Source organism: Cupressus sempervirens, chromosome 6 (genome assembly GCF_028749045.1).
Source record: "Cupressus sempervirens isolate cs-2001-9-10 chromosome 6, ASM2874904v1, whole genome shotgun sequence".
NCBI classification, from domain to species: Eukaryota; Viridiplantae; Streptophyta; class Pinopsida; order Cupressales; family Cupressaceae; genus Cupressus; species Cupressus sempervirens.
The window spans coordinates 85740448-85884626 of NC_143123.1; the positions used below are offsets into that span (position 1 = coordinate 85740448).

Below are 144179 nucleotides of genomic sequence, written 5' to 3' on the forward strand. Positions count from 1 at the left end.
AGGAGCTAGTTTCTCAAACAAGGCAGCGCACAGAATGACACCCTAGGTAAATTGTCCAACTCAATTATATAAAATTGTACTTTATACCTCTCCCGAGAGTCTATTTGTAATTGCTTCACCTTCTTTTGCCTAGGCTATCTGATTAATGGGTGTCTCAAATTGATTATTGTAAAACTTCAAATAGAAGGTTTCTACCTTTCCTTATTTGGTATTGAATAGAAATTACAAGAAACAATTAGATAGAGGAGTTAGGTTTACAATAAAGATATTTTATTTTATTGAATGACATATTGACAATAGATTGATAATTGCATTTGTTCATATAGATTTGATGCACCGGGTAGAATGACAATAAATATTTATCATTTTGAATATTTTTGTGAAGGAGGTATCGTTCCATGAGAAAAATGAAACTACAAATGCATGTAAAATTGACGGAAAACAAAACTACTGGAGTTTACTACCACACAAATATTTTAAGCTTTAAAGGTTTGTTAGGTTGAGCCTTAATTTTATGTTGCATGGCTACGCACTCTTTGTAAGATTGATTTATGCAATTTTTAGTTTGTAGTACAAAGAAAAATAGTTCATTTTGGTAACCATGATTTATGCACTTTTTAGTTTGTAGTACAAAGAAACACAGTTCCTTTAATACATTTGTTTCTATTTAGCATTCATAAAATGAAACCTTGATAAGATAATCTTAGTCATTTGACTTTAATTTTCTTGGTTCTTCATTTCCCAATCAGCCTCTGATTTCAAAATTATTTTTAGGTGAGGCAAACAGAAGAAGATAAGATAAATTTATTAATGTCCAACAGGAGACCACAAATGGATATAAGGGACAACAACGAGTACAACAAGGTTGCAACCAATAGCATGGACGCTTCATGTCATTCTCTACCAAGGCTAGTCCATATGTTGATTGAAAATACCGACACTGAATATTTCTCAACATCCACTTTAGTTTCCCACTCAAAATCAACAACAATGGTAATCCCATGATATGGGTACAAAAGTTGTATCCCTTATAGGAAAGGGGATAGCCCTTGTTGTCGATACATATAGATTGGTGTTTATGGGTTTAGAGGAATTAGTAAGTACAAAATTACTGTCGAATATCAACAATCTATCCGGAGTGGGGCTGTGGGACAGAAACTTGGAACTGTCACAATCGAAAAGTCTGGTATTGATTTAGCCTTCTCTTCACAGACAGGTGCAGATTCTGAGCAATGTTAAAATTGTTAATAGCTTGCACCTGCCAAAAGTGTTACTCTTCAGGAAGTGTACTGCAAGAGGCACAATATAGTATGCCAAGATAAAGGTTATGGAGTGATGCTAAGAAAAGAGGTGGGAAAGCATGTTCATTGTTTTAAATGCATCAGGACATTTCAACATGAAGAGATTGAAAAGCACATGAAAGTGTTCCATGAGCCCCTGCATTGTGGATGCAAAGTGATACTAGAGAAGAAAGAAATAATAAGTAGTGTCGTGCTTTTTTTTTCTAGATGTGATTCCACTTCTACAAAGTTTTTCATATGGATTTTTATTCACGTCTTTAGAGAATATAATTGATTTAGGAGAGGTGTATGACTTCAAAAATGCATGTAACTATGTATAATCCATAGCATTAGTTGTTTTAATGAGTAACTTTACCTTTTTAATAATACCTTGAATTCTTTGTTGACAAGTAACTCATCTTCAGTCTGCCCATTGAGAAGTATGACTTGTAAGTTCTGTGGGGAGATCATGCTTAACCAGGAAATGCTCTCGATGATGTTCATGATTGAATACGTCAATATTCAGAGCATGAAAGTCTGTGATTTTAGGACATCACATGTGATTCATGTGACTGGGCAATTATGCTCAAAGAAATGGATCTTCATAGAAATGCAGTACATGAGAAAGTGGTATCTGAAAATGAGAATTATGTTGGTTCTATATCATACATGTCACAGATTATGAAGGCACAATTAATCACTCTATACCCCAAATTATGATATTCCCTTCACAAATAAGCAAGTCTACAAAAAGTCAAAATGTTGAAAGTTTGGCATATCCCACTGTAATAAGACATTTATTAGAAATAATCTTATTGATAGTTGAATGCTCATTTAGACAAGGGGCACTTCACTAATATTGCTCATGATAATGCATTGTTACACCGGCCTAGGGGATGAGAGGACAGGGGGATAGAGGGGCCTCAATTTGGGGACAACGCGGGGACAACGATAGAAGACAATAGGGGAGGAGATGGGCTTTATATTGTATATACTATACATATGATACTTAAAATGCTAATTATGAAAATATGTGTAACAATAGAAGACATAAATATGAAGTATAAGTTCATCAAAATTGCTATTGCTAGTTTAGTTTTAGTATTTAGTATTTACATTGCATTGAATATTGATAAATGAACAATGAAATAGATCTAACTTCTAACTTCTATCAAATTGAAATAACTTAAATTAAAATTATCGAAGATTGAAGATTCAAATGGCATCAAAGTATGAGAATCACTATCTCATCAATCATTAAGTGGCATCATAAACTTAATTACATCAAGTAGCAACAACCATGATATGATCACAATGTTGAATGTTGAATGTTTTAAACTTCAAATGACAAAAATGATAATCATAATAATATAATATCCAAATCTCAAGTATAAACTACAAAATCAAAAGACAAAATGTTAAGTAATAAAAACCCAAGGGCCGCCAAAATGCAGTAGAGGCTGCCTCAAGGCCTCTAATCATCTATGTCAACCTGAGGCTCAGGCTCAACAAACTCATCCTTCGAACTCTGAGAGGAATACCAACCAACCCCGCATCAAAAGTATCTGCATCCTCATCAACGTGTGAAAGCTCCTCGGGCTCTACATCCCATCGTGCTACAAAACCCTCCTTGTACACGTGTCTTGTGATCTTTAATACACAAGGCACAATGTACAACCACTAACTTCTCTACTTTCTCAAAGGTATGTATGTTTCTTTTAAGAGAGTAAATGAAGCTATAAGTAGACTAGTTCCTCTTAGAAGCTGAAGAACTAGATACCTAAGATAACATCATAACTCAAATGACTAGTATGAGAATCATAAAATTGAAATTGAAATACATGACTAAAAGATTAGTGTAAAAGTGAAATTGGAATCTCAAAGTGAAAAGTAAAGCTTTTAAAGTAGAACATGAGAACTTAGATAGGAGACAGATGGCTAGTGTGGTAGTTGTTGATTTGGGTTCATGAGAATTCCACCACAAAATAGGATCCTCTTGTGCCATTGTTATTATGTCAGCCTTAGCTTTAGTTGGATAGCCCCTAAGAGTAGCAAATTTGGTCCACTCAGTGCAAACCTTCCCTATTGTCTCAATGTCATACATCTTATCAATGCACTTGAAGAATTCTTCCTTCACCAAAAATTCAAATTTTAAAATTAGTAAATTAACAAATTAAATAAGTGCAAGTGTACTAACTTCTAACTTTCAAGTGCGAGTGCACTAAATTCAAAATTGATATTAGATTACCTCATCATCATTCAGTGGTGTATCTCTCCCAGGCCTAGGCATGTACCACTTTGGATTCAATGCATAAGCAATCATATGTAAGGGAGTGTTGAGATTGCCCCATCTACGCTGAATAATAGGCCAAATGTGTTCAATGTAAAATGCTAAACTCAAGTCTCTCTCTCGCACAACTGCCCTCATCTAGCCAAGCATAGCATCAATGCACTCATACACCTCTCTAAGAGTAGTTGCATCTGCATCCCCATATTTGATGACTTGGAAAACTGGAGTGATGAAAGAGAATGCATTTTGCATCACTCCAAAATACATCACTCTATACTATCTCCTTCACCCTCAACCCCTGCTCTGTCCTAGATCCATCCCACCTATCCCACTCATCCATCATAACCATGAGTTGCAATGACCCCTACAACTCAATCTTTCTCTCCAAAAGAATGAAGTAGGATACATATCGAGTCTCAACTAGTTTCAGGAACTCTTTCCTTGCAAAGCTTCTGAAAAGGGCATGTGATGTGTGGTGATTGCAGATAAACAGTTGCACATCTCTAGCATTGCTCCCTACTCCCTTAATCTAGGGAATCTTCCCCATGTCCTTTAGTGCATTGTTAATGGCATGCACACAACATGGAGTCCACCAAATATGTCTGTAAGTTGTCTCAACAAGTCTCCTTGCAACTCTACACATAGATGTCGCATCTGTCACTACTTTATATTTTGTGACCCAACCTCCTCAATAGCATCCCGAAGTATATGAAACTAAAAATCAGCATTCTTTCGATGCTCTGAACAATCAATAGGCCTGAGAAAAAATGGCCCCTCTATGCATATAATGATGATATTGATAAGTGGACAGTTCCTAATGTTCGTCCACCCAACCATGATGATGTTGCAACCATACTCCTCCCAAACATGACTCAAGCTCTCCTTCTCTAAAGCAATCTTGGCATACTCTTTATCCAAGATTGTAGTCCACAATTTGTGCTCACTTTTGGCACAAATGATGGTCCTCCTCCCCTTGCCACCAACTACATCATCTCCTTATAATAAGGAGACTATGTCACATGAAAAGGTATGCCATTGGAAAAAAGAAATTTACCAATGCCCTCCTCTTATCTCAACTCTCAAGCGAGCATTAAATAAATCAGCAATGGGATTACTTGCATATGACACCTTTCTTTTCCCCTTGTTGGATTGTGCTTCAGGCATAACATTGGATGTAGAAGGACCCGAGACTGCCCCTACAAATGATGTAGTTGTAGGTCTCTGCTATGGTCTACCCGTAGGACTAGGAATAGAATAACATGGTTGCCTCTACTCATAAGCCTATTGAAGACTATGAACCTATTGCCTACCACTCAAGGTGCTAGGTACCTCAACTACCAAGTCATCTGGAACACCCCAAAGATTGGTGAACTCAATTTTCTAATGCAATTTATTTGATTTCGTCAAAAACTTGCATGGGCCCACACCTTTTCCTATCCAAAAGAGGAAATGAGCATTCACTCTAGTGATGCTCCCAAACCATTTTCTCTTACAAATGTTACATTTCCACTTCCTTGTACCACCACACTGTAATTGTTCGTGCAATTATCCTTGTTGAAAATTGTTAGAGAGTAGATTTAGGGTCATAACTACCCCTAGCCCACTTTGCCAAAAAAGTGGAGGGTCAATCTATAGTTGGAGGACAAGGTGGCCAATTATCTTTTGAATCTAAATCAATTTCTTCATTCTCTTCATCATGCCCAACCTTAAGGTTATAGTATTATTGGCTGCTATCACTATGAGAATGGACCTCTAAATCCATCTCATAATAATTGTAATTTGACCCACTTGAGTCATGACCATGTGAGCTCATTTTGACACTGCATTTCACAAAATGAAAAAAAATATAAAATAAATACATACTTTCAGCCTATGTCCTTCAAAATCATAATTTTTTGAAGTAAAATTAAAGCAATAAAAATTTGAAATTGAAACAAAAAACATCTACTAGAATCTAGAAATGAAATTCAACTGAGAACAAAAAGTTACAAACTAGAAACAAAAAAAAATGATCTTGACTTGAACACTAAAAAAAAAAAAACAAAAACCCTACCTTTTGCTTCACAAAATCTCTTGAACAAACTAAAAAATCTTGCTTCTCCACTTCTTGCTCCTTACTCTTTGCCTTCCACACACACTCCACTCAAATAGTCACCCTACAATGAGTTCTTAACTCTTCTTTCTGTTGTTGCAAAAATTAGAAAACCATGAGATGAATAGAAATGAGAAAACATAGAGATTTAATGGGCTTTCAACCTCTAAATGGGCCCCACATACTCTAGGATTAGCAATAGCAAAAAAAAATATATATATATATATATATATAAACCTTTTAAAACAAAAAAAACAAAAAAATCGCCCTTTCTTAAATGTCGTTAAGGGGGGCGACCGATCATCCCCTACTTGGTCAAGGGACGCATCCCCGTCCCCAAGTCCCCAAACAAGGACACGGGGACATCCCCCTCCCAGCAGCAACTTGGTGGCCTCGTTGGGGACGTGGGAACATCGTCCCTCCGTCCTGGGTGCATCCTTGTCTCAGGTGCGACACCCAAAAACAGCCGGAATGCGTTACTTAGTATCTGATAATGTTTTGGAAGACACCCCCTTCAATTATAGATGATTCTCTACATACACAAGATATGCTTCTAAGAACAATGCTCGTGTCTTGTCCCATTTGTGGCATGAGCGTCCATAGCGAGATGGATTTAAGCCAGATGGATTTAAGCCAATACAATATAGAGTCAAAACAATGGGTTGTATGAAAAGGATTTTTCTTGCCTGATATTCAAGGAATCCTGACTCTCTGAAGAACTGGATCATTTTCCTGTTATAGCAATCGACAAATCTGAGGTTGAGAACAATAAATGCTTTGACAAAATTCCTTATGGTATAGAGCACCTGACTGGTGAGAATACATTTGAGGGACATCATCTTACGGGCATTCACCAGACCAAGCCCTCTGCTAATAAAACCCTAGACAAATAATCCAAGCTGCAGATCGCCTGGAAGAGAGCAAAATGCTTGGAAAACAAAGACATAAACACCAAACCTTGTACCACAAAGTGCAAGGAAACCATAGTTCGAGTGTGGGCAAAATAAATTCTTGCAAATTACATGACACAATTGCAGTAAGAAATAAAGACTAGAAGAACATGCCTGCACACAAAGTTTGAACAAGATACAATGATCAAAGACCAAAAGAAAGGACCACCTGTAAGAACAAACAACAAAACAAGCAATCTGCAACAAGCAAAACCAAAAAGATTCAGCCATAAAAGATCATTTCCTTGAAGATTCTATTCCCTCACAATTCTTGACAACAAAAAATCCACAGAAAAACCCTTAAATAGGTCAATTCAAAAACAATTTCATGCAAAAGGCACAACTCTAGAAATAATTCAAACAGACCTTTACATCCACGCAGCAGATGTAAAATCCTTAAGCCTAAACAAGCAAAAATGCTTGCCTATTCCAAATGAAAACAGGCTTCGAAAAAGTTGAGGACTTAAATTAAAGATAGAACACATTGGTTTTATAATCAACAGAGGTGGTGTATTATCCAGCAAAATAGCAGTTGGAAAGAGACAGCCACAGATCCCATCTCAATCCTCTAGGAAAACCCTCCAAATCCAATCTGATCTCATTCGTTTGGCACATAATTCTCCAAAGATTTTGGATACAAAATTAAAATGCAAGTTGCTGTTGAATAGTTTAGTATAAAATATTTAAAAAAGGAGTTGAGCATGAGACAGTCAACATGGGCTGTGCTCACCGTATAAAAGTCTATCAGCCAAATATTGTATCAGAGTTTGGGGGCTTTGCCATCAAGACCCACATTGAAACTTGTACATGTGTGCATCAAAAGCTGGGCAACTTACCACTAGCAAGCATATTTGGTTTAAATTTTGAAAAAATTCAATCACTGTATACTCTCACCCAAACCATTCTGAGATCTTAGCAATCAGAAAGTGCAAGAATTTGTGCATGAATATGGGGTTATCATCTAGATTAACAAATATTCCTGTTTAGTACATTAACAACCAAAACCTTAACAATCAAGGGAATATTTATTATTAACCAAAAAAAAATGATGAAATGAATCATGAATAATTTTATTATTCAACTTACAATGGAAATGGGAGGTAGACAAGTAGACATATCCAAATCTTCTATATGCTTTAATATAAATAATGTACATTCATTTCTGCACAAAATGAATATCTTCTGCATAAAAGGGGCATGTTAATTAAATTAATCCCTTAAGAGTTTCTAATCACAGCCTCCCAAGAAATAGATTTAGATAAATTACAAATTCATTCTTCTCTCAAGACAGAATCTCTTTGCAACCCTGCACCTGCCATCCGATGGACCAACGCCCACAGCAGACTAGTTCAACAAGATGTCTATAAGATTCCATCTAAAGGAATAAAGCTTTGAATAGAAGAAGTAGAATGAGCTCAAATATTAAGCAAATATCGTCACCATGTTATTTTCTTTTTTTCCGACCCTTTCCTAGCTGTCCAGACTTGAAAGCAGATTCTTGCTCTTGTAGGAAAGCCATTGCTTTCCTGTACTTCTCTGCTCTCTCTTCTTCTGCCACAGCCCTCTCCTGTGCCTTCACTTCTTGCAAAAAGCAATTATCCTTGCGTAACTCACGAGCAGCACCCTTTGCTTCTTGCTTAATTTGGCGCTGCAATTTCTTTCTCTGTGCCCTTTCTCTGTCAGGGTCGTAATCTCTCCCATGCACAAAACTGTCCCAAAATTCAAAAATAAGTGTTTAACCCTAGACACCATTAAGTGTCAATACCATGAATGATGAATCAAAAATAACAATTTACATTGCAACTAAAAGACAAGAAATTCCTACATGCGCATACAAGGCATTGACAAATTCTATGTGAAAGATTAGTCTTTTTCCTGAAACATTTCTATTGATAGTGCAACCTATTGACCCTGGAAGAATTTCATTAAAAAACAAGCTACTTTGTGGAATATAAACAACAGTAAAAGGATAATACAGTACTTTTCTTCAAATCTTGGATTGAATTGCTTTATAGGCACTGGCTTCTGCATTCGCATTCTTAATGGCTGTCGTACCATATGATGCTCCTCAATTTTTTCACTTATTAGATGAGCAATGCCAGTAATTAATGTTTGGAGAGTCTCTGGCATATTATTCTCTTTAGCCACTTCATGTAATAGAGGTACAAATGTTGCAAATACTTCAGGAAAAGAGGCAATATCATGATAAATGTTTACAAAACCTCTCACTGTTTCTATAACAGAATAAATAATGCCAATCCTGCAATTTACATGCAAAAGAACTGAAAGTTAGTTTTTTATGGAACATACAGACTCCTCCACCTTCTAGTTGTAACCATTGGGAATGTTATTAGCCTCAGTTATTGAATGATTTTTCAGAATGATTTGTGGGCATATGCATAATAGGAAAAATGAACTAACCTATATGTATCAGATTCAAAAAGGGGTGAATTATCATCAGCCTCCATGATTGATGTGAAATCCAATGGAGGAGGTAAATCTGATACCCTACTAGAAATACAAAGCCACGGCCTGAGTCCTGAATGCTCCAACATAAAAGTAGGCAACTGATGCTCACAACCAGAGAAGAAAGGTGAGCCAAATATACTAGCTGCATCATGCGTGGCAAGCAATGTGATATTGTAAACTTTATTTTAAAACCTAGCAAAAGTTCAATAGAAATACAATGACTGATTGTCATTTATCACAGATATCCCTTCGAAAGGCATAGATTACATGTACCTGTAAGTTCTTAAATTAATGTGCATTTCAGTAAAGCAAAATGATTACTGCAGCATGAATCTACATCTTACTTTAAGTTCAGCCCTATTAGCCAGGGTTTTAGAAGCTACTGCTGATATCAATAGAGCATGCAAAAAGTTGATAGCCTCCGGACAAAACCTTCGAGCTTCTCTGGTTACCTGCATCACATCACATTTTGAGATATTTGCAACAAAATTCGGTGTTTAAGATATTATAGTTGTCTATCTTTGATAGACAAGAAGTGACTGCAGCTGTATTCCTTGTTCCCTGGCCTAATCATGTATTTTCTGTCCCTGTGGAACTCATTATTGTATATTTAAATTAATCATATTACCTAATATTTAATTTTTATATTATTAAGTTATTTAACCATTTTAGTTTAAAATATTTTGCCTATAAATAATTTTTAGCTTGCTTATAATCTTTAGACAACAAATTTACAATCAAGGCATACATATGTTAGCTATTAGTTATTTTTCAAGATAGAAACCTCCCTTCTGTTTCCCTGCAACGAGTTGAATAGCCAAAAAAGTGAATTGTATAGCATTGGACCACATTGACTCTGCATTCTTTGTGCTTGATAGGAGCCCTTGCAAATCCTTTCACTTACAAATGACTTTTATTGCCACTCAAAAACCATCAATGATCTGTGATATTTGAACCCTTACTTCAGAAATGCAGTCCATAGAATATGTCTATTAGTATGCAATAATACTCACCGATAGGAGCATTGAACATAAGAAAGTTCCAACAGCAATGTCCCGTCCACAATTGACAGGGCACCGCATAAGACTTTCTGACATTAACAGAATGGCAGGAGTCATAACAACGTGTCGAAAATCAGAGGACGGAAATATCAGTGACCAAATTCGCAATAATAATAACATCTTTGTAGATGGCCAGCAGCTGCTCTTATCTGTAAACAAAAAATGAAAATTATTATTAATCTCCATGATATAAGAAGTTAATCTCTATTTGACATACAAATTGTCTCTCGTGTTTTACAAAATTTTAATAATTAACAAATATATTGCAGCCAGCACATATTTACAAAAGAAATTACATAAACCTCGGTTACTAAGATCCTCAGTCATCTGATTCCGAATGTGGATGAGACGTTGCCGTGCACAAATGGCTGCATAATATGGTATTTCTAAGCTGATCTCCATTAGAGGCTGAACCAGTAAATATAACTTATTTAATTTTAGGGGTTTTTCATCTGCAAGAACAGCAAAATACTGCAAGAGGACACCATAGAACACCTGCACATAGAATGAGTTTTTTGGTGACAAGGTTAGCATGTCTACTTTTCCCATGCACTACAGATTCCAAATGCAAAGAAAAATTTATATAATACCCATCACTATGACTGCTGGCTTTGAAAACAAAAGGAGAAAAATCATTAGTGTCCAAAAACAACCAAAACCAATCAATGGGATTTAATGGGAAAATCAATATCAAAATCAGGAAAAAGATGCCTAAAGCATGTGGCTAGACATCCAGCCTCTGAAACTTAACAAATAAAGTTTATGAATGAAAGTAAACTCTGCAGTGAATGTAAGCCAAAAAAATGTTAAAATCTCCAAGGATTTCTAAACTTCCAAACTATAATGAAGGACAAAGACATGAATTACATGGAAATATTTGGAGAAAATTCAAACCCACTTGCATAAATTGAAAGCGTGCAAAAAGTAAAAATGATAACCTTACTTGCATCTTATGACGATTCTCTGCAGCGAGGCTAATAGCATTGCATACTCGAACACGACGAATGGCCTCAATTATCTGATCATCTGATCGATTATGCAACAGAGACCTTAACTCTCTCAAACTATTTGGAGCTTTTATAACGAAGGGTAGAGTTTCCATTTTATCAGCAGAGACTATCTGTTGAGCTATGACATTTACTTTTTTCACCTTGTGTGATTTTTGGCTTTGGGTTTCCATTTCAGTGTTATTCTTTATGGATTTCTTCAATTCTTCTGCACTCAAATGATTTAACATCTCTACTTTTTTCTCACTGCAATCATACTCATCACCACACTGCTCCCAATCTTGTTCATTTAGTCCTCCTTCTGAGTCACTACCATCTTCGCCACCCTCATCAGCTTCTTCCGAAGCAGAACTACCATCATCTGATTCATTGTCCTCACTATCCTCTCCATTTCTTTCAAGAACCTCATCCACCCAACCTTTCTTGTCCAATTCTTGATCTGAAAAGAAAGAGTCGCCAAGATCATCACCAGATAGCAGTTTTCTCATTTTTTGTGCTCTTCCTGTAGTGTCATTCTTATTTTTCTCATCATTGTCGTCATCATCAGAATCCTCATTGTCTAGCATTCTTTTATTACGCTCTTTCTAGAAAAGCCAGGCATACTAGAAATCAGTCAGCTACAAGCCAATTAAATCAAATAAACAAACAGTTTACTATTTTTCAGAGTTTTCCAAAAGATTCAATTTCAATTACAAACCCCAAAAATACAATTTTAGCTATTAAAAAACATTGATGACAGATTATACCTCTAATGCTTCAAGTCTTTCTCTCTCATCCTGTGCAATTTCTTCAGGAGTTTTTGTCCTTTCAGAAGCATGTCCACGAATATCTAAAACCATCTCCCTTACAAGTTTGTCATAGTCATCAGGTTTGTCCTAGACACCAGATACACATGAGATCAGCATGTAGATAGTAAAATGCATATACTTGCCCAAATTTAAATGAGACATTGATAATAGAGCACATCAACATACTAGCAGAACAGAGATAGATTTTGGGTCAAGAAACAATAGCAAAAAGAAGGTAGCCATACCAATAATGCATGCACTGATGAGGAAAAATACATTGGTTTGCACATTTTGAAAAAAATATACGTTAAACTTGAATTTCATTTAACTAAACCCTCATCACAAGCATTTTGTCACTTGATCTTCCTTTCAGCCAAGAATATATACTGCACAAAAATGAAGCTAGAGTATTTTCGTATGCAGTCATGAAATGTTTTCTATCAAAATTATACTATATGCTGCTCCACTGTTTGAAATTCCACAGTTCCACGGAGTTTCCTGATGAACATGGTGTGGGGTCAAGTTTTGGAGATAGGGAGATCAAGGGCCTAAACTTAAAGACAGCAAAGGGATGGCAGTGGAGCAGTGGTGGGATGGCAGTGCTGATAGACAAATTGAGGTGAATTGACATCTTGAAGCCAAAATAAACAACATAACATCTCTGCAAGTGACCCATGTAAGGAAAATTATTTTTTGTGATGTTAAAGGTTGCAACTAGCATGCAATGCCATGTGCCATACAGGAAGCAACCTAATGGCATCCATGGCACCCTAAGAGAACAGGGTCTTTCCGGTGAGATGCCCCAGTGGAACATTGTGAAATTCAAAATAGTCATAAATGTAGAGCTTCTAGTTCTAACTATCACCTACACAATATGAAACAGAACAAGTTCAAGTAGTAAAACTTCACTGCTTTAATAGAATGAAGACCAATGTTCAAATCCCTAGAAGTAAATCTAAAATTATATATAATAAAATGTATAAAATGTTGAATGTTAAACTGTGTAAAATACCACATCCAATTCTTTTTGTGGCATATCACAACATATGAGAACAGGTACAATTTCTAAGTGTTTTCGATGTTAGAGATACTACTCAATTTTGACATCTAAGCTGGAGGGCATCCCACGAGAGAATATTAACCAATCAAAAACACTATTATCTACAAGAATATATATTTATAAAATGTCTGTTCACAAGAATTCATTAAACTATAATTACAAATTTTTATAAGCATTTGGGTACAACACTCACCTTTGAGGATTCCGTTTTCTCTATGAGAGAAAAATTTCTTTCATCTTTGAACCCCTTAGAACTATCCTTATTCAGTAAGTCTTTTAGCCTACCCTTATGAGGACGCATTAGAGAAAGTAATCCCTCAGATTGAGTCAAAGCAGTAAAATCTTTATCCAACTTCTCCTTGAGATCTTCGTCTTCTTCCTTTTCTTTAGCTTTTTGGGCCTGGAAACATTATGAATGATTATTGATTATGAGAAATTGTTATCATGATGTAAGAGTAGTTCAGAATGAATTGCATGAGAACATCATTGCAGAAACAATAAGGTAGCTCAGAAAAACTGAAGATAATAATGTCAAAAGCCCTAAACTTCAAACATGCAATATTCATATAAAAATCATTAATACACACCCACCATTTTTTATATTCCTAGTAAACATAAAAATGCTTATTTCTAAACCTTAAATGACCTCAACTCAAATTAGGGCAGACATCAATGCCACAAAAATTTCATGCTAAGACATGGCAAATCATGGCGGTTTCCTTAATGTTATGTAAACTTCCATCCTTTAGAAATTGCATGTACTTAAAATCTGAATAACGAGGAAAAAAAACTATGTAAAAGAATCTTTAGTTATGAGTCATCTGCTTACCTTATAGAATTTACTTTTAGCAATAATCTCCTCCATGATTTCCTTTTTAGATTTGTGTTTCTGCAAATAAATGCATAAAACTTTAGAAACAGATATCAGGATCAAGTAAGATGACATAGCATAATATAAATTGAAAATTTATTAAGTGTGAACAAATAAGAATATATACTATGAGAAAACGAAATTAAGCTCCATCAGTAACTCAAAGAAAAAACCATTAATGAAACAACTCTTTTACACTCAGAAAGCTGCTCTTTTCCATGTCCATGACCATTTCAGGAACTCCTTGGATCACTCCACTATAAGTAATATCTTTCTGGACTTTTTCTCAATTAGGTCCACCCCTATTGTCTTTCTTTGTCTATCTCTGTGTTTAACTGCTATCAATAGCATACTGTCTAGTTCTCTCTTGTAAGTGACTAAATGTCATAAACCTACTCTAGTCATTTGTGGATATGACAATAACCTTGCTACAAGAAGACATTTTCTGCTTGGCAGAAAAAGCTATATTTGTAATATATACGAGGGCCTGTGCCTATCATGTCCCCACCAAAAATCAAAAATGGAAAGTTGCAGCGACATTTAAACTGGATTCCAGATTGTTTGCTTATACAGATAACAGCAATTTAAATAAGAAAGTAATTTAATATTGATTGAAGGGAATAATGATCACTAAATAAAGAAAACACTTCAAAACAGCAATAAAAGATAACGCTCAAGAGCAGTGACTAAATAAGAAGACAGAGATGACAAAGAGTTGTGAGTTCTCCCTTATAATCGAAGATATAAAAGGGAGAAGAAATCATTTGAAATAGCACATCAAAGAAGATAAATCAGCATTCAAGCTTATTAAAATTATGAGTTAAGAAATATATATATATATATCACACAGCAGTTGCATATCTATCAGACATTGTGGTATAAACATAATGCATTATCATATATTTTATAATCTTCGATAACTCATATATGTCTTCATCTCATAAGAAGCAGGATGCATATTCTATTTCTTATTAAGTATGATTAATAATGAAGTAGGAATGTATAAATAATGTGGATGAAGACTCCTTAAAGCTTATAGTGAATCTCTGTCCCATTATGAAGTGGAGGTCAGGCATATGAGGAGGTAAAGTAGCATTAAGGTCCATTCAAGTAGTGGTAACCCCAGGGGGGGGAGGCTAATTGCAGGTACCATTAACAAGCTCCTGGATTTGATGGATAAGCTCAATGTGCCTTCTATGATTTCCTAGGTGCTTCCTAATGAGGATGGATTCTTCCAAAAAGCATTAAGGGAAGCTCATGTGCATTAGAAGTATTATAATAAAAATGTTTATTTATCTCTTGATAACTAACCTAGTTGCAGGCTCTAAATCAAGATCATTCCTCCAAGCCTCATTTAAGAAATATAGGGCAAATTAATTTAACTCCTAATAGGGAACATTTATTAAGCCCCTGCCTCAAGACATCAGACATATTATTTGACCTTATAAACAGAATCGTGAAAGCACAAATCTTTATCCAGAATAAATTAGCAAACCAACAATTGATTTTATCAAATAATTGTGATTTAACGAGGGAAAAATCAGGCTAGCGTAATGCTTTTTGAGAAAGAAGAGAAAAAATCATGCAGCAGGCATAAAGTTGGGACTGTTACACTGTTCAATTGGATAAAAATCATAGTTTGTCAGAAGGAAATTGCCAAAATATCATTACATCCAATTTCATAAAATTTTGGGAAAAGCTCTGAAGCCCAAGAAATCGCTATTTTACACAATTTTTCCTACTATGATCTGAATTTTTGAAGACTCACCTGGCAACAACTTGAGCGTAAATATGCCCCCTTATGACACTGCCATCACTAAATTGAAAGGGGTTGTTACACAAGGTTGCATGGGAATGGGGGTACTTGAGTACTTTAGGGTAAGGGAATGGGTACGAGTTCGGGTGTTTTTCAACATGGGACAGGTATACTTGGGTATGTCAAGCTTATTTCTAAAATATATTATATAATTTAATATTTATAGAAAATATGAAAGTATGAGTCATGACAATGGTTTTTCAAAACAAGAATAGTGATAAAGTTTGCAGATTGTAATGTATTGTTTTCAGTTTCAGATTTGTATTATGTTTGCAAACAGTAGTAATAATATATGATAAATGTTACCGACAAAAAAAATATATATATATATATGATAAATGTTTAGATGCTTAACAAAGAAGGCAAACTTTAAACATGAACAACAAGATCATAAATTATGTAACAATGACCAATTGCAAATGGTAAACTTCTGACTTGAACAGTGATATAGTTTAGTATTAATCAGTAAAGTATCAAAGTTTCAATGTGATTACGTATTTAATTAAGCTTGATAAACAAGCTGATTCACAAATAAAAAGCCAAAACAAAAATCAGAAATCTTAATCAAGGTCCTTAGCAATGATGCTCTCCACTGAGTACCCATACTTAGGGTGCATGTACATGGTATTTGGATACTTGGGTATGTGTCCTAGGGGTGTGGGTATGCGTACCCATGCAACCTAGGGATTGTATCACAAGGTAGTTCAACTATGCAGAAGAGCTATTCACACTACAGTCAGTACAAATACATATGCACACAAATTATAACTTGTTGAATAATTGGTTTTTAATTGAATTAGATATAAAGCAATTGTATACATACAATGAGCAATTCATAAATTGCAGGCAAAAGATTGTAAATGAGACAGTTTGGCATGACTAATTGATTGGAACAAAATACAGTTAGGTAATGGAAATAGAAGAATGACTAAAATCCAAACTTCAAGCACAAGATTATCTCTCTATCACATAATGATCATTTTCAACATTTCCTGCATTCTAACTTCTAAATAAATAAATCCTCTTCATCAAGAGACTTGACGCATAGGAAAGGATTTTATAAAAACTTGATTTGTCAAAATATGTCCATCCCTTAGTGTTACAAGATTCAAGAAGAGTTGGCAGATTAACGGATTTCCGGATGATTTATTGATTAACAGAGGAACAAATGTGTTCCTTATAAAGAATTACAAGGACGTTGTTTCTAAAAGAAACAACGTAGACTGAAGACGGAATTAGAAACAAAACTAGAGACAGGATAGGAAACATTCCTATCTGGACTGAAGAAAAAAGAGACGGGATAGGAAACATTCCTATCTAGACTGAAAGACAGACTACAGACAAGTAGTTGACTATTATAGAAAGTATAAGATATTATCTTAATACCCTCCCTTAATGGTCAACGTACGGATGTTGGAACATTCTGTGATAATTGAGACCCTCCTTGGATCTACAGAATGCTAAAACCAAGAAGCTTTGCCAGAAAAGTACTATGACTCAAAATAGATTACAAAACTTCGTTTTTGTGGAAAAAACGGTAAAACCCAGAATCTCACGCAACCTTGCGTATTACAGACAACATGAAATGATTTTTGAGGAGAAAATCAACAAACCCAGAATCTCACACAACCTTGCGTATTACAGACAACTTGAAATAATTTTTGAGGAGAAAATCAACAAACCCATAAAAATAGAAACAGATTCAGAAGGTGAAAAATGCAGCTTCGCCTTGATCAGGACCCGGAGAAGTCGGACACTGCGTAACACCCAGAACAAGTTGATCGGTGTTTCGATATTCGAAGTTTGCGATGATGCGCTGCTTCCAAGTTCCATAATTGCGACCATTGAATTTGGAATTATGTTCGAGCAGAATATTTGCCAGAGATGCCATGGCACGTTTTTCAATGAAAAACTGTGAAAATCTGTGAAGGCACGTTCTTCGAGGCAAAAATATGAAAGACTCAAAAGAATCAGAGAATGACCCAGACGAGAGCTCGAAAAACCCAGAAGGAATCTACTGTCGTTTTCTGGATCCGCTGGCTCAAAAATCGAGGCACCCAGAAAAAACGGACGACAACCCAATTGAGCTCTCAAAAAACCCACCAAGAATTTGCAAACAAAATATTTTTTCGACCCCAAAAATTAGGGTTTCGAAAAAAAAGGGCCCTGGCTGAAAAAGGCTTGAAAAAACTTCAGATTTCTTGATAAAAATGGCAGATTTTTTTCCAGGGAGAGCGCAAATGATGAAGAATGCAAACAAAACGAACTAATCCTTGACCCTACAATCGCGATTTTGATGTCAAATGAGCTGGAAAATATATGGACGCGAGTTGCTTCAAACGCATGTGATTTGGATGCAATTTGCAGAAAAAAATTGCGAGCTTTCCCAAAGATACAGGCACGGATTTTGCAGATCAGGAGGCTGCAAAAAAGAGACGACTGTCGTGGTGTGTAGATAATTTCAAAAGAAATTATAAATTTTTCGAAAAATTCCTTATCATGGCTCTAATACCATGTTACAAGATTCAAGAAGAGTTGGCAGATTAACGAATTTCCGGATGATTCATTGATTAACAGAGGAACAAATGTGTTCCTTATAAAGAATTACAAGGACGTTTCTAAAAGAAAGAACGTAGACTGAATATGGAATTAGAAACAAAACTAGAGACAGGATAGGAAACATTCCTATCCGGACTGAAGAAAAAAAAGACGGGATAGGAAACATTCCTATCTAGACTGAAAGACGGACTACAGACAAGTAGTTGACTATTATAGAAAGTATAAGATATTATCTTAATACTTAGAACTACCTTATCTTTTCTCACATCTCATGGCTAATGAAACATTCAGTCTAGTTATCTACAGTAAATAACTTCACAAGATGATTGAGGAACTAATTAGAACTCCCATATCAAGGACAAGGATTTGGGTTACTCACACACAATTCCATTTTATAAAAGCCATTGTTCTGAAGATTGATGTTTAGTTGTAATTGAAGTTCTAAACCAAACCTCTATATCCAGATTCTATCAGTAGGTTATTCAGATTATGGTTCCCATTACAAGTATGTCCATACTGGCAAGCAATTCTCTAAGATTGGAGGATAAAAAGCACAACGCAAGATCTTCACATTTGTGCTTCCAGCTTTCAAGGAACTCAAGATCTGTTAAAAAGGATATCAACAATTCTACTGATTGAAACTTAGAGTATTAATTAAGCTTCTTCAAGATGATGAAATGATGGTTAATAACTCCCACCCAGAATTAAAACTATACCTTCTATAGTTGCAACAGTTTCAGGCAAAAAGAGAAAATAACAGAGTAGAAGTATGTTATATGAGTGTTCTGGATTATTTTTTCCATCAGATACCTCAAAGCATCTTTATCCAAAAAAAATCCAGACTTTACATTGGAAATATAATGTGATAGTCTTGTCTTTTCCAAAAATATGGACAATGACCCCTAAAATTGTCCAATTGTGTTTGGTGTTTCAAGGGGTAATTTAATTTTTTACCATAAGTCAATCAATAGAAAACCATTTATGAAAAAGTATTGCAGTATTTTCAAGAATTTTATATATGGACACATTTACCTTGCTGTGCCTTACAAATGTTTGCAAATTCACAAGACAATATTGTGATGTTTCATCCTTAATAACGGAATCATTTTGCCAAGACGATAGTAGCCTTTGCAAACAGAAAAAAGGTGGTGTTCTTTATTTATTTACTGTACTGTATGCTAAACTTTTTTCTGGTAAGATTAACAAAATTCTATATTTTCATGCAATTGGATGAACAGATTCAAGAGGCAATTTCTCACTCACATGAGCTAAAATTCTGACAATTCGCTCAGATTGTCCTTGTTGAGGACCCTTGGAGCATCATACTTGGATTTAAAACAGCATATAGAGAATTCTCTATTTGGGATCAAAACCACAGTTCACACTTCTGCATCTTCAACACAGAAGTTCTCCAATGCGTAACAAGAAATAAATTTTCATAGATTCTTCTAATAATTCAGAGAGCTCCACTCACTGCCCCCTTTCTATGTTGAAACTAGAGCCCAGAAAACTATGAAATAATCAGCAATAAGAAAGAGATAAAACTGAAACAAAGAACACCAGAAATATCCTGGGAAAACCCTTCGAAAATGATGGAAAAAACCCAGCCACACAACACAAAATATCTTTATTGATAATGAAATGTTCAAGTGTACAAAGCCTATCGCTTGATGCGATATATATAACAATAGGAGAGAGTCTTCACGTTATAACTGAAGGTCTCTTGAGATTCCTATAACTCCTATGGTTAATTACAACTCATCGAATATTCATGCCTCAATGCATGAGAATGACACATGTCATTTACATTTAATATTACAATTAAACATAAGTGTCATTTTCAGCTGAATGTAACAATAACGGTAGTAATGTTCATATTTTCAAAGATAAAGATCTCTATCGCAGCTACTATCTTCAACACTCACTCTTAGCCAGAGAGAGATCTTTAGCACACAAGACTGCAACCAAAATGTTAATGATAAAATCTTACAATATATTCTATAAGATTCATGAAAACCTGTAACAATCACATTCATGGAATCACTCAACATGAAACCTTGTAACAATTAATGACATTCATGGAATCACTCAACATGAAAAATTTGTAAGACTCACAGCTAAGCCTTTAATCACGGAATCTCTCAACGTGAACTGTCATGGAATCTCTCAACATGACATTCAACTCCCATCACGGAATCTCTCAACGTGAACTGTCATGGAATCTCTCAACATGACATTCAACTCCCATCACGGAATCTCTCAACGTGATGACATCATGGACTCTCTCAACATGATGTTCACTATTACATAGTGAAAGAATTATCATAGCTGATCTTACAATTTCATTGTTGATTTCACATGAATGGAAATAGACATAACAAAACAAGACTTAATTCCATTCAAGTCTCAAATTTAATAAATCCCACAAGCATCACAAGCATCTATGAGAGTGATAGGGATTCCACAAGTACTCCCTCTTAATTATGAAGCCTCCCTCTGAAGCTAAAATCTCCTAAATCTTGATGCATCCTGCAATCAAGAAGGATAAATAAAATCAACCCATCAAAAATGTTTAAGGTAAACAACAAAAAAACCTCGGGATTTCCACATATTTAAACTTTAGAACAATCCAACACAACTACAACTTTGTCCAAGATGACAATAAATGTCCTTACAAGTTCCAAAGATTAATCATACTATCATGGTCATCACATTTAGGCTTCAACTTATATTCATATGAAAACAATCATAGCTTAATGAAATTACCCAAATAATATTTTCCAAGAAAATTATTGCTAGACAAAACTAACCGACCATATACTCTTCTTGAAGCAATGTCATTACAATACATACTACACAATACAGTAACTTACGCACCTCAGATAGTCGTAACAGAAGAGTGATGACAACAACAAATGATGAATGATCTTCTTCCATAACAAAATGATTATGAGACGTCAGTTACAAGATATAATCATGCAAGTGCAATCTGAATATGCATTCAAAATAATTTACCTATCACATATATAGAGTAATATGAGGCAAAGACAGAGACACATGAGGCTTAATCTTAAATAAGAGAGATGCAACACACAGCAATCAATAATATAAATCGAAGCCTTCACTTCCATAACGTATTGCATAAAATAAACAAACTCATCGATCAAGAATGGTAGAGGGATAAAAAAGAAGAGCATCCAGAATGCGGAGGTCTTGAGCAAGAGAGCAGTTCGATCCATGATGGTGTGTTTTCCTGCTTTGACCACCTGTGATTTTCCATACCCATCAAGTAGTCATACTATTAAGCAGACATGCTTGCACACCAAATAACAGAGCACGATAAATGCAGATCCCGACAAGAATAATGTGGATAAACCCACATTAAGTGTGTTCAAGAATCTACTACTCTCCTACGGTCAAGTCTGCTGCCATATCAGCCCAATATTCGAGCGACAATCTCACCAGTTCCCGCTCCCAAAGATAGTTGCTCATCGTTACAGACACACTAACTTATGCTCCAAAGAACACTACTATCCAACATCCGTCAAAGCTCGACCCTAAAAATAATACTGACGAAAGTAGACCAGGAGACATTTGCATGATAAACACTTAACGATAGATACGACCTATAAATTATATGAACCGATTTTTAAAGAAAGAAATTCCAAGAAAAACTTCTGAATAAACCAACATATATACAAAGCCGCGACATATGTAGAGCAATCCAAAAATATATGAGAGGAAACAGATCGCAAGATCATATGCAAAACCCTGATGCATAAGGAAATAACAACGCTAGAGAGTGCTACTGAAAATGCAAAAACAAACAGATAAGAACATTAATCAAGAAATAAACATTGCACTCCTATCATTTGAATCGCATGAACTCATGACAATTATTCCAGGTAGATAAAGAGAGTGAATAGGCCGTTTGGAGAGCATCCAGACAATTTTCAACATAACTAACTTGATATAATAGTTGACTTCCAAATTAAAAGAGAACTTTTGCGATCATAAAGAGATTCAAATAACAACAGAAGAGCAAACAATGAAGCAAACAGAAACTAGGCAGATCAATCAAAGGCAACTTTCCCTCTTTACATGCAACCAATTCTCACACAATTCTGCCCAGATGATCAACAAATCTATATGCTTCTGATCAAACACAAATCCAATAATCACAACTCTATGAGAGGAAGAAAAACTTTGCACAAGTCAATTTTCAAAGGCTAATTCCCTCAAAACTGATATTAACTAGGCTTTGATACCATGTTGAAACTAGAGCCCAAAAAACTATGAAATAATCAGCAATAAGAAAGAGATAAAACTGAAACAAAGAACATCAGAAATATCCTGGGAATACCCTTCGAGAATGAAGGGAAAAACCTAGCCACACAACACAAAATATCTTTATTGATAATGAAATGTTCAAGTGTACAAAGCCTATCACTTGATGTGATATATATAACAATAGGAGAGACTCTTCACATTATAACTGAAGGTCTCTTGAGATTCCTATAACTCCTATAATTAATTACAACTCATCGAATATTCATGCCTCAATGCATGAGAATGACACGTCATTTACATTTAATATTACAATTAAACATAAGTGTCCTTTTCAGCTGAACGTAACAATAACGGTAATAACGTTCATATTTCCAGAGATAAAGATCTCTATTGCAGCTACCATCTTCAACATTCTGGACCTCTAATCTTAGACATAGTTTCTTAGAAATTTCTTATCTCACAATAGAAGTCTAACCACAAAAGACATCACAAAATAACAAGGTCCTCCAAATGTTAAGATATAATATATTTGAGGGGTGTAATCTATGCCATAGGAAAGATAACAAAGATAACACCATAGCATTAAATATTGGAGGATGTAAACCATGCACTATTGATGTGATTTTCATGACCACATCAACATACAAAATTATACAATCGGTATTCCAGACTTAAACACCAAATATAAAATCCTCTCTTTCAAGGAAGTGTACATGCTAAATAAGGTATATAACTATGTGATCAACTAAGACAACCTTAAAGTTCCTTCTTAACGTGAACTTTACTCAATTGTACTAATATGATATGCTAGGTATCACTTAAGGACTTGCATTATTCATTTATGACCTTCAACTTTGTAAATGCAAATGATATGACAATTTCAACCAAAGTAACAAGAATCAGAATCAGATCGGAATTGGCAAGGCCGAATTGAATCGTGAATCGGCCATGAATCGGAATCAAATCGACCATGAGTCAGCAAATTTAAAAAACCCTTGAAATTTTGTCACTTATTTCATAAACCCTTTATCACTGATTCGATTCACTGATTCACAAAAAATCGTTTGGCTTGAATCGAATCGCGTGAATCACATGAATCGTCGTGATTCTCGGAACTATGATTTCAACCCATCAACTACTACTAATCAAACAAAATGCAAAGGGATAAAGGGTTTAGAGAATTTAATCTAACTTTAAGAATGCAAGAGATCATTGAAGATTAAGCGAAAATCTAACCACTCCTTTCGCCACTTCGAGGGTGCTTGCTTCTAATGATATAGAAAAAAGTTTCATATTGTCAATGCTCACTCAAATACTCAATGATGGTGCAATTCACATGAATATATCCAATTTAAGTCAAATGCTTGCGATTGGCCCAAACTAACCTTATACTAATACTTGCAATCAAAAGTTATGGGCACCAATTTTACCATAATTCACCATTCAATAACATCTTCCATTCAACTACTACTACTCTGACTTAATATAAATGAAAATATACTCTGTGTAAATGTAGAAAAACACAATACTCCAAAATGATACAAGTAATCCACCATGAACATTAACAATGAATTATGAACAATTTTCACAATATTATTGCAACAATCTCTCCACATCTCTCTTTTACAAATGATAAGGCCTAGCCTTTTATAGTTGTTCAAGTACAAAATGGTCAGGATTGATTCAAGATCAAGGGCCAAGATTATGCCAACAAAGCCCCTAGGTAACTAGGAACTACTGTAAAGATTCTGTATACTTTGAATCAGACTTTTATTTCAGTTCTGAGAATGGTCTTCTAATGATCTGAATATTGAGGAAGTTGACACCTATATTTTCTATCAGAAAATTATATACTTCTGCAATAGATTAGTAGGATGATATTGCTTGAAGAAACCGACCTAATTGTGTAATCTGTGTTTGAACACTGAACTTCTCTATGCCGATGAAAGAAGGAATAATTAACCTTTGCTTGAATGGGAGTATCTTTGCAATGTAATCACTGGATATTGATGCTTAGAGGAGCAGACTCAATTGTAATTGTGTGCCCTCAAAACTACACCAATAACCTCCTTAAATATCGATACTAAGTGTATGTCCCTCAAAGAGTCATGTCTCTTCTAAGTTAACAAATATAACCCCTCTAGAAATTGGCGATTAGTAAAGAAAGTTATAACATTTGCTAACTAACAAAGTGTGTTAGATTAGTTAACTATTTCCAAACAATTTCTAAGAAGTCGTCAGCTCTCTAGAAGGTTATATTATTCAAAGGAACACTTGTGGTATTTAAGGTAAGAAGGTCTAATATGGTCTGCACTTCCAGACCTGTATGTTATCAGGTTAAATACTTAACACTCCCTCTTAGCCTAATAATCATACAGAGAGATATTATATCTAGCAACATCAATAGAGATGTAAAGCAAGAATTAATACTCAATATCTATCTGAATCTTCTTAGTATTTGGTATCATAGAACACATGATACAATGTCATATTACTAAACCTATGATATGACAAATCACTGCTGCTAGTGATAAGATACAGGATAAATCTGAAGAGCAATTTAATTTCTTCATTTATCCAAGTTGTGACTCATAGAAACTGGTATTTCTATATCACAACAAGATCCTGAGTTTAAGATCTACCAGAATATAGGATAAATCCGGACAATACTAAAATTCTTCCTTTATCCAAATTGTGATTCATAGACATAGCAATGTCCACATCACAATACAATCTAAAACTCAACTAGATCTTACAGTAGAACTCTACTATTTGGCACATTATCTAAGAGATCGTCATCTCTCATAATATCTTTTATACAATTGTTCATTATTTCAGGGATTGTCACCTCTTAAATAATGAATGCAAATGGTGGAGCCCATAACAGTCAATAGCCTGACAAAATAAAATAAAATAATTTTATTAATAATAAAAAGAGTACATATGGATTACAACTCAACCATACATAGTCTCCTCCTGAAGTGTTCTATCTTCACTCTAGATAGAGGTTTGGTGAGTATGTCTGCTGTCAATGTATTCTAATTTTACAGAATTCCTGTCTACCATATCTCTTACATAATGGTAAGGAATTTCAATATGCTTGGACCTGTCATGAAAAATTGGATTCACTAAAAGCTTGATGGAACTCTGATTATCACAATGAATAATCGTAGGATTCATGGCTTGCCCAAATAATCCCACAAGTAACTTCCTAAGCCAGACTGCTTCTTGAGAAGCCACCGCTACTGCAATGTATTCGGCTTTTGTGGAGCTCTGAACTACTGAAGACTGTTTTCTGCATATCCAAAATATCATCGTTGATCCTAAACTGAAACAGCATACTGAAGTACCTTTTCTATCTTTAACACTTCCACCCCAATCTGAATCAATGAATCCATGTAAATCTAAGTCAACTTTCTTGTATTTGAGTCCAAAATTAAGAGTGCCTTGTAAGTATTGTCAGCCGACAGGACCCTTCGGAAATGTTTTTGTATCAACCGACGGGTCCCTTCGGGAAAGTTCTTGTGATGTAGCCGACGGTTAAATAGTATGTAGCAACATGTTGTATCTGACCGACGAACTCCTTTGGGAAAGTTCTTCGAAAAGTATTTATAACCCCTTCGAGAAGCATTGTAATCATGAGATCTTATCATGAAAGCATAATGTAATATCTTGGCATATGCGAATAATAAAAAGAGTTCTGTTGTTTGAGTTTGTGTTCATTATCTGTGTGCAATTCTTAATTAACCTATGCGGTAAACAATTGGCGTTGTTGCCCGATGGACTTGGTATGCAAGCAGTCGGATATGAATTAAATGCCGAATCAGTTGAACAAAGATAAGAGTAAGCTGAAGGAAAAAGATGACATACGCGTTGCGCAGGAAAATTTAATTTTGGCTCAGCAGATAGAGCCTCAAAGGAGATTTCAAAAGATTGCCGACGGAAACAAGAGCGTGGAAGGATTGTTGAAGGAGACTCGACAACGGCTTGATTTGGTGGAAGAAGCGAGGGAGGAATTTCTGAACTTGCATACGCCACAAGAAGAGAATCCTAACGGAAGGAGATCGATTCGCACGGCTCGGAGTGCTGAAGGAGCACGAGCGTAAAGTGACCTCTTCGTCCGAGATATACTTTCGGAACGAACAGCTTCGGTTGACGAACCCTCTTCTTCACCAAATAGCGCGGGTGTTGAAAACAGCGCGGAAGTCCAAAACAGCGGGGTGTTGAAAATAGCGCGGAAGTCGAAAACAGCGCGGGTGTGCAGAACAGTGCGGGTGTCCACAACAACGCAGGTGTGCAGAACAGCGCGGGAGCTCAGAACAACACGGGTGCTCAAAACAGCGCAGGTGTGCAAAACAGCGCAGGTACACAACAAAACCCTCAACATACAGTGATAATGGCAGGTCCGAAGGAAAAGTTGCCTAAATTTGATGGTGATGAAGCAGCTGATCCCATTCGACATTGTAAAACATGTGAAACCATCTGGAGGGCAAATGGCATAACAGATACAAATGAATGGATCCGACAATTTCCCGCTACCCTACGGGGTGTTGCGATTGATTGGTTTATTGATACTGATCCACAAAAGTTAAACAGTTGGGATAACATTAAGGAGTTCATCGCAGAATTTCAACTTCTGTGCGACGATAATGAAATTGTAGCGGAGATATTCAATACCAAACAAAAGAAGAATGAAACAGTACGGGTCTTCGCCAGGAGGTTGAAGGACTTAATCAGTAAAATGGAGAATAAACTGGCAGATGGGCTCCAGAAAAGATGGTTCATTGAAGGCCTTCACCCGAACCTGCGGAAAAAAATGAAGATCGTGCCACCATCAACATACAATGAAGCGTACAATCGGGCAATGAACCTCGAAAGTGACCAGAAGACAAAGAAGAAGAAGAAGAACAGCTCGTCCGATTCAGATGACGATGCATCTTCAGGAGAAGATAGCAGCGATGACGAGGGAAGCAACAAGAAGGTTCGTGCCCTTCAAAAGGACATGCTTCGGATGATGAAAGAATTCAAAAACCTGAACAAGAAGACTAAGGGCAATGACCTATGGTGTACGGAGTGCAAGAAAGAAGGCCATACGAAGGGATCCTGCCCGAAAGATCAATTTTGTGAAATTTGCCAGATTATGGGACACCTGGTAAAGGAATGCCCTTTTAATTTGAAAACAAGAACACCGCAATAAGTGTTCCTGACACAGGAGGCATCCCCGTCAGGAGGGAACAAGAACACCAGTACGGAAGGTGCCACATCAAGCGAATATAGAAACAACCGGCGCAATCAAAACAACAGCAATAACAACAATGGCGGCAACAACAATACAGGCGGAAGGAGTCGAATTCAGTATGATGCGAATGGTCGACCGATTGTTCAATGCCACGCATGCAATCTGTGGGGTCACTTCGCCCGAGAGTGCACAACGATGAACACACCGAAGTTGCTATGCCGATGGTGTGGACCTGGCGGTCATGATGTTACTAAGTGCTCGAAGTCCAGAGTAAACTTGATTGCCGTCGGGACGGACGAGGAAGAAGTTTTGGCTATCACACGAAAGTAGGCGAAGCTCTACCCTAATTTGGCGGAAGAAAAAAAGAGACTGGAGGAAGCACGGGCAGAGATCCAGAAAGCAACACAGGCAGAAACGGCACACCTGAAGGACCCGCCAAGTACCTCCTTCCGGAACTGTGCAGAACAGAACATTGTACGGCAAATATTGCAAGCTGAGATACCCGTTAAGATAAATGATCTGTTGCTCACTATGCCTCAACTCCGTACAGCCCTCACAAATATAGTCCCGAGTGCTAAGCAACCTGTAGAGCATGAAAAGGAGAAACAGGGGGGTGCAAGTGCAGAAGACCCGATGCTGTTAGCTCTTTCATCCGGATGCTATCTGAGAGTTGTTGAAATGGGCATTCTCGAGACTGTGCTAACAGACACAATCGTTGACGGAGGATTCGGTGTCAATGTGCTGCCAAAGGATACCTGAAAAAAGTTGGGACAACCAACATTGTGGCCACCTACCTTCCAATTGTTAACAGCCGATCAACATGGAATCAAGCCATTGGGAATACGCACAGCGCAACCAGTGACAATTGGAACACAACCATTCTTGTTGGACTTCGTTGTGATTCCTCTCAGGCGGAAAGGGTACGATGCTATTCTGGGTCGGGGGTGGCTGATACAAGCCAAAGCAAAGCACGATTGGAAGAAAAATACTTTATCACTCGAAAGCAAAGGCCGGAAGTATGTCATCGATCTGCACACTCAGATGGTCGGGGAAGAAGCCCTATCGTCAGATTCTGAAGGAGAAGAGGATGAAAAGGGGCAAAGTATGGAACCGGATCAAGAGGGAGTTCTACGACTGGAAGGAGATGACGATTTGGATTCAGTAAATGGTCTTTACCATTGGCAGATAGAGGATTATAAATTGTTTCCAACCTGCAACGTACTGACAATAGAAGAACACAATACTGATGAATTTTCAAAGGAGTTCACTGAAATGAAGGAAGGGGATGCGTCACTCGATGTGACCCCGGCACATCAGTTCACTAAAGGGGAACCCATCAAATACAATGAAGTCGCGTTGCAGACCATGAATTTGGGAGACGAAGCGGAACTACGGAACATATTGGTAGGAGACAATTGGGACCCAGTACTAAAGACAACAGCATTCAAGATATTTTTAGAGTACAAGGATGTCTTTGCATGGACGTACAAGGACCTGAAGGGCGTACCACTGGAATTGTGTGTACACCGCATTCAATTGATTGAAGGAGCAATACCCGTACGAAAGAGGCCCTACAGAATGAACAAAAATTATGCGGCCCGGGTTACGGAGGAAATCAATCAGATGCTAGAGGCCGACATTATTTTCAAGGTGCAAACCAGTGAATGGGTATCCCTGATAGTGATCTCACTGAAGAAGGACTCCATTCAGATCCGAATATGTGTTGATTTCCGATGCCTGAATGCAGTCACCATCAAGGATCCGTTCCCGATCCCATTCAAGGACAGCATCTTGGAGGAGGTAGCGAGACACAAGATCTACTCATTTATGGATGGTTTTTCTCGCTACAATCAGATTTCAATCGCAGAGGAGGATAAACTAAAGACGACATTTGTCGTAGAAGATGGGGTCTATGCCTATAATCGGATGTTGTTCGGTCTATGCAATGCACCTGCGACATTTCAGCGGATCATACTACACATTTTTGACAAGATGTCCGTCAGAAACTTCGAGGCATTTTTGGATGATTGGTCAGTGTTCAGTGCGGAGGACAAACATCTGGCAGCATTAGGCGAGTGTATGGAAAGGTGCCGCCGTGCGCGTTTGGCCCTGAACCCGAAGAAGTGCAGATTTATGGTCGCACACGAAAGGTTGCTCGGACACATAGTCTGTAAGGAGGGACTGAAGACAGATCCGGACAAAGTGTGGGTCATATTGGAGATGCAGCCGTCCACCAATGTGACAGAGATAAAATCTTTCCTTGGGCATATAGGGTATTACAGGTGTTTCATCAAAAATTTTGCCAAGATAGCATATCCATTGGATAGGTTAACTTGCAAGATAGAATCGTTTCGATGGGACAAGGAACAGGATGAAGCATTTGAAGGACTCAAGGTACGACTGGCTACAGCACCTATTTTGGCATACCCGGATTGGAATAAGGAGTTTCATGTGCATGTGGATGCATCGAATTATGCGATTGAAGCAACTCTCGCGCAGACAGGAAGCCATGGGTTGGATCATCCGATCTACTTCACCAGTCGGTTGCTATCAAAAGCTGAACAAAATTATAGTACAACCGAACAGGAAGCATTGGGGATGGTCTATGTTGTGCAGAAATTCCGACATTACTTGCTGGCCACTCCATTTGTGTTCTATGTTGATCATCAGGCCCTGTTGTATATGATCAACAAACTAGTCATTCAAGGAAGAATTAGCCGATGGTTACTCCTGTTGCAGGAGTTTACCTTCAAGATCATTGTACGGCCAGGAAAGAAACATGTAAGTGCGGATCATTTGTCACGTATCAGAACAGGAGAACCGGCAGACGGTGTAAATGATGACTTTCCTGACGCACAGTTGTTTCAAATTGCTGCACTACCGGAGTGGTATACAAGCATTGGCGAATACTTGTCAACAGGACAGTTTCCAAATACCATGCCACTGAATGAAAAACGGAAGTTGGTGATACGGAGCGAAACATTTCAGCTGATTAATGGATTGTTGTATAAAATGGGACCCGATCAGATCCTGAGGCGTTGTGTCCTGGAGGAAGAAATTCCACGGGTACTGAAGGAAGCGCATGAAGGACCGGCAGGAGGACACATGGGGCCGGACACAACTGCACGAAAAATACTTCTAGCAGGATTATGGTGGCCAACAGTATACAATGACGCCAGAGAATGGGTTGTTGCATGCGATACATGTCAGCGAGTTGGAAAACCTTTGAAGAGAGATTTCATGCCTCTAAATCCTTCTCATGCTCAGGAGCTCTTTGAACGGTGGGGTTTGGACTTCATAGGACCTCTGAAGACAAGCAGAACCAGAAGGTGTTGTTACATTGTTGTTGCGACGGAATATTTGACTAAATGGGTGGAGGCGCATGCACTACCGGACAACTCAGCGGTAAATGCAACAAAATTTATTTATGAACAAATAATTACCAGGTACGGCATTCCGTTACAAATAACAAGTGATAGAGGTGGACATTTTGTAAATCATGTGATCTGACTGCTTACCATGGAGTTCAAAATTTATCATTCGCTATCAAGTCCGTACTACCCAAGGGCAAACGGACAGGCCGAAGCTACCAACAAAATCCTGGTATCAATTATATACAAGTCCTACGCAGTCGAAGGGGAGGATTGGGAGGAGAAATTACCTTCTGCTTTGTGGGCTTACCGCATGGCATATAAAGTTACAACAGGACACACACCGCTTCAACTGATGTTCGAACAGGAGGCCGTAGTACCAGCGGAATTTATGATACCAAGCCTACGGATAGCACTAGAAAACAAGTTGGGCGACATGGAAAGCTTAAGGGAGCGGCTGTATAAACTAAACAAGTTAGAGGAGAAGCGATTATTAGCACAGTGGGCGACTGAAGTAACACAAAATAGGCGAAAGGCATGGCACGATAAGCACCTGAAGCTAAACAGGTTTCAGCCCGGACAGTGGGTATTGAAGTATGACGGCCGAAATGAGATCAAACCAGGCAAGTTCAAAGTTAAGTGGGTCAGGCCGTATCAGATCCGGGAAGTAGGGGACAATGGAGCAATAAAATTATGGACTTTGGATGGACAGGAAGTGCCTCAGGCGGTGAATGGCTCGAAGCTGAAGATATACCATGGCCAAAAGACTTCTGCGTCACAGAATGGCCTTCGGGAGACCCCTTCATCATGGCAGACCGACAGTGACAACGATCGAAGGGTAAATTGACTTTGCTATTCTTAAAAAAAAAAAAAAAAATTTAAAAAAAAGAGAGAAAAAAGCACCGTACGATTTTCAGGGAAAAGTACCGTACAGTTTCATAATTGAAGGGGAGAATACCGTACGGGTTTCATATCTGAAGGGAAAAGGAAGTACCGTACGGTTTTCCATATCTGAAGGATGGTGTACGGTTTTCCAAACAATTTAATATTTGTAGTACGATTTTTAAGACAATGTACGGGTTTCAAATTTGAAGTACGATTTTGTTGACAATGTACGGTTTTCATAATTGAAGGGTTGGTGTACGTCTTTACTGTAGTACGATTTTTTTTGCATTGTACAGTTTTTTTTAAGAGTTGCATATTGTAACACTGAGACCACCATACGGATTTTCATAGCCTGAAATGTACGGACTTTTTCACTGTGCGGATTTCACTACTTACTATACGGATTCTTGACTGTGCACCATAGGGTTTTGTATATGATAAAGTTTGACTGTACGGTTTTTCATGTACAGTTTTTCCAGTCATCGAAATTTGGGGCAGTAAGGATTTCACCAGGTCTTGCATCTTGTTACAGATTTTCTGAGCTTTGAATAGCACACGAATTTGTGTTATGGCGTACGGCGTTTATAATATATAGGTCTTGTGTGGGTACCGAAGACAGAGTTTGCATGTAAAATTGATGAGCCCTCTTCGACGTTGAGCTTGTGTTGATCCTGCCATGCAACAGAAAAGATGGCCAATCCCATAGCTCCTCTTAAAACAGCTTATGAAACGACAGTGGTGTTTGCAACGAGTAAAGGGTTTGGAAGGTGCCCAACATCGCATGCAGTTTGGTGAGCTACTATCCGGTACCCATTGTGGACGCTCTCCTTCCAAAGTGTTTGCACTATTACTGATTCCATTTCCACTCACGAGTAGAGGAGCACGAGGTAGGTGAACAGAGGACCATAGCATTGACGGATCATCTTGAGGAAGATCTTCAGTTGAAATATCCACAATGTCTTCTTGCTCTTCTTCATTGGTAGAAGAATTGTTCATCCCTATGGCAGCAACATATAAACCACTTTTCAAAATTACTTCTGGCTGAGGGCTGCTTGCCGAACATAGTCATCATCTTCACCCATGACGGCAGATATTTACAATTGAATGTACAATCTGTAAGTTTGTAACGTACGGGTTCCAATTTGATCTCATTGCACTGTCGTACGGTCACCACAGCATTCTTATAACTCACCGTACGGATTTTTGGGGCAACCACTCTATAGACCTGTGCTCTTGCTGCTGTACGGATTTGTCAACTTCACCAGCGTACACATTTTTTTCTCCTGTACGGATTTTAAAAACTATTTGTGATTTACAATTCACCGTACACATTTTTGAAAGAATTCTCCACCGTACGGATTTGGAAGACCGTTAGGAAAAGACAAAAGATATAATTAATGGAGTCTGCAGGCAAACAGCAATTGAAAAAACAATTAGCACAATCTAAAGTTGTGGAAGGCAAGAGCATGGTAGGTACAGGTAATCTAAATGAAGGCTCAAGCAGCAGCAAGGAGAAGCGTAAGACTACAGCACCTGTAGCAGCTGAAGTCACACCACAAACTATACAATTTGAAGGGTTGAATGGAACAAATTGCCGGAAATGGTGGCAAGAAACCCCTGATGATCATCCAACTAAAGCAAGCATCAGAAGAGCACAGGTTGAATGGGCCATTCAGATGCCTGTTTTTTGCATTAGAGATTATGAAGGGTATTTGCGTACCATGATTGAGACATATGGCAGAGCTTCTCGAAGGAGCACATTTCAGTATCTGAGAAGGAACTTAGTGGTATCATTCAAGGCAACCGATTTCACACGTGTTTTTGGCATTCCAGGGCAGCAGGGCAAAAAGGTTCAGCCGAAGAAAATTCCAAAGGATGGGAAGCTATTTTTAATTAGATTAGTATGTGGAGATTTGACTGAAGCACAGCAAGCGGCATTAGCTGAGACATCGAAGGGAAGGAGTTTAAAGAAAACCGACTTTCAGGAGGGGCCATGGCGGTGTCTGATGGACTTGGTCAAGAGCAGGCTCACGGGATCCTCTAGGGCATCGGATATCACATTTCCGCAGGTATCCATGATGAACGAAATAATGACTGGGAAAGTGTACGATTGGGCATCTTTACTGGCTGAACGGATGCATGAGTTTATGACTCTCCACCACAAGACCTATATGCCCCATTACGCCATTGGTCTCTTCCTTGATGCAGCAGCACGAATGATTCCAACGGATGAGTTAGAGGCAAAGCCTGGACCACTGGCTCCGGGAGAACCTCCTATCATGCAGTGGAAGCACTTGGACACAACCTCTGGGCAGAAGGGTTCAGCAGGCCAAAAGAGGCCCCGGATGGACATGGCAGGGGATACTGACAGTGGCCAACAGGAGACATCTTCTGAGCAGGACAATGTGGAGGAAGAAGAAGGGGAAAGCGAGGATGATGAGGAGGTTCAGATTGTCACGGCTACCCCCTTGCTATTTCTGCGTGCTACAGTTCCTGTGACTTCCGAGTTGGTGCCACGAGGTCTACACATGACTCACATTCCTAGGTTTGGACAGACTCGGCGACTGATATTGATGACTGGAGGATCCCACCAGGCAGTCACACTAGCCGCACCATGGCAACACGGGGTACGGCCTTCTCCTGTCCGACCGAGAGTTGGATTTGCGATCGGCTTTGCCCACCTGACAGCACCCGTCAACCGAGAGACTTCTTCAGCCCTTGAAGCACTTCCGGTAGCAGCACCCGTAAGTCAGCCAAAAGCAGTTGTTACCATAGCACAGTCAGCAGAAGCTCAGGAACTTCCAATAGAGAACGTACCAGACGGAGGAATGCAGGAGAGTACGGACCCAACACAGCCCGAACAACCAGAGGTCATGGATAGAGCCAGTATTTTTCTGAGGCAGCAGTTCCGACTCGTTCCTGACCGGCGTGGCCCGTCCATTCAGTCCCCCAGCTATTCTGGAGCAGCACCTATACCAGAGCCTCAGTCTCAAGAGGAGGGAATGCCACATGCCGTGATTGCGCCAACAGCAGAGGAGGCGGCACCGGATTTGCTCATATCTCCCGCTGATGAGGAGGACAATAGTGATGCAGAATGGTCATTGGAGGACTTCGCCAAGGAGGATTACGAGTCGGATGAGGAAAGGTGCAGGGACAACCTCAAGACTATGAAGTCTGCATTGAAGAAGGGGCATGATGTGGCGATTCAGGCTCTCACTCGGCGAAGGGAGTGGCATTTGATCCAAGCGTATATTTGTGGGATTTGTCTTAAGCGATTTCAAACTTGTTTTGTGGATAAAGGTCGGCCGGCAGTTGAGACACCAAAGATGTTGGCAGATTGGACCACTGAGCCAGAGTTGGGACCGAGTGACACTCCAATGATGAAGTTGGCACATGAGATCGTGGGACTATACAAAGAGGTTTACTATGCGCGACAGCGCGCAGAGGCGGATAGGCAAGCAAACAGTGTTGCAGCTCAGAGATCTCTAGCGGTTAAAAAGAGGCAAGAGAAAAGTTGGCCACTGATTTGGCCGACAAGCAGGCAGCATGGGCAGCAGAGCGGGTAATATAATGATCCCATCTTTTGGCCTTCACGTTCTCCAAAGTCTAAGTGGAGGATAAGAAAAAATTAAATTAATTTCTTATAAAGTCATTCAATTTAAAGGTGACTTTGTATTTAATTAATTTAATTATTAATTACAAGGGAGTAGCTTCTAGGGTATGTATTAATTATTGGAAGGACGGAAGCCTCTCGATTTAATTAATTATTTCCAGGGAGGAGTTTTTAGGGTATGCATTAATTATTGGAAGGAGGAAGCTTCTAGCCCTTGCAATTAATTAATGTTTTAGTTCCTTCCAGAAGGATGAAGAAAAGGATAAATAGGGCTGAAAGTCTCATTGTTGAGCATGGGATTATTGTATCGGATGATTGTGAATTGCATTTGATAATAGTTTGGATGTGTGAATCACATATCTTTCTTGGCATTAGAGGACGTTCATCCTCTCTTGTAACATTCTAGACGTCATTCCCTTAGGGTTTGGCCTTTGGAATACATCTCTTTGTACTTGATTGCAGCATTTTTAGAATTAATATAATTCCAGCTTTGGTTCAGCTTTTGGGCATTCCTGGGTGTCCATTACAGGTAACACTATTAAAGGATATGGTAGCAGTGGTACAGGAGAAGGACGCAGCTATCCGAGATAAAGATGCGGCAGAGCATGAGTTGCAGTTGGCCAAGAGGCAGGCTATGGATGCTGCACTTCTACTGAAGGAGGCCGTAGAGGTTAATTCACAGATTCAGACAGATCTGCGCATCCGGACTGACCAGGTGTATGAGTTACGTCGTCAACAGCACTCTTCTAGGACACCTCCTTCTCTCTAGTATTTCTTTCCTTGTTGTGGGTTGTCTCCTAATTTTGCTAGTCGTCAGGAGATGACTTTTCTTTTTGAGGGGATGATGTCAGCCGACAAGACCCTTCGGAAACATTTTTGTATCAGCCGACGGGTCCCTTCGGGAAAGTTCTTGTGATGTAGCCGACGGGTAAATAGTTTGTAGCGACATGTTGTATGTGGCCGACGGACTCCTTCGGGAAAGTTCTTCGGAAAGTATTTATAACCCCTTCGGGAAGCATTGTAATCATGAGATCTTATCATGAAAGCATAATGTAATATCTTGGCATATGCGAATAATAAAAAGAGTTCTGTTGTTTGAGTTCGTGTTCCTTATCTGTGTGCAATTCTTAATTAACCTATGCGGTAAACAAGTATCTCATAATGTGTTTAACCGTAACTAGGTGAATCTCATTTGGTTCGCACATAAACTCACTTAAGGCATTAATAGCATAGCAAATATCCGGTCTTGTATTTACTAAGTACATAAGGGACCTAATCATCTGTCTATAGAGAGTAGAATCTATGGAAGGTGATTTTGTTGCTGCTTCCTTAAGTTTATGTAGATTAGTCTCCATTGGAGAAGACATAGGCTTGCAATTCCACATTCCAAATCTCTTCAAAATATCTGATGTATAATTCCTTTGATTAAGTATGATACTGTCAGAAACTTGCCATACTTCCAGTCCTAGGAAGTAATGAAGAGTCCCAAATTTTTCATCTCAAATTCTCTAGTTAGATCTTTCTTGCATTGATCTATGAGATGATCATCACCTCTTATTAGTAAATCATCAACATACAATATCAAAATTACCATATCTTCTTTATCTCTTTTATGATATAAATTTGGATTGGCTTCATTCTTTGACAATCCTAAGCCGGTGAGATACTTATCAATTCTTTCATACCAGGCCCTGGGAGCCTGTTTAAGCCCATAGAGAGCTTTCTTGAGCCTACAAACAAAAGCGTTAAGATCATGAGTTTCAAATCCTTCTAGTTGCTACAAAAATATACTTCTATAATCTTTCTATTTAGGAATGTTGTTTTTCCATCCATCTGATGTACTTTCCATCCCTTTGATGCTGCAATCGCTAAGACTGCTCTTACGGAGGTATATCTGGCAACGGGAGCAAAGGTTTCTTCATAATCAATCCCTTCCTTCTGAGAAAATCCTCTGGCTACAAATCTAGCTTTATACTTTTCAATGCTACTGTCAGCAGCATGCTTTATTTTAAATATCCACGTGAAGGAAACAACAGATTTTCCTTTAGGTCTTGGAACAATTTTGCAAGCATCATTTTTCATAATAGATTGGTATTCTTCTGTCATAGCTTCTTTCCAAGTTGTATGTTTGATAGCATCAGAAGGATTGGTTGGTTCTAATTTGGATAAATCACTCATGTTTGTTGTATAATTAGAGAATCTTTTACGTCTTTTACTTTCTCTGACTGTTCCGGAAGGTGCAGCAAAGTCTTGAGCTGCCTCGATTGTTTTAATGGCCCAAAGTGGTCTTTTCTTTGAATTTTGATTTTCTTCAACATTCATATTTTGAATTTCATCTTCGATTTCTTCTAAGTTCTCCCTCTGGGACCCAGATTCACTATTTCTTTTAGAACTAGATAAAGGAGAAGGTTATTCAGAACTTATAGCTCTTTTGAATGCAAGATCTTCTTCAAAGATTACATCCCTACTAAGTTCAAAACTTTTCTGTCCAAGTATGAAAATCCTATATGCCTTAGATGTTTCACTATACCCTACAAAAATACCTTTCCTCCCAAAGGGTTCTAAATTGGTTCTCTTTTCTTTTGGACCACGGATATATACAGGGCATCCAAAAATCCTAAGATGACTTATATTGGGTTTAACCTTAGTAAATACTTCTTTAAGAGTTTTATCTCTAAGGTAGGAGTGAGGGTTTTTGTTTTGAATATATACAGCAGTATAAGAGGCTTCTGCCCAAAGATAATATTCCAGATTTTGATCAAAAATCATGGCTCTAGCAGGTTCTATAATTGTCCTATTCTTTCTTTCTGCTACCCCGTTTTGTTCTGGATTATAAGGAACAGTGTACTCCCTCTTAATCCCTGATTCTTTGCAAAACCTTTTAAACAAGTTTGAGGTATATCCTCCTCCATTATCAGTTCTAAGGGTTTTAATTTTATGCCCTAAAAAGTTTTCAGTTAATGTTTTGAATTCTTTAAATCTCTGTAGGATTTCTTTTGATTCTTTGCATAAAAAGTAAAGCCATGTTTTCCTAGAGAAGTCATCTATGAACAAGATATAATGCCAGAATCCTCCAAGAGGTCCACGTAGACATGAATGAATTAATTCTAGTACATTATTTGTTTTTCTAGTACTATCATGAAAAGGACTTCTGGTGTTCTTACCCAGAGCACACCCTTTGCAAATGCTTGAGTGGTCTTTATTTAGTTTAGGTAATCCAGTAACTATCTTCTCCATGGTTGATAAAGTTTTGAAATTTAGATGCGTCCTAATCTTCTGTGCCATATTTCATTTATATCTACAACTTCATGAACTAAGGCTTGAATATATCGACTAGATTCTATATTCAATTCATACAAATATCCTTTTCTCTGACCAATTAACTTTTCTTTCTTGATGGAGTTCTTAGCTCAAGTTAATACTTTGACATTCACGAATGCAACATTATGCCCATCATCTTCAAGTGCTGTAATTGAGATTAGATTTCTTTTAATTCTTGGTATGTAGAGTAACACCTTTGAGAAGACAGTCGTTCATCAATTTTCTGGATTCCTCTTGAAGACAGTCGTTCTTAAGTCTATTGAAGTCCGGAAGATTATCTTTGGCACTTATTCCTTGTGCAAATGTTTCCCATGAATTTGGCAATCCATCTATAGCCATTAGTCTTAATTCTATGTCACTAATAGTGGCTCCTATACTTGATAATTCATCTCTAATGTCGGCAACCCTTAGGAAGTAAGAATTTATCGATTCTCCTTTCTTTATTTGAATGTGATTTAGTTGCCTTTTCAGTGTGAGAACCCTAGTTACATTGTTTACTTCATATGCATTTCGGAATGCATTCATCATATCAAAGGCAGTTTGATGTTTTGTAAGCATAGGTACAATATCATTTTTTACTTCATCTAAAATGATTTGTAAGGCTTTTCTATTTCCTCTACTCCAAATAGATTTATGAGGTTCAACTGATGGTTATTTGGATGCTTGTCAATGAATTGTCTTACATCATTCTCTTCAAGAATCATCATGATTCTGAATTTCCAAGCCTCAAAGTGTTCTTTCCCATCAAACCTGTCCTCGGGTCTGATTGTGTATGCCATTGAATATAGGAGATAGTTGCTAGATATATATGAAGTTTGATAACTAAATTTTGCAGAGCCTAGGTTTGACTACTAGAGCTCTAATACCATGTAAAGATTCTGCAAATTCTATATACTTTGAATCAGACTTTTATTTCAGTTCTGAGAATGGTCTTCTAATGATCTGAATATTGAGGAAGTTGACACTTACATTTTTTATCAGAAAATTATATACTTCTGCAATAGATTAGTAGGATGATATTGCTTGAAGAAACCGACCTAATTGTGTAATGTGTGTTTGAACACTGAACTGTGCCGATGCAAGAAGGAATAATTAACCTTTGATTAAATGGGAGTATCTTTGCAATGTAATCACTGGATATTGATGCTTAGATGAGTAGACTCAATTGTAACTATGTGCCCTCAAAACTACACCAATAACCTCCTTAAATATCGATACTAAAGTGTATGTCCCTCAAAGAGTCATGTCTCTTCTAAGTTAACAAATATAACCCCTCTCGAAAAGAAAGTTATAACATTTGCTAACTAACAAAGTGTGTTAGATTAGTTAACTATTTCCAAACAATTTCTAAGAAGTCGCCAGCTCTCTAGAAGGTTATATTATTCAAAGAAACACTTATGATATATAAGGTAATAAGGTCTAGTGCGGTCTGCACTTCCAGACCTGTATGTTATCAGGTTAAATACTTAACAACTACAAGCATTAAAGGCTATCCAGTTGCAATGAAGCACCACCTTGTGAACCAATGAAAAAGTCATAAGAAAATAGGTTAGGTAAAAGCTTATATCAACTCCACATGTACACTTGGAATGACTTGACTAGATAAGCTTGGACACATGCAACCAAGACCCTTTAATTGGTTGAAGATGAGTGGGTACCACCTCAGCATGCTTATCTCATTAACTTGATTAATCCTAGATGATAAGAAAATATCCCTTCATACTCAACATTATCAAGCCTTCCATAGATCATGATGGCATATATTCCCAAATTGCTTCATCTTCATGAATTTTTTACATCTTTTGGAAATTTTCTCACTACCATGATTTTGAGCTTGTAGAAGCGATGTAGGAACTTCATCTACTTCAATCTTGAACTTGGAATTCCAAATAAAATTCAAGTTTGAGAATCATCTCTACCTACTTGTAACCAAGAACATTCTCTTGCACAACTTCTTCCTTGATCTTCGTCATGAATCACATCTTCACCTTTATCCTTGAACAATCCTCCTGCTTGAAGTCTTCGAATGGAAGCTATCTTTTGCTTGAATTCACCTTGTAGTCATCTCCTTTAATCTTGCTACAATCCTTCTTTATCCACGAGCATCCTCTTTCCATAGTCATCTTGTGAACCAAGACAACAACACTTGTTGAAAGCTTGAATTTCATACTTCTTCATGTAATTGAAGTTCAATATTAAGAAGTGAAATCTATGAAATTTTAGCCATCTTAGTTAAACAACCTCGTGAATCTTTAACATGAAGGAACTGATCTTTAAAAATCTGGTTGCATCTATTGAATACTTAGACAAAATGAGGATTTCAAATGAATTATTTGATCACACAAGTCCACAAAATTTATTTTTCTCATCTAAATATGCAACTACAGCACCCTCCTTATCTAAGAATGGCCATCAAAATCAAATGCCTTGCTGATTGCTACAAAAATCTGGGTCTACAAGTCCAGATCTGCAACATGTTTGGCCTTTCACACTTGACATTTCGCTTAGAAAATTGTGAGTTTGATCCTCAAATCTGATGAAGGTTGGATGTTCCTCCTATTCATCAATTTTGGGAAGCAAAATTCAGTTACAAGATTGAATTGGCTGAATTGTAAGGGCTGGCAAAGATTAAAGGGTTGAAATCCCAATTTGGAACTTGGAGAGGTTGGTTTCTGACCCTCTGATGTCCAGCCTTGAATATGAAGAGGTCAGAATCCAATCCTCCATGTCCAGGCCTCAAGTCGCCTACCAATGGATTTGTGCTTCTTCAAAAATACTTTAACTTTGCCTTCTTCATTTCTAGCTTCAATTTCATTCCCAAATCCTCCTTGATCCTATCACAATGAGTTCACCTCAATTCTCAAGACTTGGTCATGGACTTTCTCCATCAAGGGTCTGATCAACATGCTTTCATTGAAAAGTTAATCTCCTTTGCTCTCTCAAATCAGACTTAACTTGGTAAGAAACTTAATTTGTACCTTGAATCCTTCATATCTCAATGCCAGAATGCCAATAGAACTGGAATTTGCCCAAGGTTTGAAGGTGGAAATTCAAGGTCTCAAGTCCCAACTTGGACTTGGTGATTTCCAAATCTGACCTCTCCAAGTCCCAGTTCCATGTCAACTCGCCTAAGAACTCATACACCACTTTGATTTCAAACAACATCATTTCCTCTTTGCTTCTACATTGTGAAGGCTTTAATGTTGATTTCACCCTAGAATGATGTTTTCTATTCATGATTGCAATTTAGGAAAAGTGGAGCTTTTGATCCCCTTAAATCAGATTGTTTCTATAAAAAACCTGATTTTTACTTAGAAACCTCAATATTTTCATGCAAGAAATCACTTGGAATAGAAATTTGGCCATTATAGCAGGGCAAAATATGGAGGTTCAAGTCTTCAAATGTGGACATGAGGTGGTCAGATTCCAACCACTCCGTGTCCAGGCTGCAAGTTCCCTCACAGTAAACTACTTCCTTTCTTTTGTAATTTCATGCTTGTTTCATGGATTCAAACTTTCATCATGATTTTCTAATCATACATGCTCAGGTCTCATCCAAAAGATCTAAGAATTCCATTCTACTTAGTTTCACTCCATTGCATCTTGTTTTTACTTCACCCCTAGATTAAGTTTCAACTTTCTTATCCAAGTGGTTACATCTACCCTTGCTTTCATTTTCTCCTAACGATGAGGGCTTGAAACCAACTTGCTACTGTCGTATCAGATTCTAAGCTTTTTAAAAATTGACCAGGGGTTAAAGTATTCCTAATAATTCCACTCATGTAACCCAACGATCCTAGGACTTGACTCTCAAGTGGAGGCGCCTTTATCCAAAGTTGCTCAAACTCAACTCACTAGCTTGAAGGTTCTAACATTGCCACTAAACTAAGGCTACCTAACGCAACTATTCCTCCAGCCAAGCAAAAAGAGGAGGTCCCACTTGCAATGGGGCAGCGGTGTGAATAACAGTGGAACTATGGAACATTAACTCTTGAGGCATGTCATTTACTATAATCAATTTTGTTATCAATTTCCTTCTATAATATATTGTCCAAAGTCATAGCATACATCATCCCTCCCTCCCCTCGTATGCATATCAACATACCCAATATAGGTACATGTATAGTATTACAATATTGTAGTGTTTCTTTAATGGTCATCTTAGTTAGTCTTGAGTTTATTAGGTAGTTTCTATTTTCACCTTTAATTCATGATTGTTTCTTATAGAAACATCATATTTGTAAATCTATATAAGGAGCTTTCATCTCCTCAATTTAATATAACATCTATTTACCATAACATGGTGTAGCATCAATTTTGTCTACCCTTATATTTACCCATTCATTTGATATTCAAATAAGCAAGATTTACATATTCACATGCAAAGGCTTATTAGTTAGCAGATTAACTGATTTTCCAGTATTGCCTTAACTAACAAATGAATTAGAAAAATCATAATCTAACTAATGCATTTATAAACTATCATAATAACTAACCATTGCATAATGAAAGAGAGAGAGAGAAATCATTTCCTCCGTGATACAATCTGAAAAGAAGTAACTGCAACAATCACATAATAATTGCATAACTAACAAAACATGAATAAGCATAAAAGGAGGAAAAATACCCATTAACCAAAAAGGCTGAGAATGCAATCTTGATCTATCTTGTACGTCTTGGCATTAGGTGGAGAGGAGAAGCATTGTCAAAGGCTTAACCTCCCAACCATGGACCATATGTATCCTCTCTCATTCTCATCTAAGAATGGCCCTACCCTACATAAGATCAAGCATGGGACACCACCTCGTCCTGCCACCTGAGCATCTTAGTGTTAGAGTGTCAGCTATACAGACGTCTAGACTGTGTAGTCCTTACCATCAACCTACCCATCCGACTACAAGCTATTCTGACCTCTAGTGATTACAACAAGAAGTTTTCCACTAACCTACCCTAGCCAAGGATTTACATATGCACATTGTATCTGATCACCCACCACTTGACAAACAAGACTATACCCTATTGCCCACCATGAGTTGACTCAGTCTATCATTAAGTTGCCTATGTTTCTTTTAATGTTCAGTTTGTTACTAATTTTCACTTCCTCACATCTTTCATCTCGACCAGGCTTGGTCGTCCTTGATGACCACCGATGTGGTTGTCCATAAATCTTGAATGTTTTTGTTTACCATAGTCATAAATTCTCTGCCCAACCTAGGCCTTATATGGATATTAGAATGTCACATTGCATACAATAATATTATCAATACACTGTGAAGGTGCCTCATCTTATTTGTGAGGCACGTTGGTTTATAACTCTGTACAGTTTGGGTCTTTTCCCAAGTTATTTGAGTTCTGAAGGCAAAATAAATAAATAGCATGTATATCAACTCTTAACCAGAAAAACTGCATGCATATTTAATGCGGTCGATTTGGATCATAAATTCTATCAAACCGAAAAGCTTAAGCATATTTAGAGATCATACATTCATGAATCCTAATCCGATTGGAACAACTTCAAAATATATTTAAATCTCTCATTCAAAATTAGCTTGATTGTTGAGCTTCATAATCATAAGAATTTGTAATAGAAAAGTGCATGAGAGATGTACGACCTGGCAGACAGCAAATGCAAGGGTGCATCCAAATCTCGACTACTAGATACAAATTGTTGAAGTTGGCCTTGATCAGCTCCTCATATGTAAATACTTTGATCCTTTGCTACAGCTAAATACGTCAAGTATGAAAGAAGAGAAGAGTTGCAGAGCTTGGAATGGCCACAATAAGTATCTCTTCGAGCTATGCTTGCTTTAAAATTATATTCCACCAAGAGAAGTCACGTACAAGGTGACTTGAAAGGTGGCAGCATAAGTTACATTCTTGATTTGTACATTCAAGGGCTGAAATTAAAAAGCCACTGGACTCTAAAATAATAATGCATTGACATAAGATGGAAACAATAATTTACTCCTTATGTATTACTATAATGTTACTTATTATATTTACATATATTTGTATGTGTAACATACAAATATACATATATACACTTCATATTTCAAATATAGGTTTTTTTTTGTAAACATTGTATTTTAAGTATAAATGTTGTATTTTAAGTATACACCTACATACATGTACATCATATTTGAATAAACACATACATACATATACATGTACAAATGTATGTAAGTACCATGGTTAACATTATACTAGAACATGTCTCACGTTACAAGAAGGATTGAGATTGACCCATTTCTTAAAAGTAACAATTGTTCTTACTTCGTTTTAATGTTCACGTGAAAATTTATGTATCTTATTAAACTTGTTGACCTAGTTAGCTCATGGTGAACACTCAGTATACCTTTGCTTGCCTAGCTCATTTTCCCATGGCTATTTATGACTCATACATGTTGGCTCAATGGTAGGTTGGTGCCCTCGTTCCCAATTCCCTCTTTGGTAATGCTCCCCCCCCTTTGTTGCACTCCTACAAGAAGTAATTTATCATGGTAATAGCTTATACTGTTCAAAAGAAAATCTAGTTATTATAGTTCGTAACCAATTTGATGAACCATTTCCAAATCTTATAGTACCATAACAACTAACCAACACCTTCCATTTCTCATTAACATAACAAATAACAAATGTTCCCATTAATAATAATAAAAAATGAGTAACTAATTTAACCAACCATTTGGGGTTAGCGTGAAACATCAACAACTCGATAATTTTTCAAGATCACAAAATACGGGATGTAACACATGGTATCAGAGCATGTCGTTGGCATTTCATAAAATTTGGTAAATTTTTTAAGAAAATTTTGAACCTCTTCTGTGTGGAATTTTTTCTTTTTTATTTTTTAAATAGTCATTGAATTTATTTTATGAAAAGTTTGCAATTCATCTTTGAAGTTTTTCACTGAAAATCACAAGCCTGGTCAACAGTTTTGGTCGTATGATTTACTAATTTCAGAAAAAGTCTACATATTTTGTGAGTTGCATGTACTTGCTGAAGAACACAAATTCACTACTAAGAGGGGGCGAGTGGGGCTGAGGGAGGTATGAAATTGTAGTGAATAAACCTTAGTCTAATTTTCAACTTAATTCAAACTTTAGGTTATTGCTTCAAGTTAATTTGATCAAAACAGAACATAAGAGTTCTCCCTTGTGTTTTTTAAATTAACATTCAACTGTTATTCCATACAAATCAGAGTTTCATGACTCTCCACAAGTCGTGCGGGTAGTCTGAGTCGTCGAGTCGAGGAAACCTTGTTGAGTTTTTATGATTCGGCAGGAATCATGGAATATGATATATAATTTCATACATATATTATTATAAAAGTATATATTATATAATTTCAAGAGTTTTATCGTCTTGTCAAGTCATTACCGAGTTGTAGCCAAGTCACGAGTCAAGTTGACCTTGCCAAGTTTGAGCCGAGACAAAGCCTAGGAACTCTGATATCAATATATCCCATTCTTAGATTAAGACCATTATGTCTGTAATTCAATTCATATCAATTGACATCTTGTTAATGAATAGAGGAATAGGAGACCAACCGAACCGATTGCATAACAAATAATGGTGAATATCATTAAGTATATTTAGTGAATATTATAGTCGTTTCTAAAAGACAAACTTTTTTCCACAATGACCATAGTAATTCACCCACAATTTATCACCACACATTATTTGACAATTCAAAGTGGTGTTTGAAGTTTGTGACGTCGCAAAAACCATCGTACGATAGGAAACCAATCCTTATCTGGCATATGGGAATCAAAATCAGTTTCTGTGTTACTAATAAACACATCAAACTATCTCCTGGCACCGTTTGAAATAAGGTTCGCCGCTAAGATATATGCAAAGGAATAAACAAAATTTTCTGTAGCAAGTTGCTGTAACCAAACAAACACAATTTGTGGTCTCTGCATCACAAAGATTACATCGTTAGTGTTTCCCATGTGCCACTTGACGTGAATTAATTGTGTTGTCTATCTGAGAGTCTTTGATATATACTGTCGCTGAAATCATCATGTACAAATATCGTGAATTATATCTGATATAAACTATCATCAGTTACATCTCTGATTTACTGTCAATACAATATTGGTTATCCATTTTTAGAACGTTTGTTCACCCAAAAAAATAATGTGCAGAAGGTTATAGAGGATTAAATTATTATTTACAATTAAAGCTCTCGACATCAATGACACCTAACACTTGCATTTATTTGCTTGTTGCTTGGCTTGTTGCTTGCATGTGCATTTTGCAAATTAGGTGTTGCTTGCATATGTTGTTTTGTCATGAAGTCTCATGTTTTTTCACATGGAGGTTTCTCTGATGCATTTTCATAATTTCTTCATTTAAGAAGAATCTTGATGGTTTTTCATCATTTCTCCCTTATAAAAATTATGGGTTTTCATAAATTTTCCACTTCAAAATTTTTTTATAGGTGTTCATAACTTTTTCCCTTGAAAAAATTCTGATGAGTTTTTATTATTTTATCCCTTACCAAAATTTTGATTTTGTACTTTGCAAAGCTTTGTTGGAGTTTCTTGTCAGTGTTTTACTATTTTTTTTTAAAAGTGATTCGCAATCTTAGGTTTGGCAATTTTTCCCTCAAAAATTGTGACTTTTTGCAATCTATTCTAGGCCATCATTCTCTTCAGCAAAAGTTTGGAGGGTTCACACATTTTTTCAAAGTTGTGCCAATTGTTTGTGGAGTCTCTGGCTACAAGGAGGGCCAACTCTATTATTCAATACCTGGTTGGATGTTTTCTGATGACTTTTGGTCAGGAGTTTAGGATATTCTGAGACAGTTATTCGCAAACTCATCTTAGTGGAAGAGTCAACAACAAGCTCAAGTCTCTTGTTGCAAAGCATTTTGAAGAAGGGGGCAGCCTTCTCTATTTTTAGAGCTGTTTTTGGCTACTCTTGGTATCCAGGGAGGAACTCAATAGTAGCTGAATGTTCTGAAGAATTTCTGACTGCAAGACATGTAATCTTCTACAAAGTAGTTAGACGATGACCATTAAGAGGGTATTAGAATATTGTAATGTTTCTTTAATGTTCATCTTATTCTTTAGATTATAAGGTAGTTTCTATATTGATCTTTAGTCTAAGTTACCAATTCGCTAGTACGGCAAAATCTTGAAATGAGGTGTGGGTTTGTTAGTACAAAAACAGTTAAAAATTCTATATATGTATGTGTGTGTGTGTGTGTGTGTGCAGCCAAGAAAAATGAAGTATGATTAGAATGGTACATAGTATCATTAAAACAACAAAAACACCACCAACTTGTAATCTTAGCATCATATCTATTATCAACACCGAACTATTAAAATAATATTGAGTTCAAGTATCATTGTTTAGACTTTCAAAAATTAGAACGTTATGCTAAGTTTCAATCATCTAATGGATTGTCTAAATCTTCATCTTCTTCTTCTTCATCAAAGGCATTAGTTGGATCACAAACATTGTCAATGTTACTGGGATCAACTGCACTAATAACTTACTGCTTTCCAACTTGTCCAACGCTTATTACTTTTTCATTGTACAAAGAGCATGTTTGTTTGTAATTAACATTCTGAGCTTCTTTGATTGTAATTAACATCCTAATTGAAAAATGTTATATAAGTAGCCTGCAACTCTCTTCACTTATTGAAGATGTTATTTAACATTTCAAATATGATTTATCACTATACAAAGATTCCAATTATTCGGACAAGGATCATAATTAGCAATTGAATATATACAATTCACTGGAAGAAATCTTGAGGGCCAGTTTAATTTGATGTAATAAGTATTTGAACTTCAGCAAATTTTGTTTTGTAATGTTAAAAATATTTAATCAAATTCTGTAATAATTGTTTTCTGCACTAAATTATAGAATGTCCCCAGTGGAACTATACCTAGTTCACACTCAATCTACCTGGGTCTGCTCTGGTTTGCCCTAGGTTTGACTTGGAGGAACTAGCCAGCTTGGGTTTGAACCCAACCCAAAAGGGAACCAAGACCGAGAACTGGTTCGAAATTCGCTTTGTTCAAAGGGCAAAGGGAAGAATTGGGTAACTAAGTCTTTATAGTTCAAGATTTTTTTTATATAACATCATCTTTGTAAATCTATATAAGGAGATTTCATCTACTGTGTTTAATATAAGATAAATTACCTAAACATACAACACATTTTGGATAAGACACCTATCTATACCCTAAACTATAATATATTCCCAAACACGACATATGTATTTGGATTCAGCATCCTATAAAAGCCTTGGCAGAACCTAGAAGAAAGTGACCAATAGTTGCACAGGATCTGACTGTTTGTATAATACTTGTGGTTATATGATTTAGTCTTGCAACGCATTTACACCATATATTGACAAAAATTAATCCACATGTTAATCAACAAATGACCAAATGTTTGTCAAGATGAACCATTGCATGAAAACATTAAGGACTTATGAATCTCATATAATTAATAAAAATTATACATACATTCATTAATAAGTGTAATACATACATTTTTGCTCTATATAAAATATCATAACCATCTAATAAATGTGTCACTTATATAGGCAAGAGCCTATAACACAACGGTAAATTGTGAGCCTCTTATCGAAGAGGTCTTGGGTTTGAATCTACTCACGTTTAATAAATAATAATAATACTAATAATTAATCACATAACATAATAATTAATCTTGGCTTCAGCCTCTTACCATAAAAAAAAAATGTGTCATTTATATAAAAAAAAGGTACTCATCAAAACAACCGTTGTAACTATTGTCGTTATGTGGACAGTTCATGTTCTTATATGTACAACTGTTGGGATGACAATTACAATGCATTGAAGTACATCTTATATGTTTGTCATGTGACAAATATTAAAGGTGAGTATGATAAACACCTTGTTTCTTACCATGAAAAGTAAGAGACTACCAAATGAAAACAATCACTTAAAGTTGAATATAAGTTGTGTTGTAAATAAGATGTTGTTTTGTATATTTTATAACAATAAATAGCCATCTTGTGTTCAACAATAGGTTCAATTATGTTGGATATAAAATTTTGAGATAATAAGATTTTTGGTTACCAAAAGGTATTGAGATCACAAAGATTGCATATACGTTATATTTTAAATAAAAACATGAAGTTTATTTGTATTATCAAGGAGGAATTGTTTGTTAACCAGTGGAGATCACAAAGGGGACCTCCCATTCAACATATCAACATAGAACCCGCTCATTCAACTTAGACGCCACAATGGAGGTCCTAGAGCCACCACTCTAGATTCCAACTTAAGATGTAACTTTGGGGATTTGAACATGGAGCTACATCATGAGAACCTTATGACCTTCCTATTTAAGCACAACCTCATCCACAATTAAATAGGATGTTGTTGCCAGAATAAATGATAAGCATCCGTTCGTCTATTTGGGATTCTCTAATATTTTACTCAAATCCCTAAAAAGTCATTTTTAATAATAATTTTCACTAAATGTGCTGACCTGGTGAATTGGATGAAGAGACACCTCCAAACCTTAATTGTAACTAGATGAGAGTTCATTTCACATTTCTTTTACAAAAGAAGAGTTCCTATAGAATTTCATGTAGCCTATACATGGTTGCAAAATGCATCTGCACAACTACTGGCCCCTCTACCCAAAAAAGTCTTAATTTATTTTATTAAATGAATAACTAGATGAGAGTTCATTTTACATTTCTTTACAAAAAGCAAAGTTCCTATAAAATTTCATGTAGCATGTGCATGGTTGCAAAATGCATCTGCACAACTACTGGCCCCACTACCCTGAAAAAAGTCTTTAGAAAAACATAATCAATAAAGAAAAAGTCTTAATTTATTTTATTAAATAAAATTAATAGAGAACAACTACATAGCACAAGCAGAAGCAAGATCGAAGACTCATTTCTGGTTTTCATGTGACTCATTTCAATTTCATTTTGTACTGCATTTTTCAGATGGAATTTTACTATGCATTTTAATGGTGAAAAAGATAATGAAAGATTGCTTGCATTTTGAAGTGTTTTTTTGCTTCTTCCATGTGTTTTTCCATGGCATATAGGTAAAATTGAATTTTACTTCATATCAGTTTCAACGGGGACACGCACCCCCCTCCCAAACCTCAAAGTGTCCGTCCCCGAGAAGTCCCCACACCAGGTACTTAAGTACCCAAGTACCCCCACCATTGTCATTCCACGACCACGCCACTGCTGGGATGGGTACTGAATTTCTATTTAAATTTGACTTTTGAATGTTACTATGTTCAATGTTCAATGCTTCTAGTTCATGTTGCAATTTTGTTATGTTCAAGTATTCTAATTTGCAATTTTACACTGAAACATCATTTCATAATTAGCATCTCAAGTTCTATATGTATACTATACAACAACCCTCCTTACCCCATCCTCCCCTTGCCGGCCCCCCCTGGCCATCCCCCTTTTGTCCCGAAATGAGGCCCATCGTCCCCCGTCCCAGAAATTTGTCTCGCTGTCCCGACTTCACCCAGTACTGGTATTACACTGCTTCTTATAAGAATAATTAAAACAATAAAATACTGTGCGGATGTATTGCTTCATATATTAATAATGTACAAAAGAGATACACACTGTAAATTAAGATATCCTTAGAGAAGTATAATTAGAAATAAAAATTCTGCCACCAAAACATCAGGTATCCTTTTCAGTTTCATTTTGTTTTTAAACAAGTTAAAAAATATATCATTTACCCTTGTTTAAATTTAAAATAGAATCACTGTATATTATTTTTTATTTAAAGAGTTGATTTCCACTTTGATCATCTACATGAATTTTTTTCTAGAATTTTTTTTTTTTTTTGAAGTCCATTGTGATTTATTATTATTTTTTATAATTATATTTTATTACTCTTTAACTAAATTATTAATATTTGAGTTATTGCTTCTAAAGTGACAAAAATGAACCTCAAATAGCTTATAAAATTGTGGTGTATCTGTACAATTATTTATGGATGCCATATCCAGCAGTATCATTATTATGGGGCCTCGGAAAATAGCCATATACATATCCGATACCATTGTATCCATTTCAATCCAGCTCTGGAACTGTCCCATATCCGAAATTAGATTTTTTTAGTAACAAATTAATAACACATAAAAATGAATGAAATAAACAATCAAGGAATCATCAGATTTGATCCAATTAGAATTTAATAAATTGGGATTGTGGATATCTCAACTTACAGTTCAAGAAAACTGAGAAGCTGAGGGACAGACTAAGTATTGTAGTTAGCATGCTAGAGTATAAACATTTACATTTACTACAATAGACATTGCTAGCATAAATGATACACAAATTTGCATCATCAAATTCACTAAGAAGCAAAAGATAGTATGACAAATCTATCTCACATTTTCACCATCCGCCACCACACCAGCATTTCGAATTTTATCTTGATCAGAACCCGAACCAAAATTTAGCTTCCTTGTCACTGTGTCCTCCACTGATATATATGATGCAAACAACAGCAGTTACTATCTCAAACACACAGCATATAACAAAAGAATGCATATAAATCCATTGTCATATACATATGGGTGAGACTTAAAAATATAAAATGCCAACTGGAAACTATATTAAATCTGCACCTAATTTAAATATTTGAAATCTTCTGATGAGATGATCTTTAAGCTTAATACATGGAAACCATGAGTAACTCTTCCTAACATACACCAAAAATGTGTACAAAATGAATCAAGGCATACATGAAAATACCGTTAAGGTAAATCGATGCATTAATCAAAGGAGATGAAGGCTCCATAAATAGGTTTACAAAGACAATATTTCTAAATGAAACAATTGTGAACTATAGACAAAAATGGAAACTTCCTAAAGCAACTAAGATGACCATTAAAGAAACATTACAACATTTTAATAACGTCTCCCTTTATGGTCATCGTTCTAACAACTCTACAGAACTGAGAAGACAATCTGCAGGTCCCTTGGCCACAAATGCATAGAACACTGCCCCCTTCTCATCAAAATGCTCTGCAAAATGAGCCTCCTACTGAGACCTTGCCTGATTCTGTAAAACTTCTGAAAATGACAACGATAACCAAAAACCATTGAACCTGATGTTGGAAACAAAACTGTCCCTCCCTGAAGCCAGAGATACTGAGAACAACTTAAGAAATTAAAACCATGATTTTGAGAAAAAATTGCCCAAGCCTCCAATGATTTTTTTTCGGAAGAAAATAAAATAACCTTAAGACCAGCAACACCAATCATAATCCCAAAAACGATATTTGAAGAGAAAATCAAAAAGAAAAAAACATAAATGATTTTTGAGGAGAAAATGATAAAACCACACTGGAATATCAGCAAGTAGCTACCACAAAAGCTGAGACACAGATCAACTTACAAAACTTCATTTTTGAGGAAAATGGTGTCGTCAATAAACATAGTATCAGGATGTATGTCGTCAGTATCAGGATGTATGCCGTCAGTATCAAGATGTATGTTATCAATATCAAAATGTATGTCATCAGTATTGGCCGATAGGGTGTGTATCGGGATGTATGTCGTTGGTATCGGAAAGGTTCTTATTATGTAGCTGACATGTTGTATGTAGCCGACGGACACCTTCGGGAAGGTTCCTTGAGATGTATATATACCCCCTTCGGGATCATTGTAAATGATCTTATCATCAAAATCATTATGTACTATGTTGACGTATGCGAATAATATAAGGAGTTCTGCTATTCTTACTGCTGTTCTGATCCATTGTCTATATGCGTTAATTTCTTTAACTAGTATGGTAAACAAATCATATTTGAAAATAATACCCAGTGGTTAACAGCTGAAAAGTGGCGTCAGCTCATCACATCACTTTACTTTTCATATTTCAGAAAATTAGATTTCATCACTCCACTTCTTAAATCGTGGGGGCAGCGGCTTTTCCATCTTCCTGAACCCTAGTCTTGGCTTCTAAGTTGGTGGCTCCCTTTAGTCTCATAGAGCCCCAGATTTACCTTTAATTCACCTCTTAATGAAGTGAATTTTCTATGGAGGCTACTTGTCCATTTTCCATAGGCCTTGGCTTTGAGCTCTTTCTATCTTGTTTGCAGTGTCGCACGAGGAGAAGTACTTTTCCAAAAATCCGCTTCTCCGACATGTTTGCTCTTTAACCTGTCGTGGAGTCCCTTATTCATTATACTCAAGGTCGCACCTCTCATGCCACATTCCCAATCTGCGGGGTGCGCCAAGGGAATCTCCACAAAATATTCTTGTATGGCAACTTAAGCTTTCATAACCAATGTCAATGCTTGCACCTGCAGAATTGAAGCGATTTCAACACTTCTTTGACTAATGCAATAGTGCGAACTATGAAAATCTGATATACTGCACTTGAATTAATAATATGTTTAGTTCCACTTTACTTCTCATCAAGGTGATCCTAAAGACCTACCCTACCCATCTAGACTCATGGACTACTTGGATAACTTAACTTCATTGATTTTTTTTGGCCCAACCCAAGTAATATAACGGAAGCGAAGGGGAAAGGGGAAAAGAAAAATCCCAATGAGAAGCAACATGACCCAAACACTAACTAGACTTAGGTTTTATTTGCATGACTTGGACCTAGACACTTGAGCTTGGATCAAACGAGCTACTATGAGCAAAAGTAATAGGGGACAGGAATGAGAGCAACAAAGCCCAAGCATAATTTTTTTAAGTGAAAATTTTATGAACACCCATCACTAGGTTTTTTAGGACAAATTTAAAAAATCAATGCAAGTAAAAGTAGGATTTGAAAGAGAAATCCTAGCCGCAGAAACTTTTGACAGACCCATTGCAATCTTTGTGGAAGATTCTAAAACATAGAGGATGTTGAAATCTTACAACTTTTGCAAGGAAACAACAGACCTAGTGCAAGTAAAGAAGAACAAACATGATGTTTGAAAGCCAAAGTCATGCAGGAACAGCCCAAAGTCATAAAACAAAACAGTCAATGAACCCATGATTTCAAGCAGATCGGAAAAGATAAAATAAAGAGACGAGTAAAATAAATCTAGTCACAATACCAGCCCATGAAAGGAACAAAGGAATCGTCATCCCAAGAGGAAGATGGCATGAGCAACAAGAAGTTAAAAACCTATCATGAATAAAAACATCAAGATTGATACAAAGAAGAAAACGGCCATCAATAGCTACATTGTGCATAGAAAACAAGTAGATGAAGACTATGGCAAAAGGTAATGGCACAGTCTAAGAAACCCTTCAACAAATCTTTCAACAAACCCACCAAAATAGACCTGTTGTGTAAAACTCTAGGTGATCTGACCCAAATTGAAAAACGTGAGAGAATGAGATCATGATTTACAAGCAGAACCCATGTCCTAAACAAGATTTATCAAGCTGAAAACTGCCAATGATTTTTTTTGACTCGAAAAACAAACTTCTACAAAGAAAATTCCAGAAAAGAAGAGGTTAATTTTTTCCTTAAAGAATTTGCCAAATTGAAATCATGTCGACTCACTCTATACCATGTTATGGTAAATCAAATATTAAACAAAGGGGACTAAGGCTCCTTTAATTGATTTATAGAGACGATGTTTCTAATTAATCAATCATCATTTAAAGATTGAAAAGAAAAACTCCTAAAGCAACTAAGATGACTATTAAAGAAACATTATTATATTTTAATAAATACAATAAGGTAGCAAAGAAGCTTGCACCAAAGCATCAAATAGTTATGGCTATTAGCAAGATAAATTAATTAGAACATTTAAAATTTCACTTATCAATTTTATTGTTAATTCTGCATTAAAACTTAAACTTCAATCAAACAATCAAAAGTCAGCAACCATTTTCCCTTTCATTTTGTCATATAAGGTTCTCTATTTGTCTTGATAAAACTAACTTCAAATTGTTATCACTTACAGTGACCAAATTTGCAACAAGGAAACAAAGTCCATAAATACACAACTCACCTGGACTCTAGCCCTACCACTTGAGCCCCATGAGGTACATGTTGATATGAGTTTTATTCTACTACAACATGCAAAATCAAATACTCAATGTTTTGTAGTGAAACATCAAACACTCAATCCTATCTTGAATAAGGCCATCTCCCATGCTAAGCTTGCAAAGTAATATCATGAAATGACGTCAAGATTTCATTAATTATGGATACTCACTTAGTGAAATGATGTGATTTGTTGGTAATCAACTAGGGGGCTTATGCTTGTTCATACAATGGACAACCGTTTGCATTTCGATAGATGTCGCTTCACAATGCGCAATGAAAATATAGCTTCGATCTAAAAACTTTCCTATTCAACTTAAACTTAGCTTTTACTTCTACTTCTAACTATGAATGCAAGGAAACATGAATAAACTTAGAATCTACTAGATATAGCTTAATTAACGACTCCACCCATCTAGTGCAAGCTTGTAGGGAATACTCAAATGGTTTTCAAACTAAATGGATGCAAACTAAAGATTGAATACCAATTGAAGGTAAGTGCTTTCAATCATCGGCTAACCACACAAGGCGCACTAACAGTTAGCAAGAGGCCAGCAGCCCAGATTTGTTTGAGTCAAACAAGTAAGCATCCACAATTATTTTCATTCAACTAAACTACTTCTAAATAACATGAAATAGAATCTACTGCCAAGTGAAAGATTTAGGAGACCATGCAACACTTCAAAGCAATATTAAGTAATTCACCTTGAAGAACCAACAATGAATAATCAATCATCATGATAGCATTATAGCAACAATTTGATCAAGTTTCTCCCTTAGCTAAGAAATAAGAATGAAAAATAAGAAAAAAAGGAAGCAATTTGGCACTCAGTGTGTGAATATCTTTATCACTGCTACTAAAATAAAAATCAATAAGGGCTTGTTTGGTTATTGGAATAGGACTGGAATAGGAAGAGAAAATTAGAATATGTTTTATATTCACTGTTTGGTTTTTTATAACATTTTTTTTGTATCTATTTGTTTAAAAAAATGAAATAAATAATATTTCTCATTAACTTCAATGAATAAAATAAAAATGAAAATAAATTAACCTTTTTACCATTATTGAAAAAATTAACCAAAAAACAATAAATTAAAACAAAAAAATTTAAGGGAAATATTTTTTAAAATGCAAAACTTAGCCTTATTCCTATTCCATTTTTGTACGACCAAACAATGGATTAACATATTCCCAATCGAATTCCAAGTGAACCAAACAGGATTGGAATTGCCCTTTTCTATTCCCATTCCCCATTTCCATTCCCATTCCATTTTTCTATTCTAATTTTCAATTCCTATGCCAGCAAACAAACGGGCCCTATAAGTAGAGCGTTGTTCACAGTAAACCACAGCGATAACTTGGTCAGGGCCATGGATGTCTGGCTAGCAACAAGGCTCTATCTAGGATGCTTTTAAAGAAAGGATATCTAATAGCCAAGTCCAATAGATCTAAGAAGCTTTCTAGGTTCTTGTTAAATGGGGAATTAACACACTTGCACACAAGTGAATAACTGAAGACGAAGACTCTCAACTCAACTTATGGTATCTTCCACTGTGAGAGCATTTCCTAGTTGTCTAATAGGTAAAAATGGAGGTGACCAATAGTTGTTAGCTCCTAACAAGTTTTATCGATGAAATGTTCAAAAACATTTATTTGAGTGGGTACTAGATATTGTAAGGTTTTCACACCATCGCCCCATTATCAATGGAGACCCCCTCTTTTTGCTTCAATTATAGGAGTAGGTGGCCTTAGGGGGTCTTAACTAGCAATAATTTGAAGTCTTCAAGCCTTAGTTAGAGGTAAAACTGAGTTTGATGAGGAACAAGAGATTGCACCAACTTTAGGTCGAGTATAAGTGACAAGACAACTCCTTGTTGACCAATGTTGATGAGCTTTAGTGGGTCTAGAGGAAGGCAAAGTGAGTTAGGTGGAAAAGAAGAGTATAGGGCATTGCCTGCCTCCTAGGATTTACTGTCCTGGACAACCCAAGATTTTCACCCTCCCTTCTGTATGAATCCTAGCATATACTTGATTTTCACAATTCAACCTTCAGGCTTGGCAATTTAACTTTTAGCGAGGCACAATGTGGATTGAAACAAAGATTGGTGTTGGGGGGGGGGGGGGGGGGGGTGAGTTCATGAGGCTCAAACCTAGTCATTGTAGGTTGGCGAAAAATGGAGCAAGACGAGGAAAATCCTCTTACCATGTTGGATCACGCCCAACATCCATAGCTTGAAGTGTGAGCTATTTCCCACCAAATTACAAAAGCGATCAAAGAAGGCAGTACCATAGAGTATATTGGTGAGGCATGTGGATTTTATCCTCCAAGGGTGGCGGAATGCTTCATCTTCTTGAAACACATAGTCCAACTCTACATGAAGGACAAGACTTGCTCAAATTTGGAGGCATGAGTCAACTAAAGATCAACTAAGTAGATGATGAGCCAAACTGATGTTGGGACAAATCTGATAGTGAGAGTCAGCAATAAGGTTAAGTGTACAATCCTCACATGTATGAAGTTTCCCCACAATTGGCAAAGCTAATCCTCAAGACCTCCCTAGTTTCGCCTTAGCATGAATCAGGGATAGAAAGAACATGGAAGGAGGCCTACTTGTCTAAGATCCCAACTACCATGTTGGATTCTGCCCAACATCCATAGCTTGAAGCGTGAGCTATTTCCCACCAAATTGTGAAAGCGATCAAAGAAGGCAGTACCACATAGTATATTGGAGAGGCACGTAGATTTTATCCTCAAAGGGTGGCAAAATGCTTCATCTTCTCGAAACACATTGTCCCGCTCTACATGAAGGACAACACTTGCTCAAATTTGGAGACATGAGCCAAGTAAAGATCAACTAAGTAGAAGATGAGCCAAACTGATGTTGGGGCAGATTTGATAGTGAGAGTCAGCAACAAGGTTAAGTATAAAATCCTCATATGTATGAAGTTTGCCCACAATTGGCAGAGGCAATCCTCAAGACCTCCTTAGTTTCGCCTTAGCATGAATCAGGCATAGAAAGAACATGGAAGGAGGCCTATTTGTCCAAGATAAAGAGTCAAGCACAGGAGGCAAGGAAGATGGTGTTCAAAGTCAACTTGAATAGGATTGAGGATTCCCTGAGGGACATTCCTCGTTGTAGGAGAGTACCTGACTTGTTGCAATGGCTATGAAGACAAGACCTCAGCCTCCTCAACATGAAGCAAGGAACATTTTGAGTATTGAAGCAATATTGCAGGCTAAGGGGGTGATCGATTTAAGTGTTTAGCTGCATGAAGAAGATAACTGTAACAGCAAAATGTGAAAAGGAAAATCCTCTAGGCTGGGTGGCTAATCTATGAGGATTCTAAAAATTCTCTAACTAGCAGGCACCTCCCTACAGACAATAATCCTCACCCCACCCCCCCCCCTTGGTATTCTCCTTGCATCTCAAGGTAAAGAGAGCAATTTTATAGTCACCAAACATAGATGATGTGAGAGAAACAATGAGGGATATGGAGGCAAAAATGATGTTGATAGCCAAGAAGAAATGGGTTCCACGAAGAAGCTAGTAAAATTTGAGAGAGGCAAGTCGTGGTGATAAGTGTGCAACAAGAGGAGAATTCTCTAGGCTAGGCATTGCTCAAGAATGTGACTTGCCCAAACAACAATTTGTTAGGTGGAAATTTGAACATTTATCATTAAATTACTTAACCAGTCAGTCTACATGGCTATGGAACAATTAAACAAAATCAATTTCATTACCCAATCATGGCAATGTCAGCCTTCACTTGAAGCACTCATCTAAGCACCTCATCACGTATTTAAATAAAGAGATGGACATTCATTTCAACATCTAAGACAAGCAAATCAAGTGCAATTGACAGGAAATTCCCATCAGACTAGCAGAAAAAAATTAATCTCCTAATTCGGCAGTGAGCTGCATCCTCCATAGGGCAGTGAAAAGCTTTATAGGTGGTAGATTACTCCAGGATTAGAAAATCATAATAATCTTTGAAGTTCTAGGCAGATTCACCCTTAAAAATCAGTTTGGAGAAGGGTAGGATGTAAAATGTAGATATGTTGTGATATTACAGATCATTTATCTTTTCCCAGATTTCCAACTTACAATGCAGATCGATATTATAGGTGAACAAATGTCTGAGTTCTGTATGTTAAAATCATCAATATTTCACAGAGCAAGACGTCAGAATTGCATTTGAAGGTCCTAATTTATGAGAATCTCACCTGAAGTAAGGGTTGAGGTTTTATGAATCTAGTTTCAAATCGTAAAAGGATGGGCAAAATCTAGTTTTATATTTTACATTAAATTCTCTTCATTTTGTCTAGCAATTTCAATCGCTTAACACCTTGTCCTCCCTTGGTTTTGCAAGGTGAACTGCTGGAAAGAAAGCTAGGAGACGCTCAAGACTCCAACCATGGTACACCTCGGAAAACTTCATGCCCAAAGACTCCAAATGAGGAGGAGATCAAATCTAGATTATCAAAGTACACATTCATCTGAAGATCAAGATGGTTCAAGATAAATCAAAATCCACACGTGGGAGAAATTTTCATCAAATTAAATTTCCTCCTAAAATCCAAGTTTACTTTGAGGGATCCCACCGCATGAAGATATCATCAAATTCACAAATACAATCAAGCTCAAATTCAAGTTTACAGGTTCATGATGCAAATTCAAGTCAAGCCATGAGGAAAAAATTCAGAAGACAGAGAAGACCTAAAACATGAAGCAATTTGGGACTATGAGCCGTCACAATCAATCACAAGAAATTGATATTTTTGGAAGAGTTTATCAGAGTTGGAAGTGTTGAGTATCACGAGATATTTTCTATTCATTAAAAAACTGAGCAAATTCATAGGATAAAGATAATGAGGTGACACCTAGTTGTCTTTTCCACTCAAAAAAGACCAATTTCAAGCACTTACTACCAAATCATGCCAAGTGTCCAATTTTCTCATTGGCTACCAATTTCAAGCACTTACTACCAAATCATGCCAAGTGTCCAATTTTCTCATTGGCTACCAAAAGCTTTGTAATTTTCTTATTGGCCCACAATATGGTGCTCTCGTGTAATTGGTTGACAATTTGGCAATTCGAATTAGGGTTTGTAAGAATTAATCTTGGCCCTTGATCTTGAATCCATTTGGGCCCTTCATTAGAATTGAACACTTATAAAAGTGTGAGGCCATCTCATTTGTAACAATTAAAGGGTTAGATGCAAGAGATTAGGAAACTAGAGAGAAGTTAGCTAGCTAAATTAGAGTAGTTTAGCTAAGGGAGAGACTTGATCAAATTGTTGCTATAATGTTATCAAAGTGATTGATGATTCATCATTGGCCCTCGTGGTGAATTACTAAATGTTGCTTTGATGTGTTGTTTGTTTTCTTCAATCCTTACTTGGAGCAAATTTAATTTTATATAGTACTTTTGTTGAATGAAAATAATTGTGGATGTTTACTTGCTTGACTCAAACAAAACTGGCCACTAACCTCTTCCTAATTGTAAGTGTGCCTTGTGTGGTTAGCCAATGATTGAAAGCACTTAACTTCAATTGATATTCAATCTTTAGTTTGCATCCATTTGATGGGATTGAAGAGGAGATATTGATTTGAAAAACAAGATGGGTGGAGTCGCTAACAACATTGCATCTAGTAGAGTCCAAGTCCATCCATGACTCCTTGCAATCATAGTTAGGAATAGGAGTAGTTAAAGTTAGCAAGTTCAAATTAAGATAAAGCAAAAGATTGAAAACCCAATTATATTTTCATTACACATTATGAAGGTAAATTTATAGTAAGTCAATTGATATCCATTGAATGACTTAAGTCCCCTTAGTGATCCCAACAAATCACATCATTTCAAGTGACTGAGTATCCACAGTTGAAGGGAACCTTGAAGTCATCCCATGATCTCACTTTGCAAGCATTGCATTATAGATGACCTTATTCAAGAGAGGGTTAGGTGTCTTAAGTGTTTCACTTTAAAACAATTGAGTGTTTGATTTGCATGTTGTAGTGGAACAAAAATCACATCTACAGGAACTTGTCCCAAGGCCCAAAGACAAGTATGTGATTGGTACAAATTGGGTATACAAAAATACGTTAAATGAAGATGGTTAAGTGGTGAGAAACAATGCAAGACTTGTATGCAAAAGTCGTGTGCACTTTGAAGGTATTGACTTTGAATAAACTTCTGCTCATGTTGCATGTTTAGAAGCTATAAAAGTGCTTTTAGCCTTTGCTTCTATCCAAAGTTTTGAAAATTTTCAAATGGATGTCAATTATGCTTTTCTGAATGGTACTCTAAATGAAGAAGTTTATATACAGCAGCCTGACGGGTATGCTATATGAGAAAATAATTATGTACGCAAGTTGAAAAAGGCACGCTATGCTCTTAAACAAACCCCATGTGCTTGGTATGATAAGTAGACAGTTATTTGCAGCAGTAGGGATTTGGGAGAGAGATAGTGGACAGCAATCTGTAGAGGAAAAAAAATGTAATCAAATGCTGATTGTTGTAGGTTATGTTGAGGATCTGATTTTTGGTACTGACTATGAAGAGTTATCAAGTTATTGCTACTAATATGCAGTTTGAAATGTCCTTGTTGGGTGAGCTGCCATTTGTTTGCTGTCACATGTAAACTGGTTAATGCATACTACAAAAATGTAAACATAACATGGAAGTAACAGGAAACTAGAATGTTATTTCATTAAGGCTTACAGCTAGTACAACTCAGAACATGAGAGCAAGTATAAACTCAATGATTGATTGGTATCTTTCCCAGTTCATGATAGTGTTCATATAATGTCTGAAGCATTGCAACTCAACCATCGTGACATAACACTTTCAACAACTATCACTCTTAACATGATTAATTATTACATAACTATTTCCAAAACACAATTTCCCGATAACATTGTACCCCCGGAAAGAATGTCGTCTCCTGGTGACATCAAAAAAAAAATGGAGATAATGGTCCACACTTCATACATAATAAGAAACAACTAAGATGAAGAAGGGAATGTCCCTAGAGCTGGTTGGGATGTTGTAGAGGGAAACATCTTTCGAAGCTGGTACACTTGCTAGGTCTGAATGTCCATATCTACCTGGATCTAGGAGTTTGCCTCGACTACCTCCCTTAACATGATTGCAACGTCCTACAATTCAGCCTCCTTTTTGCCACATGCCTCTTTGGCTTCGGTCAACTGGATCCCTACTACACACTTCTCTTGTGTAATTGTTGCCAACTGTGACTCAACCAGACACTTCTCTTGTGTAATTGTTGTCAACTGTGTGTCTAATAGACACATCTCCTATGTAATGGTTGCCAGTTGCGTCTCTGCCTCTAACTGTGCTATGAGTGTTGTGCACTCCTTAGCCCAAGTTGCCTACTAAGTGGCTACCTAGTAGCTATCTCCTCCCGCAATCTCTTTATAGCTACCTTAGCTTTCTCCTTGGCCTCCTCACATCATGCTACAACCACACCATGTGCAATGTGCCTGCCTCTAGCAACCACAGCGGTAAGAATGTCAAAACATTTCTCGAGATTGACATTGAATGTAGCATGTGCTAACTCTTCCTCCGTCGTTTGTACCTCGACCTCTACCATGTCTCCTAAAGGGCAGCCACTCTTCGCTACCCCTACTTCCACAGGTTCTTGTTCTCCACCCCTTGTACCCGCCAACTCTAGTATGGCTACCTCTTTGGTGTTGTACTATCCAACATCAATGTAGTAGGAGGAAGATCTTCTCACAGCGGAGACTGGAGAAAAGGTCCTTGAGTCACCATTGTAACCTAAAACCGTCGCACCAAATAATCACTACCACGCCCCACCACTAAGGGAGTGCATCCTTACCTCGGTGCTGCGAAAGCCTCCAATCTACTTACCCTTCCCCACCAGGTCGACCGATAATATTGCATCAATTGTTACCATAGCATCCGACCCAACTATGTCGAGTTTGACCTATGGCTCCTGCAGTATGCTATCTCCTATCTTTGAAGATTCCATCACCTCTCTAGATGGAAAATGTTACGACTCCATGACTCCTCCTAAAGCTATCTCAGGTGCTAGTACGGGGCTTCCTACATGACCAACATCGGTCTCTTTGTGATCACTACAAGCTGAGTCTACCAATGGAGTCATAATCAGAAGGGCCCCAACTTGCCCAATTGCTAGAACAGGGACAATGTTGGCAACAGGTGTCAGGTGTATCGTGGAAGACAACATTGGTCATGCAAATAAAGATTGGGGCTCACACACTACCTCCACCTAGTCCTCCTTATCATCCAACTGCTATCTGTAACACTCTCACTATCAGGAGTACCGTATTGGCCGCTATCAATGTCCCCGTGTTCCAAGCATGGACCAAGTTCCCATATGATGCATTTTAGACTTGCCCCTACCTTATGCCAGCCAAATGTGTCTAAGTGCCTCCATCTCGTAATAGGAGGCTCACTAGGTGCCAATTGCCCTATCCAGGTCTCCTTTGACAGATTGTCATGCGATATCTATTCCACCATGGCATCCAACAACAATCCTATGGCGTAATGTGGCATATAGAAAGTCCTATATTGAAGTCATAAACTCATACATTCACTCCGCCAATATGGTACCCCAATTATACATCATGTCGCCCAGTAAGTTGTTCATCAAAGATACCTACAGGAAAGAAATATCGCATGCGCAATTGGAACCTGTAAATATGCTCTTCACAACATCCATAAAGCATCTCCAATGTCCTTCCCAGATGATTGCCTTCTTAATACCTTGGTTGTGCGACGACTTCTGAAGAGACTCCTCTATAGTAGTAAGGTCATCTTTACAAATTAACGAAATATAAAAAAATCTTTAGTCTCCTTGGCCATTTTCTGTGGTTTCAAATCAACCTTGACCACCTTCACTGGCAACCCAAACACCCTTCGAAATTCAAGTGTTGTGAAGGAAACCATTACCAATTGATCCATGTAGATAACAGTGCTCCGTTTTGAAAATCTATCAAAGGATTCAATCATTGCCCGCAATGGACCTTCAAATTCCTTAATACAAAAGATGGGCATTTGAATAACCCATTACACCTATGCTCTCCGTAAACTTTCTTTGACAAGTAATTATTTGGAATGTCAACACTCTTAAACCATCATCTTCTACAGTCCAAACCATTCAGGCCTTCATAAGACAGTATGGGCCATGACAAACTCTCTCTGAGAACCTGTCTATACCATATGTTGTCCCTGTACACTTGGCCTTATTTTCTTTTTCGTTCCTCCTGCAACTTTCACGCTTGAGGGTAGAGTTTGTGCGTGCTTATTTGGAATCATACTTTGGCTACTTGGATCACCTACTTGCAACTTTGCTTCCTAACTTCTCTTTCTAGTAGATTGCACAACGATTTTCTTATTAGATTTTAGGGCAAGAAGAAAAAGAAAAACAATTAGGGCTTAGCCGTCACCGTGCGGCTGCACCCTTGTCTCACCTTGACAATCGTGGCTTCTTGAGTCATCTTTGGTAGTTCTCCTTGCCTTCTTCGCTAGTACCTCCCCCAATCTATGATGTTTCTTGCCTATTAACACTGGATGTTCTTAAATAACCCCAACATGTGTTTAAGTGTCTTTACGCCAATGTACGATGTAGAATATATACACCCACATATGTTTCCTCACCCCTGCTCCAATGAGATCCCCTTCACGCACTACTCTTCTTCATCTAATGTAATTGTCGTCAATTGTTTGACTTCGGTGGGAGCCTATATTTAATGTTCTTGACATGGTGCCTGGTGCGATTTAATGTTCCCCTTTGCTTATACATCACAACACACTCTCCTCAACCCATACAGCATGTTCTGACCGTCACCCAACTCCTGATTCTATTTGGCCATACAACAGCCTATATTAGGGCCACGTTATTCTTCACCCGGTGGACTTATTCCCTGTGCCTCTTCCGTCTACCATCACTGTGCATTGTACAACTTAGCTTCCTTGTGTTGTACAGTGACTTTTGGTGGTCGTACAGTATGATTTCCTCCTTAAACTAGGCATTTGGATGTCGTACAATGTCTTCCTAGAGTCTGTACAGTGGTTTTCCGAACTCCTCTATAAATGTTTGTTGTCATGACCGAGTCTCTTGTATTTATATGATTTGTTTTTCCAACTATTTTCCTCTTAGCAAAGTCCATACAGTATACGCATGTGTCCATATGGTATCTTTGCGAGTCTGTGCAGTCTAACTTCCTTATTTATTTTTCATCCTATTTATCTCAATTTCTTTTTATTTTAAACTTCTTTTTTTCTTTTCTTTTTCTTAAGTTCTACCTAAGTCTAAATTATTCGGTCTTCTCGAGTCTTTGTGCCTCTAATGGTAGATCTTCAACTTCAAATCATTAACAAGATCTGTGATCTCACGTCCATCGAGTCCACAACTTGATTGACTTGTTATCACCAACTTCTTGTATTTCATATGGTCCCAACCATTTTACTTTGAACTTACCCAGTTTAATCTCATTTCGGTTGTTGTACGTAATAAACCCAAAAATAATATGTACATAAATGTATATCATCAAGGAATCATAATTAAAAGCATATTTTGTATAATGAGAGAAATGTTCATATATATTATAATGAAATATAATTAAATGAATTTTTTTATTATAATAAGGAAATGAATATATATATATATATATATATATATATACATATTATAATGAATTGTAATCAAAAGAAAATTCTTTCATTATAATAAGGAAATAAACAATTAAAAGCATTTTCTTTTATTATAATAAGAAAATTGTAAAATCAAAGTTATTCTAACTATTACTTAACATAAAATATCAAACTCCTTATATTTGGCCGAGATACCAAATCATTAATTGAATCGACGCAAGCCAAAGGATGTAAACGGAATATATATTGGGATCGATTAAGAGATAGAAGGCAAAAAAGGAACTGAATATACAATTCATATGACAAGTTATTGAAGAAGCGGAGCACTGTGCCATCTCAATCTAAGCTGAAAGAAAGAAACGCTACCATCGTTGGAAGGAGGAGTGCGTTCAAAGTTTTCAAGCCTGTTCCAAACCCTAGCCGAGATAATATCACGTATACGCAGAAAGAACTTTTAAGTATCAAGCACACTGATCTTACCTGGAAGGATACGTAACACCAGACTCAAATTTAGACCTCACCTTCTCTGCAGATACCTGGAGGATAAGTGACCCAACATGATTACAGGATAAGCCATAAGAAATCATATTGATAACCAAGTGTATAGACTCCATATCAAAGACAGAGAGAAACATCAAAAATTTGTGATATCCAAACAGTGATAGGAAATAACAATTGAAAGTTAATACTACAAGACAAAGATACGTAAGGTATCTATAACAAAAAGGAGAGATCATAAAAAAACCAGAGAGAACCTTGGTAGAGAACATTTGATTTAATATCTAGTTTCATTATAAGGAGACTCAGAAATTAAACCAAATGTTGAGATTCCAAATAGGAATTCAAAGAAGGATTCATGTAGGAACTGCTAGAGGCAATATATATTGTAGTGGTCAAACATATGCATATGTCAGAGAACGAGAGACTTGGTTAGAGGTGGGATCTCTACCAAGTAGTGATTATCAGAGACCCCGAGAGGCCTAAGGAAGACACTCTTTTCCATTAGGAAGGGTAGTTTGGGTGGAATTTAATTCAATAATTGTATGGATTTAATACTATATCAATGTTTCTATATGTAATCTTTTCAACTTTTTACTAACGAATACTTGCAGGTTTCAACATTCTACGCAATCAAGAGGTGAGACATTACATTGTACTTGAGCACTAACCAGCCCAATGGAAGCCTCGTCTACTTCAAATGTTTATTGTGTCGTACTTTATGACGAATTTGTGTCACTTATGTCGCTCATTGTGCAATTAATCTTCACTCATCCAACTTGTTCAATTTATATAACATTTCCCGAAGGCTTTCCATATCACCAAGTCTATTCTCGATTGCTATCCAAAGGCTCGGAACCATAAACTTTGTCGGTACTACCGCTTCTTGTCCGAACATTAATTAAAATGGCTCCTATCCAATTGTCACCTTATACGTTGTGCGGTAAGCCCATAATATTAACGGCAAGTTCTCTTCCCAATCAGCCTACCCTACCTCGCATGACTAGTAAATTTCTGATACAAGAATCTTATTTGTTGACTCTGCCTGGCCATTAGCTCATGGGTAGTATGGACTCAAGAGGAAGTGAAAGAATTTAAACTTAGTTGTAAGCAATCAGACGACATAATTGACAAAGTGATCCCCCCTGTCACTAGTCAACTAGATCAGGATGCCATAATGTGTGATGATCTGCTCGTAAATAAATAAAAATTGTACTTATGGTCGAGTTGTCTAGTAATGCCCATGCTTCCACCTACTTAGTGAGATACTTCGTTGCTACCACCACATACCGACACCTCCAAATCTTGCTCACCTTTAGTGATTTAATGAAGTCCAAGTCCCATCATTCAAATAGTTCCTCGGCTTGTGAGGGGTTAAGCGGCATAAAATCTCATTTTAACGGTTTGCCCACTCGCTAGCAAGTACCATAGTTGATCACCCATTCCTTGGCATCATCGTATAGTGTAGGCCAGATAGTCCTGCTAGGAGGACTTTTCGTGCCATTGTGTTTGGTCCCATATTCCCTCCTATTGAAGCTTCATGTGCTTCCTACAAGACACTGTGAACTTCCTCTTCCATTACACACCTTCGCAATACTTGGTCTAGGCCCATTTTGTATTTGAGTCCATTGATCAGTTGGAATGTTTTGCTTCACATCACAAGCTTTTGTCGCTCTCTGACATCTCCCTCAAAATCTGTAAGGTTGATAGATATTTCCCAATACTTTTGTACCACTCCAAAAGGATGGCAATACGAAATAGATGTGTATCAAGAAATCATCATTAATACCTTCTAGTGATCCTCCTGACTAGATTTGAAAAAGTTGGTCCGCAATGACATGGCTCTTCCCTAGCCTTACAACAATGGTGAAAGTAAACTCTTGTAGTAGTAGCAACCATGGTGATAGTAAACTCTTGTAGTAGTAGTAGCAATCTGCTTACCCTGCCTTGTATAATAGGTCCGTTCACTAGGTACATCAATGCCTGGTGCTCCACATAAAATGTGAACAACGGGGGGCCAACAAATAGTGTCTAAACTTTTGTGTCAGGTATAACATCCCTAGAGCTTCTCACTCTATCGTGTTGTAGTTCTTCTCACCCTTGGACAACAACCTACTTTCAAAATAGATGGCATGATCCAGACTGTGATCGCCTGTTTGTGCAAGAGTTGCACCTATTACAAAATCGAACGCATCCACATGCATGTGAAATTCTTTATCCTAGTTAAGGTATGCCAAGATCAGTACCCCTAGCAATCGAGTCCTCAACTCCCCAAAAGAGCTCTCCTCTATACCCCAAAAATAGTGTTCCCCTTTTCTTGTCAGTTTGTTGAGAGGAAAGGAAACTTGGGTGAAATTCTTTAAGAAACATATGTAATAGCCAATATGCCCAAGAAAGGATTTAACTCCACCCACATCAATCAAAGCCTCCATTCCAACTATCACGCGTACCTTATCTGGATCAGTTTTCAATCTCGTTTTTCACAAGATGTGCCCCAACAACTTGCCCTAAGGGACCATGAATCTTCACTTCTTCATATTAAGTGCTAACCTGGTTCAGCAACACCTTTCCATACGCTCCTCTAGTGCCACTAAGTGTGTATCTTGCCTATTAAAAAATAGACGAATCGTCCAAAAATGCTCAAAAGTTCCCCATGGACATTTTGTCAAAGATATGGACATTTATTCTATGGAAGGTTGTTGGCGTGTTGCACAAGTTGAACTGCATCTAGTTAACGTGTAGACTTTGTCTTCTACCAGAATGTAGTTTGCAATTTATCTTCATCTGCAATCGATATCTAGTTATGACCTAAAAAAAGTCCATAAATTAATACATTTCATAACCAACAACCTCTTTCAATATTGTGTCTATAACTGGATCGGGAAGGGATCCTTTATAGTGATCATGCCCAAGCATTAGAAAATGACACAAATTCGGATTTGGCTCGCATCCTTTTTTTAATGATATTACAATGGGCAAGACCCATTCACTTGTCTAGACCTTGAATATGATCCTTGTCTCGAGCATTTGTTTGATCTCTTCATCAACCTTGGCGACATAATTTTTATTACTTAAGTACGGCCTTTTCCGCACATGTATGGTTCTCAATTCCAAAGACCACACACATCTCTGGTGGTACACCCTTCAGATCCTTGTAAGTCCAAATGAACACATCTTTATATTCTATGAAGATTTTAAATACTTCCACTTTCAGTACATGATCCAAATCATCACCAACCAATATGTTGTGCGAGTTCTCTGCATCGTCGAGATTAGTAACCCGTACGGATGGTTCCCTATACTTGATTGGCCTTCTGACGTCAATTTTTTTAGCGAGACTTTCATTTACTCGAGCTTTACCTTCTTTTTATTCTATGAACTCTCGCAGAAACACATCCTTCTCAATGCCTTGGTCGAATTCCTCTGCCCCCAACATATAGCTATGAAAAAATTCGTAGTCCTCCATCAGCCAATGGAAGAGTCCATTCATTGAACTTACATCATCCTTCGACCATTCTTCCAATTCCAATACACCCTCGTCGTTGGGTTCCATTTGGTTTCTTCCTTTGTCTACCCTACCATGCTCTCCATCTGACTCGGACTCTAAAGACGAGGCAATCTCCTTGCTCGCAATTTGTGTACGAATCTCAATAACAAACTTTCCTCCACCACTTTCCATCAAGAGGGTATTCTTCTTCCAATTGTGGTTTACCTTCATTGTCACCAGCCATCTCCTATCGAGAATGGCACCATACCCCTTCTTCAGCAGGATCACGACAAAGTCCATTACAAACAGTTGTGTCCCGATGGTTACTTGTTGAGCCATGAGTGTCCGGAGGGGTTTTATTCCCTGCTGATCTGCACCAAGTAGGTTGAATGTGGGTGGCCTCAAGGTAGGCTTCGCAAGCTTTTTCCATGTCTCCTCCGACAGGACATTTACTCCTGACCCACTGTCAACTATGGTATCCGTAAAAATTGTTCCTAGAATCCCCATTTCAAATATAGTCAGGTGCTAGCCATTGTTTACTTCCAGTAGCATGGGGTCCATTAGCAACCCTCCTACAACGTAAGTCTATTGTGCAGGACTGGTTTGAGAAGTGGTCCTTAGTTGTGTGGTGTAGGTATTCGATAGTGGCATCTTTAGTTGAGGCATTCAATAGTGGCATCTTTAGACTGGACAAGGTCTTGGATTTTGACTAGCACCTCTATTTGTAACATGCACCGCAATAAGTTGTTTTTGGCCACTATCTGTCCAGAGGTACTTGTGGCCACATGTGTATCCTTCTTTCCCTTCATGGCCTTCTCGATTTCTTCTCTTGCTTTGTATACCCTTTACTTCTCCATACAGGATCTAGGTACACAGCTTGTTTCGCCAAGTTCCAGGTGCCGACAAGTACCTTCTATCCCTCAATATTGAGTAAATTTACACCCAACTTCAGACAATTTGCATCTTCATGGTCTCTAGGACCACACCATCGACACAACTTATGAGGTGTGTTGTTCTTTGTACAATCTCTAGCAAAGTGAACCCACTGGTTGCATGCTCGACACTGAATCATTGGCCAACCCTTCAAATCATACAATATTCAACTTCTATTCTCATTCCCTCCTCTACCACCCCAACAGTTGTTATGATATTCCCCACATGATGCATTGTTGGCTTCTTGGTTTCGGTTGGTTGCCCCAAAGGTAGATGGTTGCTCTGGAGTAAAGAGCACTTGTTGACTACAGGTCTTCATGTTGTCTGGGCAATCCTTGGTGGAATGGCCCATCACCTGGCAAATGTCGCACATTAACATTTTTAGCTATGACCCCTTTGTGGGTCCGTTCCCCTTGCATTTTGTGCACCACATCTCACCTTCATTATTGCGGCCTACGCTCCCCTCCATCGTTTTGAACTCCTTCAACATTCTCTCCATGTCCTTCTAGAGCGCCTAGACCTTTTTATTTGGTTTGTCCCCACTTTTACTAATGCTCCCCTCTACGGACGATTCATCACTTTCCGATGAAGATTTACTTCATTTCTTCTTTTTCTTTGATGCTTTCCTTTTACTCTCCAAGTTCATGGCTCGTTCATAGGCACTGGAGTACGACTTTGGCGGTACTATATTTTTCTTTGTAGGAAGGCGTTCAATCCTTCAACGAACCATCTCTTCTTTAGTTCGTCTATTGGCTGAGTGACCATTCTCCCGAGTAATTCTTTAAGCCTTCAGTTATAGGCTCGCACGGTCTTGTAGTCACTCTACCACTCCCATCAAAATGTGCCAATGTCATCTTACTAGCCACTTGTTGAAGCTCAGTCTACCTAGTTCATTGTCTATCAAGAGCAGGCCTACCTCTGGAATGCTCACGCTTATGTGTCAAGTACATATCAAAGCTCAAATTATCCTTCAACGCCTGGGGTAATGCATCCCACTCAGCGAAGTGAACTACAACATCATCTACGAAGGGTGCAGCCTCAAAAGTAGTACTAACTACATCCAACTCTGGTCTCAAGAAGGTGGGTCTTTGTGGCCTATCATGAGCACCAATATACCCTATCAGCAATCCTAACACAGTCCTCAACCCTATATCTATCACCAACCCTAGACCCTTCATCCACTCATGATCTTCGGGAACCAACTGAAACATCACGAGCTCTCTCTCTACTCTATCCCCATGAGAGAGCTAACTATTAATGTGTCTAATAACTGTTGTTGTACACCTGTCATTTGTTGTTGTCCGGACACAATATTCCTAAATGTTTGCATAGCCCCTTTATCAACCTCAGCATCAGTACCTTGGAATCCAACACCACCCAGACTACCAACAGAACCAAATTGAATCTCATGCGCTCCTTCTCTGGGAGAAGTACGACCTCCATAGGTATAGCGCATACCCGACACAAACCTCTTGTCATCCTCCATGATATTATAACCAAACTCTGAAATCACAACTAGAAACAACTCTGATAAATGTTGCACTGACAAATGAGCGCAACTTCTGCAAGTTGGCAGGAAACCGCTCGGATACCCCTATATGAATGCCTTCTTGCCTTATACTGATTTGCTGATTGAAAATGAGAAATGTTTTTGGATTTTTGTGTTTTTCTGATTTTGTGTGATTTTTTTGAATATATGTTTTTTTGTTTTTTCAAATTTAAAGAACACAATACCAACACACCACCATGAAATAACAATACACTCTACTACTACCAATGATAGAATTTCAACCAAACTGGAATTCACAAACAATTTAAAATAATGCATATATTAACAATAGTAGATTTCCACAGTTCATTTGCCCTTAATCTTTTATCTCTCATTTTTTATAATTTTTGAGTGTGGCACTTTTCAATCTTTGTTCTTTTATTCTTTGCATTGTTTTGCGTGCTTTCCTCTTCTCTTCTTATAGTCCTTGAGAAAGGTCCAGCCTGCATATCTTTACTATCCTGCACTTTCTCATCCTGATGATGGATCATGTAGCGTGATCTGAAACATTGATGATAAAAATACACACAATCGAATCCAGAAAACAACTTATTATAATGCATATAGTTTAGAACCCGACAGCTAACTTTGGCACCAAATTGAATTGACAATATCACTGGAATTATATTGATACCTCCATTCAAATTGTACAAGGCCTCCCATATGAAATCGATCCCACAATACAGACTTACCACCCGCCACCAATGAAAAGAGGACTCCAAATGGCTGCCATATGGAATTGGCCAAAACGCAGGTCTGAGATAAATGGCAGCTTGCCTAGGATGTAGCTGCAGACCCTACAGGGAGTACAATTCTCTGAAATATGTATTAACTGCCCTAATTTATGTTTGTGCCACCCAACAGAATGAACGCACCCATCAAAACAATGCACACAACCTCCTTAATGGTGGATGTGATTCAGTCTAAAGGAAATTCGTTGTTGATCTGGGAACGGCAACCTAGAATTCTCAGTCAATTCCTCACCAATAGAACCAATAATGCTAACTTCTGCAAATTTTCTCACAGCCAAACTCAAGAACAAATTCAATAATATTCTCCTTAGAAACGCTGCACAACAATAGGAGATAATGGCAAATTGTTATACATCAGCAACAATTTGCCAGCCACCCTTCAAACATTTCTCAGAATTTCACAAAACCCTCAACCAAATGATTAGGAAGAAATATAATATTCAAGATGATTCATTCTCTCCCAAGAAGTCATATATGTAATGCTTTTTGTGCCAATTAGCTTCACCCACACACCTTCCACTTAGAAATAACTTTATAATATAAAGGTTGATTACTTTATTTTAAAAAGCACAATAATAATTAAAAGTGCATTAAATACTCATTAAACCCCATTATAAATGAAATAAATATAGATTCACCAAATAATCCATCTGGAGACTAAGACCCAAAATGCCAGGCAACCACCCCGGCTTGACTGCTCTACTAAAAATAGTAACTGGCCAAAAGTGACTTACTAAAAATAGTAATCTCGCAACAAAGACCGCCAAATCCAAACGTCGGCTCACAAGAATCGCAATGATGATCTAACAATACCACACTCCAAAAACCCACTAAAACAGGGACATTATAGTCCTCCCTCCCCAAGATTGCTTGTCCCCAAGCAATCACAATCTAGGGTGTTGTTAGAATATCCTCAGGCTCCCAAGTAGCATCCTCATCTAGTAAGTCCTCCCACTTAACCAAAAACCCTCTAATGGCCCTCTGCAACTGTCTCTCTCTAGTATCAAGAATCACCTCCGGAATCAACTCAAGTCTCCCTTCATCATCTAATGGAGGCAACACAGGAGATGGCACCACATGTCTATCCAAAGCCTTCTTGAGGCGTGAAACATGAAACACATTATGAACCCTACTATCCTCAGGCAAATCTAACTCATATGCCACCTCACCAAAACACCTCACAATACAAAAAGGACCATAACAACACAGCTTAAGTTTCTCTAATCCACCTTTCTTAATAGAAGATTGTCGATATGGCTACAACATTAAGTAAACCATTGCACCCACCTAAAGAGTACGAGTTATTCTCAACCAATCAGCATATTGCTTTTGTTGATTCTGCGCTCTCTGTATATTATCCCTTAAAGACCTCATAACTTCTTGACTATCCTATAACAAATCCCCTGCACTCGATACTCTGCTATCACTACATAGCCAATCCATAAAGTTGGGTGGATCATACCCATATAAAGCCCTAAAAGTGACATCTAAATGGTTGTGTGGTGAGTGGAATTGTAACAATACTCACATAGATAAATCCACCTCACCTAGGGCCTCTATTGAGAAAAAACATAGTTCCATAGATAACCCTCAACCCATTTGTTCACAATCTCAGTCTAATTGTTTGTTTGCGGATGATAAGTAGTACTAGGAATCAACTCAGACCCACATAATCTGAAAATTTCCTGCTAGAAATAAGTAATAAATCTACTATCAGTCACTCACTATGGTCCTGGGTAGATCGTGCAACTTGAATATCTCCCTAAAAAACAACTCGACTAATTGCACAGTTGAATAGGTTGTAGTAATAGGAAAGAAGCATGCATACTTCGTAATCTTGTCCACTACCACATAAATGCAATCCTAGCCTTGGGCTTTAGGCAAGCCCACAATAAAGTCCATGGAAATACTCTCCCACTTCCTCACAAGATTAGGGAGTGGCTACAACAAACCTGCAAGATAAGTGTGCTCATGTTTGTTTTGCTAACAAACAAAACACTCTCGAACATAGCGATGAACATCACTCTTCAACCCCTTCCAAGTGAATTTCTCCAAAAACTGTCTATATGTCTTAAAGAAACCTGGATGACTAGCCATAGGAGAATCATGAAATGCTTGTAGGATAATCTCGCGCACATCTAACCCTAGAATCAAATATATCCTCCCCTTGTAGATGACCAACTCATCCACAAGTGAATAACTACCATCCTGAATACTGTCTCCAAAATACCTGAAGCCCACTGATCCCTGGCATACTCAACTATAATCAAATGTCTTCAATCATCTAAAATCTTAGTAACTACACATAGATGAGGCCTCCTTGGGAGAGCATCTACAACAACATTTTGAGTCCCCTTGATATAAGAAATATCAAAATCATATGATTATAACTTGCTGACCCATTTTTGTTGCCTCTCATTCAAGTCCCTTTGTCCAAGAAAATGTCTCAAGCTATTATGGTCAATCTTAATGCAAAACTTGTTGCCCACTAAGTACTACCTGAACTTGACCAAAGCATGCATGATGGCCAGCATCTCCTTATCATAAACACTAAATGATCTCTTAGGTCCCCACAACTTCCTACTCAAAGGCTATAGGATGTCAATCCTTGGATAGAACTGCACCAATACCCTCTCCAGAAGCATAATAGTGTAAATCAAAGGGCTGAGAAAAATCTAATAAAGCTAACATTGGGCACGAAGTCGTGATGGTCTTAAACCTCTCAAAACACTCTTATGCCTAAGCAGTCCACTAAAAAGCACCCTTCAGGTCAGATATGTAAAGGAAGCCACATGTTGAGATAATCCTACCACAAATCTACGGTGAAAAGCACAATGACCTACGAACCCCCTCAAGTGTGTCAAATTCTCAAGTGTGGGGCCACTCCACAATAGCACAGATCTTATCTAGATCCATGTGAACTTTGTCAGCACTGCTGATATGCCCCAAGTAAAGTAACTCTATCATGGCAAGAGCACACTCGGATTCCTTGGCAAACAAGGAAGCCCAATCCAATATACCCAAAACTATATCTAGATGAGCAACATGATCATCCCAAGTCTTGCTATAAATCAAATTCACAAAAGAATACCAATAAAAATCTCCGGAGCTAACTATGAAACACCCTATTCGTAATAGACTAAAAAGTAGCGGTAGCATTCGTCAAGCCAAAAGGTATGACCAGAAACTCAAAATGTCCACAATGACACCTGAATGTCGTCTTCTCTATATCCTACTCTCTAACCCGAATCTAATGGTATTTGGACCTCAAGTCATTCTTCAAAAAATACTTGGCCCCATGCAACTCATCAATGAGCTCATCAATCCGTGGAATCGGATACCTGTTCTTAATAGTTTTTTTATTCAACATCCAATAATCTATACACATCCACAAGGTACCATCATCCTTAACCAGAACAACTGAAGAAGCTTTCTAGGCCTGATATGCCCCATCTCAAGTAGCTCCTGTATAGTCTTCTCAATCTCATCTTTGAAAGATTCCCAAATTACTTGCTCAATGAGGAGAGTCAACACTTGCTTATCTTTCCCATAATGGATTGTGTTCATTTGTGGATTGTAGTGCTTGGCACACTCAAGTATCAATTGATGCATTGCCTTGTTGGGGGGAAAGCAACAATTTGAACAATGTCATTCTGCACCACTCACTTTGCCATCTTCAATGGATTGGCCCCTAAACATCCGATCTCTCACTTGTAACATGTTCATTGGTCCAAGGTCGATATCCCCATCCTCCTATTCCTCAAAGTGAAGTTGGTCTTAGGATTCATCTCTTTTGTGCCATTCTTCATTTGAGTTTTCTTATCCTTCCTCGAGTTCTTAGTTTTAACACCTCACATCTTTGGACCTATAATTAACATCCACGATTAGATTTTTGAATTTTTGAATTTTATTAGAAAGGAAGACCTTGTAACTAAGAAATAAAACTTGCCCAAGGTCAATATCCCCATCCTCCTATTCCTAAAGTGAAGCTGGTCTCAAAAGTCATCTCCTTTTTGTCATTCTTCATTTGAGTTTACTTATCCTTCCTCGAGTTCCTAGTCTTAACACCTGACATCTTTGGACCTGCAATTAACATCCCCAATTAGATTTTTGAATTTTGAATTTCAATTAGAAAGGAAGACCTTGTGGCTAAGAAATAGAACTTGCCCAAGGATTTTGATTAAATTATTACTGTGATTGGGCTTCCTTCAAGCTATTGATTTCATCAACTTTCACAGATTTTTAATACGAACTCTTATTTGAAAAGTGTACCAAGCTCGCTGAAATTAAGAAATCTTGATGCTCAGTCCTTGTAATGGACACCCAGGAATGCCCAAAAGCTGAACCAAAGCTGGAATTATATTAATTCTAAAAATGCTGCAATCAAGTACAAAGAGATGTATTCCAAAGGCCAAACCCCAAGGGAATGACGTCTAGAATGTTACAAGAGAGGATGAACGTCCTCTAATGCCAAGAAAGATATGTGATTCAAACATCCAAACTATTATCAAATGCAATTCACAATCATCCGATACAATAATCCCATGCTCAACAATGAGACTTTCAGCCCTATTTATCCTTTTCTTCATCCTTCTAGAAGGAACTAAAACATTAATTAATTGCAAGGGCTAGAAGCTTCCTCCTTCCAATAATTAATGCATACCCTAAAAACTCCTCCCTGGAAATAATTAATTAAATCGAGAGGCTTCCGTCCTTCCAATAATTAATACATACCCTAGAAGCTACTCCCTTGTAATTAATAATTAAATTAATTAAATACAAAGTCACCTTTAAATTGAATGACTTTATAAGAAATTAATTTAATTTTTTCTTATCCTCCACTTAGACTTTGGAGAACGTGAAGGCCAAAAGATGGGATCATTACAAATCCGCCCTCCTTGAAATTGCTTGTCCTCAAGCAATTAAGTAACATAATGGACTCCAACCTCCACCTGGATCCCAATATGTGATATCCATATGGAAGTTAAACCAACTGCAAACCCGCATCATCAGGACCAACCCCTGTAGCCTAGCATTCAAAACTTGTGCTGATGAAGTCAAAATGTCACCATAAGGCAACTCCATAGAAGATCTTTGAAACGTCTTCTTCCCTTTATCCATCCACATAATATATATTGGACTGGAATGCATATTATCACCATCATGCATTGAAAAAGATGTAGTTGTAGGTGAACCATATGTACTCATGCTAACTGTATCAACAATAGGTGTTGCCGCATCGAAATATATGGACATAGGAACAACATTAACTACTGCAACAGAAAACTGAACTAAATTTGTAGTTGATGAAAACTCATAATCATTAACATGTGTGGCTTCATTAGAAAATACATCAACCACTGCATTTATACCATTAAACTCCTCATTGGATGCTTCAACTGACATAGAAGTGGTTGCTGATATGATAGTATCCTCGCATTCTCCTAATTCCACTATTGCTACGTCATCATCCCCTAACAAGGCTTCATATGTGGTCTCCTGACTTTGCACGCATGTCTCTACTGACTATGTCGAAATGCCCACATCATAGCTGGCTGGCTCTATACGTGTCTCGATCCCACCTGAGAAATAGACTACCTTCTGCTCTGGAGCAACATACAAATCATCAATGTTGATGCCCATCTGTCTAGCCATAAGTTGCAACATCATATCCATTCGCCTATTCTGCTCCTGTTGCATACGTTGCCTCTTCTCTAATGTACCCAATAACTGTCTGAGCATCACATCTTGATCTAGACTAATATACATCTTTATCCGGCTATCAATATGATCTCCACAGGATGGCAGGACTTATAGCTCTGATACCACTGTAATGGACACCCAGGAATGCCCAAAAGCTGAACCAAAGCTGGAATTATATTAATTCTAAAAATGCTGCAATCAAGTACAAAAAGATGTATTCCAAAGGCCAAACCCTAAGGGAATGACGTCTAGAATGTTACAAGAGAGGATGAACGTCCTCTAATGCCAAGAAAGATATGTGATTCACACATCCAAACTATTATCAAATGCAATTCACAATCATCCGATACAATAATCCCATGCTCAACAATGAGACTTTCAGCCCTATTTATCCTTTTCTTCATCCTTCTGGAAGGAACTAAAACATTAATTAATTGCAAGGGCTAGAAGCTTCCTCCTTCCAATAATTAATGCATACCCTAAAAACTCCTCCCTGGAAATAATTAATTAAATCGAGAGGCTTCCGTCCTTCCAATAATTAATACATACCCTAGAAGCTACTCCCTTGTAATTAATAATTAAATTAATTAAATACAAAGTCACCTTTAAATTGAAAGACTTTATAAGAAATTAATTTAATTTTTTCTTATCCTCCACTTAGACTTTGGAGAACGTGAAGGCCAAAAGATAGGATCATTACAGTCCTCAACTTAAGTAGATATCTTCCAAATTTTAACTCTATATAGCCTGATTTGTCTCAAGCTTCAACCTAGGTTTCTTTTACGGAAAGTTATACCTTTGATTTCCATTATCCCCATATTGCTTCTTTTAGCAAGCTCTAAGTTCTGATTTCTTCCTGATATAGGAGATTAATCTCTTGGGATCCCTTCAATGTCAACTCTCTTTCTTGAGAAATCACTGCTATTTGGTTAGAAATCACTGCTTATTGGAGAAGTCGATAAGGAGATTAATCTATTGGGATCCCTTCAATATCAACTCTCTTTCTTGGGAAATCACTGCTATTTGGTTAGAAATCGCTGCTTATTGGAGAAGTCGATCTACTCTTGATGGAAAAATGAAATGCCTTCTCCCTTCTTACATAGACAATATCAAGGTGAAGAGGCATGTCTCTTTGCATGGCCTACTTGCTCTATTAGTGGCTAATCACATTAATTTGTTTAAGCAAATAAACCTTTCCAAACAGGCAGATTTGTTTACAGATAAAAATTTATTTGAATCCCACTTTAGCTTTTAACTTCATAAATCAACATTACTCATAGGTGTTTGGGATTGAAATCCTAAGTACTGTGAAATTCCTCTTGAAGGTGTTCATGGCAAAGATGTAGGAATGTTGGGATTAAAAATTCCAACTTTGTGAAATTTCCACCCTTGTTGTGGGCTTTCATTCATCACCATCCTTTGAAAATGGATCAAATCTGCCATTTATAGATCATTTCAAACATATACAGGAAACCCTCACTTGTTTTGCTTTACATCCTTATTTGGCAACATGGCGGAAATCCTTGAATTTTAGCATTTCCGACCTCAAGTTTGGAATGCAGATCAGTCTTGAAATAACCAGGATGGCAGACACTTAGAGTGGAGTTGACAATTCTCATTGAGAAGTCCATTATAACTGGGCAAAAATTTTGGATCCTTAAGAATTTGCAAGGGTAGAACTTCCAGGATCTTGAGATATACAACCATTACCTTGGATGCCCACTTTGTCATTTTAAGCTCAAATTTATGTTTGAATGACTTGCAAGGGTCATTTATAATTAGTCTTAGTCTGATTTGCAAGTTGAATTGGCTGAAAGTTGATTATCATAGGAATTCAATTCATTTACATCTTCGGCCCTCATCATTTTTCCCCCAAGTATTCAATTCATTTCATCTTCCTTTCTCTCATTTATCTACACCAACCAATTTGGCACTCGACTTCCATCTCAGGCCACTCTCCTCCTAGGGCAGAGATTTTGAGCTCTTGGGATTTTGCAATCCCATGCTTGAAGAAATTCCACCCCCTAGAACCTTGTGGCAGAGGTTTTAGAATGATAGGATCAGACTTGGACGGAAACCCCAAGATCTTGGGATTTCTGGCCCTCTTGTTTTGAGTTGAAATCTCCAAATTTCTCCTTTCATACTTGTTTTGTTCATCAAATCTGGTCAAAATTTGAACCTTATTCATTGTTTTGACTCCAATTTTGACTTAGATCACATACTTGTATCAATTCCTGTGCATTTATTCCCCCCTTTGATGGTGATGTGCTTCATGACTTGTTTGGTTCTCTCACTTTTGCTCTCAAGGTTTGACTCCTAGAAAGATTAAACTGCCCAAACTTACCTCCCTAAGCCTAAGGCAACTATCTAACCTACTACAAAGTGACAAGAGGGGCTCCCATCTGCAATGGGATGATGGTGTGAAAAGCTCACAATAACACTCATATCACTTTTAATATTACTGGCAGGCACGCTAGATTGAAGAAATGATGGATTGAAGACATTAAAGCTTACCTTATAGCAAATGAATATTAAGTCCTTCTGAAGTTTATAGAAAGAACTATAGAACCTCAAAGAAATTACTAATAAGAGCAAGTTAAGGTATTACAAAGGCTTTATTAATACTAGTTTAATTAATCCAATTTACTTTTCCAGCATTGTAAGCTTGAAAAACAAAGTGGATATTGTTAAACTAAGGAGTAATGTTTGTGGCTTGCAGCTGAAATGATCAATGGACTACCTCATAAACTACTCAAAATGAGCAAATAGGTAAAACTTGTGACACTAATACAACTAAGAGAAAACACCATTTCCTGCTTTAACTTACATTGACCTTAACAATATGACAAGCAAATTCACTATTTCACCACATAAGTTCAAATCAAGAACTTCTAGCTTGGAGGAAGCAAAATGACTTACATATCTTCTTTTCCACCATGTTCAACTACAAAAAGAAAGTGTAAATAACTTCTATTCCGTCCATATGTCTATGAATGTCTACCATCTTATGTCTCTTTTTCCTTTGCAGAGCATTCTTACACATGGGATGGTGTTTAAAGATTGCAATTTTAACACAGATCACAAGGATGACACTTCCATTAAGGGTTGGAAACAACATGAGTGACTCCAATAATATGTAGTACTATCTTGTATAGAAGAGTCAAAATACATGTTAAATTGAAAGGTACTATACAGCAATTTTGTCTAAAGAACATTTAAAGTTCATTATAACATTTTCCACCAATCTAGAGCGATTTCCTATATATAAACCTCAGGAATTGCATTAGCTATCTCAAGGCTAGTATTCAAATATGCCTCAAGGTCACATGACCAAGAGTCAAGCATATCAACACAGAAGATGACATTTAAATTAGGGAATCTAGACCATATCTTCCAACTAAAAAGTAATGTGTATTACTTAGTCATTACATTAATCACATGCACCATTAAAATGACACAATGCATTTTATCAATCAAAAAAATCACACAATGGAAAAAAGAGCCACATATGGCTAACTTGCAGCCACTACACAAACATCTTGAAATTCCAATAATGGAAAGAAATACAATACATTTTACCAAAGTCCCAGTTAATATTTCCAACCAACTAAACCAAAGAATACAAATCTTCATTTAGTTCACTTGGGTCACAAAAATAACTGTGATATTGACTAATTAGACCACACACATGTCTCATATGATAGAGAAAACTTATGTAATTACAACTTCCTTCCAGAACTAACTACTTTTACAACTACTTTAAAGGGTCGAAGAAACTTCTATCCAGCACTAATTACTGTTACAGCTTTACAAGGTTGAAGAAACTTTGTTCACAGTATTCTCACCTGTACTTTGATCCTTAGATAGATCCTCCATAATAGTTGGCAACTAACATACTACCTTCTCAAGTTATAAATCTGGCGAGCAATTTTCCTAGTACTGTTTCAATCTAGAATAACATGCAAGCAAACATAAAAACTGCACAATTCATATAAATGCAAAATCAGGGTGAAGGCATACATTCGCTTGCACCATCTTCGTCATCTTCAGCAATCTCATCTTCAAAGTCATCAAGAGTTGAGAGTGCGGCACCATGATGAGTTAGAATATCATCATCTCCATCTGATAAAGCAAATTTGCTTTGCTTAACCATCCTTCCCTAGGAGAAAGCCAGAAAACAAAAGTAATAAATAACATTGGATTTAAGTCGGTGTGAATCAAACAGAGAATGTCATACATTCCATATTTAACATTAAATTTAAGTCAGTGTGGATCAAACAGGGGAAGCCATAGGTACCATGTTCCCAACTAAACACACATGAAAAGAGAAATGACATATCTTCAATAATTCAAAAGCCAAACAACAGACAACCATAATTTTGAACTGCTCCAATCCATCTTATGCTTTTTTTAAATGTCATGACCAAAACCAAATAAATATTTGATATATCCTCTTAAAAAAATTGTTTTCTTGAGAACAATGCATGCATTTTCTATCGTAATAAAATTTGCATATACCCTAATTGGGAATGAAAGTGTAGATAAGTTCCATTGACATCCTACCAGATGAAATGAATGCCTCTCAGACTTCCTGCAAGCAAGGATATTTATTGATATAGCACTAAATGCAAGTAGAACATTACCTGTCGCTCATGTTGGAATCTGATAATAGCTTTATCTTCATCTCCAAGACTGTCATCATTTTCCCCAAACCGTCTATCCAAGAACATATTAGCTTTACCACTTTGCTTGTATTCTTGTAAGAGAGTCTTCTTCCTCTGCACAAAATCACAAACATTGTGATCCACTATTAATTTTCGAAGTTATAAAACACACTAAATATTTGCTATGCTAAAACATATAACTCCATAGAAATGATATTGCATTCATCACTTTAATTCTTAGCATTTGTTGCTGGATCTCCAGATATGGATCTTATCGAAAGTAAATGCACTTCAAAACAGACTATGTCAATTGAATTATTTAAAAAAAGATAATGAAAACCAAGCTTTTAATGCCTTGCATAAATTGAACAGTTAAAAAATATTTAAAATAGCATGTATCTATAGTATTATGTATAGCCCTGTGTGTCAATTGAATAATTTAAAGAAGATGAAGAGAATGAAGCTTTAAGTGCCTTGCATAAATTGACCCATAAAGAAAAATTCAAAAAGCATGTTTCTATTATCAATTGTGCATAGCCCTGCGTGAGTATATATTGTCGGTAGGGTTTATGGGCGCTAATATTTTGTTTCTGCTTGCAGAACATTAGTTCAACCATTTCTGAACCATCTGAACAAATCTAAAAATTTGCAGTGTGACAGTAATGGAGGACACCTGCACAGGCCTAACTACAGTTCAAATCCCTCTCTCCATTTAGCATTCAAATTATTAAACCATCCAGTGTACTCATAATTGGAAGACGCTCATAAGAACCTAGTCCCAGCTCAAATACCTCTCCCAACACAGCATCCAATTAAATTTAAACCATTGCAGTGCAATTGTAATGCAGTATATTCATAAAAGCTTGACCGAAGTTCAAGTTCCTCTTGCCACAAAAAAGGTCAGTTATAACAAAGCAGTCACGTGATCAACTTATCTATTCTCCCCCAAGATAAACCAGAAAACAGAGACATTCAACTTAATCATCAGCTAGCTACAAAGCTACATAAAATGCTCTCAAGTTAACAGAATTCATAAACAAACAAAAAAGCCAAGAACATCCATTCAAATACATAAATGCACTCAAATAAAAATATATAAACAGAAAATATAAAGATCCATTCAAATGCTAGTACTTTAAAATAAAATGACAGAATTTGCAGACTTACTTTCAATTGGCATGTTCATGATATAAGCCTTACACCCTAATCCATAAAGTTTCTGAATGAATGAATGATTTTAATGACGTCCACGAGACTGATCAGTCTGAAGGGCCAGAGGTTCACAGCCTTAAGCTATCTCTGTACTCTTTTCCATGTCTGACTTCTTGCTATGAATCTTGACAATCAAACTAGCAGTTTCATTGATCTTATCTACCTCAAGTAATGGGTGCACATTGTTGGCCTTCAAGATGATTTCATATTGAGCATGGTGATTTCATATTGAGCATGGATGCCCACATATGCTGCGCATTATATGAGAGAGCGTCATTCAGTCTCAATCGTACCCATCCTGCAGAACATGCAAGTCCTCTCTTCCCACACCTCTATGGGTCTTTTCCACCTACATGTCTCATACCTAAGATGATGCAAACCTATCCTTAATTGTGCCACTAACAGCCTAGCTTCCCCTTTTATAAATGCCCCTAGATCTGCTTTATCTCCATGTTCCTGAGTTGGGTTGAACTCTTTGACGTAACGAACCTTTTTTTCGACCAATGTGATCAGTCCACATAGCAGTCTGAAATTTTTCTATGACAAACTTTTATATTTCCTCATTGGTATTAGGACACACTTGTAAGATGATTTCATATTGAGCATGGATGCTCACATATGCTGCGCATTATATGAGAGAGTGTCATTCAGTCTCAATCGTACCCATCCTGCAGAACATGCAAGTCCTCTCTTCCCACATCTCTATGGGTCTTTTCCACCTACATGTCTCGTACCTAAGATGATGCAAACCTATCCTTTATTGTGCCACTAACAGCCTAGCTTTCCCTTTTATAAATGCCCCTAGATCTGCTTTATCTCCACATTCCTGAGTTGGGTTGAACTCTTTGATGTAACGAGCCTTTTTTTCGACCAATGTGATTATTCCACATGGCAATCTGAAATTTTTCTATGACAAACTTTTATATTTCCTCATTGGTATTAGGACACACTTGTAACTTGATGTTCCACATTCTCAATCACTTTATGTCATCCAAGTTTTCTTCCTCTGGTCAAGACCCCCTTTCATCATAATTTTGGGTTGTCATTGCGTATCCATGTTTTGAAGCTTTTTTAAACAAACCATTAACCAGGTTATCTCCGCCGCCTCCAACGAAAAAGTGTTGGCTTCCGCTAATTAAATTTCATATGGAACTGAGATTTTAACTTTGAGACTGGTTGTGATTATGTGCTTCTGAATTCTCTCTAGCTATTTCCATCCATATTTGTGGAAGTCAATCCCCAGATTTTTTATTCTTCCACAATTTCTAATGGGCTGCCTTCAAAAAGGAGGATAGTTTGTCTTTTGATTTTCTTTCCTCTTCAAAGATAAAATCATGATTTTTGTTTTGGTAAAATTCACCTACATCCCTACCTCCTAACAAGTGTTCTAAGGCCCCTAAGATCTCTTAATCCATGAGTTGTTTTATGTATTAAGCTAAAATCATCGGTGTATAAAAGTAGCTTCACCGCATATCCTACCAGTTGGACCCCCTCCCTCATCTATTTTGTCTAACCAAGTTTCTAATTTATCAATGTATAAACCAAAGAAAGTGGGTGATAACAAACATCCTTGCTTAACGCCAATGTCATTTGGACATTCCTTCCTTAGCTCTGGTTCTGGCTCTGACTCTCTCATAAAATCTATCCATTGTCACTCTATGCACACTAGGAATACCTAATTCTTCCATTTTGTTCTACTGCTTGTCACTAGGCACAATGTCAAAGGCGTTCTTAAAGTCCACAAATATAGTAATATGCTTCTTCCCCCTAATTGTCACATTTTTTTTTTTACAAGTGTCAGAGGTTGATGCATGATCAATAGTTGAATGTCTAGGCCTAAAATCAACTAGCCCTTTTGCCTTTTTTCCTTCACCTTTTACCCAACTGCTGACTCTATGTTCCACCATGCTACTGAAAAGTTTGTCAAGAAAAGGGTTGACTATAATAGTGTGATAATTAGATGGGTTATTTATGTCCCCACTCTTAAAGAGAGAAATAACCACACTAGTGATCCAATCAACTGGGAAACCATCCCAAATGACATTTTGAAGACTTCTTTTATGTGAGGGGCAAGGAGCTCAACTCTCTAATTAAAAAATTCACTTTGGAGCCCATCAATGTCACTTGCCTTCCCACTTGCTAATTTCTTTATTCCCTATTTGATATCATCCACCGTGAAGAATTCCACTGAAGTGTTCATTGTGGGAGGAGAATTATTCCCGTCACTCATAGAGTACTTTGCATATTCTAGTCACTGAGCATCTATAATATTATTCTTAGTTTGTTTTTTCTCTGTTGTAATTCGTTCCAAAAGTCTCTAGGATTGTCTTTTCCAAGAAATATTAACTCCCTCCTTACACTTACATACTCTTCTTTTTTGCTTGAATCATTTTTGGATACTTGTTTACTTTGCTCAAATCTTTCATTTTTATAGATCTTTTGGCTGCCTTACATTCTTCTTCATACCACAGATTTGCTGGAAAAGTGCTTGCTGCCCTCTTCCTACTGCAAGATCCTTCACGTGCCTTTGACGCCTTGTGTATAATAAGAATCGGCAAACTACTATGAACATGGCCAATCTAATGACATTTACTTTTTTGATACAGAGTTTGGAAAGATGAATAAGCCACAGTGCTGGACATGTTGCCATATGATCATGTCAGCTGAACTATGGGTCACGTTTGTTGACTATGCAGATATTGCACTTAGTCACCCTAATTACTAGTGTACCCTATAAGGATTAAACCACATGCCCCGCCTGGACAAAGATCATTTTCTTTAGCTATCACTGGAATTTTACAATTTCATAGCCACATTAACACGTTTGAGATCAAAATCGAATGGAATGAGCTCCAGGCTTTCATAAAGAAGAGTTGTATTCAAAAACCTGTGTGACATATGACAAGCTCATATGTACAATTTTCACATACCCAACTAGGACACATATTACATGCTCATATTTTCAAATGTTCAGTGATGAATGTTGACTGAGGTAAATTATCGCATCCAAAATGTGCCATTTGCAAGCCCATATGTACATTTTTCATAATAAAACCCAACTAGGACACATATTACATGCTCATATTTTCAGATGTTCCGTGATGAATGTTGACTGAGGTAAACTGTCGCATCCAAAATGTGTCATTTGCAAGCCCATATGTACTGTTTTCATGATAAAATCCAACTAGAAAACATATATATTTCATGTTCATATTTTCAAGTGTTCAATGATTAATATTGATTGAGGTATACAATTGCATCCAAAATGTGCCATATTGAAAGCCCGTATGTACAATTTTCACTACAACACCCAACTAGAACACATTACATGCTCATATTTCAAATTTTCAATGTTCAATGTTCAACGAGCTATAGTTTCCACATCCAATCCTAGGCATAGTATTAACCCTATGTTACCCCGAGTTTCTAGGACGGGGGGACGAGGAAACGGGTTTCCGGGACAGTATTTTTTGGCTGAAATAGGGGACAGCAGGGGACGGCTATAATATATATATATATATATATATTCATGAATTTCAGAATTACATAGTATTGTCACATTCATCATAGCAACATAGTTTAAAATTATCAATTTCATTCATCAAATCAGCATAGAACATAACATCAAATCGAATCATCATCTAAGAATTGGAACATAGGATGACATCAAATGAGAGAATCAATCTGCAATAGATTAGACTTTAGAGCCCTTTCTTGTGGGTTTTGGAGGAAAACCGAATTTGTTGTGCCAAATCTTCCTAGATGGGTAGCTGCCATCTTGTTTGGGCAGTAACCAGCTACAACAATTTATTTCTAGGCAATTATTGCTGCTATCGGAGCATTATCAAAGCTGAAAACAAACTGAGTATTCCTCAACCCAGCAGCAATCATTTCCAGGTCTGCAATATGAATATCAAATAGAAGTTTGATTTACAATCATTTTTCAGGTCTGGATTGTTGAACAAAAGTTGGAAGTTTTTATTTTCAGTCATAGTTGGATGCTAAGTTTGTAATGGCTTCCAGAAAAGAAAAAAAATTCAACATGGGTTATATTAACATATTTTATTATTTTAATGTGGGGCCAGCAAATGGGCAGAAAATCACCATTTATTAATGTTATTTTTTAAGTTGAATTTTATTTTAAAATTGGAAACTTCAAGCAGTCCCCGGGACGGATGGGAAACAGCTACGGAGTCCCTGGGACTGTCAACACCATCTAGAAATGCGTTGACCATTTCTGAAGTTTCAGGGACAGGTTTCTGATTTTCTTGCTTGGGTGGAGACGGTTTGGAAACATTTCCAGCCGTTCCCAAGTCCTCGAAATGGGGACAGTTTCCGAAACTCAAGGCTTAGAGCTGGAAATGCATCCCCGGGTAAGATAGTATTAACCTGACTATGTTTGATCTGAATAGATAGTGTACATGAACTCAAAGCTCTCTAGAATAAATTTACATCTTATGTTGTCCGGTGAGCGCCTTTTAGTGGACACTAATTATATTGTCATGAACGGATGTGTACATTTTGCTTTTACCATAGAATAACTGCTTTAGCATTTGAGAGGCAATGTTGAATGAATGGCTGATATGGAGAGTTTTCATACTCGCGCAGGTGCAAAATCTAGAGAAACTGATAAATAGATACCCTTGAAGTGTAGAAAGTCAGCGGAAAGATGCTGAGCTGAGTATGTTATGATAATAAATGCAAACATAATAAGATAATAGAATCTGCGTACCCTTTCTATGGCTAATGAACGAGAGAGGCCAACGCGATGTCCTTGGCCCTTCTGTTTTTTTCCTATAATATTAAATTTCTTCCGCGCCCACAGAGTCTCGAACATATTATCCTCTGAAGTTATTTTTCTCTTCTTCATAGCCACGGCATCAGGTGCTCGAGCTTGAGTCTCGTTCTTCTTCTTCTTTGTTTTATTTTTTCCTTCATTATTATTTTTCTTTCCCATCCTGCGAGCTGAATAGGTCGATTCCGATACTGGGTCACCACAACTTAAATCGTTATCTCGCGCCAGTAGCAAGAATAGAAAGAAGGGGAAGCGTGAATACGGAGGAGATTCATTCGATCCAAATGTGGCAGGTTTCTCTCGCTCGACCGGCTCGGGAATAGAATCCTGTAACAAGCAATTCGAAGAATTAACAAAGGGATTCAATTGCTATGCGTGAAGCGTCATTCCCCTTGCTTCGTTACCCGGATCATGGAGATCTGGTTTTGGGGTTGGGGTTTGTTATTTAAAAAAATTAATAAATTAATAAATTAAATTAAATTTTCAGTTTTTACCTATTATTAAGTCAATTTATTACTAGTTTATATATTAAATTTGTATATTTAAACATCTTTGATTAATTTTACTAATATATTAAAAATAAGTATATTTTTTAGAGATTTAATATTATAAATTATTTGAAATAATAATATGTTATTATTAATTTTAAAAATTAATTATATAATTTGCATATTAAGTAATATAAGATATAAAATTTGTAGATTTAAATATTTTTATTGTTGAATTTTATTTATATGTTAAATAATAATTCTATTTGTTATACATTTTACATATTGAAAATTATTAACTATAAAAATTAATTTAAATGAAGAGATTAAATTAAATAGTTTTATTTGAGAATTGAACAAGTAATAGATATTAATATTAATGTTTAATATTTTGTAGAAGGAGAAATAAGGAGATATATTTAGAGATACAAGAACAAAGAGCTCTCTCTCTCCCTCCATCTATGGATTTTTGCCACTGCTAGTTTGTGTGTATGTCTATAAATTATTACCTTTGAACGTGTGAAAATTTAAGAATAAAAATTGTAGAATCTTTGGTACCGAATTCCAAACACTTTCATCTTTAGCATAGCTAGTAGTTGGGTTTCAAAAGGCTAATTAAAAAGTATGTTTGTTTTATCTTAGAGCACACTTCAATTTCTAAATGTTTGTAAATAAGTATCATATGTGTTTGGTAGACTTGTACAATATATATTACCTAAGGTTGTTGGTGTAGGGTAAATAGGTACTAGAGAAATTAATAATAGTTTCTTGATGTTGTAGTTGTAATATATTCTTCGCCCTAGTATTCATGGATCTTGGGTGAATGATAAATAAACTACACTTCCTATAATTATTTTTGCAACGTGTCCTCTCCCCCTTTAGAGTACTACAAATCTAGATCATATCTTCTTTTTTAAGAGAGACCTACTTAAGGCTCACTTTCTCTTAGGGGATAATCCGAAGTATGTCACTGTGGCAAGTTATATGATATAAGGGGTGAATTGCCAATAGTTAAAGCTCAATCTAGGTTTAGTGGTGTGATTTGTGTCCTTGAGGTCCTCAAAGATTCAAAACTCAAGTTAGGGGTTCCTAAGGGTAGTGGATTGATTGATTGAGAATCTACATACCTGACACCTATTAGCATTCTTAGAGCCCTTATTGTATTGTTTTGGTCAATCTATCAATGTTATTGGATTGGTGCAAGGGTATAAGATTCTATCTCAAATATTACTCAACATACACTCCCCTCAATAGGGTGGGAATCTCTTGGCTATAAGGTTTCTTCAGAAACTTCATGATGGGAACCATGGTAAGAGAATGTTAGTTGAGCTTATGCTACCAAGATTATGTCACCATACCTCTAGCCAACTATTGTGGATGTTGTAATTTAGTGATTGGGCCTAATCCCGTAACTAGTCCTATTAAATTTTAGTTGTACATGCTTATAAGTATTTTTATATATTTAACGCCCATTTATCAAATTTATCATTGGCCCTCCTTCTAGCATCCCCACACTAAATTTTTTTTTTTTTTAGAGTCAAAGGACCAAAAACAAGTGTTTGACATTGCTTCGTGTGAGTATTTCTTTGTAGATTTATTACAAATAATTGAAATCCTACAACACTTTAGAATCTAGGGAAAACTATCATATTATTGTAAATTGGTGCCTTAGCTCTACAAATAAATGTATATGATTTTTTTAGTTCTTGGACTTGCACCTCAATTCTTATGCTCATTTGGACATCTATTCCAAAACATAAATAGATATAAGTGTTGCTTTAAATAATAAGGCTCGTTGTCTTCAATTATAATGTGAATCTCTCTTTTACTAATCAATTACTAACCCTTATAGTTGCATTATCAATTTACAAGACATCTGCCAATCTTAGCAATCCTATAGTGTCAAAATTCTCAATTAACATCCTTCGGCACTTGGGCTCCACACATCAATACTTGTAGTCATCAATGCCATTAACATGTAAATTGGAATATATACTTGTCAAATATTAGTTTCGTAAATTAGCAATCATTAAAGCTCATACAATTCAGTTCATTAATATTGTCTTAACATGACATTTTTTCCTTGTTGATTGAGATCCATCATCTTTGAATGTAGGATTGTCTTGTCATCTTTGAGTAGAGTATCTCATCTCAAAGCACATTATCACCTTATTTTAGTGTGGTGTATATTTTTCCTTGTGTCTATCCATCATAACTCAATTAATATTTGTCTTCTTTGTCATATTTATATCTATAGTTACCATATTACTTTAGTTTATCCATATCTTAACATATGTCAATCACGTTGAGTCTATCTCCCATCATAGCATTTGATTCTTACATTTTCATCCATCCCTTTTCTAAGGTTGAAAGTTATAACTATCACATGCCCATAAAAACTAGAATACAATAAATAAGAGAAATCAAACATAATTAGGAACAAAATAAGGAACATGAAGAGGAAATTAGTGTAGAAATTCTTGGATATGAATTACATGATACCTATAACAATGTAGAAATACCAAAAGAAATAGTAGAGGAAATCCTTTGTGCTAATTAGTTTCCTAAGCTATTCGCAAAAGTATCAAAATACAATCCTAAATACTATTTTAGAATTATTTCTAGTGAAGGAATATAGATACATTTTGAGTTTGATGCACATCTTCTTAAAGTGGGTGGTAGAGTTGGTTCTAGAGTTGTGTCTTGATGTGTCTTATTAGACTAGCATAACCTTTCCCCACCAATTGATAGATTACTAAATACGTCAAATTCAATGGAGAGGGAGATCATAAAGACCACTTGAGGGGGTTTTGTGTCTCTGCGCTATAATTTTCAAATGAAGAACTTATCTTATGATACTTTTCCCTTGTAATACCATAGAGAGTTCTACAGAATGGTTCTTGAGATTGCTCTTGATTATCAAATAGTTTGAAGAACTGGTCAATGAGTTAGTCACACTTTATGCTTACAATTAGGAACATGAGGTTACTATGTGCAGTATCATTTTCCTACAAAAATTGATACATTTAGCTCACAAATATCTTTGTAAATTCCTAACAAATATTTGATTGGGCTTTTTTGTCCAAAACTTGAATAGAGAATTTGGCTTCAACTTCATGTCAAGTGCTTATAATTTTTTGACACAATCATAGATGAAGGTTAAATATTATGAAAACACTTATTGATGATGGAGTTAACAAGATCTACAAATACAAAAATAACAAATGTTATGCTAGCTCTAGTGATAATGAAAAACTTGACTTTGTGACTTAGATACACCATTCAAAACCTTCTATAATAAAAATGATGATGGACAAAAATTCTTTAAATTCTGATCATGAGATGTTCAGAGATCCCTTCATCAAAAACGAGAAAGGAAAGGATTCCAAACCTGAAAATGCCATGAACTATACTAATGCTAATTATGACCACACCATTAATCACACTAGTATTAGAAACACTTGTGTTTCTACCGTTACAATCAAGAACAAAACACTCAAATTCAACATTTTGATAGCTTGAGATATGATTGTACTTTGTTTGTCTATCTCTTATCCTTGGATTTCATCTATTTAATGCAAACTTCTAGATCGTTTGGGGAAATAGGCACACATGTATCAATCCTTGATGTTTACAATTATTACCTAAGCATAAATCTATACTTTAAAAAGCTATTTCTAAGGCAATGATACTTACAAATCTTCATGTGAACCATTTTCAAACCATGGCCAAACATATTTATTCCCCTCAAGCTCTTACCTTTGTTGAGAATAATGACTTTTTTGTACAACAATCTCATGATGCACATGTACATAATGAATCTTTCATCCATAGAAAACAAGTCAAATGAGTTGTGATAGATGAGCAACAAGTCTAAACATTTGTACCTTCAAACTTGGGTTATCACTTTGGGGTGCTCGAAAAATGATATGGATTTTAAGAAGAAAATAAAAATTAAGTCACACAATAAAAAGAGTGTTCCTCCAAAGGACATGTCATTTTTTTAATTGGGGTTGGACATGTAGTTAAAGATTTTATTCATCAAGTCCTTGACATTGCCTTCATATAAAACCTCCTTTTAAGGTGATCATGGATTTTTAATATGCAAGTCATATGTCTACTTGTCATGCTAATGTATTAAATTTCCTACAATGGAGCTAAAATTACCATATATAAAGATTCTAATTGTTCAAATATTGTGACAACATTCATCCCAAAATTGAACCTACCATACCCAAATATCTCAAAGCAACTCCCCATGCATCTTATGTTGACCCCAAATCACTTAAATTCTCTACTTCATAGTCTACTAAAACTAAATCAAAGATTAATGAGTAAATAAATACAACCTTATTTGGTCCCTATGTTTTAGACAATCACCTACTTCTAATGGGACTTAGCAAACCATAAACATCTTAAACTAGACCTAATAGAAAGATAATTTGCAAGCCCATTATTTTTACCAAGTGGCAATCCTTGAGCGATGAAATGGAAGTGTAGACACCTAAATCTCATTAAGCAATTAAGTAATCTAATTTAGTTGTCTTCTAGGATTTAAATATTTTTATTATTGAATTTTATTTATATGTTAAATAATAATTATATTTGTTATATATTTTACATATTGAAAATTATTAAGTATAAAAATTATTTTAAATGATAAAATTAAATTAAATAGTTCTATTTGAGAATTAATATTTAATATTTTGTAGGAGAGATAAGGAGATATTAGAGATACAAGAACAAAGATCTCTCTCTCTCTCTCTCTCTCTCTCTCTCTCTCTCTCTATATATATATATATATATATACACATTTATCTCTCTTTCTCACTTATGTACATACACTCCTTAATTTCCTCTCTCTATCTCTATCTCACTATTTTCTTCCTCTCTATCTCTATCTCCCCTCTCTCTATACCTTTTTCTCTATAAGTACCTCCACTTAGTTAGGGATGGGTAAACTATTTTGTTCAAGGATTGTTGCTTTATGTGTATTCTAGACTTTCTAGTTTATCTAATAACCCTTGGTAGCTTTTCCAATACCCTTAGTTGTAGGTTAACATTCTATTTGGCGGGATTTGAATTTTGTTTACAAAAATAGTAGTCTATTTTCTAAGATTTGTAGACTAGTACCTCCATCTATGGATTTTTGACACTACTAGTTTATGTGTATCTCTATAGATTAGAACCTCTGAATGTGTGAACATTTAAGAAAAAAATTGTAGAATGTTTGGTACCATATTCAAAACCCTTTCATCTTTAGCATAGGTCGCATTTGGATGTCAAAAGGCTAATTAAAAAACATGTTTGTTTTAACTCAGAGCACACTTCAATTTCTAGATGTTAGTAAATAAGTATCCTACATGTTTGTCAGACTTGCACACTATAGACTACCTAAGGTTGTTGGTGTAGGGTACATAGGTACTAAAGAAATTCATAATAGTTTCCTGATGTTGTAGTTGTAATAAATCCTTCACCCTAGTATTCACAAATATTGGTTGAATGACAAATCAACTACACTTCCTATAATTATTCTTACAAAGTGTCATCTCCCCCTTTAAAGTATTACAAATCTATATCATATCTTCTTTTTTAAGAGAGACTTGCTTAAGGCTCACTTTCTCTTATGGTATGATCTAAAGCATGTCACTCTAGCAAGTTATATGATATAAGGGGTGAGTTGGCAATAGCTAGAGCTCAATCTAGGCCTAGTGGTGTAAGTTGTAGCCTTGAGGTCCTCAAAGATTCAAAAATCAAGTTAGGGGTTCCTAAGGGTAGTGGATTGATTGATTGAGAATCTACATACCTGACACCTATTGGCATTCTTAGAGCCCTTATTGCATCATTTTGGCCAACCTATCAATGTTATTAGATTGGTGCAAGGGTATAAGATTCTATCTCAATTATTACTCAACGTACACTCCCCTTAATAGGGTGGGAATATCCTTATATCTCTTTCCTATAAGGTTTCTTCAAAAACTTCATGATGGGAACCTTGGTGAGAGAATGTCAGTCGAGCTTATGCTACCAAGATTGTGTCACCATACCTCTAACCAACTATTGTGGATGTTGTAATTTAGTGATTGGGCCTAATCTCGTAACTAGCCCTATTGAATTTTAGTTGTACATGCTTATAAGTGTTTTCATATATTTGATACCCATTTATCAAATTTATCATTGGGCCTCCTTCTAGCATCCCCACACTAAATATCAATTTTTTTGAGAGTCAAAGGACCAAAGACAAGTGTTTGATAGTGCTTCATGTGTGTATTTCTTTGTAGATTTATTACAAATAATTGAAATCCTACAACACTTTAGAATCTAGGAAAAACTATCATACTATTGTAAATTGGTTCCTTAGCTCTACAAATCAATGTATATGATTTTTTTAGTTCATGGACTTGGACCTTACTTCTTATGCTCATTTGGACATCTATTCCAAAACATAATTAGATATTAGTGTTGCTTTAAATAATAAGGCTCGTTGTCTTCAATTATAACGTGAATCTCTCTTTTACTAATCAATTACTAACCCTTGTAGTTGCATTATCAATTTACAAGACATCTACTAATCTTAGCAATCATGTAGTGTCAAAATTCTCAATTAACATCCTTCAACACTTGGGCTCTACACATCAATACTTGTGTCATCAATGCCTCTAACATGTACTTTGGAATATATAGTGTCAAAGATTAGTTCCATAAATTAGCAATCATTAGGGCTCATACAATTTAGTTCATTAATATTGTTCTAACATGACATTCTTCCCTTGATCATTCAATCATGCATTTATCACATCTCTCATTTAATCATGGCTATTATATCTATCTTTATGGATAAATTTATCTTAGGTTACTCTTGGTCTAGATCATAATATTTGTCTACGATTATTATGTTAAAAATGTATGGTGGGATAGGTGACTGAGAGTGGGGGGGGGGGGGAGGTGAATCAGGAACCAATAAAACTTTAACTTCAATTCACCAATCACTAATTAATCCTCTTTAAGCTAATCTAATCTAATTCCATGCAAGAAATACTAAAAACAATAAAACATTTATCGCAGTTGATACAATATTTGGTAACCTAGAAACCTTCCAAATAGAAAGTAAAACTGGAGCGGGGATGATACCCACAAGCTTTAGTACTGTAGTATAAAGTTGGCCTGTTAAGGCTTACAAATGATTACTTATGGTGATCTACCCTCTTAGGAGCAATAAGGACTGTTAGGTCCACCTTGTAAAAGGATTTCTACAATACAATGAAGTATGCACTCGGTTAGGAGATTTAACATAAGATTGTTAAGTCCACCTTGTTAGAGGATTTGATTGATGCACCTATTAGGATGAACCAATAGATGATCTTTGCTCTGCAACTCAGTTTGCTAATTGAGATTCCTTTGATGCAGAAATGATCACCTTGCTATGATAGATGAGACTATGTTTTTCCATATACTGCTTGTATCCTTTACTCTTCAATTTGCATTCATACTTATTACTCACTCACACACTTGGATATAACAAGATATCTTACATATATACCAATTCAAATAGTTACCATATGAATTTAGATACAATACTTAAGTCAAAAATCTTCACTAAGTCGACTCAATGCTGAAATGCAGGTTCTAAAGACCACTCAGGTGATATTCTAACACTCGACAACATAGTCAACTCAGCAAGCTTTGGCACTCAGTTGACATTGGTGTTTGGTCCACATTGATCACTCGAGAATAGGCATGATCTCGGTTAGCACTGATGACTTGGCAAACACTAAAGAACTCAGTTGACACTAAAGGGCTTGGTTGAAGCTACAACTCGGTCAACACTACGTTCTACTTGGTTAACACGGCTAGCTCAGTAAACACTGTTAGATCGGTTGACACTACTTTTTGCTTATAAAGCTCAATAGACTTTGCGAAGCTTGGTAGTAATGTAACCAACCAAATGATTAAGTGTTTAGGCACTAATTAACAAATGATTTGACCATAAGGTCAACAATCTCCCCCTTTGGCATTAGTGACAAAAATACTTATCATACCAAAATTCTAAATACTTTGAAAAATATATAATTCAAAACTTCCTGTATCAATGTGCTTGGATTTGTAACTTGGTTTTGACTGTTGTGCTAATACTTGGCTGATACTGATTCTATTTTTGCTTATTCAAAATTGATTTTGTAGCTTTGTTGTACGTAACTATATTCCCCCTTTTTTGTATTTCCCCTTTGATGTTGTATTCTTCCGAATATAAATATGTTCTATTATATGTTCCCTCTTATAGATATATTCCCCCTTTTTTATACAAATGCCCAAAAAAATGCATAATTACAAGGTAACACCAAAATGTGAAAGGAAATCACTATGTACCTTCAAAATGGTAGACATTGTTTTCTCCCAATTATCTTGCAAAACTTTGTAAGCTATTTGTACTTCAGCTGATAATTCCATCATATGATTAGCAATAGAAAAGTTATTTTCATGGATTAATGTTTTAGCGTGAACAATATGTTTATGCATTACATCCATGTTGGGAATTATCAAACTCTAATTATATGCCAGTGTAGCTCAGATTCTGACTTCTTTTCTCAATAATTATGCTTGCAAGTCTGTCAAATACCCGATCTTGATGAAACGTGTAGAGCTAGTGTTTGGGCAAGTGACAACTGATGTGCACTTGCCTTCATATTAGTATCTATTGGAATTATTTTAGAATAACTTTGGGCAGGCGGGGGGGGGGGGGTGTGAATCATTTATTCAAGGTCTAGATGTACAAATAAAACTTTTCACAATTCAGTGAACCCATAAAACATTTTAACCATGCATGCATTCATTTTGTGTTAACCAAAACTAATATGTTGTTGTAACATTAACATCCAGAAGTATAAAACATAAAACACAACACATCCATCAGTACACTTGACACAATAATTTAATGTGGAAACCCAATTTGGGAAAAAGCACTAGTAAGATGCTACTCCTTTTTCGCTCTTCTGAAGTGATGCCCTATTAAAGGCCAACCCTGTTAAAGGTTACAACACACATTGCTAAATGTGACCCAGTTAAGGGATTTCAATCACCCTATTAAAAGTGAGCCTTGTTAGAGGACTTTAGGCCATTCACTTGGAATGCCACTCTGTTAAAGGATTTTTCAATGACTGTTAAGTCAACCTTTCTCCAAAGGATTTACCCTAACCTAATACAATTCTTAGAAAGTAACATTAGAGCTTTGATCTGATACAACTTACAACCTAACTTGTAGATCACAGATCATTATTCAGTCCTCAACTCTGCTTGGCTTCCAACCTTTGCAGTTCTGATAGCTTGTTCACCCTTCAAGCATTCATCCTCATTAAGCCTTCATGCTTAGTTCGCCATTGCAAACTTTTTCTCTTGGGTCACTTGATGAAGCAAACCGTCTTCCTTCTCCTTGTCAGAATTTCACATCCAAAACTCTCTGACCTCTATCCAACATTTCTTCATGACTAGACATCCCTACATATGGGAAATTAGAACTCCTTTTCCCACTCATTATCCATCTCAAAAAAATAGGGTTTTTGATGGATTAGGTAGGATACAATGTATCTACCCCATATCTTGTCTCATCTAGAAACTTCTCCTAGAATCCTTTTGAATTTGCCTCCAAAATAGTTTACATAAGATTCTATGCCTCCATTTCATCAATCTTATCTTCCTCTTGATTCACAAGTTCCAAGAAAACAAACTCGTCAGCTTTTAATTATCGAATCTTCGATCTTTTTCGTAATGCAATAGCTCAACATTATAAATTTACTGATGCTCAACATATACTATGTTACTTGGCATCTATTATAAAATCACTTGGCATCAACTAGATTTTACTGGTGCTCGGCTTTAACTACCTTGCTTGACACCTACTAACTTGCTTGGCATCCACTAGTTTACTCGACATCTACTAGAACTTGGTTTCACTCAGCTCCAACTGACTGTTTGCTCGGCTTGCACTAACTTTGCTTGACACCTTCTATCAATTTGATCAAGCTTAGCAAATGATCTTTGTCCAACCTTATTCTTCTAATCTTTCTAATTATAACCAATCATTTTGTAACCTCAAGTAGATCATCAATACATTATGTTATCACTATCTTAACTAATTCTTGCACTTCAATACATAATCATAACTCAACCTTTCCTCTAGGTACTTTTGTTACATCTTGTTGATCAAATCCTCCTCATCGATTAACTAAGTGATAGTGCTTGAAACATATAAGCAATTGTCTTATCAACATGTTGAAGGTTTGACATCAGTGACAAAATAATAATTGAAAACACATAGTCTTCTTTCAACATTTTTTCTACTCAAATGATCTTTTCAATCATATATCAACAATATCCCTCTTTGGCATTGATGGCAAACCAAACTGATCAACTAGTCAAACAAATAATAAACTAACTAGGTTAAAACAATAAGACAATACCAAAAAGAAATCTTGTGAATAAAACTTCTACCTCTATCAGCAACTCCTTCTTTGGTTACAAAATATAACATTCTCTTCTTCCATGGATCAATAGAATATCAGAATATCTCCCTCTTTTGTTTTCTGCTTTCTCCCTCTTTCTTTCTTTCAGTCTTCTAATGATGTATTCTCACTTCATTGTTCCTTTTTTGCACTAATCAGTTTAATGTACTTTCTTCCTTGATTTACAATCTCCCTCTTGATCAATATGCACTTGATCAGTTTATTGTACTTTCTCCCTCTTTGACAACAATTCCAAAGACATATACTCAACACTTGACATCTTTGGTATATGTACTTGCAAGCTCTTCAATTTTCTCTCTGTGTCACCTTGCTTGTGACTGATTTGTAATTCTAGCTCTATGATTACTTTAGGTAATTTCCTAAAGTAAGCTCCACTACATCAATGTGTATGAAATGAATGTCAACTTGTTTGATGCAGGACACTCCCTCTATCTTTTACATAGCCTTAGATAGGGGTATCACCCCTAATTTACCTCTCAGATACTCATAATCATCTTTAGGTAATGCTTTGGTGAAGATATCAACAATTTGCTCCTTTGTGTTGATATATTCCATCTTCACCTCTTTATCTTGAACCAACTCCCTTACATAATGATACTTTATTACAATGTGCTTTGTCTTTGTATGCATGACATGATTCTTTGATATATTTATAGCACGTGTATTATCACAATAAAGTATGATTGGTTCAATTATCTCTTCCTTCATTCCCTTTAATAGCTATTTGATCCATACAATGTTTGTGCAATTAATAGTAGCAACAACATACTCTGCTTCAACAGTAGATTGGGAAGTACAACTCTACTTCTTGCTTGTCCATGTAACAAGTCTTCTGCCTAAGAAAAATGCTCCTCCACTGGTGCTTTTTCTGTCATTAATATTTCCAGCCCAATCAACACTAGTGTAGGCTCTTGGTTTAAACTTTTCATTCTTCTTATAGTATAAACCATACTCTTTTGTTCCTTTCAAGTATCTCATTATTCTTTTCACTACCATCAAGTGATTCTCTCTAGGGTTAGCAAAGAATCTAGCAACTATCCCCACAACTAATGTAATATCAGGTCTGTTGTGTACTATATATTGCAATTTGCTAGTCATGGATCTGTATAATGTTTGATTGACCTTAGCCGAATCATCATTCTTTAATAGTTTGAGTATTGTTACCATAGGTGTACTTATTGGTTTTGAATCCTCAAGTCCAAATGTCTTCAATATCTCCTTGACATATTTTGACTGAGTGATATATACACCATACTTCATTTGATAGATTTGTAATCCCACAAAGAATTTGATCTCACCAAACATTGACATTTCAAACTCCCATTTCATCTGATTTGCAAAATCTTTACACATAACATCTTGTCCTCCAAATATTATGTCATCAACAAATATTTTAGATAATAGTATACCATTTTCTTTGTCTGTTTTCATATACAAATTGTTGTTATCATTCGTCCTTTCAAATCCAATGTTAGCAAGATAAGTATGAAGTCTCTCATAACATGCTCTTGGTGCTTGTTTCAATCCATATAGGTCTCTGTGTAGTCTACATACCATGTTCTTATGTTTTTTATTGACAAATCCTTCTGGCTGCTCTATGTAGACCTCCTCCTCTAATATCCCATTCAGAAATATAGACTTAACATCCATATAATATACTTTGAAACCTTTATATGTAGCATAAGCAAGCAGAATTCTTACTCCTTCCATTCTTGCAACAGGAGCAAATGTTTCACCATAGTCAATTCCTTCTTCTTGTGCATACCCTTTGCAAACTAGTCTTGCTTTGTTTCTTTTCACTTCACCATTCTCATCAAGCTTGTTCCTAAATACCCATTTTGTGCCAATCACATTCTTGTCTTCTGGTCTAGGAACTAGGCTCTAAGTCTTGTTCTTTTTTATTTGTTGAATTTCCTCTTCCATAGCCTTGTACTAATCATCATTTTCCAACGCATCTCTCACTGTCTTAGGTTCCTTCATGCTTAACAAACATGATTCACTTCTCAACCTATTTCTTGTCATTGGTCTTGAATCTTTGTCTCCAATGATTTGATCTGTAGGATGGTGTCTTTTGACATATTTTGATAATCTAGGCTTAGTTCTTGTGGTTGCATTCAGTCTCTTAGCTTTAGTATTGCTATGTGCATCTTTGTCAAGTATTTTAACATCTCTTTCATCTATGCTAATCTTAGAGTCAGATTGTGCATTCTCCTCATTCTGCAGCTCAACATCTGAATGCAACTCGACATTCATAGGATGTGACTCAGTAGTTGTTGAAACTTGCTACTGGTTTGCTACATGATTTGTTGCATATTCTTCAGTAGGCATTCCTTCATAATAGTATACAAATGTCTTGTAATATTCTAATTCTTTTGTAGGTTCAGCTTTATGTGCTTCCGTAAACTCATCAAAATTCACATTTGCACTTTCCACGATTTTGTTAGTGTTAGTAATTAAACACTTATAAGTTTTACTTCTTATGGAGTAACCAAGGAATATACCTTCTTTGCTCTTTGCATCAAATTTTCCACTCCTAACATCTTTAAGAATATAGCACTTGCTTCCAAATACCTTAAAATATTTGACATTAGGTGGATGACCATACCATAGTTCAAAAAGTGTTGAGTGAGTACCTTTCTTTACTTGCACACAGTTCAAGGTGTATACAATAGTACTTACATCTTCTCTCCAGTATTTTAGAGCAACATTTTTCTCCATCATGAGTGTTCTAGCATAGTCCATTATAGATCTGTTTCTTCTTTTAGCAAGTCCATTTTGTGGAGGGGTCTTAGGTGCTAATGTTTGTCTCTTTATTCCTCTGTCATTGCAGAACGTCACAAACTCATGTGAAGTGAATTCACCTCCTCTATCTGATCTCAAGCATTTCAAGCTCTTACCTATTTCTTTCTCAACTCTTGCCAAATACCATTTAAACATTTGAAAAGCATCTAATTTTTGTTTTACAAACATGATTGTCATCATCCTAGAGTAGTCATCAACAAGTAGCATATATACCTGTCTCCTTTGTAGCTTTGCACTTCAATAGGTCCACACAAGCCAGTATAAACAATTTCAAGTATTTTCTTAGAGGTATAAGATTTACTTTTAAGTCTTGACTTTTTCATCTTACCTAATTGACATTGTTTGCACATTATATTTTATGGTTTCTTCAACTTAGGCAAACCTCTAACTCTTTTCATGTTGCTGATACTAATCAGATATTCAAAGTTTACATGAACCCTTCTTAACATTGTTGCTACATGAAGATACCATATCGCTTGGTGATGGAGGAATAAATTTTGACAAATTCACACTGAATTGCTTGAGGGCTCTGGAATGCTTTGCTCTATTTGCTCTCAAAATTATGGTAAAAAATAAAATCTTTTGATTCTTCCTTTTAACCAAAAATTTGTCTTCAAGTCACCATAAATGCATCATACATGGGACAACTCAGTAATAGCCTATTAAACTCAAAAAGCATGAGATGCTCATACAACTTCAACTCAATAGATACCTTCAATCTGCATAAGCTTGGTTATATCTCAAACTTGATATACATCATCTAGCTTCAAGCTCAGTTAGGTCAGCAACCCAACTTTTCTTAGTAAGGTCTTGCAACTTGACTTTGCTTGGTAAGGTTTTGCAACCTAAATTTTCTCAGTAAGGTCTTGCAACCTGACTTTGCTTGGTAAGGTCATCAACTCAGTGATCCCAATGCATCTTAGATGCTAATTTGAATTTTCTTGCTTGCAAACTAGAATTGATGTAGGATGTTTCTTCCTAGTCATAGTTCTAGTGATCTTCATGGCTAATCAATTTGAAATGGTTGAATCGCCCAACTCATTGACTTGGGTGTCAACATTTCTAGGACTTTGACTTGCATTTTGTGGAGATTTCTTTATGGATTACTGCCTTATTTGACTTCTAATATTGTTAGCCTTTGCTTTGTTTTCATCTTCAACTTTAGCTTAGTTCATACAGTTTCTAGCTAGATGTCCAAGTTTTGTGCATACATAGCATCTCTTTGTAGGGTTTCTCTTCCTCGTGTGAGTTCTTATGCAATTTGCTCCAATATGTCCATGCTCACCACATAAGTGACATTTGCACCATGTGTTCATGTGTTATAATTCCAACCAAAGATATCTTTCACAATCTATTTGTTGGATTCCATTTCTTGGTCTTGCATTTTGAATATTTGTGCCATTTTTTGTTGCAATTGAAACACTTTCCTTCAAACTTGGTTTTCTCTACGCATTCACTTGCTCTATGACCTTGTTTGTTACAACTATAACATTTTGCACTAAATTTTAATTTTTCATTGCTCCAACACTTGTTTGATGTATGCCCTATCTTTCCACAATGATTACAAGTAGATCTTTTGTTCTATTGAGCTCCTTGCTGAGATGATTCACCTTTATCTATACAGCCTAATCCCACTTTTCCTTTAAGTCTGAATTAAGTTTGGTCATTCTATTGATTCATGCTTTCTTGAGATTTCATCACCCTTTCATTGGTTTTCCTTTCAATGTTGAGATCATTCTACAATCTTTCATTGTAAGTCCTCAAGTTAATAAGTTCTTGATTTGCACAATTGAGTTGACTTATCAATTCTACTTGCTAAAGAGATATGTGTTGAATTTCATTGTCCTTTTCTTCTATCTTTTCAGTTAGGAATATTTTCTCTTCATTTGCTATGTCTTTGTTTTTAGTTAGGAATAGTTTCTCTTCATTTGTTATGTCTTTGTTTTTAGTTAGGAATAGTTTCTCTTCATTTGCTATGTCTTTTTGTTCCATGTCTTCACACATTCTGACTGACTGAATTTCTTGTTCTCTTTTTAGCTTTCTGACTTCTTCATGAAGAGTGAGATTCTTCTCAAGTAGGTCTCTGATTGCTACATCAACTTCATCTAAAATTTTGTCTAGGAAAATGTCTTCAATTATTTCTTCTATGTAGAGATTGTCATTCATTTGTGCTACTAGATCTTTTCTTCTTTTCAAGGATTGAGAGAGCTTCTCCTTCATTTCCTTGGATTGTTCCATGGCTATCTGTAGATCCAACTTTTCATTTTCAATGGCTTTCTCCAGTCTATACACTTCCATTGCCTTTGATCTTTTCTCAAGCTACTAAACTTCTGATGTGAGAACCAAATGCTCTTATACCAATTCTTGAAAATGTACATCGGGCTAGGTAACTAAGAAGGGGGGGGTGAATCAAGAACCAAAAGAACTTTAACTTTAATTCAGCAATTAATCATCTTTAAGCTAATATGATCTAATTGCATGCATGAAAGACTGAAATCAATAAAATATTCATAACATTTGACACAATATTTGGTAACCCATTAACCTTCCAAATAGAATTTAAAATTGGAGTTGGGATGATAACCACAAGCTTTAGTACTGCAGTATAAAGTTGGACTATTAAGGCTTACAAATGATCACTTCTGGTGATCTACATTGTTAGAAGCAATAAGGACTATTAGGTCCATCTTGTAAAAGGATTTACATAATAAAATGAAGTATGCACTCTATTAGGAGATTTAGCATAAGATCGTTAAGTCCACCTTGTTAGAGGACTTGATTGATGCACCTGTTAGGATGAACCAGTGGTTGATCTCTGCTCTATAACTCAGTTTGATGATTGAGATTCCTTTGATGTATAAATGGTCACCTTTTTGTGATAGATGACACTCTACTTTTCCTTATATTTCTTGTAGCCTTTACTCTTCAATTCACATTCGTACTTGTTACTCACTCACACACTTGGATATGACAAGATATCTTACATATATACCAATCCAAATAGTTACCTTATGAAGTTGGCTACAATACCTAATTCAACAATCTTCACTAAGTCAACTCAGTGCTAAAACTTAGATTGTGAAGACCACTGCGGTGATATTATGACACTCTACAACATAGTCAACTTGTCAAGCTCTGGCACTTAGTTAACACTAGTGCTTGGTCCACATTGATCACTCAAGAGTAGGCATGAACTAGATTAGCATTGATGACCCGGTGAACACTAGAGAATTCAGTTGACACTAAAGGGCTTGGTTGATACTACAGATCAGTCAACGCTACCTTCCTTCTACTTGGTTAACACGACTAGCTCGATAAACATTGTTAGCTCGGTTTACACTATTTTCTACTTGTGAAGCTCGATAGACTATGTGAAGCTTTGTAGTAATGTAATCAACCAAATGATTAAGTGTTTATCCACTAATTGACAAATGATTTGACCATAAGGTCAACATATTAAACTCTTGTCGATTGAGATCCATCATCTTTGAATGTAGGATTGTCTTGTCATCTTTGAGTAGAGTATCTCAACTCAAAGCACATTATCGCCTTATTTTAGTGTGTTGTATAATTTTCCTTGTGTTCATCCATCATAACTCAAGTAATATTTGTCTTCTTTGTCATTTTTATGTCTAGAGTTACCTTATTCCTTTAGTTTATCCATATCTTAACATATGTCAATCATGTTGAGTCTATCTCTCATTGTAGCATTTGATTCTTACATTTTCATCCATCCCTTTTCTAAGGTTGAAAGTTATCATTATCACATGCCCACAAAAACTAGAACACAATAAATAAGAGAAATCAAACATAATTAGGAACAAAATAAGGAACATGAAGAGGAAATTAGTTTAGAAATACTTGGATATGAATTATATGATACCTATAACAATGTAGAAATACCAAAAGAAATAGTAGAGGAAATCCTTTGTGTTGATTAGTTTCCTAAGGTATCCGCAAAAGTATCAAAATACAATCCTAAATACTATTTTAGAATGATTACTAATGAAGGAATATAGATACATTTTGAGTTTGATGCACGTCTTCTTAAAGTGGGTGGTAGAATTGGTTCTAGAGTTGTGTCTTGATGTATCCTATTAGACTAGCATAACTTTTCCCCTCCAATTGATAGACTATTAAATATGTCAAATTCAAGGGAGAGGGAGATCATAGAGACCACTTGAAGGAGTTTTGTGTCTTTGCGCTATAATTTTCAACTGAACTTATCTTAGGATACTTTTCCCTTGTAATCCCATGGAGAGTTCTATGTAATGGTTATTGAGACTGCTCTTGATTATCAAATAGTTTGAAGAACTAGTCAATGAGTTTGTCACACACTATGCTTACAATTAGGAACATGAGATTACTCTATGCAATATCATTTTCTTACAAAAATTGATACATTTAGCTCGTAAATATCTTTATAAAATCCTTAAAAATATTTTGTTAGGCTTTTTTGTCCAAAACTTGAATAGATAATTTGGCTTCAACTTCATGTCAAGTGCTTATAAAGTTTTGACACAATCATAGATGAAGGTTAAAAATTAAGCAAACACTTATTGATGGTGGAGTTAACAAGATCTACAAATACAAAGACAAAAAATGTTATGTTAGCTCTAGTGATAATGGAAAACCCGACTTTGTGACTTAGATACACCATTCAACACCTTGTTAAAAATAAAAGAAAATTATGATGGACAAAACTTCTTTAAATTCTGATCATGAGATGTTCAAGGATCCCTTCATCAAGCATGAGAAAGGAAAGGCTTCCAAACTTGAAAATTTTGTGAACCATACTAAGTCTAATTATGACCACACCATCAATCACACTATTAATGGAAACACTTGTGTTTCTACCTTTACAATCAAGAAAAAAACACCCAAATTTAACATTTTGAGATCTTGAGATACAATTACACTTTATTTGTCTATCTCTTATCCTCAGATTTCATCTTTTCAATGCAAACTTCTAGATCATTTTCAGAAATAGCCACACATGTATCAATCCTTAACATTTAAAATTCTTACCCAAGCATAAATCTATCCTTAAAAAAGCTATTTCTAAAGCAATGATACTTACAAATCTTTATGTGAACCATTTTCAAACCATGGCCAAACATATTTATTCCCCTCAAGCTCTTACCTACGTTGAGGATAACGACTCTTTTCTACAACAATTCATGTTGCACATGTACATAATTAATCTTTCATCCATAAAAAATAAGTCAAATGGGTTGTGATGGATGAGCAGTATGCCTAAACATTTGTACTTTGAAAGTTGGGTTATCACTTTGGGGTGCTCTAAAAATGATATGGATTTTAAGAAGAAAATAAAAATCAAGTCATTCAATAAAAAGAGTGTTTGTTGAAACAACATGTCATTTTTCTAATTAAGGTTGTACATGTAGTTAAAGATTTCATTCATCAAGTTCTTGACATTGTTTTCATATAAAACTCCTTTTGAGTCGATCATGGATTCTTAATATGCAAGTCATATGTCTACCTATCATGCTAATGTATCTGATTTCTTACAATGGAGCTAAAATTATCATACATAATGATTCTCAATTGTTTAGATATTGTGACAACATTCATCCCAAAATTGAGCCTACCATACCCAAATATCTCAAAGCAACTCCCGTGCATCTTATATTGACCCCAAATCACATAAATTCTCTACTTCATAGTCTACTAAAAATAAATCAAAGATCAACAAGTAAATAAATACAACCTTAGTTGGTCCTTATGTTTTAGACAATCACCTACTTCTAATGGGACTAATGGCAAACCTTAAACATCTCAAACTAGACCTACTAGAAATATAATTTGCAAGCCCATTATTTTTACCAACTGGGAATCCTTATGTGATGAAATGGAAGTGTAGACACCTATATCTTATTACACAGTTAAGTAATCTAATTTAGTTGTCTTCTAAGATATTATTAATCAAATATCAAATATTAATTTGATTTATGTCATCCCTCTAGTTAATTGATATAGTCCAATTAATTATCTAAATGACAACTCAGATTCTAATAATTAATTAAATTCCCCTTCCCTTATTAAATCAAATTAATGCACAATCTTATTTCAAATGCCCCTCTTGATTAAATAATTCCTATTTAATCAATCCTAACCATTTACTAAACCTAAGACCCATGGTTCAAACTTAGCCCAACCCATTCAACTATACTAAGCCTACTTAATTAATTAATTATACCTAATTAATTAAGTGACCCTCTCGCATTCTCCATATGCTCCCACTTGCACCTTAATCACATCCTAATCTAAACAAAAACTCGCCCTTATCATTTGCACAACCTTAATCACAAGGATTAATAAATCCTAAGCCAACCCAAGTCAACTTTCATGTAAAATCCTTTCACTCCCCTACCAAGTGCATTAGTTTCAATCTTGAATGCACTTACACATCCATTAAACCTTTTCCCCCTCTCGCATCTCCAAAAATGGTCACATTCCTCCATCTTCCCAAGCCTATCTCCTTGTGATACTTGTCACTCCAAGAGCCATTTGATAAATCACAATTCATGTTCTCTCTCTCAAATTCATCTCAGCCACTCTTAAGCCTTTTCCAAGAGTGCATCTCAATCATCCATTCCACCTCTCTTTGCCTATAAATTTCATCCTTCACAATTCATCCATCTCTTTATGCAAAGTTATAATACTAATTTGAAAGCATGGGAACTACCAAATTACAATGATTATGCCAAAATTCTTTCATAATTTCATAAGTCATAAATCCTCATTTGTACATTTTCATAATAAAACCCAACTAGAAAACATATATATTTCATGCTCATTTTTTCAAGTGTTCAATGATTAATATTGATTGGGGTATACAATCACATCCAAAATGTGACATATTGAAAGCCCATATGTACAATTTTTTCTACAACACCCAACTAGAACACATTACATGCTCATATTTCAAATGTTCAATGTTCAATGAGCTATAATTTCCACATCCAATCCTAGTCATAGTATTAACTTAACCATGTTTGATCTTAATAGATACTGTACATGTACTCAAAGCTCTCTAGAATAAATTTACATCTAATGTTGTCCGGTTATTTGAGCGCCTTTTAGCGGACACTAATTATGTTGTCATGAACGTATGTATGCATTTTGTTTTTACTATAGAATAACTTCCCTAGCATTTGAGAGGCAACGTTGAATGAATAGTTGTTATGGAGAGTTTTCATACCCCACAGGTGCAAATCTAGAGAAACTAATATAAAGATACCCCTGAAGTGTAGAAAGTCAGCGAAAAGATGTTGAGCTGAGTATGTTATGATAATAAATGCAAACATAGTAAGATAATAGAATTTGTGCATGGAGATTTGGTTTTTGGGTTAGGGTATGTTAATTTTTTATTTTTTAGAATTTACAGTTTTTAATTATTATTAAGTCAATTTATACTAGTTTATAATGTAAATATTAAGTGTATTTGTATTGTAAGATGTTAAATTTGTATATTTAAACATCTTTGATTAATTTTATTGATATATTAAAAATAAGTATATTTGTTAGAGATTTAATAATACAAATTATTTGAAATAATAATATGTTATGATTAATTTTTAAAAACAATTATATAATTTACATATTAAGTAATATAAGATATAAAATTTGTAGATTTAAATATTTTTATTATTAAATTTTATTTATATGTTAAATAATAATTCTATTTGCTATATATTTTACATATTGAAAATTATTAAGTATACAAATTATTTTAAATGTAAAAATTAAATTAAATAGTTCTATTTGAGAATTGAACAAGTAATAGATATTAATATTTAATATTTTGTAGGAGAGATAAGGAGATATTAAAGATACAAGAACAAAGAGCTCGCTCTCTCTCTCTCTCTCTCTCTCTCTCTCTCTCTCTCTCTCTCTCTCTCTCTCTCTCTTCCCTCTCCCCCCTTATCACTCTCTCATATATCTCTACTTCTCTCTCCTCTCTCTATTCTATCCATCCCTCTCCCTTACTTTCCATCTATTAATATATGTATTGATTTCTCTCTCTTTCTCACTTATATACATGCACTCCTTAATTTCCTCTATCTATCTGTATCTCTATGTTTTCTTCCTCTCAATCTCTATCTCCCCTCTCTCTATACCTTTTCTCTCTATAAGTACCTCCACTTAGTTAGGGATGGGTAGACTATTTTTATTTAAGGCTTGTTGCTTTATGTGTATTCTAGCCTTTCTAGTTTTTCTAATAACCCTTGGTATCTTTTCCAATAACCCTTGGTAGTTTTTCCAATAACCCTTAGTTGTAGGTTAGCATTCTATTTGGTAGGGTTTGAATTTTTCTTTAAAAAAATAGTCTATTTTCTAAGATTTGTAGATTAGTACCTCCATCTATGGGTTTTTGCCAATACTATTTTGTGTGTATGTTTATAGATTAGTACTTGATGTTGTAGTTGTAATATATCCTTCGCCCTAGTATTTGTGGATCTTGGGTGAATGATAAATCAACTACACTTACTATAATTATTCTTGCAGTGTCCTCTCCCCCTTTAGAGTATTGCAAATCTATATCATATCTTCTTTTTTAAGAAAAATCCGCTCAAGGCTCAGTTTCTCTTAGGGTATGATTTGAAGCATGTCACTCTAGTGAGTAATATGATATGAGGTGTGAGTTGACAGTAGCTAGAGCTCAATCTAGGTCCTCAAAGATTCAAAAATCAAGTTACGGGTTCCTAAGGGTAGTGGATTGATTGATTGAGAATCTACATAATTGACACCTAGTAGCATTCTTAGAGCCCTTATTGCATTGTTTTGGCCAATCTATCATTGTTATTGAATTGATGCAAGGGTATAAGATTCCATCCCAAATATTAATCAACATACACTCCCCTTAATAGGGTGGGAATCTCTTGGCTATAAGGTTTCTTTAGAAACTTCACATTGGGAACCACGATGAGAGAATGTCAATTGAGCTTATGCTACCAAGCTTGTGTCACCATACCTCTAGCCAACTATTATAGATGTTGTAATTTAGTGATTAAGCCTAATCCCGTAACTAGCCCTGTTGAATTTTAGTTGTACATGCTTATAAGTATTTTCATATATTTAACGTCCATTTATCGAATTTATCATTGGGCCTCCTTCTAGCATCCCCACACTAAATATCTATTTTTTTTAGACTCAAAGGACCAAATACAAGTGTTTGATATTGCTTCATGTGTGTATTTCTTTGTAGATTTATTACAAATAATTGAAATCCTAAAACACTTTAGAATCTAGAGAAAACTATCATATTATTGTAAATTGGTACCTTAGCTCTACAAATCAATGTCTATGATTTTTTAGTTCCTGGACTTTCACCTCAATTCTTATGTTCATTTGGACATCTATTCCAAAACATAATTAGAAATAAGTGTTGCTTTAAATAATAAGGCTCATTGTCTTTAGTTATAACATGAATATCTCTTTTACTAATCAATTACTAACCCTTATAGTTGCATTATCAATTTACAGGACATCTGCCAATCTTAGCAATCTTATAGTGTCAAAATTCTCAATTAACATCCTTCAGCACTTGGGCTCTACACATCAATACTTGTAGTCATCAATGCCTCTAACATCTACATTGGAATATATACTTGTCAAATATTTGTTTCATAAATTAGCAATCATTAAGGTTTATACAATTTAATTAATTAATATTATTCTAACATGACATTTCTTCCCTTGATCATTCAATCATGCATTCATCACATCTCTCATTCAATCATAGCTATTATATCTATCTTTTTGGACAATTTTTTCTTAGGTTACTCTTGGTCTAGATCATAACATTTTTCTAGATCCATCATCTTTGAATGTAGGATTGTCTTGTCATCTTTGATTAGAGTATCTCATCTCAAAGCACATTATCACCTTATTTTAGTGTGTTGTATATTTTTCCTTGCGTCTATCCATCATAACTCAAGTAATATTTGTCTTCTTTGTCATTTTTATATCTAGAGTTACCTTATTCCTTTAGTTTATCCATATCTTAACATATGTTAATCACATTGAGTTTATGTCCCATTGTAGCATTTGATTCTTACATTTTCATCCATCCCTTTTCTAAGGTTGAAAGTTATAACTATCACATGCACATAAAAACTAGAACATAATAAATAAGAGAAATCAAACATAATTAGGAACAAAATAAGGAACACAAAGAGGAAGTGTAGAAATACTTGGATATGAATTACATGATACCTATAACAATGTAGAAATACCAAAAGCAATAGTATAGGAAATCCTTTGTGTTTCCTAAGCTATTTGCAAAAGTATCAAAATACAGTCCTAAATACTATTTTAGAAATATTACTAGTGAAGGAATATAGATACATTTTGAGTTTGATGCATGCCTTCTTAAAGTGGGTGTTAGAGTTGGTTCTAGAGTTGTGTCTTCATGTGTCCTCTTAGACTAGCGTAACCTTCCCCACCAATTGATAGATTACTAAATATGTTGAATTCTTAATATGCAAGTCATATGTCTACCTATCATGCTAATGTATGAAATTTCCTAGAATGGAGCTAAAATTACCATATATAAAGATTCTTAATTGTTCAGATATTGTGACAAAATTCATCCCAAAATTGAGCCTACCATACCCAAATATCTCAAAGCAACCCCCCATGCATCTTATGTTGATCCCAAATCACTTAAATCCTCTACTTCATAGTCTACTGAAACTAATCAAGATCAATGAGTAAATAAATACAAACTCAGTTGGTCCCTATGTTTTAGACGATCACATACTTCTAATGGGACTAATGGAAAACTATAAACATCTTAAACTAGACCTACTAGAAATATAATTTGCAAGCCCATTATTTTTACCAAGTTGGAATTCTTATGCGATGAAATGGAAGTATAGACGCCTAGATCTTATTAAATAATTAAATAATCTAATTTAATTATCTTCTAAGATATTATTAATCAAATATTAAATATTAATTTGATTTATGTCATCCCTCTAGTTAATTAATATAGTCCAATTAATTATCTAAATGATAAGTCAGAGTCTAATAATTAATTAAATTCTCCTTCCTCTATTAAATCAAATTAATGCACAATCTTATTTTATTTAATTTCAAATCTTGCTCTTGATTGAATAATTCCTATTTAATCAATCCTAACCATTAACCAAACCTAAGACCCATGGTTCAAACTTAGCCCACACCATTCAACTATACTATGCCCACTTAATTAATTAATTAAACCTAATTAATTAAGATACCCTCTTGCATTCTCCATATGCTCCCACTTTCACCCTAATCACATCCCAATCTAAACAAAAACTCACCCTTATCATTTGCACAACCTTAATCATGAGGATTAATAAATCCTAAGCCAACCCAAGTCAACTCTCATGTCAAATCCTTTCACTCCCTGACCAAGTTCATTAATTTAAACTTGTTGGAATCCTTTAGAATAACTAAGAGGGGGGGAGAATCAGTTATTCAAGGTCTAGATGTCCAAACAAAACTTTTATAATTCAGTGAACCCATAAAACTTTCTTAACCATGCATGCAATCATTGTGAGTTAACCTAAACTGAAATGTTACTGTTAAACTATCATGCAGAAATGTAAAGCATAAAACATAACACATTCATCACCTACACATGACACAATGATTTAACATGGAAAACCAATTTGGGAAAAACTACCTATAACATGCTACTCCTTTCTCACTCTTCTAAAGTGATGCCTTGTTAAAGGCCAACCCTGTTAAAGGTTACAACAGACACTATTAAATGTGACCCGGTTAAGGGATTTCAATCACCCTATTAAAAGTGAGCCTTGTTAAAGGACTTTAGGCCATTCACTTAGAATGCCACCCTGTTAAAGGATTTTTCAATGACTGTTAAGTCAAGGTTTCAGCATAGGATTTACCCTAGTCTAATACAATTGTTAGAGCAATAGTAGAGTTTGATTTGTACAACTTACAACCTTACTTGCAAATTATAGATCACTATTTAGTCCTCAATTCTGCTTGGCTTCCAATCTTTTCAATTCTGATAGCTTGTTCACCCTTCAACATTCATCCTCATTAAACCTTCTTGCTTAGTTCGCCATTGCAAACTTCTTTACTTAGATCACTTGATGAAGCAAACCCTTCTTCTTTCTCCTTGTCAGATTTTGGCATCCAAATAACTTTCAGGCCTCTTTCTTAACCTTTTCTTCATGACCAGGTATCCCTAGATATAGGGAATTAGAACTCTTTTTCCCGCTCATTATCCATCTTAGCAATTAGGGTTTTCGATGGATTAGGTAGGATACAATGTATCTACCCCATATCTTGTCTTCTCTAGAAACTTCTCCTATAATCCATTTGAATTTGCCTCTAAAATGGTTTACATAAGATTCTGTACCTCCAGCTCATCAATCTTATCTTCCTCTTGATTCACAAGTTCCAAGAAAATAAACTTGTTGGTTTTTATTTGGCAAATCTTTGATCTTTTTCATAATGCAGTAGCTCGACATTATCAATTTACTAATGCTTGGCACATACTATGTTAATCAGCATCTATTGTAAAATCACTCGGCGTCAACTAGATTTTACTGGTGCTCAACACATACTTAAAATTACTCAACATCTACTAACTTGCTTGACACCTATTAGTTTGCTCCGCATCGACTAGAAAATGCTTTTACTTAGCTCTAACTGACTTTTGCTCGGCTTGCACTATCTTTACTTGGCACCTTCTATTAACTTGGTCAAGCTTAGCAAATGAACTTTGTTCAACCTTTTTCATCTGAACTTTCTAAGTGTAGCCAAACATTTTGTAACCCCAAGTAGATCATCAATACATTATGTTATTACCGTCTTAACTGATTCTTGCACTTCAATACATAATCATAACTCAACCTTTCCTCTAGGTACTTTTGTTACATCTTGTTGATCAAATCCTCTTCATCAATCAACTAAGTGATAGTGCTTGAAATATATAAGCAATTGTCTTACCAAAATATAGCAGGTTTGACATCAATGACAAAACCATGATTGAAAACACTTCTTACAGCAATGTTCTAGCTGAAATGATCTTTTCAATCATATATCAACAAAACCTTGAATGTACTTACACATCCATTAAACCTTTGTTGCCTCTCACATCTCCAAAAATAGTCACATTCCCCCCATCTTCCCAAGCCTATCTCCTTGTAATACTTGTCACTTTGAGAGCTATTTGATAAATCACAATCCATGTTCTATCTCTCAAATGCATCTCATCCACTCTTAAGCCTTTTCCAAGAGTGCATCTCAATCATCCATTTCACCTCTCTTTGCCTATAAATTTCACCCTTCACAATTCATCCATCTCTTTATGCAAAGTTATAATGCTAATTTGAGAGCATGAAAACTACCAAATTACAATGATTATGCCAAAATCCTTTCATAATCTTATAAGTCATAAATCCTCATTTGTACATTTTTATCCACTAAATCTTGAGCAACTCCCCACTCTGAGAACACACATATCCATATTTGGACAAATCCATTTTACAAAGGAGGATACCTCTTGTGTTTTCAAAGGTTTGCATTGTTCATTTCATGGTTTTTGGCCTTTCTTTTGTATTATAATTGTTGAGGTTTATGAAAGATCAACCCCACAACTCCCTATAATTATAACATGCAAACACTTGTCACAGAAAGAGAGGAGCAATGCTATGAAGACTCAAATTCAAAGATCCATAAAAGATGAGACATTCTTGATGTGCAAAAAAGAATTGCAAATTGTATTGAATGAATCAATGTAAAAAAGAGAAATCCTTATAAAAGGAGATCAAAACCCTAAAAGGTAACTAACCTAGGTTGCATGATAATAATTAATAAAATAATTAATTATTATATCCCCAAAGTTTAGATTAAGTAAACTAGAGATAATAAGAGACTTAATAATTAAATCAACATGATTTAATAAATAAGAAAACACTTTAATACTCTATCACCCCCCCCACCCCCCCCTCTTAACATAAACTTTGGGAGTAGTTGATAACCTAGAAACTACTACTGGAAGTAAAATTGGGTCCCAACACCAATGTTTGATTAGGTACCCAAGCACAACCAAATCTCTATAAAGAGGAGAAATAGAGAAAACCACATGGGAAAAACCCTACTCTAAGAAGAGATGGAAATAATGCTAAAAAGAACTAGTGAAGGAATGAATCAACCTCCAAACTACGGAATGCTTCAGAAGATAAGAACAAAAGGATGAATGTAGAACACCACTAAAGCATGTAGAAGCTATAAACTCTATCAAAAGTAACTTTTGATCTAAAGAAACTCCACTAAAATAGAACCTGAACAAGAAGAGAAGACCATAACCTGCATGAGTGCTCTCAAAAGAAACTACTCAAATAGGGAGGCATACAAAGGAAAATAATTGAAATCGAAGATAAAAATGGCGTGGAACACCAAAGCATGAAGAACTGATCAATTGAAATATGGAAGGTTACAACCAAAGTAGGAATGAAAAGAAGAGTGTCTATAAGGTAAATGACCCATCTCACCAAAATGTATAGGTACCCAGCCATTGCATCTGCCTAGTACATAAGAACAAATACTAAATACATAGCTCACTCCATCGAACTATGGAAGCAAGAGAAACAAAAGAAGAACCCCCCTAATATAGATAAGGATGAGGTGAGAGGAAATTAGAAAAGTGGGTCAATAGAACTATATGTCAAGGAACCACAATCAAGATGCACAAAAGATTACATATGTGTGTACCAAGGTGATAAATTTCAGACACGAAATGAGGCTAATGTCATAGAAGGGAAACTCACCAAACAAAGGAAGATGACAAAACTATTAGAAACATGAATGCTAATGATATTCCTATGGGGAAGTATTCTAGAAACATGATTAGATCATTGTCATGATGATATGTTACATTTATGACTATGTTTGTCATTGATGTCAACATAGCATTTTTTTTTGGTATCTAATAGAATAACAACAATAAAGATCAAGTTGGTATGGATAGATTATTGAGTACTTTCAGTAGCGAGGTTAAAGTGAGATTATACAATGTGTCTAGTATACACAGCTAACCTCGAAAGCATAAGATATTAAGTTTGGAAGAAGTTCTACAAGTTTTAGTGAAGACTATTCTGAGATACAGTTTACAGAGGTAGGTTTTGGTAAACTTGTTATATTTCTTAGTAGATTTTTTATTCTAATAAGCTAAAGTTAAAGATGTGAAGAATAAATGTTGGTGATGACATGGAGCTCGCTCAACATAATGTTATGTGTACGAAAAGTTATTCAAGTTGTAAGGTGAAAGATTAATGTTATCGCTAAGTGTAACATGTTCATAATGTGGTCCTATAAAAATTAATTGAGAAGGTGTAATAGCTAACTCAGGGAATTGTTTTATGGATTTGGTATAAAGGAAGGACATTTTCCTTTATCATGAGAGAAGCATGTATAGATGAATGTGAATGATTATAAGAAACAAAAAGAGTGGAATGCGAAGACAAGCAAAGCTGAGCAGAAGTGAAGGAAACTTCATTACCGAGGTTTTATTGTGTGATCCAAAGTTTGGTACTTGGATCCAAGGTTTGTGACTTGGTCTACAAGGTTTGATAGTGATTGATCCAGTTGATAGGATAGAGGAAAGAATGTAAAACTACAGTACACACAATTATTCTACATGGAATAGTTGAGAGATCAATTGGATAGTGCGTTTAGTGGTCTTACCCCTGAAGTTATTTGGACAGTGGGTCCTTCTATCTTCTACAACTCCTAATAAGGTTGGCACAATTCCTAACAGGGTTGGAATCTTCTAACAAGGATTCAAAATCTCCTAACAGGGACTCATACATACTAAATGTTGTAACAGACTCCTATCAGGGTCCATCCTCTAACAAGGAATATTTATATTAGTACATCATCTTGTGGGAATCATTCCCATCAGGGTTTTCCCTCTGATTAAGGGTTTCCCTAGTTAACATATCTGGTGTAATTGTCCATGTGCATCTTGTTATGGTTGTTGTTTACTTTGGTTAAAAGGATAAGATTGTTTAAGGTTGATAAATGTTTTAATTATTGGATAACGGATTCACCCTCCCCCTCCCCCCCCCCCCCCCCACCATTATCTTGGTGGACTATTGTTTCGAACAATTGGTATTAGAGCATCAAGTCCTTGAAGATAAAGTTTAACAACTTTGGGAGATCCATGGAAAACATGTTCAGGAAAGATAGTCTAAAGTTTGATTAAACAAATTATGACAGCTAGAAGGAAAAGATGAAGACACATTTTCTGTGTATGGGTCTAGGATATTGGATCTTGACAAAATCATCAAAGACAATCATTGCTAAAAGTAATTTGGAAATATCTACTGAGGAAGAGAGAGATTTTTTCATGTGCGACATGAGAGCTAGAGAAGCACTATTGTGTACACTTCTTGAAATTAAATACAATCAGGTAAAATCACTTGGTACTTCACATTTGATTTGGAAAGCTTTGGAAACTAGTTTTGAAGGTGATGAACATTCTAAGAATTTGAGGCTACAAAATTGGATTTGTGCATTTCAAGATGCTAAAATGATGGAAGATGAATCTATAAGAACATATGTAGGCAAGATATCAGAAATCACTACAGGTATTAGATCTCAAGGAGGAACCAAAGAAGATGATGAGGTTATATGGAAAATATTTAAGAGCTTAACACCACCATTTAAGTCAGTAGTTCAAATGATAAAGTTGTTGATATCTTGTACCAAATATTTTACAAAGGAGACATTTCTTGGGAGACTTGAAGCAGTTGAGAATGAGCTTAGACAGTCCAGAGAATTGACCAGAATAGAAACAACTTTTAGTGCCTTGAATATTTGACCTAGTTTATCAAGGAGCACAAGTGCTAGGAGACTTTGCTAGCACCAGCTAATCTAATGAAGACAAAAATATTGAAGGAGTATCCCTTCTGGTAAGAAGAGAAAAGGACGGTGAGAAAATCTTTAAATGTTGGACTTATAATGAATTTGGTCATAATGCATCTAAGTTTCCTAAAAGAGAGAAAAAAGTATAAAGGAAATTTCAAACCTAGAAGAGATAGAGAGTGTTTGTATGCAAATGAAGAAGATGAATCTGATGAACAAGCAATACGTGCTAGTGATGATGAAATAGGTTTTGTATCAATTAAAGAAGAAAGTTTAGAGAAAGTAGATTGGGTATCGCATGTCAAAAAGAAATCTAATTGGATAATTGACAGTGGTGGTTCACATCATATGACTGGTGATATGAATAAGTTTGTTGGCTTCAAAAGTCAGGATGAAGGCATTGTCAAAGTTGGAAACAATGCAACATGCCATGTTAAAGGTATTGGATCTATAAATCTTGATGCTAAAACTAACATTGAGGATGTGTATTTTGTTGATGGTTTGAAGTGCAATCTTTTGAGTGTTGGACAACTAGTGGGTAAAGGTTATCAGTTTTAGTTCACTTAAAAGACATGCATGATCAAAATCAGAGATGGAAAGATAATTAGAATAGGAAACAGATATAGAGGTAATGTATTTCAGTTGAATCCTATTGAAATGACATGTTTGGCTACAAAGGTAGATGACAGTTGGTTATGGTATAAGATATTTTGTCATATAAAATTTGACAACATTGTGAAGACTAGTAGTATGTTTGTAGTTAGAGATTTTCCTAAGAATATAAAGGCTACTAACACAATTTGCAAGGATTGTGTTTTGGCAAAGCATAACAAAACTTCTTTTCCTAGTAAGAAGTTTACTACTACAACAAAATTAGAGATTGTACATACAGATCTTAGTGATCCTAAAAAGACTAAAGGATTCTATGGTGAAAGGTATTTCATGATTTTAGTTGATGACTTTTCTAGAATGATGTGGGTTGCATTTCTTAAAGAAAGATTTGGGGCATTTGATAAGTTCAAGATATTCAAGAATAGAGTTGAGAATGATCAGGTATAAAGATTAAATGTTTTAGATCAAATAGAGGAGGAGAGTTTAATTCAAATGAGTTTAATATCTTTTGTGAAGCTAATGGAATCAAAAAACAAGTATCAACTCTGAGAACCCCTAAATAGAATGGTATAATAGAGAGAAGAAAAATGTCAGTAACAGAAGTAGCAAGAGCTATGTTAGTTGAGAATGATGTATCCTAGATGTTTTGGAGAGAAGTTGTGAATACAATAGTCTGCACTATGAACAAAGTGCAAGTCAGGAAAGACACAAACAAGACCCCTTATGAATTGTGATTTGGTCACTCACTTACAATTAAGTATTTCAGAATTTTTGGTAGTAAGTGTTATATCAAAAGAGATGATGATATTGGTAAGTTTGATGCTAGAAGTGATGAAGGTATATTTCTTGGTTATTCATTGAAAAGCAAGGATTTTAGATGTTATAATATGAGAACTAAGACTATTATGGAAAGTGCAAATGTAAGAGTTGATGAGAAATTTAGGATACAAGAAAGAGTAATTGATTACAATTTAGATGATGATATTGTTACTAAACCAAGGAATGATGAAGTATTATTTGAGATTAATAATGATTTACAAAATGAAGGAGAGCTAAGACAGGAACAAAGCTTGGAACATTCAACAGAGCTAAGAGTTGATATAACAACTCCTACTTTGAGTAAGAATATGACAAAGAATCATCCACCCAAGTAGATCATCAAAAGAAAAGATAAAGGTGTGATGACAAGAAGCAGAATCGATGAAGAACTATGTTTGATATCTCAACTTGAACCTAAGAATGTAGATGAAGCATGTAAAGATCACTGGTGAAAGCAAGCTACAAAAGAGGAATTGGATCATATAGTAAAGAATAAGACATGGAAATTGATCCCCAGACCAGCAAACAAGAATGTGATAGGAACAAAATGGGTATTCACGAACAAGATGAATGAACAAGGCAAAGTTGTAAGGAACAAGACAAGATTGGCATGTAAAGGTTACTCACAGCAAGAATGAATAGACTATGATGTAACCTATGCTCTTGTGGCAAGAATAGAAGTAGTAAGGTTATTCTTAGCATATGCAACATATAAAAAATTTAAAGTATATCAACGGATGTCAAGTTAGCATTTCTAAATGGAGAACTTGAAGAAGAGGTATATATAGAATAGCATGAAGGTTGTCCTTTAATAGATGACAAGGACATAGTATGCAGATTAAAGAAAGCATTATATGGCTTGAAACAAGCACCTAGAACTTGGTATGCAAGGTCAGACAAGCATTTGACAAAGCTTGGACATAGCAAAGCTATGGCATATAGTAATCTCTATTGGAAAGAAATTGATGATGGATAAATGATTTTGGTAATATTTGTTGATGATATCATATTTAGAGGAAATAATGATGAAAGTGACAAGTTTGCAGAAGAAATGAAGAAGGAATTTGAAATGAGCATGATAGGAGAAATGAAATATTTTATAGGATTACAAATTGTGTGGGTCAAAGAAGGAATCTTTATTTCTCAGACTAAGTAATTAAAAGATTTACTAAAAAGGTTTGGTTTGGAAACATTTAAACCCATTGGAACACCTATGGTAACTGGACACAAGTTATCTACAAAGGATGAGACACATATTTTTGAGCAGAAGAAGTACAAATATATGATTAGAGGATTGCAATATCTAACTCACACAAGGCCGAATATAGCAAATGCAATTGGAATTGTTGCAAGATTCTAAGCTAATACCAGAGAAGCACATTATGCAATAGTCAAAAGGATATTTAGATGCCTAAAAGGAACACTAGAGTTCAGATTGTGGTATGATAAATCTAATGATTTCACTTTATATGCTTATACTGATGCTGATTGGGTAGATAGTATGGATGACAGAAACAACACCAATGGTGGAGCCTTCTTTCTTGGAGGAAGATTGGTTTCTTAGCTAAGTAAAAAGTAAGATTGTGCCCCATAAAGTACAATAGAATCAAAATATGTTGTAGCAACAAATGATCATAATTAAGTTGTTTGGATGAAGCAAATACTAAAGGACGTAAGGATAGAATTCAGAGAACCTATTGTCATATATTGTGACAATACAAGCACAATATATATGTCTAAGAATCTAGTGTTGCATTCTAAGACCAAGCACATTTCTATCAAGTATCACATGTTGAGAGAGAAAGTTGCAGAAAAGGAAATTAGATTGGAGTATGTGAGCACTGAAGAGTAGATTGAAGATATTTTCATTGAGCCTCTTCCCAAAGAGACTTTTGAGTATTTGCGAGGTATGCTAGGGGTTATGCCCCTTCTTACATCAAAGTAGATGATGCAAGAGTGCATCAATCTTGTGTAACAGAGCACTATTGTTTATCTAGACTAAATGTTGATGCTTGTTGTATGGGGGAGTATTTTTGATGGACAGAGTCATCTAGGACTCTTGTTGGATGTTATTTTTGAACAGTGTCTTTGGACACTTGAGCTAGTAAGAATCAATTGTTGCAAAGCTTGATGGTTGTTGAAACCTTTGACATTGATGTCAGTGGGGGAGAAGTATAACATGAAAAAAAAAAAACATGGAAAACAATTTTGATGTAAAGCACATTGAGGTATATCAATGAGGAAGAATGATTGATGAAGATGATTTGAAAAGAAATCTTTTGTAGTTGGTATTCTTGGAACTAGATGTTTTTCATCTATGTTGCCATCAATACCAAAGGGGGAGATTGTTGGAAGCATGAATGTTGATGATATTCCTATGAGGGAGTATTATAGAAACATGATTTGATCATTATCATGATGATATGTTACACTCATGACTATGTTTGTCATTGATGTCAACATAGTAGTTTTCTATGGTATCTAATAGAAGAACATCAGTAAAGATCAAGTTGGTATGGATAGATCGTTGAGAACTTTCAGTAGTGAGGTTAAAGTGTGATTATACTATGTGTCTAGTATATGTAGGTAACCTCAAAAGCATCATATATTAAGTTTGGAAGAAGTTATGCAAGTTTTGGTGAAGACTATTCTGAGATAGAGTTTACGGAGGCATGTTCTGGTAAACTTGTTATATTTCTTAGCATAGTTGTTATTCTGATAAGCCAAAGTTAAAGATGTGAAGAAGACATGTTGGCGATGACATGGCCAAGATCGTTCATCATAATGTCACGTGTGCAGAAAGTTATTCAAGTTGCAAGGCAAAAGATTAATGTTATTGCTAAGTGTAACGCGTTCTTAATGTGGTTGTATAATAATTAATTGAGAAGGTGTAATAGTTGACTCAGGAAATTGTTTTATGGATTCAGTATAAAGGAAGGACATTTTCATTTATTATGAGAGAAGCATGTATGGATGAATGTGAATGATTGTAAGCAACACAAAGAGAGAAATGAAAAGATAAGCAGAGCTGAGTGGAAGTGAAGGAAACTTCATTACCAAGGTTTTATTGTGTGATCCAAAGTTTGATACTTGGATCCCAGGTTCATGACCTAGTCTACAAGGTGTGTCTGTAATTGGTCTAGTTGATAGGACATAGGAAATAAGGTAAAAGTACAATGCACATAATTATTCTACAAGGAATAGTTGAGAGATCAGTTGGACAATGAGTTTAGTGGTCTTTCCCGAGAAGTTGTTTGGACAGTAGGTCCTTCTGTCTTCTACAACTCCTAATAGGGTTGGAATCTTCTAACAAGGATTCAAAGTCTCCTAATAGGGCCTCATATGTACTAAATGTTGTAATAGACTCCTAATAGGGTCCATCCTCTAACAAGGAATATTTATATTAGTACATCATCTTGTGGGCATCATTCCCACTAGGGTTTTCCCTTTGATCAAGGGTTTCCCTAGTTAACATATCTAGTGTGATTGTCTATGTGCATCTTGTTATGGTTGTTGTTTAATTTGGTTGAATTGATAAGATTGTTTAAGGTTGATAAATATTTTAATTATTGGATAAATGATTTACCCCCCTCTCAGTTATCTTGGTGGAGTATTGTTTCTAACAAAAGAAGAACCCCCCTAACGTAGACAAGGAAGAGGTGAGAGGGAATTGGAAAAATGGGCCAATAGAACTATATGTCAAAGAACCACAATCAAGATGCACAAAAGATTACATATGTGTGTACCGAGGTGATAAATTTTAGACATGACATGAGGCTAATGTCATAGAAGGGAAACTCACGGGACAAAGGAAGATGAGAAAACATCAACCTCCCATGGAACTTTAATCAGAGTAGTGCATGTACAATAAGGCACGACAAATGGTAAATCCAAAGAATACAATAATTTGTACGAGTGTTCTTAGATGACACTGCTCGAATTAGAAGTCAAGACAAGGAAAAACAACTAAAATGAAATGACACATGAAATATGGAACTTTATCTCAGTGCATTTGCAAGAATGCATACAAATGATGTCTACAAAGACCAGAATAGGCATAAAAATGATACAATAGATAGTACAACCCAAGACAAATCATCTAAAGTAAAAAAAATTGATCCCCAAACCTAAACAGTCAAGATATCCACCAAAATGCAAAAATGAAAAAAAATTGAATAGAATTTTCCTAGAACTAGCATCATTAGAAAGAGCTTTGTAGGAACTTTCCAAAGATATAAAGAATTCCCAAATCGGAGATCAGATGCTCAAGATATGTCTTTCAAAGTACAAAATAGAATCCTTTGCTTTGACTCTATAAATAGGAAACTGAATAGAATAAAAATCCAAATAACCTACATCACCATGACCAACTCAAAAAGATATTTCCAACAATATAACATTTGTCAAAAAATATCTTCATATGATGAAGATATGACAATAAAACCACCACTAGGTCTCTAGGACAAAGAAAATTAAAGAAATGATAGTTTTAATGTTGTCAAATTTTGGCTCAATATTGATGACATCAACACTGATGTTGGTACTACATGTGCAGGCCTGAAAACACTTGCTAATGTTAGTGCATGTGTAGTACTAATAGTACTTGTTGATGTTAGTGCATTTGTAGACCTATCTTTTCAAAAGGAACAAGGTTATTTTTTTAGAAAAAGCATGCACTTCTCAAAGTGTTTTTTGAAATTTTTTTTTTAAAACATTTTTTTAAAAAAAGTGATTCTTTTTCACAACCTCTAGTAGCGTGCACAGAGTTAGGGGCAATTGTTTTTGCCTCATATTTCAATTGTGTCCAAATTGGACAAAATTTATATGGAAATAGGGGTTTTGGTGTGCTACAAATCCAACAGTGATGTTCGTTTGGGTTCAAAGTGAACCAAAAAAAGTGACCCCTAGATCGAATATAAAAAAAACTTGAAAAATAATAGATCTAAAAAACTAAATCCAAACCTCTCATGAAGAGAACAGGGGCATTAAAATCATAAGCTTTGATACCATGTTGAAGTTGATGAAAGATCAACCCCACAACTCCCTAGAATCACTACATGCGAACATCTATCATAGAAAGAGAGGAGCAAAGCTTTAAAGGCTCAAATTCAGAGATCCACAGAAGATGAAACATTCTTGATGTGCAAAAAAGAGTTGCAAATTGTATTGAATGAATTAATGTTACAAAGAGAGATCAATCCTTATAAAAGCAGATCAAAACCCTAAAAGGTAACTAACCTAGGTCGCATGATAATAATTAATAATAGAATTAATTATTATATGCCCAAAGTTTAGCTTAAGTAAACTAGAGACAGTAAGTGACTTAATAATTAAATCAATATGATTTAATTAATAAGAAAATACTTTATTACTCTAACAATAATCATAAGTATTATTTTGTTTATTTTGTTGAATGTTTAGCCTATATTCATATTCCCAACACTATAAAACATTGCATACATTTTGGCATGCCTGGTCAAACACACAACAAGGGTCCTTTTCCATCCTTTTCTATTATCTTCTACTTTGAAAAAATAACCATTTTTTATTATTTTGTGTCATTTGAGTGTATTGTAAGGTTTTATTGTGATTTTTTCTAGTTGGGGGCAAATTTATAGGTTAGGCTAACACTATTGCCGAGATTAAAATGTAAACAATATCAAAATATTTGTTAGATAATTAAGAGGGGCATGATGAATCAATTGTGTTTAGCTATCCTACAATCCCTTCAAACACTTCAGTGCCAAACAAAATTCATAAACATCATAAGCATTCACTTGGTATACACATTGAACTTATCAATTAACTAACTCAATCACTTAACTCCAAGCTATTCATTCACTGTTTTGTTATAACCGACTAATACTAATAAAACTTACTTATTATGGACCATTATCTTAGTTGTTACTAAGTTAGCAAAATGAAAATAACATATAAAACAACTTGAAACATAACAACAATCACAAATTTCACACCAAAATTTTTAATGTGGAAACCTTGTAAAGGGAAAACCTGTCTGGGACTGGAAACCCAAAATTTTCACTCTTATGAAGTGAGCTCTACTAGGAACTAACCTTGTTAAAGGTTTATATAAAAATTGTCACTCCTTGATCCTGTCACTCCTTGATATTGTCTAAAAAGTGGTCTACTCTAAAGGACTTATAAACACCACTAATCAATGTTACCATATAGGATTTCAAAGACTTGTTAGGTCAACTTAGTTAAGATATTTTTCGGCTACAATTATTAGAAAGTAACAATACAAATGATTTTTTAGTTATAACACTACCTTTCTTGTTCAAATTTCCTTTATGCTTGGTCTCCTTCTGGTCTCTAGCCTCGAATCACTTTACTTTATTTTCTTGATGAGTTGATTCACTCATTCTCTCTTTCTTCTTCTTTCAACTCTTCTTGATTCACTTGGCTCTACTTTCAATAATTTCACACTTTGATATTCTCCTTCCTCATCATTCGATCAATGATACAATCAACAACATTGGTAGCCAAAAAACTTGTCCAACTACTCCTTAAATAGTAATCTTTGTTCTTCTAGATTCTTCCAATTAATGTTGCTTGATCATAATCATTGATCTCAAATTCATACCAAATGAAATGAATCTAAACAATCAAAAAATATAACTTTTATAGATTTTTGTGTCCATCATTATTCTTCTTCAATCTCCATCAGTAGATTTTCCTTCCATTTTCCCAATCGTTGTTCTTGTAACAAACTTTGACTTGCACCTTTGAACATCTCAAACATTCTTTTTTTTCATCAAAATTCATCCTTTGATTACATATTTTCAAATTTATTCTTTACTATTACTTGAGGAACATAAAATTTCACTTGGGAAATATATCACTCAATCAATACTGAACTTACTCAGGTAATACTAAACTTTCAACTTTACTTTGCAAACTGCTTAGTGAATAGTGTAGTCACTTGATGATTATTGTCTTCCTTCTTTAACCTTGTCACTCAGTTTAGCTTGTGTAGCTCAATACATTACAATATAACATGATTGTAAAATAATCAAACCAACATTACATTATCATTGTCCAACTTATTCAAGTGCCTATTGAATACCATACTTATCAACTTTGTCTTCACCATACTTTCTTAAAATCCTCTTTATCAATCAAATTGATATGAAACTCTACTAAATTAGCATAATTTATTGCCAACTAAGACTTTGAAATCAATCACAACATAATAACCAATATGACTATTTTACATGTATTCATAATATCATCATTTACATTATTAGTTAGGGCTAATAATCTCCCCCTTTAGCATTGATGGCAACACATAACATATGATTTTACATTAAAAAATATTACATAAGATAGTTAAATGTAGGCATTGACAACAATACAATTACTTGGTTCTTTGACTTCATCAAGTTCTCTATAATTCAGTTTGTATTTTTGAGCAATTATTTTGCACAATGTCAATGACATAATTCCTTATAGAATTCTCTCTTGAAAAGGTGGTCAAATTGGCCAACTCCAAGATTATGAATGGTTTTTTTTCAATCCATTGGGTAGCTCAATTGAAGATAAATGTGAATATTTACAAGGAGGCCTTTGGTAGTACTTTAATTTGCAAAACTTCTATAGAGATAAAACCATGGACCAATGTATATTTCTTTGTATTTTCTAATTTTTATGATGAGTGCAAGTTCTAACAATGCAACTATATGAATTCCTATTCTAACCACATGTTCAAAAGCAAATACAGAGCTAGGGTAACAATAAATTGAAAGGAAATGGCTAAAAAAAGGAAATAAGTCATAGCCACAACACATCTATGAATTAAACATTCAAAAGAGATCAAGAATAAAACCAATGAAATTAGGAACAACACACCCTCAATCTCACTGATGAAATTGTCAAGGGAAACAATGAAAATTGTAGGATATTTCACAACTCATCAAATCACATAGCCATGAAAAGTGTGCTTACATGCGACAAATTACTATGCAAGAACTCAAAGGTGATCCTTTCTCCAATTTGTCACAACAGAGAAATTTTTTGGCAAATGATAAACACTAGAACCAATCGATTGCATAAGCATTAATATACGTACAATAGGGCTTTTTCCTTTAAAAAAGCATGTTAAACACACTATTTTAAAACAAATTGCATACAAACATACTCCTAACTAGGTGCTAAGTAGGCTTGCACTCTTTATTTTATTAATTACATGGTGCATGGACCTTTACATGACTCAAAAAATCCTAAAGAAGAAGAAGATAAGAAGAGTGAAGTTTGTAGACAATGTGGGAGTCTTTGGTAATTCTTTAGATGAAAACTTGGGCTATACTATATGTGTCTATCAGTTAAACTTATGCCAAAATGCATTTTCGATGCATAAAATGCTTTAAAAATGGAATTAGCAGTTGACTTTTGGTGCTACCAAAAATGATCCAAAATTGTCGATGCACATGTGCAAATTAAAAAAATGGCACACCTTCTCACTAGCACATTTGTGCACCTTAGAGGTGACATGACCAAAACTAACAAAATTTGTTTAAGTAATAAAATTTTAGTTTCCACAATCTAGGTTTTGTGACCCTTATACCAAATTGATGTGTGGATATGTCACCTTGAACTTTTGAATTATGGTATCAATTTCTAAGGTGTCAAACAAGCCTAAGGATTCATACTTTGTTCTCACCTCCTAATGATATTTGCTAACTTCTTGCCTGATCCCTACAAAATCCTCTAGTTTGGAGTCTAACTCTGTGAGTGCTTCCTCAATTTTGAAAATGTGATTGACATCATCTTCTGAGGATGTTATTTCAAATAAGGGTTGAAATTGTTGCACACCTACTTCACTTGAGCACAATTGAGTTCTAGAGTCATCTTCAAAAATCTCTAAACTAGTCGCACTATAGTATCTATCAACTTCTAGAATTTGATCGAGGGCCCTCTTATTCACATCTTGGATGTCTTCATACAACCCAATCATCACCCTATTACTAGCCACTATTTTCTCTATCCAATCATCCACTTTATCTAACTCCTTTGTCGAATATGTATCTATTAACATCAGGTATCTCTAGCCCTTAATTATCCACAATGCTTCCAAGTCGTTGGTCCAAGTGGTCACTTCATCCATTCCCAAAATTATGGTCTACTATAGTAACCAACCTATTACCATTCTTCTATATACCAAGCAATGAATTCATATTCAACTCAATAATATGTATATGTGTGCATCCAAAAATGAGTCACTTTATTTAGTGGTCGAAGCTTATTTGTTGAGGACAACTATTAGGGTGATCTAGAGATGGTCAGGGTCTAGCAGACTGACTATCTCTTTCACATAATCCCATAATAGATCATTCTATTTTCTTAATTTTAAATTTTTAGCCTCATCTTTGTCCAAGTGTTGGAACACTTGTTTAAGGCTTGTAGTAGTCAAGACTTTATGTATTTCAGGTGGCCTTCCCCAACACTACCTCCTTTACCTGATAATATTTTGGGGGTAATTTCCTCATTGTCTATATGGGGAGGAGGAATAACTATATGCATTATCAAATCATTTCTCTAGTTCCTCATGATGAAGGTCAGTTGCTTAAAATCACCCTAAATTTTTGTTGGTATTTTCATTATCTTTCTCAGTGCCTCTAATCCTTTCACCTCTATGTACTCCACATATATCCCTCAGCAAGTTAATACTTATCATTTCAACCGTGTTGGAGTAGTGCCCATGGGAGACATGTATTGGCCCAATGATGAGGTTGTTTTTGAAGTTGGCTTCTTTCCTTTATTACCCCTCTTTGGGGTCTTCTCCATTCTAGATGGCTCTGCCACTAGAGTAGTTGTTGTGGTCCTTGGAGGAGAGGTTCCTAACTCCTAAACAAATGGAATTTTATCTCTCTCTCTCTCTCTCTCTCTCTCTAGCAATCTACCCTTCCTTGAAGACTTCATTAGTGTGTATTTTCACAAATTCATCCTCTCATATTGCTTGGCTTCCAACTTTCATGATTGGTGTGGCAATAGGTGGCTTCCTATTATGATGGTGGTGGAGTAGGCGATGGTGGGATACTGTGTGGTAGAGGAGGTATGTCCACTAGCCCTTGCAAAAGTGGATGCAATTGGTTCCAATATTCACCCAATGATTGTCTACATGGAGTATCCTTTATTATCATGCCCTCCAAATGAGTCCCAGTAGGCATAAAAATTGAACTTTGAGACATCAAAGACATCAGAGTCATCTCCTTCCATAGACTCAACCCATCCCTTCTATTCCTAGTTCATAGACCCTTCAAGTAGAATCAGTTGTTCCTGAATGGAGGGAGGCATCTAAGCCTCTGTCTCTCCTCTTTCATGGCCCTTTTTGATCAATTTCTCTTATCAAGTGGGAGATATTCAATCTCTTCCCCTTTCTCTTCCTCTTCCCCTTTGAGTGTTGTTTCTAGGATTTAGGGAGATAGGTTGCTCTTCTTCTTTAACTTCCTCCTTTTCCCTCCTACCACCACTGTTTCAGTTCTTTCCCTCTTTGGTATTGATGAGGATGCCTCTATTTGAGCTAGGGCTTCTTCATGTTGAGTTTGGGCTTCCTCTTCCTAAGCTTGAGCTTCCTCTTCCTTAGCCTCTTCTAGTTGGGCTTCCTCTTCTTACACAACCTTCTTCCTCTTCTTCCCCTTGACCCTGTCACTATTGAAGTATGTCACTTCTTTCTCATGCTTGTACACAATCTCTGGTAATACTGTGGACTTCTCATGGGAGGTTGGAACTGTAACCTTAGTTCCTGTCCCCTTCTTGGGCCTTGTGGGTGCTTGTAGAGTTGGCACATTGGGAATTGGATCTAAGTAGAAATGTTTCTTTACCCAATCCTTCTTCAACTAAATGATGTGCCTTGCTCTATTTTTAATATCATCATTCTCTTCACTACCCATCTTTGCATTCATTATTAGGAACTCAGAGATCTTGTCTTTGTTGTAGAGAGGATCCAATCCATTGAGACTATCTTTACTCCATACTTTCAAAGGTATGCTCAAATTGAGTGCCCTCTCTACAAGTTGCAAACTCATCTTACAATAGTTCTTGATTCAAACATCATATACATCCACATAATTCATCTAATGATCTTCTATTGCAGCATTGGGTATTAACTACTTTCCTACGCGATGTTGGATCATCCCCATGTTGTCAAAGTAGGGGCATTGTATTGGGTAATCATCCAAGGGATACTAATACCATTTGATTTCATAGGTGGCTATATCCTTTTTTTTCTTGACCTCAAAATATCCAATTGTGATAGGCCACACCCATGTCTTCTTGTTTTGCTTTCACACTCTATCATAGGCTTATGCTAATTGCCTAGCTATCTCCAATAATATCAACTTATTTGATAGAAAGTGAAGAAGCTTATTTGGGCATGGGAGGGTCCCCACTACTCAAATATATGTAAATATGTTCAATTGAATGAAGTAAGCCCCTACCTGTGTCACTCTGGTGGTGACCTCCACAAACAACCTCTTGGCATAATCCCCTTCGAGGAAACAAATTATGAAAAAGATGAAATTGTCACTCACCAATCTATACTCTATGCTCTTGAATAGGAGTTTCTTCTATACCAACTAGGGGTACACTATTTAGGGCCAAGAATTAGCATCTTGCATGTTCAGACGAGGATGAGGACCTCTCTTTACAAACCCAGGATAGTTTGTTGGCCTTGCTACCAGAAGATATACAATGTATGAAGTCATGTAGAATTGTGAGTCTAACTTCATTGGGATGAGTTGTTCATCCACATTGTTGCTAATGATTGTAGCCCATTTAATCAACAAGTCTCCCCTCTCAATGTTCTCTATGAAGTAGACCATCCATGTTTCCAAGTGACCTATTGCAGGGAGCGCTATTGCTCTGCTCAGAAGGACTATACAATAACTAATGTCATTCACCATATATCCTCGAGTCATGTTTACCTTGTCATCTCTTCTATTAGGATGGTTTTGGACAAGGAGGTACTTATCTTGTATTGATTCTTTAGCCTCTCATTCATACTCTTTGTACCATCGATCTGTTATATCATAAGTTTTCTTTTGGTATTGATCTATATCTGGTAGGAGAAAGACCTTCTCTATGTTATCAAGGTAGATGTCTAAGACTATTTCCCTGCTGATGTTCTTCATACATTTCTCTTCAAGTACATAATAATGGGCTAGTGTCACGATCAATTATGAGGAATGGACACATACAGGATGCAACACTGCATTCACCAAGCCACTCTGAATCAATAATGAGATAATTTCTGATCTCTCCCTCAGTTTTTTGCATAAGACCAAGAACACATTCTAGTCAATATGTCCCAATTTCGTGTCACAAATTTCTGAGTGTTTATCCATGAATCATGACTACTTTGATGCACCTTGAAACTTGAAAGCTATTGGTTTTAGTGTGACCTTTGATGCCATGAAGGATGATGAAGATGCCATTTCAACTTATATAAGAGATAAATGTCAGTGTACTTGTGTGATAAAACCAAAATGATGCACTACAACTCAACCTAATTAGTCTAAATTGATAAAAATTCACAAAAAAAAACCAAAAGGATCAATAGATGCACATGTGCAAGGTGTGCATCATGACCTTATGGAAGCTTGACATGCACAAGGTGTGCATCATGACCTTATAGAAGCTTCACATGCACACATGAACATGCATTTTGGTGTGTTTCATTATGGGATGCCTTTGTTATGTGTTCAAATGGTGCACATATTGCACTATAGACACCTTGCAAGGGTACACATGTGCGCACCTCAATTTACCTTAGGTGCTCGAAGGAATCACAGGCATAACAAGTAGAGAACATGTGATAGTGCAACATTGGAGGTCTCAAAATGTAGAATGAATATATGCAAGGAAGTCTCATATTTATAGGTGTCTAGGGTGTTAAGGTGTACACCTAGTGCATGTCTAAGGGTGTACTTAGTGTGCATGTGCACATAGGTGCCCCTAGGGTTCATGATATTATGCACACATAGTGCACCCTTGAAGGGTACACATGTGTGCACCTACTTTTTGCCTTTCTAGCTTCCCAACCTCATTCAACGCTAACCTTCTAGACATCCTATACGCACCTAGACCCAAAGGGAGACCCACCCACTAAGGCACCCAACTAGATGGCCTATTTTGGAGAGTGGAATCCATTTTCCTAAAATCAAAAAAGGGGGTCACATTTTTTGAACCCACAACATGTATCAACAAAAATAATAATCTTCATCAATATTTCTCCCACTTTGTATATGATCCTCTTTTATTCAGCTTCACTTTGATTCTTTCAAAATTTCTCTCCCTTTGCACAACATTCTTTGATTCTTACTTATCACACCTCTCCCTTTGGGTCATCAGTTTTTTAAAAATATCCTCCCTTACTTATTCTCTTCATTAGTATACTTTGCTTCTTTACAAATTATTTGCTCCTTTTTGTATTCTTTTGATGATCTCCTTTGCTTAGTCTCTCCCCCTTTGGCATAATTCTCCCTTAGGTGTATATCTCTCCCTTTGATAGTAATGCCAAAGGTCATTATAAGTTCTAATGTGAAACTTACAAATGCTTGTAGCTATCCTTGTACCTTGAATGTATAGTATCCATCAATTTCATCTTAGTCTTCTTCACAACTTCACAAAACTCCTAAAGAGTGAACTGTTTGCATCAAATCCATAAAGATATTTCTATTCATCCATGAATTGATGCAACATGCATCTTCACCTAGTGAATTTTGGATAGGGGTAGGATCCTAGGTTTACCTCATAGAAACTCAATAATATCCTTAGGCAATGAATTAGTAAATATGTATGCAATTTTCTCTCTAGACTTCACATATTCAAGACTTACTTGTTTCTCTTGTACTTTCTTCCTTAAATAATGATACTTTATTGGTATATGTTTTTTTTTTCATGTATCACCAAATTCCTTGATATGCTCATTGCACTAGTGTTATCACAATAAATAGTAACAAGCTTGGTTATCTCTTCTTGCATACCTTCCAACAGTTGCTTAATTCATACAATATCTGAATAATTGATTATAACAGTAACTTACTCAACTTTAGTAGTAGATTGGGAAATACAATTATGTTTCTTACTTATCCATGTTATCAATCTTTCTCCTAAAAAGAAAGCTCCACTACTTGTGCTTTTTCTATCATCCACATTACCATCCCAATACACATTAGTGTAGACTTTAAGATTAAATTTGTCATCTTGTTTGCACCATATGCCATAATCTTCAGTTCTTTTCAAATATCTAAGTATCCTCTTTACATCAGTCATGTGTGTTTCCTTTGGATTAGATGAAAACCTTGCAACTATACCAACAACCTGTGCAATATCTTGTCTACTGTGTACAACATATTGTGGTTTTCCAGTCATGGATCCATATTGTGTTTCATTCACTTCTCTAGTAGTGTATTCCTTTGACAGTTTCACCCCAATCACCTTAGGTGTATCAACTAGCTTAGATTCGTCCATCCCAAAAGTCTTTAAGATTTCTTTCACATACTTAGGTTGAGTCACATATATACCTTTTCTTGTTTCATGGACTTGTAATCCAATAAAATAATTGATCTCACCAAACATTGACATCTCAAATTTTGTACTCATTTGATCGGCAAATGTCTTACATAACATGTTATTTCCTCTAAATATAATGTCACCCATAGATATTTCAGCAATCAACACCATATCATCATATTCACATTTCAAATATATATTATTGTTGTCACTTGTTCTAAAAAATCCAATTTTAATAAAATATGAATATAACCTTTCATACCATGCTCTTAGTGCTTGTTTCAGTCCATACAATACCTTGTTCAATTTGCAAACCATGTTCCTGTGATTAGGTTTAATGAATCATTTAAGTTGTTCAATATAGATTTCTCCTTCAAGTATTCCATTTAGAAATGTAGATTTGACATCCATTTGATAAACTTTGAACTTCTTATAGTTAAAACAAGGTAACAATGTTCTCACACCTTCCAAATTTTGGCATGAATGATGATGGCATTACTATGGAGGAGTATACTAGCAGTGCTAGAGACATGATTCAAAGGCTATTTATTGCATTCATGATAGAGTTTTTCATTGATATCAATATACTGGTTATTTTGTGAAGACTGTCAAAGAAACATATAGGGGTTAGCTTTGCATGGTTTGAGGATTGAAGATTAGTTTACGTGCACTTGGGAGAATGTTCTAGAGTATGTCTAGATGCTACAGCTAAGAACGTGTACAAAAATACAAAGACTAGACATAGTTATGATGGTTTTAGTGGAGGTAGCATTCAAAGAGATTTTCTAAAAAGTGGGTATTGTTGTTTGGATTGTATCTCCTAACAGAGATGAAATCTAGTTAAGCAAACTTGTAAATTGGTAGAAGACATGTTGAGGCTAATCATGGACATCCAAATGAGTAGTGAGCGAAGAGTTATGAATATTTTGAGTTGATAGATTTCTTGTAATATGAAATGATGTAATATTGTAATGTAATGTGTAAACATAATATCTTAAATTGGTCCTATATTATTGTTGTAAATTGAGAAAGCCTCAAGACCAACTCAATAACTTATTCTAGGACTTGGTATAAAGGAAATATGATTTCCTTGGTTGAAATCATCTAGTACGAATATTGTGTAATCAATGAGATATTGTGTTGTGCAAACTTACATGTGAATATCTTTTGGATCAAAGAAGGGATTGATGCATTCGAGACATGGTGAGATTACAAGGAAATGTATTTGGCAAATAAGTTATTTTTGGATAGTGTTGATGTACAATTGTATTATTCAATGAGAATAGTACTGAAGTTGTTTGGACAGTGGGTCCATTTATCTTCCATTCAACTCCTAACAGGGTTGGAATCTCCTAACAAGGATTCAAAGTGTCATAAAGGGGATTGATATGTATTTAATTGACTCATAATAGGGTCCATCCTTTCAAGGAACTTTTATATTAGTACATCATCTTGTGGGTAGCATCCCCATCGGGGTTTTGCCTCTGATACAATATTTCTCTAGTTAACAAATCTAGTGTTATTGTGTATGACTATCTTTTTTTGGTTGTTTCATCTATTATTTACATGTTTTGGAATTAATAAGAATATAGAGAGTTATTTTAATTGCATAATTGATTCACACCCCCCTACCCGACTCTCAGTTATCTAGTGAGCTTTACTTTCTAGAAAATTAGTATCAGAGATCAGGTCCTTGAAGGAAAAGTTTAAGAGCTTGAGAGCTTGAGAAGATCTATGGTGCATTTTTGGAAAGAAAGTATGAAGTTTGATGAAGTTAACTATGATAGTTGGAAGGAGAAGATGAAGACACATTTTCTATGCATGGGTATAGGTTAATGGTTGATTACTAAAATTCAAAAGGATGTGATTGAAGAAGATAAGTTTTAAGGTTACAAGGAAACTCAAAAATATGTATTCATGTTCAATATGATTACTAGAGAAGAACTATTATCAGCTCTTCCTAAATCTAAATTTTCTTAGGTAAAATCTTTAAGATTAGCTCATGAGATTTGGAAAGCTTTAGAAAGTATAGTTGAAGGTGATAATCATACTCAAAAGGTTATATTACAAAATTGGACATGCTTGTATCAAGATGCTAAAATGATAGAATAGAATATGTAAGAAGTTACTTTGGTAGGATATTAGAATGTTTTGCAAGAATTAAGACTTGTGGAGGAAAAAAATATGCAGATGAAGTTATATGGAAGATATTGAAGACTTTGACACAGGTATATATAGACAAACAACACAAATGATAGAACAAATTATTCCTTTATCATCTAATTTTTTAAGAGAGACCCTTCTTGGGAGAGTAAAATTAGTATAAAGGTGAATGAGAGAGACTAGAAAATTTCTTAAAGTTGAAACTACTCTTAGTACATTAAGTGTTTAGCATACGTTTAGAAGCAGTGCAAGTACAAGTGGAGATTATGCCAGTAGTAGCATAACAAAAGTTGAATAATAAGAATATTGAGGAAGGTCTTGTCTTGTTTATGAGGAGAGAACCCAAAGGTAAAAAAATATTTAAGTGTTGGATTTGTAATGAGCTTGGTCATTATTTTGCTACTGCTCTAAGAGAGTAAAGAATCATAAAAATACTATAAATCAAGAATACCCAAGGATTGCCTTTTTGTAAATGATGAAGAATTTCATGCTAGACTAGAAGAATTATTGAGTGAAAGTGATGATGAGAATGATGATATAGGATTTGTTGTTATTGAGGAAAAAATCCTTGAAAAAGTATAAGTTAGAGAAGAAAAAGAATTAGTATTGCAAGTTGAAAATAATTGGATTATTGATAGTGGTTGTTCCCATCACATGACTAGAATATGAAGAAGTTTGTTGAATTCAATAATTATGATGGAGGAATAGTTAGTGTGTGAAATAATGTAACTTGTCATATAAAAGGAAAAGGAACTATTACACTTGACGAAAATATTAACACTAATGATTTTTACTTTGTAGATGGTTTGAAATGTAATCTTTTGAGTGTTGGACAACTAGTGGATAAGGGATATCAGTTGTAGTTTACACATAATACTTGCATTATCAAAGATAAGGATGGTTTATTGATTGGTACTAGTACAAGAACAAGAGATAATGTATTTTAGTTGAATCCTATTGAGATGATATATTTAGTTTCCAAGGTTGATGATAGTTGGTTGTGGCATAAGAGGTTTTTTCATATCAACTTTGATAACATTATGAATGTCAGTACTATATTTGTAGTAAGAGATTTTCCTAAGATTGTGAGATCTACTAATGTAATGTGTAAAGAATGTGTAATGACAAAACAAAACAAAAGCTCATTTCAAAGAAATAAATTCCCTATATTAGTAAAGTTGGAAATTGTGCAAACATATTTGAGTGGTCATATAAAGACAATAGCATTATATGGTGAAAGTTATTTTATAATTATTGTTGATGATTTCACTAGAATGATGTGGGAAACATTTCTTAGAGATAAATCTGAAGCTTTTGAGAAATTCAAGATATTTAAGAGTAGATTGAGAATGAATCTAGTTTGAATATTAGATGTCTACAATCTAACAGGGGAGGAAAATTTACTTCAAATTTCTTTAACATTTTTTTTGAAGATAATGGTATAAAGAGATAGCTTTTAGCTCTTAAGAGACCTAAACAAAATGGGATAGCAAAAAGAAGGAGCAAAATAGTGACAAAGGTAGTAAGAGAAATGATGTTTGAGAACAATGTGTCTAAGATATTTTGAAGAGAAGTGGTGAATACAATAGTGTACACTATGAACAAACTACAAATTAGACAAGACACTGGTAAGACACCTTATGAACTTTGGTTTATACATACATCCTCAGTAAAATATTTTAGAATCTTTGGAAGTAAATGTTACATTAAGAGAGATGATGATATTGGAAAGTTTGATTCAAGGAGTGATGAAGGTATCTTTCTTGGATATTCGTTGAAAACTAAGGCATATATATGTTTTAATAAGAGAACTAAGACTTTTGCTGAGAGTGAAAATGTGAGAGTTCATGAAAAGTTTATAATTCAAGAAAGGATACTAGATTACAATTTTGATGAAGGGACTAATCCAAGGTCTAGTAGAGAAAATGTTGAACAAGAGTTATTTTATGAGACTGGCATTGATTTACAGAGCGAAATTCAAAGAGAATCATAGAGAGAACATCCAAGAGAAGAACCAAGATATGAACCTAAAACTAAAATTAGACTTGAAATGATGACACTTAATAGAAAATCAATCAAGAATCACCCTATTGAACAAATCATTGGAAGCAAAGACATAGGAGTTATGCCAAGAAATAAGGTACAAGAAGAACTATGTTTAATTTCTCAAGTTGAACCTAAAAATGCTGATGAAATTGGTAAAGATGCTTTCATGATTAAGGCTATGAAAGAAGAATTAGAGAAGATTGAGAAAAATAATACATGGAAATTAGTTTCTAGACCTAAGGATAAGAATCTTATTGGAACTAAATGGGTATCAAAAAACAAGATGAATGAACAAGGTGAGGTTGTAAGAAACAAAACAAGATTGGTATATAAAGGATATTCACAGCAAGAAGGAATTGATTTGAGGAAATATTTGCACTTGTTGTTAGAATAGAAGCATTAAGAATATTTTTTGGCATATGCAACTAATGAGAATTTTAAAGTTTATCAAATGGGTGTCAAATCAAATTTTCTAAATGGTGAACTAGAAGAGGAGGTATACATTGAGAAACCTAATGGCTTTACTTTGATATACAAAGAGGATATGGTTTGCAAATTGAAGAGAGCATTGTATGGATTAAAACAAGTACCTAGAGCCTAGTGTGCAAGATTGGATAAGTATTTAATAAGTTTGGGATTTATAAAAGGTAAAGTTGATAGTAACTTACATTTAAAGAAGACTGATAGTAGCTTACTAAATATTGAGGTATTTGTGGATGACATAATCTTTAGAGGAGATGAAGAAGCAAGTGAAGCATTTGTAGAAGAAGAGAGAGTTTGAAATGAGTATGATTTGTGAGATGAAGTATTTCTTGGGATTGCAGATTATTTAAAACAAAGACAATATTTTCATATTACAAGCTAAATACCATAAAGACCTATTAAAGAGATTTGGTTTAGAAAGTTGTAAACCTGTTGGAACACCTATGGTAAATGGATATAAGCTATCTAGCAAAGATGAATCCCCTACTATTAAGCATAAAAAGTATAAATCTATGATTGGTGGATTACTATATTTGGCACACACTAGACCTGATCTTGCTAATACAGTTGGAATTGTGGCAAGATTTCAAGCAAGTCCTAAAGAGTCACATTATGTAACAGCAAAGAGAATTTTTAGAAATTTGAAGGGTACACTTGATTATGGATTATGGCATGATAGATCAAATTATTTCACTCTATATGCATACATTGATGCAGATTAGGCAAGAAGTGTACATGATAGAAAAAGTACTAGTGGTGGAGCATTTTTCTTGGGAGGAAGATTATTTTCTTGGCTAAGCAAGAAATAGGTCTATATATCATAGAGCATGAAATAAGCAGAATATGTAGCAATATCAAATAGATGTAGTTATAGTATTTAGATTAAACAAATGTTGAAGGACATTAGAATTGAGTTTATAGAGCCTCTTATCATACATTGTGATAACACAAGTACAATGAGTATGTCAAAGAATCTAGTTTTACATTAAAAAAAAAATCTATTAAGTATCTCTTTTGGAGTGAGAAAGTTGTAGAGAAAGAGATCAAATTGGAGTAAATTAGCACAAAGGAGTAGATAGCATACATATTTAAAAAACCTTTGGTGAAGGACACTTTTGATTACTTGAGAGATATTCTTGGGGTTATGCCTCAACCTACTTTTGAGTAGTTGATATAGAGATTGCATCAGTCTAGTGGTAAGATACCACTATTTCTTTGCTGAGTTATCAAGGACTCTTGGTACTAATATTTAACATTGTCTTTAGACACTTGAGCTTATTGCAGATCTTATGAAGAGAATTGACATAATGATTTTTTTTATTGATGTCAATAGGGGAGAGTAATACATGAGAAACATCCATGTATATTGGTTAATATCAATGGGAGGGAGTAACACATGAAATATCCTTTAATACATATGTCTAGCAGAGAATAGCACATGATTATATGTTGATTGAAGTGAATGGGGGAGAGATGTTCCTAAAGGAGAGATATGATTGATGAAGATGATTTAAGATATGATTTATGAAGAAAATTTGAAAACATGATGATGTATGGAGGAGATTAACACCTTCCTTGTGTATGATGGTTACAATATAGTTGACATTAATGATCAACATGAATGGGGGAGTAGTTGCAACAGAGACATTTGGTATTCCTGGAGCTTAGATGTTTTTCATTTATGTTGTCATCACTGTCAAAGGGAAAGATTGTTAGCACGAATTATAATGGCATTCATATGGGGGAGTATCCTAGAAGTGTTGGAGACATGATTCAAAGGATGTGTGTTGCATCCTCAACATACTAGTTATTCTGTGAAGATTGGTAGACTGGTGAATAGGGTTTGACTTCATGTAGTTTGAGGATCAAAGATTAGCTTATGCGCACATGGGATTATTTTTTAGAGTATGTCTAGATGCTACAGTTAAGAGTGCATACAAAAATATGAAGACTGGACAAAGTTATGATGGTTTTAGTGAAGGAAGCATTTAGACAAAGTTCTGGAAAGTGGGTACTATTGTTTGGATTATATCTCCTAACATAGATGGAATCTAGTCAAGCAGACTTGGACAAAGATAGAAGACATTGTTAATCTCAGATTGGTTTTGACATATGAGTGACAATACACTTAAATCATTTACAAGATTAAACTTAGTTCATGTCAAACAAGTAATGAATGTCGAGCATAAGTTGTTAGATAGTATATGTTGAGTGAGATACAATATGTGTCGAGTAACTAGTAAGTATCGAGTCACTCAAGTGCTGAGAAAATAGTTGTTGTCGAGTGATTTAGATGTTGAGTGATCAATGGATGCCAAGTCATTCATAGGTCAAGTTACAACAATGAAGTAATAGTGGATGCCAAGCATCACTGACTTCAAGTGTTGAGTAAAACAGTTTTGGATATAGTTGTTGGTAATTGCACAAACTTCTATGTAAACCATTTTTGAGCTAACTTAAGGATTGTTTTGCAGTTCTAGATGACAAGGACAAATCTATATTGAGGATCCCTATGAGTACATGAAACCAATTAGTTAAAGGGATGGATTAAGCGACAAAATGTG

General features: G+C 35.7%; 1 protein-coding gene and 1 long non-coding RNA gene across 2 annotated transcripts; both read right to left on the reverse strand.

Moving 5' to 3' along the window:
• Positions 1-7723: 7723 nt before the first annotated feature.
• Positions 7724-90652, reverse strand: LOC149551296 (uncharacterized). Its single transcript, XM_089786852.1, has 14 exons — positions 90171-90652; positions 84206-84340; positions 83583-83721; positions 52365-52456; positions 13827-13886; positions 13191-13397; positions 11896-12024; positions 11086-11733; positions 10445-10637; positions 10095-10291; positions 9426-9533; positions 9034-9179; positions 8594-8872; positions 7724-8321 (listed from the first exon to the last, which is right to left on the reverse strand). The coding sequence occupies exons 1-14, from the start codon at positions 90393-90395 to the stop codon at positions 8057-8059; spliced, it is 2823 nt and encodes a 940-aa protein (XP_089642978.1). The 5' UTR covers positions 90396-90652; the 3' UTR covers positions 7724-8056.
• On the reverse strand, positions 20012-20452 carry LOC149551297 (uncharacterized). The gene is made up of 2 exons (XR_016352723.1): positions 20359-20452; positions 20012-20201 (listed from the first exon to the last, which is right to left on the reverse strand). It is a non-coding gene; the product is annotated as an uncharacterized LOC149551297 (long non-coding RNA).
• Positions 90653-144179: the final 53527 nt, after the last annotated feature.

Excerpts from the sequence above, each read along its gene's own strand:
- LOC149551296 (XM_089786852.1), bottom strand. The coding sequence starts at position 90,395 with ATGGGAAAGAAAAATAATAATGAAGGAAAAAATAAAACAAAGAAGAAG. Across the intron at positions 13,887-52,364 it reads TGGTGGCGGATGGTGAAAAT|AAACACAAATCTAAAAAGGA; the intron begins GTGAGATAGATT and ends ATTTATTTGCAG. Across the intron at positions 9,180-9,425 it reads CTAATAGGGCTGAACTTAAA|TTGCCTACTTTTATGTTGGA; the intron begins GTAAGATGTAGA and ends TGTGAGCATCAG.